Source organism: Gossypium arboreum, chromosome 11 (genome assembly GCF_025698485.1).
Source record: "Gossypium arboreum isolate Shixiya-1 chromosome 11, ASM2569848v2, whole genome shotgun sequence".
NCBI classification, from domain to species: Eukaryota; Viridiplantae; Streptophyta; class Magnoliopsida; order Malvales; family Malvaceae; genus Gossypium; species Gossypium arboreum.
This window is the reverse complement of record NC_069080.1, coordinates 131283523-131412010: the sequence shown is the minus strand read 5'-3', so window position 1 is coordinate 131412010 and position 128488 is coordinate 131283523. Positions and strand designations below refer to the sequence as shown.

Below are 128488 nucleotides of genomic sequence, written 5' to 3'. Positions count from 1 at the left end.
TCTATAAATAATACTAAAATAGGTGTAACTTAACAAGCAAATGCATCTAAAGTAATAGCAAAATTAACAATAAAACAATAATTATACAATATCCAAACAACAATAACAAAGTAGTAACAATATAATAGTGAAATGACAGCAAAATAATGAAAACAACAACAAAACGCGTTAGTTTTTTTTTTTCAAAATTCGGGCTAGGTCAGGCCAGAGCAAAAAAAGCTTACTCGAGGCCCATCTAAATGGACTTCTTTTTTTTCCCAAACCCATTTTTCGGGTCTACAGTTTTGCCCAAACCCTCTCACTCTTCAAGTATGCCTACGGGGTACCTAGCTCATGATCAAATCTAGTTCTACCCCATAAATATTTTTTATGGGTAATATGTTTCTCGGTAACAATGGCGAAGCTAAGGACTGGCAGGGGCACGCCCCCTAAAATAGAAAATTTGTCATTTAACTCTTTTATAACTTATAAAATTTTAAATTAATAATGGTAAAGTTATATTTTGACCCTAAAAATTATAAAATTTTATATTTTTAAAAATTTATAAAGATATTGGGTTTTTTTACTCAAACAATATAAAATAATTAAATAAATACTGAAATGGGATAAAGGCATTAATATTTATAAATCTAGGCAGGAGTTACAAAAAAAAAAATAATGTCGCATGACGAATCGATGACACCCCTCTCCCTAGCCACCGGTCACATAAGCTTTTAAAAATAATATTTTTTTATAGGTGCTATTTGGTCAACCGGCGGCACCATTATTGTACTAACCTCTTGTTGTTATTCTTTCATCACCAAGAATGAAAAATAATAATTTTGGTCTTTCCATTATGTTTGAATTGAAAATTTAGTCCTTTAGTGTAATTTGGTAGTGGAAATAGTTGTTTATATTGCAGCTTCTACCTTACCTATTGTCCTATTGTTTTTTTAGCAATGTAAAGCTTTTAGAAAGCATAAATTTTGTGTCATACTTGGATTGTTGGATGTCCAAAAGAAGTGGCACTTGGATTTCTTCAACTTTGGCAGCTAAAGATGAACAAGCCACAGCAGCTAATTGACTCATCCATGGCTTGTCTTATTGAAATTTAAGCTTCAAATGAACCTATCAAAGTAATTCACAGCAAGAACCATGGTAAAAGCATTGAACCCATAGTGTTCTTTGATCTTGAAAAACCACCCCAAAGCTTCTCTGCGAGGTAAAACCGGAGGCTTGTTTAAGTTAACATCAATGAATCCATGGTTGTTTCTCTTTAAACATTAAAGCAAACAGCTCATCGTCTTGTTCAAAGAACAAATCATTGTCCTGGTGGGTCGTTAGCTATTCCACGGTCAACCTATTCAAAACTCCTCTCTAAACTGCTATTTCATTTGGTTTTCGGTTCGACCGATCGGTCTGGTCCAATTCAAACAATATTGATGTGAAGGTTTTTCTTAAAGTTTGGCTAACAAACTTAAACAGTGATTTGATAATCAGTACATTAGACCCGTACTTATTGAGTAGGAAAACTTATCTTATATCCAAGTTTATTTAACAGTTAGAGTTGAATATCAAAGAAGAAACTTGTTTAAATTTTGATTTGTGAATTTGTGATATTTAAAGTTGTTCCATAAAAAAAAAGGTGAACTATAGCAAAAAAAGGGAAAGTGAACTTCGGATTGGTGCGGGTAGTATGAATAGATAATATCACGACCTTAACAGCTTGATGACTTGAATGAAAACTTTCAAATAATTTACTGACTATTTTGTAATTTTTTAAAATGAAGTGACTAAAAAATAAACTTATTAATAGTTTAATAACATTTATTACAGTTTACTCAATTAAAAGACACACAAACACCAAATTAGGTGCCATCTAAACAAAGAATTTAAATTATATTAGGATAATATTAAAATCAATTTTAAACATCCAATAAGCGTGTGCCACTTCATATTTTTAAAATAATTTCTAACTAATGTCATATACTTTTTACTATTAGATCAATTTTTCTTAATAATATTTTAATCTAATTAATATTGATTAATTAAATAAAATTAATGTAAAAAATTAACAACTAATAATAGTAATGTAAGATTTATGGGTTTTTTAAACTAAATTTATGATTTATGGTATGATAGCTAGAAATTAGAAATTTAAAATTAATGATTCGGATTAAACTCTTAAACAAAATGGAAAGTTAAATTTTTTTCTTGTCATAAGTAAGATTAAATCAATTTCACTTAAGCTTTCTTAACCTTCTATATAAGTAATGTTGAGGCCCAATTTTGGCCCAACTTAAACAAAAAATTAATACCCAACAAACCCTAAATACCCTAAGCCCAAGATTAACAGTCCAAATACATTTATCAAAAAAAAAAGAGAAACCTAAAAAATCCTAGCCTTGTCAGCCGTTCGACCAACTGCTTCTGGTCCCATCACCACTTGCCTGGCCACAGCCTCTGCTACCACTGACTAGTCACGTCACCTCCACTTGCTCCTGTAAAATTAAAGGAAGAGAGGACAGCAAGTAATAAACAAAGGCATTGTAAATGGCTATAAAAAGCCAAATCAATAACCATTGTTATTTCTTCGACTTTTTTTATCAATACTAACAGATTTATATACCAAGCAGAGATTTTAGCTATATCTAAAAGAACAACACAAGAACAACACCAATCAAGCAACCAAAACACCAATATCCAAAGTCTAAGGTGATTTAAATCTTTTCATTTTTATTTATTTTCGAATCATACACACATATATTTTTTTATAAATAGTATAATAAAAAGGAAAATAAAAAATAATAATATAAAAAAATTGACCTTTTCCACGGTGGCCGGCGACTGGACGGTGACCGGCCCTGGTGCCGGAAATCACCTCACTCTCTCCCTCCTTCTCCTTTTTTTTTTCTTTCTTTTTCTTTCCCTTGCTACAAATGAAAATTTTTAAAAAAATTTGGCCTTATATAGCCTCCCAAAACGACGTCGTTTTGGAGGCTGCCCTTTAACCCCAAAACGACGTCGTTTTGGCCTATGCCCGACCCGTCCTACCCGGCCCGCTAGAGGATCCGCGTGTTTTTGTTTAAAGGGAGAATTTATGCGTGCGGTCCTTCTGCTTTTTCAAGCTTTTGCAATCAAGATTTTTTATTTTAAAATTTTCCCCATGAAGTTGTCGCGTATTTCGTTTTAGTCCCGTACCAGGTGCTGTGTTTTGAAGGGACGGGGAAATTTCCTTTTTGGTCCTCCTCTATTTTCGTGCATTGCAATAGGGCCCTGTTTCCCATTTTTATTTCTAATTGCACCCCAAGAACTCTGTTTTAATTTCGATTTCGTCCTTTTTGCCTTTTTTTTTTTAAATATTGTTTGTAATATTATATTTTTGCTATTATCTATTATTATCATATTTATTATTATTCTCTATCCTATATATATTTATATATTTTCTTTTAGTATCAATTATATTATTATTATTGCTTTCCTTTTATTACTATCTTTAACATATCATTATTCTTTTAATATTATTATTAATTATTATATTATATTTAATAATCTTTTGATGTTCTTCTAAAATCGTATATATATGTGTATTTTTATCCGCTATTATTATTTACTACTTTATATTTAATATTATTATATCATATTTGTTTTTGTATTTTATTATTATTAGTATTACTATTATTATTATTATTATTGTTAATATTAATGTATATTTTTACATGTATATATTATTACTACATATCTATTTATATATATATTTATAGTTGTTTTTAATATTATTATTACTCCTAATATATATTTTATGTATACATATTTAAATACTATGTTATGCACATATTTTTAATACCACGTTATACACATATTATTATATTTATATCTATTTTTATCCTTATTATATTTGTTATTAATATTAGCATGTGTTTTATTATATGTATACATCCTTAATGAATATATGTATATGTTTATATAATATTATTAATAGTTTATTATTATTATTATTATTATTATTATTATTATTATTATTATTATTATTATTATATTATGTAAATATTTTAACATTATACTATGTATACATATATATATATATATATATATATATATATCTTTTAATATTGTATTTTTATTGTTATGCATATACCTTAATACTATATCATTTATATATTTTATTTCTCATATTATCTTACGTTTATATTTTTAAACTATATCATGTATATACTACTACTATATGTCTATTTATGTAGTTATTAATAGTTGTTTTTAATATTATGATTATTTCTAATATGTATTATGTATTTACCTCTAATACTATATTCTTACTATTATCATTATTACCACCACTATTATTTTTATTATCATATTATTGTCATTTTTACCATATTATTATTTCCTATCCTTTATATATTATTATTGTTATTAACATACATTATTATTATCAATTTCACTTTTATTATTATTACTATATTATCATTGTTATTATTATTTTCCATTATTATTAATACTAATATTAATTTTCTTATTATTACTATTATTAGTATCATAGGTATTATATTATTATTATTATTATTATTATTATTATTATTATTATTATTGTCTTTTATATTATCCTTTTATCACTATTTTTATTATCAATATTATTAATATTATTGTTTTCATTATCATTGCCATTTTTATTTATTTATGTATTTGCTTATTTCATTTTCCCTACGCGTTTGTTTTATATTTTACTAGCCTTGTTTTTATTTTTTCTTTTTTGCTCATACTATTGTATTTGACACTATCGCACCTATCATTATGTTATTATACGTGTTAATACCATAATTTGCTTTTGTATTTTATAATAAATCGCATTAATTTTTTTTTACTCAATACATTAAAGTAATTCTTTCATAAAAGTAAATATTCCGTATTTGGTAATCCGAGACAATCGTGCCCTAACTTACTGGGTTTCGACTTTTCTCATTTAACCTAAATAACGGAATACTCTTTTAAATCGCAATTCGAATTTTGAAAAATGCTTATTCTTGGAGATACGAGGTGTTGTGCCCTAACTTACCGGATGTGACATTTTGTTACCTCGGGATAAGATTTTTGCTAACAAAGGCAATATTCAGCATTTAGAAATTCGAGATATCGTGCCCTAACTTACTGGGTTTCGATTTTTCTTGTTTACGCTAAATAGTCGAACACCCTTTTAAAAAGGGGGTTAAAATACATGAATTTCAAATAAAGGCAAGCTCATCCTCAAAGTTCGAAATGTCGTGTCCTAACTTAATGGGCGTGACTGTAGCACCCCAAACCCGGCCCAGAAGTTATGGCCGGATCCGACATGCCACATCAAAAACATAAAAAAAGAATTCCATTCTAAGTCCAGAAAATCGTACTTGATGTTCAAAAGATTAATTCATTAAGGATTAAAGTGAATGGAAGCTATGTACCAGGTAGGAAACCGGAAAAGAGGTGGTGAGTCCATCGGATCGCTATACCAAGCTCCTTCGGATCCAATCCTAGACATGCATACCGCCATTGCCACACCTTAACGTCATGGATATTTCTAGGAAACCGATTCAATTAAGTCATTTTTAGGAAAAGTGATTAATTTTGGAAAATACTTTCATTGCGGAAGCTTTGCTTGTTGTCGTGTTATTTTGAAATCAACTATTGTTTTTGAAAACGCGCCCTAAAGCTATCCAATTTCAACAGTTAAAATAAGTATTACCTATCTTAGTAATACATATTAAAAACCATCAAAAATAAATAAGCGGCCTTATTACATTTAAAAGCCTAAAACCTCAAACGTAATTAAAAGGATGTCCAGTTCACCAGAAGAAAATCAAACTTTCAGAATGGGTGGCCACTCCGAATTCCCTCACAGCTCCAAGCCCACTATGGTTGGGGATTTCTGCGTGGATGAAAATAAAAGGGTGAGTTTGGGAAACTCGTGTGTAAGGAAAACCCATTCAAAGCCCAAGTCACTCAAGCCTATTGGGCCTAAGCCCATTCAGTAACAGTGGTCTGGGCCGAGCCCTTTTCAGATTATAATAAACGGGCCTTAGCCCTTATTCAGATAACAAGATGGCCCATAGGCCCATTTCAAAATACATGCAACATCAAGAACATATGCAAGCCCATTTGGGGAGACTACTCAACCCACCAACCACTACACTCCACCCGCACCAGCCATACACTCCATGTGGGAATAGCTCAACCCACCCAAATTTAACACTCCAGCTTGCACCTTCTTTGCTCAGCTTATCAAAGAATTGAGGCAAAGCCTCCAAGACGTGAACAAGCCACTTTCAGTACTTCCTCCGTCAATATCCCAGTCCCATGCATCAAATAATAACAACATGGCATGCAGTAAATAACAACAGTCAAACATGCATTTAGGTCAATTTAACCCTAGGGGTATTTCGGTAATTTTGCACCTAGGGGTATAACAGTAATTTTCCATACATAGGGGTATTATAGTAATTTAGCTGCTTTTAGGGTTTTTCATGCATATTCCTACTTTTCACATACTAACAGAATCACTACCGAGGGTTCTTACCGAATTGGGCCCGTTGGCCCATCATTCCAATTTTGGCCCATTAAGCCCAAAAATATCGAGGGCACAGAAATCATGCACTTTGCAGTCCAAACATTGCAGCTTACCAAAAACATTAATCAATTTACCTCACGAGCATTCGCACACTCGCAAATCTAGAAAATACTGGTTTTCGGCATTTCGGCTTTTGCCGATCTAGACTAAGAAAGAGGGTGTTAGTTACACACCTGTTTGCGACGATATGCTGACGAGATCCATACACACGAATTGCCTACAATTGGATTACTAACACGTTAATCTAACTATTCAAACACGAACTACATATTAACCCCATACCATATTCGGCCAACCACACCTACAGATTATAGTAAGCTTATAAGAAATCAATAAGCAACTCATTAACAAATTTTTGTCAATGTTTACCACATAATCATAATTTCACTGCAAGCTGTCTTCCTGAGCAACAGTCACTAAATTATTTATAACTGGAGCTACGAAACTCCAAATCAATTTCCATTAATTTTCCCTGAAAATAGACTCATATATCTTCTATCCATAAAATTTTCAGAATTTTTGGTTTAGCCAATCAATACCAGATTTTTCTCAAAGTTTCCCATGTTTCACTGTTTGACTAATCTGACCACTCTTCATTACGAATCAAATTTCTCATTGTACAGAATTCAAAATATGTTCTTGTTTATTTCATTAGAAACTAGACTCAATAAGCTTTAATTACATAATTTATTCAGCTTCTAATTCATCTCCCACAATTTATGGTGATTTTCCAAAGTCACGTTACTGCTGCTGTCCCAAGCAGATTTATTACCAAATCACTCTTTCACACCTAACTTGCATGCATGTTATTTAAACATGTATATCACCAATCAATCATCACATATCTATGATTTTACTTAAGTATAATCTCCATTTCATCATTTTAAAGCACAACATGTTAGCCGATTTTTCCTTTAGCATCTAAGGCACATGCATGTTCATTTGTTTGGCTCAACTTCACCTATCTTCCATTTTTCATCAAAAGAACATGAAACAACAACCATTTCCTTCATTTTAATTCATGACTAAATGCTCACAACACAACTAAAACCAAAATATGCTTCAAGAGTTAAGGTAGAATCAAGAAGAACTCATGAACCTCAAAATAGAAGCAAGGTACCAAGAACTTACCTTCAATTTTCCTCCTCCTAATGACCGAATACTCAAGAGCTTTCTCCTCTCCTTTCTCTTCTCTAACTTTCAGCTATGATGAACAAAGATGGACAAAACTTTGTTCTTTTCACCCCTTTTTCTTTTAATAAAACTTCATATTTCATCCATTTAATTCTTTAATACAAAAGACATGAATTTCTTATCATGAAACATTTACCTAAACCATTATCATGAAACATTTACCTAACCCATTATCATGGAATATTTACCTAATCCATTATCATGGAACATTTACCTAACCCATTATCAATTTGTATCAATTTGTACCATAAATTATGGATATCAAGTACTCATATTGTCTACAACAACATGATGGCTAGCCACTTCATGAAAAATGGGAGGTTTGTCATGCAAATCCTCCTATTTTGCACTCCTATTTATTTGGCCACTTCAATTTAGCCTATAGCATTTTCAAACATTTTCACATAGGTCCTATTTCATAATTTCACTCCCTTTTTCTTATGGAACAAAAATTAACTAAAATTACCGGGTTCTATCTTAAGCTTGGGCTTTCTAGAGGCCCACTAACATAATTAAACCTAAGCCAACATTCACAGGATTCCCGAAAATTGGGGCGTTACAGTGACGTTTTATTATTTCGAGAAGAGGGAGTCCTTAACATCCGTTTTAACTTATTCGATCATTGTTAAATAAGCATTAATTCTAAGAAGGATTGTATTTTAAATTCTTTCAAGTTTTCAAATCTTCGACACTAAGATACTAATTAATCAACTAGGTACCAATTTTGGGCGTATCGAGAGTGCTAATCCTTCCTCGTGCGTAACCGACTCCCGAACCTGTTTTGTTGATTTACGTGGACCAAAATCGTTGTTTAAATAAATCAAACCATTTATTAAAAACAACCACTTTTACGAGGTGACCCGATCACACCTCATCAAAAAGGATTGGTGGCGACTCCTCTATTCGTTTTCTTTTTTCAAAATCTAAGTCAATTCCCGTTTTTCAAAAAAATGGTTACAATAAGTAAAATTTCAACGTTACAACATTTTGAATTTAAAATATGGAAATTGGAGAATAATGTGGTACATATAACTTCGCATCAGAGTAATTTTAAATAATAATAATAATAATAACAAAATGAAACAAAGTAAGATTTCAAGGTGAATAACTCACCTTTTAATTTATCGGTAATTTATGAATATCGAATTTTTTGACCATCGATCAAGAAGAATCGACATTTTTTGCAAAATCAAGAGATTTTTTGCCTTCATGAGCATTTCCGAAAAAATTTTTCATGTAATCAACAAACATAAATTCTCTATAATGAGCAATTCCGTCTTTTTCTACAAGGTGAGGTAATGGTGCAATCTTTTCCGTTAAATTTGGAATCGTAAAGATTGGTATTGAGACCCTTGATGCTATGTTTGTAGTACGAACTCTATGTTCTGCACTTTTATACCTTTTATTACTTAATACCTGCAGATAAAAAAAATTAGTTAAATTATAATTAGGTTTAGAGCTTGGAAGTGTTTTAAATTGAATTCGGATAAAAGATAATATTTAACAGATTTGAATCTTAGTTCAATTACCTCATGATCATCTTTAAAAGATAATATTTAGAAATTTGAATCACAATCATAATTATAAAAACCAAAACGATCAGACTAATCAATTGAATTAAAAACGAAGTCATTTGATTCCTTTATACTAAAAGGGTCAAAAATTATCCTTAACCTTATCTCAATTAGTTCAAGCAACTTATCAAAATTGAGGGTTAAAATCCTTAACCTTATCTCAATTAGTTCAAGCAACCTATCAAAATCGAGGCTTGTTTTAAAAAAAAAAAAAAGTCAAAAACACATAATTGAATGATTGATATGTACCTGTAACATATCTCCAACATTGATGACCAAGGCACCGGGAGTAGGAGGTATCTCTACCCATTCTCCCTTCTTTCCATATTTCATATCTTCTTCGATTTTCACATATAAACCACCAATTCCGTCTTGTAATAAAACTGTAAGAGTACCCATATCAGAATGACGCCCTACTCCTACCGTAAGTTCCGGATTAGGACATGTTGGATAAAAATTCATATTAACCATCTTCTTATCAATGAGTGCATCAATTTTTGGATCTACCAATTTCATCCCAAGATTTAATATCAAAACTTCAAGCAATTTTCTCACCATCATGATTGATGTCCTCAAGTACTCAAGTGCAACATCCCTAGAAAACAAAAACCATGTAAGTATTTCTCAATTCTATTAAAAGAATGTTTTTATAGTATTTAATTTAAGAGTGAAAACGGTTCAGAATTATTTAAAAAATTATAACTAATTTGTAATAATTTATTTTTTAAAATTGAATCGAATATTAATAATAATTCAATCAACCTCATCCGATTTTTACATGTTCAAATCTATTCGTTTCATTGAATTTTTAAAATTTAAATTTGGGTTAATTTCACCTAAGGTCATTAAATTATTAGTAAGTTTATATTTTAGTCATTCAACTTTAAAAAGTTACAAAATGGTCATTAAACTATTCAAATGTTTTTATTTAAATCATTGTTGCATGGCCTTCCTTGTTCGTACAACCTACACCAATCGAAGACTCTCATTCATCTTCTCTTATACAATTTAATTTTTTTCCATGAAATAATTTTGAACACCACAAATTTACAAACTAAAATTTAAACAACTTTCTTCTCAATAGTCGCTTAAAACTCGCCAACTAAACTTTTTTTAAAAGAAAAACTTAACAGGCCAATGTCTTAAATAAAAATTTTTGAATAATTCAATGACTTAAATAAAAACTGTTAAATAACTATTTTGTAACTTTTTGAAATTTAGTGATCAAAACATAAACTTATTAATAGTTTAATGACCTTGAGTGTTTAATGGGTAAACTACACCCAATGTCACTAAACTATTAGTAAGTTTAAGTTTTGGTCACTCAACTTTAAAATGTAACAAAATGGTTACTAAACTATTTAAAATTTTTTGTTTAAGTCAATCTTACCGTCAGTGTCAGAAATAAAAGAAAAGAGTTGTTTATATTTTGATTTGTAGTTTGATGACGTTCAAAGTTATTTCATAAAAAAAATTAAATGTTGAAGAGAAGAGAAATGAGAACTTTTGATTGGTACAAATAGTGTGAACAAAAAAATCATACAATAACTATTTAATTACTCAATGAGTTAAATAAAAATTTTTAAATAATTTATGAAAACTTTTAAATAATTTAATCAACACTTTATAACTTTTTAAAATTAAGTGTTAAAAAATCTTTTTTCGTCGCACCTTATCTCATTGGGCCAATGTTGAAGAGCTTCTGCATCATTAACGTACTGCAAACTGATGTAATCTTTCCACTCCAAAGCTTTCTCTTTCTCAGGCACGAAGCTCGTTCCATACTTCACCAGCGGTGTCGGACTAACTTCCGACCGATAGACGGCCTTCTGTTCCGGCGGCAGGCCGAAGAACTTATGCGCAGTGTCTTTCAGCGATTCCAGCAGATCAACCGGGACACCATGGTTGATTACTTGGAAGAAGCCGAGAGTCTCGGCAGCTCTAACGATCTCGACGGCGACTTCATCGTGTTCAGGTCCATCTAGTCTCGACAGATCGATCGGCGGTTGCTCGTGTTTTCGCGCCCTTTCCTTATCGATCCGCTCTCTCGGCGGTTGCGTGTAAGCCGCCGGCACCGTCGTTAAGCCGGAATCCACCATTCCTTTGACGCCGTTTCCGTCGCGGACGACGAAGTTGTAGAGTGAGGTGCCGTCGTCGAAGCTTGGACCCATTGTTGAAGGTTTATATACTTTAAATAATCTAAAAACTAAGATTTGAATGAATAAATGAGCAGTAATGTCACCCTATAAATAGAGGAGAAATGGCTGAAATTTTCTACTTTAATGGATTGATAATAATTAATAATTGGTTTAATATGTTATTAGTCCCTGTACTTGTATAGAATTTGAGATTTAACCATTATACTTTAAAAGCTCTTCAATTATCAAAACATTTCACGTCAATCATATCACATAGGATGCTTTAATCAAAATTTAAAATTGACAAATATTAACATAAAATATTTACAATTGTAATGATTATAATAAATAAAAAGTATGAAGACATAATTTTAAGTTTTTAAATAAGAGGATTAAATCTTAAAATTTTATTGAAGTATAGGACTACTAACATATTTTAACTAATAATTAATTATGTAATAGTGTGGGTAAAGTTGATTATTTGAAAGAAGCAAAATTTTGCAAAATGTTTAAGTTTTTAAATAATAGTTTTTTTTATTTTAAGAAATTTAGTACATTTATTTTTAAATTTAAAATTTTAATTTTTCAATTACATAATTATTAAACAAATTTTTATTTAAAAAATGTTACACAGCCAATTTTAACTAAAAAATTAGTGGTATTAATACTTGATTTAAATTTTAAAATTTTAAAAATAAAAAGAATTTAATTTTTCGAAATAAAATTTAAGCATATTTTAACCAAATAAAAATCAGGACAATATAAAATTGGGACCATAATATAAATTAGCGGGATTTGCAATTTCTTTTTATAATGAAAGTTATTTTGAAATTAAATTTAAGTAGATAAATATTTATTTAATTTATGAAGTTAAAATTATATTATAGCATTTCAATCATGAAATTTATTTTACGATAATAATTTAGAAAAAGAATTATGTATATTAAATTGATTTGTGAGTTATTGTTCATATAAATAAGTTCAAAAACATAATTTAACTTTTAAAATATTTTAGTCTCTAATAAATTAATTATAATTATTAAATAGATTTATAAATTAACTTACAGAAAACCTGTTTAATGTAAAACTATAAAATATTAAAATTTATATCAGTCCATAATTTATATAAAAATAATTACACACTTTAAACTTAAAATAAAGGATAAATCGTAAAATAGCACATGAACCTTTGATTTAATGTATACTTTGATATTATGAATTTTAATTTGGTGTAATTATATACATGAAACTTTGATCATGGTTCAACTGTATACATAAAATTTTGATTGTGATTCAACTATATACATTTAAAGAAATAAATACGTCAAATTTTTTTTCATATTAGATAAATATAATTATTTGTGTATGCAATATGTAACATAAATTGATGCTCTGCCGATAATTATTTTAGTGATTTATGAAAATTGAATCAAATCAAAATTTCATGTATTGTACAAAATCATATTTCATGTATAACATTATATATTTGATCAAAGTTTATATATAGTTTTGAGATTTATCCCAAAATAAAAATAAAACACAAAATTTCTTCTCTTTATTAGTTTTTCTATCCTTTTCTCTTTCCTTGGTCAAATTATAATGTTGGTCTCTATTATGCTCAAATTTACGATTTAACTCTTATACTTTATTTTTTGACATAATTTGGTCTCTATTTTATAATGTTATTAATTACTTCAAATAGCTAACACTTTTAACTATTCTGGTTAAAATAATGATGTGTATCTTTTCTTAAAATACCCCTTCTAACTATGTCATGGCTTAATTACCTTATAATTAATCATACAACACAAAATTTCTTCTTCTTATTTTCTGCTAGAATGACAAATTTAAGGAAAAATCTACTTCATCATTTTAATTGAAATTGCTAATGTATAAAAGTACATTAACAAATTATATCAAATTAAATCGTAAGGACTAAATCTCAAACTTGATTATAATTAAAGGACCAAACCCACAAATTGACATTATATCTTTCTCTTTCCTCCTCCCCTTATTCTCCATTATAGATTTTAGAAATGGCAGACTTACTTGAGAATTAAAACAAAATAATATATGAATAGTTAAAAATAATAATATGGATAGTATTTTTTTAAATATTTTTAATTTTGAAATGGTAAAAGACATCGATATTTTTATAATCATACTTTTTTTTTTAATTTTAAGATTTGAAATTTTCTTTTCTTTATTATTTTATTCACTAAATTAATATGTTTGATTCACTCCTAAAATCAAACTCTATCTCAAATTGTTTATGGGTGATTCTTGAGTTGAATTACTATTAATTTAGTATAACAAATAAAAGGTAAAAATATGTTATTAACCTCTATACTTGTATAGAATTGAGATTTAATCCTTGTATTTTAAAACTTAAAAATTCAATTCTCTTACTTTACCAATTATTATCTTCGTTGATACCATCTGTCAAAATTTCTCAAATTAATATGTTTATTTTTATTTTTGTTAATAATCATATGTCGATCATGTGATATCATCCTAATAAAAATTCTAAATTTCTAAATTTTCAAATGTTAATAATAAATACTTATAATTTTAATAATTAGTCTGAAATTTTAAATGAGAAAAGTAAAACGACTTAATTTTTATTATTTTTATTTTTAACTTTTTGAATAATTCGATCCACTCAAATTAACTTCACATGAAAACTCGACCAATATTAAATTTTTGTTTGGTTGGGCAGTTAAATTAAAATTAACGACGAGAAATGTGTTTGGATTCACTAGTTGGCCACTGTGAGGTGAATTATAATGAAAAGAAAAATTACCCATTAAAGACAGTAGAATAATATTTGTATATAAACAAACTTATAACATATTTGAAAATTTTAAAATTTATTATAATTACTAAAAATAAGTACATCATTTTATATATTTTATTTAAAGATATTTATTATATAAAATAATTTTAAGTTATAATTTTCTTAATAAATAATCATATGTATAATGTTTTTGTTTTTGTTTTATTATTAAATTAATTATTTATTCTCAATTAGTTGACTTGAAATTTATATGTTTGTACCCATATAATAATATTATTAAAAATTGCATATAAAATTATTATATTGTCAACTAGATAATAATAAAAAGGTGAAATTGAAAGTCAAACACTATCCTGTGATGCAATTACACCAAAAATTTTATAAATCCCACTAAAATGTGGTTAAATGAAATCCAAAAAAGCCTGAATCATTATTTTCACTTGATAATTCCATAGCAAAAAGCAAATGTTAGGCTCTCAAAGCCTAACAACCACTTGCAAGCTAATAATTTACTTAAGATTTTGGCATTGCAATAACAAATCATGCTAACCCTTTAATTTTCAACTTGTATTGATTTAATCCTCGAATGGTTCATCGATCTAATTTATATCCATACATGGCAATTATTAGCAAGAGTTGAGGTTAAGTCATTAATTATTCAAGTTCGAGTATTACAATGAGCAATTATCATATATAAATCTTTAATCTTATCATGTACAATTCCCTTGCAGAGGTGTGAATCCAAAAGGGCAGGTAAGGGACTTGGTTCCAAAATGGAAAAATTACAATTCAATCACTTCATAAATGATGAAATTATAAATTAATATATGATAATATTACACTTTAGCTCTTTAAAAATAAAAATTTTATATTTAATCCCTTCAAAAAGACGAAATCATAAATTAATATGACAAGTTTGTATTTTGATCTTTCAAAATTTTCTAATTCAATTTAAGCCCGTAAAAGAATTTATGGATTTGCCCTTATTGCATGCATGGGTTTTGTAAGTTATATTATGGTTCTTCATTTGTTTGTACTTTGTATTGATTTGATTATATTCTATAGTTATTCATATACATATTTATAATTGTATTTATATAAAAAATACAAACCCAAGAAAATCTTGAAGCTATTATCAAGAAATTTTTATTAAAAAATCATAAACTCTAAATCAATAATTATCTCAAATGTATATTAGAGTATGAAAATATAAAAAGAAAACAGGATAACATAATAACATAATCAAACAACCTTTTTCTTTCTTTTTGGTAGAAAAGAGACAGTACTAGGCGATTACAACAACCAATTCATAAATTAAAGGATATAGACTCATTACGATCTTTAACCAATAAATCTCTAACCCAAACTAGTGCAACTACAAATAAACGTAGTAAAGAATCTCCTGTAACAGCACATCTAACCATGTGGTCCGCAACCCTATTTTGATTCATTGGAATATGTCGTACACAAATCTCTTATCTTCGCCGCAACAAAAGATCTAATAACCTTTTTCTTGTTCTTAGTAAATATAAAAGATGAAAATTATTGTAAAATATTATATAATTTATTAGGAAACATTCAACCAAAGTAATAAAATTTATATATTTTAAAATTCAAGTGGTGACAAAATTGTCAAATAAAAAATAAAAGGTAAAATATATTCAAAGATATAGTTGATTGTATTGTACGACTTTCAAGTTTCAACCCTCCACTTTCAATGTTACGTCTAAAGTTCACAAATATCGAAGCACATTCAAAGACTTGAAATAATAATAAATATATATTTTTAGCTGATTAGTCCTTAGCAAGATCTTCAATTTTATTAAAATTTCAATTTCGAGTCTTGTGATACATGAATCTCACGCCTATCATGTATGCAAGGGTAAAGCCAGCAATTTATCATTGGATGCAAAATAAAATTTTAGAAGTTTGGGAGATTAAGATTAAAAATTCTATTAAAATTATTAAATTGAATATTTCATAACTAAAAGGGGTTGAAAGAGATATTATACCCTTTTAACTACGCCCTTGCATGTATGCTATGTGTCTAGTTTTTCATCTAATGTGCATTATTGTACTTATACCAGTGAAACTTTGAAAATATATATATATTTATCAATAATTTACAATAATTTTACAACAATAAATAGTTTTTATTATTAATAATTATTTTGATTTTTAATTAAATTAAAAATTATATATTAATTGTGATTTTTTATTTCCATTTTCTTTTCCATTTTCTCTTAAACTAAAGACTAAAATGGAAGTCTTGACGATTTCATAGTTTGAATTTAATCTTTGACTTTGAATTTAATTTAAATATTTATTTTAAACAAATAATATATTTAAGTCTCTATAATATATAATTAATTATTTTACGTATCATTTTATGTTTTAATTATTTTTTCGTATTGTATTTGTGCTAAAAGTGAGCAAAATTTGATTCAATTAAAAATTTAAATTACGAGTTAATCAAATCGAGTTATTCGAATTATTCGAGTCAACTCAAATAAGTAATTTGAGTTTCAAGTTAGAATCGAGTTGAATTTTGTAATTCGGATAATAGATTGGTGTAAATGCCCTTTTGGTCCCTATCAAGTTTGAAAATAAGCAAATTGGTCTCTCTCGACAAAAATTACAAAAAAGTTAAAATAATTTTTAAAATTAAATTTTTTATAAAATTAAAAATAATATTTAAAAATATATAAAGAAAGTTAAAAATAAAAATTTATGGGATAATAATTTTGAGACCTAAATAAGTTAATTAATGATTCAAGTTTATCATACTAAATTATTATTTTTATTATTTTACTTTGAAATTTTTTTAAATATATATAGTTTCAAAATTGTATGCTTTAAGATGAAATTAGTTATATTATAACAATATTTTAATTTAACTCGAATAATTTCACTCGATTTGAAAAAAATTCAAATCGAGTTAAGGTGATAAAATAAGACTCATCAACTCGAATTTTTTTTTAATCAAGCGCTCATCCCTAATTTATGCTACACAATTCTTTCATCAAAATGGCAAAGAAAATTAATTAAAAATCATGAAAGTGTTAATTTTTTAATAACAAAACTGGTTAAACATGTCATGTTTTATTTAAATATTTTTTTCCTGAAATTGTGATGTGTAAAAACATAATCAAATTCAAATTGTTGTGCTTTTTTTGTCCTTGTTTGAAAAAAGAAAAACTCTCTTTTTTTTAATCATATTGATCTGGTCTTCTTCTTTAAGAAATTGGAATAAAAATTTTAGTTTACAGCCCCCCAAAAGGCAACTGATTCATATATTATTCACTATAATATTATTTTGTTCCTTTTTTCCTACCAGTTCTACCGTCAACAACATTAGGTAAAAAACACGAAAATAAATACCTTTTTTAAAAAATAAAAGATACCGCAATTTGAATTTAAAGAAAAGTTATAAATATTAAAATCAACATGTAATGTGATGTTTTAAAAGTAATTATGGTGGTTGAATCTATTAGATCGTCGGCAATAGCAGATTTAGAAATACGATTTAGTAGGATAAATTTTATTAACATTGTCGACTACTTTTTTTTTACTATTAATCTTTATGTATAATTATTAAATAATTAAATTATACATGTATATATATATTTATGATTTGGAATATGAATAAAATTAAAGTATAAATATATTTGGGGGCTTTGAAGGAATGAATCTAAATATTTAGATAATTTAACGTAATAAAGTTTATTTTAAACGGGGTCCAATTAATTACTGATTTGATCGATTAATTTTTTTTAAGATAACCATGATGAACTGAGACAAAAGCGCTTGTGAAATAATGACAACTAATCCATGACGTAAACCTAAAACATATAATACGTTTCGTTGTTGGTGCAACAATACAAATAAAATGTTTATTTAAATATATAAGTGTTAAAATAGTTAGACATAAAAAAAAATTCAAAACAAGGGAAAAAAAATTATATTCACCGTAAACAAAGATAAGTAACAAAAAATAGATTATCAATTGAGTTTAACTCAACTAGTATTGTTACTATTGTAATAGCCACATACACATCGATTCAAGCACACTTAAATATGTTTTTTCTTTTTCAATTTAAATATTGAGGAGAAGTTATGAGTACAACTGGTAGATATAATTGGTACAAATTAAATTTTTTTTATATAATTCATATTTATTTTACGATTTATATTTCGAGCTCGAAGGGCTTTCCTTCAAAAGTGCAACAACAAAATTTATTATGTTATTGTGCTCTCTCTTTTTGACCTTTGGTTTCTCTTATTTTCTTTTTTTTTACAAGGTAATAAAAAAAAAACTTTTAGTAAAAAGTCAAAAGCTTATAAATTTGTTGTCTACCAATCAATTAGATTTTCCTTTTATATAGGATTAGGTGAGTCTGGTGAAGTGAAAAAGTAAGATAATTTTTAAAAAATAGTGATAATATAAAATAAATAAATTTTATTGATATAGTAAAAAAGGCTAAATTGTGCTATTAGTCCATACACTTCATGATAGTTTTGGATTTAGCTTTAGGTACCAAATTTTAAGTCCAAAACAAAATGTAATTCAAATTTTGTTTGGCCCTAATTATTCTTGAATAATAAATATTTTTATTTAAATTAATTAAAAGTATTGTTTTAAAATACTTTAATTTCTATTTTAAAAATTTATTTGGGCTTGGAGCTTCTTTTCAAAAGGGCTTGGATTAGAATATTAAAATAAATTGGGCCGCATATATTGTAGATGCAATTACCTAATTCAATTTTAATATTGACACGTGGTTAAAATCTAGCCTTAGATTTCAGTCTCCTAACAATAATAATGGGATTATTAAGATATATTGTTTTTAAAAGTGAGAATTTGAGTTGAAATATTAAAATGAAATTATTGTTATAGATAATCACAATTTTAAAAGGATTAATTTCTACGAACAATAAAAATGAACAATGATAATTGATACATTGATTTTACTAAAGTAATAACTTATTTTTAGAATAATTAAAATGATAACTTTATCATCAAAATTTAACACGAGAACGAATATAAAGATATTCATAAATTAGGTCAAACTCATATATAATATCGGGATTATATATAATTATCCAAATTTAATTTAGTTTAAAACATGGGTTTCAAACTTTGTCAAACCTCGTTGATCAATAAATAAACGACTATACAAATTTTATTTAGTTCCACTCATATCTTTTAATTTTTATTTATTATTTTATATTTATCCATTTGATGTGTTATTATATTAAATCTATAAATGTAAATAATTTAACATTTTTAAATATTTACATTATAATATTATATATTCATTATATTTAGAGGTGTTCATGGACCAGCTTAGACCGGTCCAATCAAAATTTGAGGCCTGTTTACTAGCCTTAGCCCAAAAAAAATGTTAAAACCTAAACCCGATCAGATTAATTTTTATATAATTTTTTAAAAATATATAATACATCAAAATGCTAAAAATATTAAAATAAATGTTTCCTAACAAATTAAAAATAAATTAAAAATATGCATACTCAACTAATATTAAGATAAGTGCAACTTGTTCTAAAATAATAATAAAATTAACAATAAAATAATAGTTATATAATAACAATAAAATAGTAACAACATAACAGTAAAATGGTAGTAAAATAGTAAAAAAAAAAAGAGAGAAGAAAATAATAACTAAACAGTAAAAAAAAATCAAACTTTTTTTGCATATCGGGACGGGCTCGGGCAAAAAGGCCTATCTGAGGTCCGGCCTGTTTTCTAAATGGGCCTTATTTTTTTATCCAAACTCATTTTTCAAGCCTATATTTTTACCCAAACCCTTTCATTTTTCTGGTGAAACTTTGAACCAAGTCGAGTGACTCGACTCACGAAAAAGAATAATTACACTTATAAAAAACTTTGATAAATATTTAAATAAAATGACAAAGTGCTTGTTTGGGGTATGAGTTCAATCTTTAATCAATACATTTTTAATTATTTTATTCTAGCATTTCATATAAAAATAATAAAATAATAATTTTATATTAAAATAATAAAATTTATAAATTTTAAATAGTAAAATTAAAATATTTTCATTTTAGGAACCAGAGTCTCTATTTGCCCAATACAACACCTAAATATTAATATATATTTAAAGTATTGGGATTTTTATTCAAACAAAATAATTGACTAATATCATGCCCATAAATCAGAGGAAAAAAATGGGGGCATATTTTGTTCCTTCCAAACAGTTGCATTTTGTTCTTTCATGAGGTACTTGTCCTTTCAATCTTCAATTTTTCAAAAAATTACAAAGCAAGTTAATGTCAAAAGTAGAAATCGGGCGAAACCAGAAAATTGTTTTAAGGGTCAAATAAAATTCTAATTTTTAATAGTATATATATTTATAATTTTAAAAATTAAATTAATTTTTATAATTTTAAAAGAGCAAAATATAATTTTTTTTATCCGAACCCTGCTAACTGTCATTGACCTTTGTTTTCCTTAAAATAAATATCAAATCACAATATTTCATATATTATTATTTAATGCAAATTATGTGAATTTGGGCTTAAAATATAAAAAGTTCCAAAACCTTGTGTTACCATTAAATCAATTCCTATCAAATGCACATGTTTTATATATTATTAGTAATAATTAGGTTTAACTAGTAAGTTACATTGTATTTTTAATAAAATGAAATTGAATTCTGAATAGAAATTTTAATTTTAAATATAAAATTTTATTTTATAAAATAAAAAGTATTTGATTAATTTACAATATTTTGTATTTAGAAGAAGTGAACAATGAAAATAAAAATAAACGAAAGTCGAAGGCTTTAAATGTTTCATAATGTGTAAATGTAATATATGAATTATGTTCAAATGTATTTTGATTTTTTGTTTATTGTGCATTGTATTGAATTAATTTTAAACACCGACTTTAAACTTAAAAATATTTAAATTCACAATAATTTAATGTAAAATTATTCTAATTTAAAATCTATAAAACCCTAAATTTTAATTAGGGTAAAGTACCTGAATAGTCATCTAACTTTGAGAGCATTTTTATTTTGTTCATTTAACTAAAAATTGATTTAGTTACCAACGTTTCCATAATTTGATTTCTTTAATTTTCTATCATTGAGTCAATAACAAACGTTTAGAATAATATTTTTATTGATATAATAATAAATTTAGCTCTATAATATTTATAAATTTTACTAATTTGGTCCTAACTTTAAAAATTAACAATTTTAACTTTTAAATTTTATAAAATTTTTCAATTTAATCCTAATTCTAAAAAAAATTTGATCGAAAATTTTAAAATTTTTCACTTTCGATCTAAATTGACTACATGTTCAAATTCAACAAAACCCTTTAAAAAATCAAAATCTAAATGGCTATTACAAGTTAAAAATAAATTCCTAATTCTTAATTTGGTTCCTTTTGAAAGAATTGAAGAAAATTGTGAAATCCAATAGTTTTTTGGGTTTAGGTAAAAAAACATTAAATGAATTTTATTAGTGTATTTAATTTATTAAATGATTTTACATTATCAAATATTTTTATAACTCTATTGACATGTGTTATTTTCTTATAGGTTGGGGTGTCACATTATTAAAAATTTAATAGCATTAATATTTAATGTCTACAAATATAAATTTAGATATCAAATTGAGAAGAAAAAGTAATTAATACTAATTTTTGAATTTTGACAAGTTCAATGAAAGTGTTGTTGGAAACTTTGAGATGTGCAATATTTTGGATTAAGGTGTAAAATGAGATAATTATAATTTTTTAATTAACATAATTTTAAATTAAATTTTTTACATATTTTTTAATTTGATATTTATATTTTTAAATTAATTTTATTTTTTTAAAAAGTTAAATAGCTTTCTTTAATTTTCATATTGACTAAAATATTATTTTTTAACGATGTTAACATGAAAACCTATATGGTAGTCCATGTGTACTTTTACGCTGATATATCACTATTTATCTTATATGTCATGTCAATAAATAAATTACATTTTATAAAGATATTCAAATAAAAATAAAAATAAATTGATAAAAATTTAAAAATTAGCATGAAGCACATGCGGATTGCTATTCGAGCTGCCATGTCTAAAATTTTTACGTTTTAGTCAATATTTTTATTAAAAAACAATTCAACTCGTTTTGAAAGTTTGATGGTCAAATATGACTTTTTTTTTAATGTTGAGGTCCAAAATTAGTTAAAATAAATAAATATCAAATTGATAAAAGATATAAACATTGAGAGATAAATTTAGCATTATACCTTTTCAATTTTAAATTGAATAAAATGGGTCACGAGTTCAAGCAACTCTAACTTGATATTGAATTAAATTCAATTTTAAAAAATAAGATTCAATTAAACTCGATCTTAACTTATATCAAATTTGAGCTCTACTCGATTCGATTAAACTTTGTCTATTTTGTACAACTAAAACCAACCAAATTAAACGGTCAATGCTAGTCAATAATGGTCAATATAGTCAACGATGTGTCAATGCCAACTGTATTTTTCAATTTAAATTTAATATTTTTATTTTAAATAAACTTAATTGCCACATGACACTTTGTCATGTGGCACATTTTGATTGGTGTCACATGGTGATTGAATTTCTTTAACGCTGTACAAAAAAGAAAAAGGGTTGAATTAGGTAATGAAATGATAGTTTAAGTGTCAATTTGGAAAATTAGGCAAATTCGATGGCTAGATGAGCATTAAGACTAAAAAATATGAAAACATATTAAAGGGAAGTATCTTGCCACTTGCATAGCATTTACCAATACAATTATAATACCAATACAATTATAAAAATATGATACATAAAATATGTCTATAACATGAGAAAATAATACCAATATAATTATAAATATATATTGTCGTAACCATTTTAGAATTTGAATAAAAAGGGTCGACTTTGGTTTTGGAAACGAAAACGAAAAAAGGGAGTCACCACCGATCCTTTTTTATGAGGATCGGGTCACCTCAAATTAATCATTTTAATAAAAGTTAAGATTTACTAAAACGATAATTTTTAGTCTACGAAAATCAGAAAATGAGTTCGGGAGTCGGTTACGCACGATGAAGGATTAGCACCCTCGACACGCCCAAAAATTGGTACCTAGTTGATTAATTAGTGTCTTAGTGTCGAAAATTAAAAACTTGAAAGACTTTGAAATACAATCCCTCTTTTGTAAAAATGTTCAAATGTTAAAGACCTTTTCGTCTCAAAATGATGAAATGTCACATCCAGTAAGTTAGGACACGACATCTCGAACTTTTGAGAGTGAGCCTGTCTTTTTTACTTAAAATTCGTGTATTTTGGCCTCTTTTAAAAGGGTATTCGATTATTTAGATTGAACGAGAAAAATTGAAACCCAGTAAGTTAGGGCACAATATCTCGAACTTCCAAACACCGAATATAGCCTTTGTTTTCAAAAACCTTATCTCGAGATAACAAGATGTCATACCCGGTAAGTTAGGGCACAACACCTCGAATCTTAGAGAGTAAGCATTTTATTCAAAACTCGTATTGCGATTTTAAAAGAATATTCCGTAATTTAGGTTAAATGAGAAAAATTGAAACCCAGTAAGTTAGAGCACGATTTTCTCGAAATCCCAAATACGGAGTATCACTTTTTATGAGAAAGTCATTTCCGTCAGGTAAAGGTTAATACAACATAAGTTTGTAATAGTAAGATAAAAAATGTATAAACAAATATAAATTTCGGTATTGACATGACATAACAGAATGAACATAAACATGGATGTGAATGATAAGAGCAAAATAAAATAAATGATCCAAACGAATAAAAAGGAAATAATGAATAAACTAAGAAATATTCAAAATTAAAAGGAACTAGTAGTAAATAAGTAAACATTATGTAAAACTGAAAAATGATAGTATAGTAATGATAATAATAATATTAATAGTAATGATAAAAGTAATAAGTATTTTAAAATTTGGAATGATATATGAAAATGTATACGTGTATGTGTATATATAAATAAATAACGTGTAATGTGAGTGAGGAATAAAATGAATGAGTGTGTTTATAGAGTAATAGGTAAAAATAATACAATAATAATATATTAGTAATAATAACGGTGCTAATAATAATAATAATAATAAATAGAGATGGCAAAATAATGATATTAATATGTAAGTATAAATATAGATATCATATCTTAAAATATAATAGTAACAAAAATATAAGTAAGCAAGAAATATAGATTGATAAATGAAAACTAGATGAATAATAATATAGGCGTAAATATAATAATAGTACTAACGTAATAGTAATAATAAAAGGGTGATAATAATATATTAAATAGCAAAAGAATAATAGTAACGGTAATTTAAAAAGATAATAGTAATAATGATAAAATAACAATAATAATAAATAACGCTAAGTTAATTAATAATAAAATAATAAGTAGATAAACTCAAAAGAAAATATAATCATAAAAATAATAGCCATAATAATAATAGAAATAATAGTAATAATAAAATAAAGAATACATTAATAATAATAAAATCAGGAATAATAATAATAGCAGCAATAGTATAAAAAAATAGTAATAACGATAATAGTGATATAATGATAATAAAATAATAAGTAATAATAAAGTATAAATAATGGTGATGAAAATAATAAAAGTATAACAGTAATGATAATAATGATAATAATCAAGTAATTTTAATCATAAAATAGAGAAAATAACTAAAAGGGGGTAAATTGAATGTGGAACGAAAGTTCGGGGCCAATTTAAAATAAAAATAAAATGAGAAGACCGAATAAAACACACGAAATAAATGGAGGGATCGATTTCGCAATTATGCCCTATCCCCAAAACGATGCCGTTCCAACATCTATCCCTCAAATGGTCAGAGGACCAAATTGAAAAAAAAGTTAAAATTACAAGATAGAATTAAGAAATAAAAAAAGACTGGATTAAAACATAACAGAAATGCGGAAGGACCGCGTGAGCAATTATCCCAATTAGCAAAAACACGCGGATCCTGATGCTCGCAGGTCGAGTCTTCGGGTTTGGCGTGAAACGACACTGTTTTGGGTATTGAATGTTTGCCCCCAAACGACGCCGTACCAGGGAGCTATAAAAGCAAATCTTTTTTTGTAAGATTCTCATTCCATCAGTGCAAAAAAAAAAAGGGGAGAGAGATAAGTCCTTCGGCTCGGGCGATTTTGTTTCGGATTGATGCTCGTCATCACACGCGGTCCGTCGTGCACGGGCGGAAGTGCAAAATGACACCAAATCGGTTCCCATTGTCCCTCTCACTCTGGATTCGAGTTCTACACAAGCAAAAAAACCCTTTGGTCATCGGATCGAGCCACGGGAACCATTCGGCTCCTAACTTCTCCGAACTTTGAGAAGGTAACGATATCCTTTCTTTTTTTAATAAATGTGTATGTATTGTGCGTGTGTGTGTTGAATCCACTCGTGAGATGAAAATAATCGATTAAAAGAATGAAGAAACAACCTTTTTTCTTTGAAATTCTTCGATTTCTCTTTTTTATTTCTTTTGTCTGCCTAAAAAAGTTACATTTTTTGCCTGGCTATATATAGCCGAATACATTATATTTTTTGCTTCTGTTATCAGCTTTTGCGTGTTGTTGTCTCCATTCTTTTCCTTTTCCTTTGATTTGTTTGCAGACTAGGAGTCAACGGCGGTGACAGAGGAGTTGGTGGAGGCAAACGGTATGGGCGATAGGACAAGTGTGGCTAGGGTTTTTCTTTTTTCTTTTCTTTTTTGTTTGTTGGTTTGGGCTAGGGTTAGGTTTTAGATTGGGCTTTAGGGGTTATAAAATGGGCCAGGCAAATTGGGCTTGTACACATATAATATAAAAGTTGGTGATACATATATTTATGTTTTGTTAATTTTTTATAATTAATATTTAAAATATTGTATAATTAAATAAAATTTGTATATTTTAAATTATATAATATCTTCAATCACATACTTTTTATTCTATTTTAATTGTTTTTATAATATAATGTATGATCTAATTATATTATATATTCACCATCTCAAAAGAATCATATTATACTAGAAAATTGTGATTTAAGGTAATTATTTGTTAATAATTATTTCAGTATTAATGTTAGTATAATTATAAAAATTAAATTAAAGATAATTGTTCGATTGTAATTTTTTTGAAGATATATAGATTGTGAAATTTAAGTTGTCAATACGGGAATTGATTTTTCATAAAATACATTCTATAAAAATCATAACTATTTTCAGAGTAAATTATGAAACCTTCAAATTAAAATGCAACCCAACTATTTTAAATATACATTTAAAAAGAATTAAAATTAATTTTAATTAGTATGCAACGTGGGAATTAATAATTTTAAATATTTATTTTAAAAATTAAAATATTTTTTAACTTTGTTTCTTTATTATATTAGATATAGATTTTAGTTTTGCTCATGATATTTCAATAAATTAATCTCTTTAAATACAATAGTTAAATATTAAAAAAGACATCGCGTTTATTAATAATTATATGAATACAAAATGTTTTAAATTTTTACTACAAGTCTATTACATTTTTTTATCTCCTATGTTTCTTTTATAGTTTATGTTTAAAATTCGTAATTATCTATTTTAATAATATTATCTTTAAAATTTAAATTTACGTTATCTTATTAAAAATAAAATAAAATACCATATACAATAAAACTAAAAATTAAAATAAATTAAAAAGTAAATAAAAAAAGTTGCCATATGTCCAGAAAAGGGCTGGAAATATTTTGAGTGAATATATATATATTTGCAAGGATATTATTTTGATGTATTTGATGAATTTCCATCCAAATAAACAATAATATTCATAAAAATATAATAGAAATAAAGATAATTATATTAATAAATTTTAATTGAGCTACTAAAATTACAATATATCATTCGAATCATCAAAATATTTTTAGTCCATTTCCGTTAAATCAGTAACAGAACCGTGACATGACTGTTAAATACATGACTTGGAATTTTAAAAATAAAATAGAATAACACATAATTCCGATGTAATTTAGACAAAAAATAAATTCCAAAATCATTAATTTACAAAACTCCCCGTTTTTGTCTTTTAAGAGCCTAAAAAATAAAGGGCCCTTTACCTGAGTTTTGGATTTCGTCACTGACATGGAAGTTATTGGAATTTTTTTGGGTTTTCATTTTTGCTGAAATAAAGGGACGTTTCCATTTTCTTCTAAGGTCGCCATCAATGGCGAAGAAGGTGAAACTGATGTGTTCATGGCAAAGAAGCCTAAAAAATAAAGGGCCCTTTACCTGATTTGGATTTCTTCACTGACATGGAAGTTATTGGAATTTTTTTGGGTTTTCATTTTTGTCTGAAATAAAGGGACGTTTCCATTTTCTTCTAAGGTCGCCATCAATGGCGAAGAAGGTGAAACTGATGTGTTCATGGCAAAGAAGATGAAGTTTGAGCTTTGTTTTTTTAGGTTTTTGAAGGACAAAATCGGTGAATTTTGTATTTTAATGATTTTAAAATTCATTTTTTTCTAAATTACACGGAAATTATGTGTAGTTTTATTTTATTTTTAAAATTCCAAGTCATATTTAACAATCATGTCATCATTTTATTATTAATTTAACGAAAATTATCTAAAAAGCTTTAATAAAATTTAATTGGCATGTATATTGTTGCAAGCATATAAATACGTAAGTTTAAATACGTTAAAATATATTATTCTTTTATTTATAGGTAATAGAGAGGCTATCAAGAATTATAAATAAAATTTATGATTCCAACTAATATTTTAAAAATTTTAAAGTCAAATAATCCTACTAAAATTTACTAATAATTGAATGACGAATTTACCAAAAATAAATTATCGATATTAATTAATATGACAAATAATATAATAAAATTAGTAATTAAAAATAATAGTGAATGAAAAGCAAACCTTAAGGAACAAGACAAATGATTCTCACTTCTCAATGTCACAAAGTATTTTTCATTATCTTATTCCTCTAATCTGTTGATGATTGGATTGTAAGAATTTAATATATTTTTATAATTAAATATTAATAAAAGTATTATTATTAATTATAATTTATTATTTAATTGTACTTTGAATTGTTGAAATATAAATTTATTTTATTTCATTGATTATGGAAAACATTTAAATTTTTTTATTTCAATTTTAACAGAAAAAGAAAATTTAAAAATTAGAAAGAGAAAATAAATGTAATCCTAACAAATTCTAAAAATAGGCAGTTATAAATTATGATAATATATATCCAAATAATACATTTTAAATAATAAAAATAAAATAAAATAAAACAAAAAGCCTAAAGTCACGTTTACGTCTTTAGCTTTCCATTGCTTTCCTATTTTATCACTTTTCACTTTAGCTTATAATTATAAATTTAATCCTCTATTTTAACAAAATTAATTTATTAGTCCTTTTATATTTAATTTATTTAAAATTTGATGTTTGTGCTTTATGGAAAAAGAAGTTAATATATTCATTTAAAAAACATAAATTTGAACTACTGGTTTGTTGCATTGCTAATTTTTACTAAATTTATACTTATATTATTGATTTTAGTTTTATAAAATACTAAGAATAAATATTGATAAATTAAGGTAAAAGGAGTAATTTATTATATTTTGTAAAATAAAAGGATGAAATTGACAATTGGACATCACTTTAGTCTTACTCCTTTAAATTGTCTCTACCAAATTATTATTTATTAAATAATACAAAACAAAAGAAAAATTGTCGTTCCTGCCTCCATTTTGCTCTCTAGTATTTCTCTTTCTTTGATCATTCATTTCAGACTTTCAGTTCCTCCAAAACCCTAATTCTTATCCTTTGTTAAATGATCTTGTGATAATTATTTATTTATTTAATTTCAAATAAGGAAACCCAATCTGCATTTTCACTATATTTCCATTCTAGACAATTTTTTTTATCTGTTAGTTCAAATGGGTATCTTTTATTAGGCATAAAAAAAGTTTTTGTTTTTGTTTTTGTTTTTTTTTGTTTTTTAATTTTATCTGTAAAGCTATTAACTTTCTTGCTCTTTCTAAATACAAGAGAATAAATTCACAAAAGCAAATTCCCATTTTCATTTGATCATTTGGGCATTTTTTGCTTTTATTATTCTCTGGGGGGTTAGGGGTTTTGATTCTATGGCTGCAGTGGCTGATAATTCAGGCGAGGCAGCAGTAGCTAATGGAAACAACAATTTGGTTGTAGAAACATCCAAATCAGAATCAAAGGAATTCAATGTGCAAAAGCTTGTTGATATGTTCACAAAGTTGAATCCTTTAGCCAAAGAATTTTTCCCATCATCTTATCATCATAATCCCACCAAAACTGGTGATTTTAATCAGGCTCCTGTTAATAAGCAAGGCAATGAGAATTTCCTCAATAGAAGGGTATTTTCTTTTCACTCATCATTTACTTTTTTCATTTTTTCTTGGGTTTTGACTGATGAGTGTTTGATAGTTTTTAGTTATATATACACCTATTCTTACATATAAGTTTTTTGAGGTTATTTTTGTCTTGTGGGAAAATGTTCTTTTTTTTAGTGTTTTGGGGTTATTAGTGGATATCATAGGATTTGTTTTAGGATATCATATGATTCTTGTATCTTTGATAACTCACTTCTGCAGTTTAAACTAGTTTGATTGTTTCTCCTTTGGATTTGACAAAATTGTCGTGTTTTACTGGCATTGTGATTTTAATGTTTTCAGTTTGCCTAATTATTGTCTAATTATTAATTTGATCGACTTGTTGGAACCTGGATTCAATTGGAGTTAGATTTTCTTGATCTACTTGTCATATATGGAATAAGGTTATGCCGAATATCGACACGTAACGGTCTCATATTTGTTCATTTTTCTTTTCGTCGGTTATATTTGATAAATGGTTGTTTTTTTTCAGAGAAGAAATAACTACAACCAGGGTAGAAGAAAGCTTAATGGGAAAGCTTTTCGAGCTCAAAGAGATGATAGCATTAAGCGAACTGTATATGTTTCGGATATTGATCAGACTGTAAGTTTTAACAATGGCCTCATTTAGTGATTTTTTATCGTATCATTATGATTTCGAGAAGTCACTTGCGAAATTCATTGTCTTGTTCTAGATCACTGAAGAACAACTTGCTGGCTTATTTAGTAACTGTGGACAAGTAAGTTAAAAATCTCTGGCTTTAAAGCTTTTGTTGTAATTTCGCTCGTTCCTGTCTAATGCTGCATTTTGTACAACTTAATGCCTTCTCTTATAGATTACAATAATGTTTAAGCTTTATCATTTCCATCTTAGAGCTCTGTGTATGCCTAATACCTACAAAACGACGCAAAGTGTTCTTTTTTTAGTTTCGTTCTTCATTCAGATGCCCCAAAAATGGATGCTGGGGCTTTGGTTGATACTACGTGATAGGATTGCTTCTTACTTGATAGTTTATGTGAAAGATTACCGTATTTATGACATTTCTGAAGTGTTTTGGGAATTTTTATTAAAGGTTGTTGATTGCCGAGTTTGTGGTGATCCACATTCAGTTCTTCGCTTTGCATTTGTGGAATTTGCAGATGAAGGTAAGCAGCTGATACGGATTGAATATAAAATTTTCTTTTATAAATACATACATTTATTAACATATTACATTTTATATGAACTGCCTTTTCACAGAAGGTGCAAGAACTGCTTTGAACCTTGGTGGGACAATGCTTGGGTTTTATCCAGTTAGGGTCTTGCCTTCTAAAACTGCTATCCTTCCTGTGAACCCTACATTTCTCCCTCGGGTATGTATGAATAACTTTCTGGCTGTTAGCTGTTTCGGTTTTCCCCTATTCCATTTCCACATTACTGAATACCTCTTGGAGTTTCTCTTTATATTTTTCTTTCTAGTCTCACGCTCGAGAATCATGATAACTACAATTGCAGTCCGAAGATGAAAGGGAAATGTGTACCAGAACGGTTTATTGTACAAATATTGACAAGAAGGTAACCCCCTTAATTGCTCATAGTCGAGTTCTTGACTTTTATCCCATGTTGCTCTGACTCTTTACTTTCTCGAGGCACCCATGTTTGACACCTGTGTTTAACCCATATCCAGACATGGGTATGGATATGGCCCTCTAGGGGCCCTTCAAATAAATGGAAAAAGAACTTGGAATAAATGAACATACCTGTATCGGACATGTACTGTGTCCGATGATCACATCGGAGTCCAAGTTCTTATCTTTTGTCACAGCAATAACTGGTTTTAGCCTCTTCCAGCAGCATGTAAATTATTTAATGTAACTTAGTTGATTTAGTCCTCATGAGAATTTTCTCTTTGACGGAAGGTTTCTCAAGCTGAAGTGAAGAATTTCTTTGAATCTGCTTGTGGTGAGGTTAGTACAGTATCAGTATCATGCATTCTCTCACTCTCTCTAGCTGTTTCTAGAAAGAAGGTTGACACGATTTTCTTTTAATTCTTAGGTCACTCGCTTGAGGCTTTTAGGGGATAATGTGCATTCGACCCGCATTGCTTTTGTTGAATTTGCCATGGTAAGTTCGTGTTTACTAGATTGATGTTGGAAAATTTTGGCTCAAAATATATTTTCAGATTATGTTTATGATTCTCTGAAAAATATGTTTCTGGCTCGGCTTCTAATTAGTGTGTGTATATATTTTTCTTGCTGCTAAAAATTATTTATATCATCTGAGTCTCTTTGCAGACTATTATTGCAAATTTATCCCCTAAAGAATACCGATGCATGCCTGTGAAACTTAGTTAGCGTTGTGCGTGAGATTACTGTGCTTTGCCTATGAAATTGTATCCACATTACCATTAGAGAGTGCTATATCTCATAAATAGTACTATAGAAACCATTTACACGTATAGGGAATATTAGCTTTTTTATGTCCTTTTTGAATCTTGATGCAACCTTTTCTTAAAAGACATGTACGACTCAATTTTAGAGGATGGGAAATGGATACGGTTAGGATATGAAGTTTTCTAGCGGATGCAAATTGCTGAATTTAATAACTTAGAGCTCGGCACAAAGTCCTCAATCGACCACTCTGAAAGATTTGGTCCTTTTCACTCTGTACCTCAAAGGTTTAATTGTTTAGACCCCAATTTGAGCGTGTAGTCTTTAGCTTTCCATGTTTAATCTCCATCCCACTTCATATGTATGTAATTGTGAGACATTCGATAATGGGTTTTTTTCAATTAATGCTTTCCTTTAACCTCTTTTAATTTTATGTTCCTTTGTCATTTTCTAAATCCTAGAAATTGTTGACATGATGCCATACATCCTATATATATATAACATGTAAGTTGAATGATGTTTTCTTGGTTCATTAAAGTATCGCAGATTAGTTTCATAGATGTTATTGGATCAGGTTGCATGATCAAATTGTTTGTTTACCTTGGATTTCTTTCACTAATGCTTTACTAGTTTCCGAATTCATAGCTTCCCTATGCGATGTTTTTTTGCCTTAACTCAGACTGATAATTTCCATTTCCTCAACAGGCGGAAAGCGCCATTGTTGCACTGAATTGTAGTGGGATGGTACTAGGAATCCAGCCAATCAGGTGTGTTCCCCGAACTTTCGCTCTAAATTCCATGCTTGTAAAATTTGTCATCTATTAAGCTAACACCATGTTTCGTTCTTAATTTTCAGGGTAAGTCCTTCAAAGACACCAGTGAGGCCACGAGTTACCCGACCAACATCACGTTAACTGATTGGTTGAGCCTTCTAAGATCCATGGATGGAATTGGGTGACTTCCCAATGGAGAGAGAGAAACTTTGTTGAAGGGATGGTAAAGAACTTTCCTTCGTTTTGTTGTTTCCATCTTTTGTGTCGCAACCGTTGCGTTTAGTTTTTTGCCCTTTTCTTTTTGCCTTTGATCGAAGATACCGTAACAGTGCTTCGGATTGAAGCTTGACCTCTGAGAAATTTTTACCTTATTCCATCCTTTGTTTCGACAATGACATCTTTGAGTTTTGCTGCTAGCTAATTTCCATATATATTGATGGTTATAAGCATGATCTCTACTAATCAATGAACCAAATATTTAGTGTAACCGAGCTCGTAACTTAGAGCTGATCATGGGCCGGGTGGCCTGGCCCGGCCCAAAGGCCCGTCCGAAAAATGGGAGGATTTGGGTAAAAATATAGGGCCAAAAAATGGGGTTGGGCAAAAAAACGAGGCCCATTTAAAAAATAGGCCGGGCCTCAGGTAAGAGTTTTTTGGCCTGGGCCTGGCCCGAATTATATATTAGTATATTTTTTATTTTATTTTTAATGATTTTAAAATTTTAATATAACCATTTTTATTATATTTTTAATTTCGTATTGTTTTAAGAATTGTTTTAGTATATTTTTATTTGTTTTAATATTTATTTTATGTTTTTAAATATATTTGATTTATTATATTTTTAAATTTTTTATTTAATGAAATAAACCAAAAAAATTAATATGGGTCGGGTCAAGCGAGGCTAAGGCTTAGCAATTTTATTTCGGGCTGGGTTTGGATAAATTTTTTGAGCCTAGTAGATGGGCCTAAAATTTTGTCTGGGCTTAGCCCAAATTCGGCCCGTCTCGACCTATGATCACCTCTACTCGTAATTAAGCTTCCGTTTTTAGTAAATTTAGAGTTCTAATCTCGACACATGCAACCCTTTTATTGAAATTAATAATTCTTTTATATATAAAAAGAAAAGATTTAGCACCACATGATTGTTTTCTTTTCTAGGTGGGGATGCCCTATTCATTTTTAAGAAGTCAAGAACTCGGGTATCGAGATTTTTGACCTCCAATGATAGAAAAACTTCAAAATAATTGATTATATTTATGTTCGGCACTTTACCTATATATATATATATAGGTACAAAGAGGCTCTAAATGAAGATAAAGATATATATATATATAGGTACAAAGAGGCTCTAAATGGAGATAAAAGAGAAAATTGCATTTGAATTTCTGAGTTTAAATCATAAATAATAATTAATATTCACATATTCTAATTCTTTCAACCAGAAATTCTAGAATAACATGTTATATATCTCACACACTGATATATATATATATACACACACATATATTATTTCTTTCATGTTATGTAGTAATATTTAGATATGGACACTTATGTTACTGTTTCCTAGAAAAATTATTTTATGAGCTCTTTTGTTATATTATCCATGATCCTTATCAAATAAAAATAAATACATCATCTTTTTTCATATTTTATATTATAAATGGTAAGGATAGATCACATATGATATGTTTATTTTTAATTGATAGGGACTATAGATAATGTGGCAAGGAGGGTTCAGAAATTATTATTTTATCGGCTCTATAAAATAGACAAAACATAATGATTTATTATGCCTAAATTTTAATTATACAAGAAATGAATATTGATACTTTCTACTTTTTATTATTTTTGAATAATACATATGGATTAAAGATGGTAATGTAATTTGAATTCGTGACCAATTCTGCATTGCTTTTCAAAAGCATTTCTGGCTCCAAAAACACTTTTGGAAGAAAAACTGTGTAGAATAAGCTGCTTTTGGCTAAAATTTTTAGCTTTTCAGTGCTTTTGAAAAGCACTTCTGAAACGGAGAAGTTAAAATTTTTAGCTTTTCCTCTCCCAAAAGCACTTTTAGTGCTTAATTACTTTTCACCCTTCAATAATAGAGTACTTCTCTTTTTTTCTTGGTACTTAATTACAAATGTGTTAAAATCATTAATTAAAAATAAAAAATATTTTTAAAATACTAATTACAAATATTTAATAGTTATATTTAAATATTTAAAATATAGTTAATATACTCTAATTAAATTTTTAAATAATTAATATTTATTGCTTGAAAATATTTAATATTTATATTTTATATATTAAAATATTAACAAGAAATTATAATATATTTTTTATATTCTTACTAAAATATAATAATATTAACTAATTTAAATATTATTTAAATGTATATTTGTTATTTGATAATAACATGTCTAAAATAGACATTTTATTTCTCAAAAGTACTTTTTGACAGCAATGCTAAACATTCAAATTTTAAACCAAATTTTTCAAAAACACTTCTCAAAAGCACTTTTCCACAACACTTCTCAAAAGTACTTTTCAAAAGTATTGCCAAACTAACCCTCAATAGATTTCGATTCGTTATGATCTTACATTGTTCTAATTTTTTTGAAATTTGTGTTCGGGTTTAGGTATTGGTCGATTAGAAAATTTATTAAAATATTTTTAAAAATTTATAATTAATTTTGTACAGTTTAATTAAAATTTATGAAATTTTAATTATTATAGTTAGGTATATTTAATTTTATAAAATTTTATAATACGTGTTTTTATTTAATATTGTAAATATTAAGATAATATAAAATGGAACAGATCTAATATGAGTTTAAGAAAGTTTCTTTTTAGGGATTTGGTTTGAAAATTAAAAAATTTAAATAAAATTGAAATAGAGATTGATGGGCCGGCCCAACGACTCCACTACTCACAAAATCCCCACGTGGTTGACCTGTAGTCAAAATGTTTGTACAAAAACACAATTATTCCATTCCATTTATTTTAAAAAAGAAAACCCCATCTCTAAAATTCCTTATTCCACAAATCCAACGGCTGAAAATGAATCATTGTGATTTCATCACCAGATCCCTAATCCCCACACACGGTAACAAAGAGTGGTCCCCACCTATTCAACAAATGGACATCTGCCACGTTTCTTACGGAGTTAAAAGTAAATTTCTTTGGGTCTGAGTGGAGCAGACTATAAAATTTTTTTGACAAAATCTAAAAAAGCGGTAAGAGGATAAGAGAGAAAGAGACAAAAGCTGTTGTCTTTACCATTTGAAGACTCAAAGAATTTTATTTTCTTTTATTTTTTTGAAGTAAATTAGGAAAAAAGAAGCTTAGAACAAGAAAGAAAATCATTGTTTGCTGGGTTTTTTCTTTCTTCAACTTGCATGAGACACAACAGGTATGAAAGATTCAAGCTTTGCTCAACTTTGCTATGATTTCATTTTAAGTTGTACTTTGTTTTGTTCATTAGCTTCTTTTTTTTCCTGGGTTTTTGAATCTGAGATTGTAAAAATGCTTGGTTTCATTTGAGTTTGCCATTTTGTTGATGAAAAGTTGGTTTTTTTTTTTTTCCTTTTTGGCTGGAGATTTATTTATTTTTTAAATGCTTGATTTAGTGGGTGTTTTTTTTTGGGCATGCTTAGATGTATTAATAGGTATTTCAAAATGGGGCAAACTTTATTTTATCTTGTGTGCTAGATTCATGTAACTCTAGCTAAAATGCTGGTGCTTTGGAGGAGTATATATATGTATTTATATATTTCAATGGCTTAACTTGGTGTGCCTGATTAGAGTAACTATAGTTGAAACGTTTGCTGTATTTGGGAAGTGGGATCTTTTTCCTAGACGTGTTTATTAGTGGAATGATGGTTGAATAACGATGGCAAAGCTTATTGATTGGTCATTTGTTGTATTCAAAAGAAACTTTCAATTATTCCAAGGCCCTTGTGAATCACAAGATATTGTAAAGATGGTTCTCTTTGCTCAGTATTGCCCCGTTTCGTTTATGTTTGTTGCTCTTTCTAAAGGCATGCATTGCAGCTTATATCATTGATCAATTAGAACTGCTTCTATTACAATGAATGTTCTGGAAAATTAATCAGGTACTGGTAAAATGATTGTGGCTTTTCTGGGAAATTTCAGAGGTAGACATATTTAAGGTGTTTAGTTTTTTTAACGGATTTAATGCATTGCCACGGGGCACAGATAATATAAATTTATAAATTGACAGAGAAATAAAATATAAAAAGGATGGAAATGAGGGTGACTTATCTTCATATGGTTGTAGAGTCATGCACGGTATTCACAGTTGAACCCAATTTAGATTTTTTGTTGTCTTGAGTTTTATTTTCTATGCTCTGGTAGGTTTAAATACTAAGTAAGCAAAGGTTTACCCCAACTTGAAGCATCCTCTGAGGACCAATCTCTTTCACCACCATATACGTAGTTTTGATTGTGCTGCAGACACCAGACAGGAGATGTTCGATGCAGATTGGAAGTCAAATGCCACTTTTTCATCTTGAGAACTAGTTGCTGCTGGATATCTAGCTTAGTACTGAATTTGCTTTGCTGATATTAAGCTCAGGTACCCACGTGATACTCATATTTGGACATGAATTTGGGGGGGGGGGGTATGATCCTCTAAATACACAGAAAAACTTAGAAAGAAAGTAAAACATACTTGTGCTGGAGACATATTCGATACTCACACCTGAACTTTTTCTTATATTCTACCTAAAGTCTTGAAAGAAGCAATCTGCTTTCGTTTTTTTGCCAAAACTGTTGCAGAATAGACAAACCAGAATGTCAAGCTACTCTCTTTATGCGTTAGTGAAAATATTGATTATAACTCCTTATTGATCGTGAAATATTTAGTACATCAATCTTATGGCATTACCTAATGACTTGAAGTTTTGATAGGGTGAAGTGGCATAGCATGATTCTTGTGTTGTAATTTAAGTTGCTGGTGCGGATGTTTGTTCCACTGGACTTATGTAGCATTTTAAGGATATCTTCCGGATAGTGAAGCCTGTATTGGATATGAGAATGCTTGTGGAGACATGCTCGAGCCAAGGGAAGCTGATATACCTGCGTTGTTTCTGGTCTTGGTGGTGCTTCCTCTTGTTGCTTACTTCTTACTCGGGAAATGGAGTGAGGCTTCAAAGAAACAAGAACAGATAAGTTTACTTGCTCAGCTTGCTGCTGAAGAAGCTCTTAGAGCTGAAACAATGGCTGCTGCCAGTGTTATTCTGCTTGTTCCTTCTTCAAAGAATGGATTACATGCTTGTGCCTGGTGCTTTGGTCCTGCGACAACTCGCTGCTCGAGATGCAAGGCTGTCAAATATTGGTATATCCTATCCCTTAGCTGCTGCAATGTATTATTGTTGATGTTGAATGTTTTTAAAATATGGGATTAATGCTAATAGCAGCATTTCGGAATGAAAATCCACGACTAGGCTAGATTTCATCAATGATAAAATGTTCTTCTTGTTACGGGTTGATTATTTTGAACAAAGCATTATGGGTTGATTTATTTATTATTGATTTGATTGTTGAAAGTTTTTTGGATGCAATAGGTTGTTAGGGGTTGAACCTTGATCATCGGAACTAAAGTCTAGCACTCTACTGACAAACCACTTGATTGTTGAAACTTTGCGAAAATTTCTTGTTGATTTAATTTCTTCCCCAATTCATTCTACTTTCCATGAGCATTTTATTCTGGCTTTCTTCGGAGACTTGCTTGGTTTCCTGCTCTTCCTAAACATTCTTTTGTCATTTTGGATTAATAACCTGGCCTATTATTAGTGCTCCATAAACGAGGCGAGTGGAGATAAGGGGAAAAGAAGGGAGGGAAGAGTTCCAGAAGATGACATTGAAGTCTTAATAAAATAAACATGTAATAATATATGTTAGGAACAACCATCTGTTGAAATCTTTTGCTCTTTGCTGCCCAACTGTATGTCATAATAGATTGCTGGATTTTCTGCAAGTTCTCATCAAGTTGATCTCTCACTTTTTCCATGTATAGAACCTTGACCTTTATTACATCCCTTTCATCACGATATTTCTCAATTTTAAACGGACGATTTTATGCAGTTCTGGGAGGTGCCAGATTATTCATTGGAGGCAAGTACATAAGCAAGAGTGCCTGCAGTTAGAGAGTACAAGCTCAAGTTCATCTCCCAGTGTTGCCTCGTTTGGAGAATCTGCACTACTCGGTGACAACGTGAATTCACAGTTCTTTGGGTACATTAATAAGCAGGCTATCATCAAAACAGCACCTTTAGATCATACGAATATTTGTCCATTAACCACTGTTGTATTTGCTAACAGGGATTGTTCTATGGTTGATTCCTCTCAAGTCCGTCTGGCTGATATGAGAAGTACAGAGAAGAGAATTCCTCGTAAATCCAACAAAGACATGTTGCAAAGAGAGGATGCAACTATATTTGATTCTTGTGAGGAAACCTCAAGGACTAGAGCTAGTAGTTCGGCATCTAATAATATTTCTTCAAAAGAGGCTTTTATAAGGCATAAGGTTCTTTCATTATTCTTTTTACCTAGAACATTTTATCTTTTATTTAATAATATGTAGTTTAGTAACATTGAACTACTGCTGCAGTTGAGAACTAGTGGATTTGTTGAATCAGAAGAGGGTATGTTAAGGCCACAAAATGCCAATGGCTCAACTATGCATCCTCGGAGACAAAATGCAAGTACGGTCATGCATGAGAATCATAAACATCAAAGCCAATGCGGAAATAAGTCTGAACCAAAAAGCAACTATAAATTGTTCTGCCCACCATATTCTGCAAAAGATGGTCTGGGTGCATGTGAAGCTGAAAATGCCTTATTCCAGAGTTCAGAGAATTTAGTCAATCGGGAAAATGGTTATAGTGGTGAATCAGTAGAATTAGACTGTTCTGGGATGACAGCCGTGAAGGAATGCACAAAAGCTAGAAGTTCGGTGCATTCCTTAGGACCCAAAATCTCTAAATCACCTAAATTAGCAGCGAAAGTGCCCGGAGAACAATTATGTCCGGAAATGGGGAGGAAGGGACAAATTCCAAATGAATTAAGTAATATTTTGGCACTTCTTTCTTGATATTTAAGCCTTTTTTAATGTAATTTTTCATAGTTTTACGATTTTCATGCAGAAGTTTCGGGAATGACGGGTGCCATTCCAGCACAAGGAACCAATGGGGCAGCTAGCAGCGGAATTATGGAGATGATGGGTTTAAAGAAGTCAACAAAGCCTGCCAGGAGCAGTTTTTCTGCGCTTTGTGGCGAGAGACGGAAGAAAATAAAGGTCAGTTTCATGCTTTGTTTATGTTTATATATGATCAATATCTATTGCATCATTTTAGTTTCATTTGGCTCTTGAATTGTGAAAGGAAAACTCTGACTATGATCCGTTATTGTGCTGTCTCAGATGCTGTTTCCTTATGAAGAATTTGTAAAATTTTTCCAGTGTGAAGCCTTTGACTTATCACCGAGGGGACTTCTAAATATAGGGAACAGGTATCAATGTTATTGCTTTATGGTCCTATTTTCTACCATATTTGCGATATTACTTGGAGTATGGTCTTCATTTTTCTTGAAAGCATCCATGCTTGGCACATATATGGACATGATTTTGGAGACTTCAAATACATGTTTTGTAGGACCATCAATTACATGTAAAAAAAGATACCCATGTTGGACACATCCCTCATATAACACACTCACCTGAGTCCGAGTAACATGACGTGTAGGATATATATGTTCCTATTAACAAAAAGAAAGAAATAATGATGATTGACTTATAGTTTAAGCATGCTATACTTGTTCTTGAATGTTAATTAAAAAGTATATCTAGTTCATTATCTAAACTTCACGATTCAGTAGTTCTACTTGTAATCCGGGGATGCGTGTTTTGGAGTTTCCTTAAATGGATGACTTGTTTGTATGTACATAAAATAATAAGAGCTAATGTTTTATGGATTGATTGTTGTTTTTATTTTGCAGTTGTTATGCCAATGCTGTTCTGCAGTGTTTAACCTTCACAAAGCCTCTCAGCATCTATCTGCTGCGTCAATCACATTCAAGAGCCTGTACTTTCTTTTAAAAAAATTTTATGTTCACTTGTTTGTTATTTGTACATGAGAATGATGTCACTGTTTGACCACATGCATAGCATAACTTTTTAATTCATTGTAGGTTATGGGAAAGATTGGTGTCTTATGTGTGAGCTTGAACAACTTGTGATGTTGTTAAGAGAGAGTGGGGGTCCCTTGTCTTCTAGTAGGATCCTTTCGCACATCCGAAGTATTAATTGTCAGATGGGTGATGGAAGCCAGGAAGATGCACATGAGTTCTTGAGGTTTACATGATTCAATAGCCGATATCCCCTCAAACCCCTCATTATGTGTCGAGATTTTTGAGTTTTGCTTCATGTTTTTACTTGTTTATCATGAGAATGAAAATTTCATTTCCTTGGCTCTCTGAAAGTTCATTTCTTGTCCGTTTCAGACTCCTGGTTGCTTCAATGCAATCCATATGCTTGGAGAGATTAGGTGGGGAACACAAGGTTGACCCGAGGTTGCAAGAGACGACATATATACAACATACTTTTGGTGGGCGTCTTCGATCAAAGGTGTTTATAGTTACTTTACTTTGTTAACCTTTTATATCACACAATATGTATGATCAATCTCCATGTAATCAGGTAAAATGTCTACGATGTTTTCATGAGTCGGAAAGACATGAAAACATTATGGATCTTACTTTAGAGATATATGGTTGGGTTGAATCATTGGAAGATGCACTAACTCAGTTTACGACACCCGAAGATTTGGATGGCGAAAACATGTACCGGTGTGGAAGGTGTGAAAACCTTATTTTATTATGTTATTGAAAATTCCTTTGTTAGACTAGATCTGAATTTTTCTGGTTTATCGGCTCTGCAGGTGTGCCGGTTATGTTCGGGCTCGTAAGCAGTTGTGCATAGATGAGGCTCCTAATATACTGACAATTGTCTTAAAGCGGTTTCAGGTATAATTCCGCTCTACACCATACCAACTCCTCTATTAATGTCATGTTATAAGTGCTATAGCATATCCCAGTACTCGCTATGTTGCTCCGACTTTTCATTTTTCTTGAAATATCCGTATGGTTATGGGAATATGACCTTCCAAGTCCCGCATTACTGTCTCCGTAACTGTTGTCTTGAAGTATTTGCTAAAACTGCTTTTTGGTTTGTTCGTTATTTGATGATCATTTTTTGATATGGCTGTTGCTTAATCAGGAGGGAAAATATGGGAAAATAAACAAGTGTATCACTTTCCCCGACATGCTCGACATGGTTCCTTTTATGACTGGAACAGGTGACATCCCCCCACTTTACATGCTTTATGCTGTCGTGGTGCATTTGGATACCCTGAATGCATCTTTTTCCGGACATTATGTGTCATATGTAAAAGATTTGCGAGGCAACTGGTTCAGGATAGATGATACAGAGGTATAAAAGATAGCCAGTGATTGTTTATTCGAACTATAGCTTTCGTTCTGTTATTCCCTGAACATTTGTCAGCATGTTGTATATTTCATGAGTTAACACAATTGTTTGCATATTTTTTAAATATGTAAGTTCTAACTGTTTTGTCTGGATTCTTTTCCATTGCAACCGTATTGAAATACGGTTTTGATTCTCTTTTTCATTTACAGGTACGTCCAGTCTCAATGAGCCAGGTGATGTCTGAGGGCGCATACATCTTATTTTACATGAGGTAGACACCTATCTTCCTTTCCGTGTTTTCTCCCTTATTTTTGTTCTCTTTTCCCTTTCTCGATTTTCTAGCCATGTAGCCGGCTAGATTTTGTCGATATTGCCTTACAATGTTATTTCTTAGCAATTTCTTGCATCTTAATTATCACCAATCTTCTATGTGGGTAACATATAAGTTATGTAATGTTGTGGCTTTAAATGTTGAAACTCGAGTCAGTTTTGTTGCTATAATATCTTTGTCGTGTTGAATCTTACTTTTGGTTTCTGTATTGATGCTCTTTTCTATCTCTTGAAATTATATAATTCTTCCAAAGGTCATGTCCTCGTATTCAAAGAGAATTCACTGAAAAGAGCATACGGAAGCAAGTTCCTACTAGGCACCTTGTATCAAAAACGGAGGAGCCTTCACGAGCAGCACAAAGTAAATCTGGCAGCTGCTCTGTTGGCCCCAAGTCAGATTTCAGTCCCAGAACTGCTGCCAGTTGTTACAACCGCAATGGTAATGACATTCTTAGGCAGAGCACAAATGGTAACATTCCTGAACCTATTAACATGGAGTTCTCGGATGCTACATCAAGTGATTGGTCCCTTTTCACAAGCTCAGACGAGGCATCTTTCACAACGGAGAGTGCTAGAGACTCATTCAGTACCGTAGATTATGCCGATGCAAGCAATGGAGATACGTTCTCAATCTTCAATAACTTATCAACACCGGAATCCTCCTCGTACAACACGGTTTCTTGTAGAATGTTTTCTACTAGTAGACCCTATACTCGATTTGCGTTAGAGGAGACAGGTTATGTTTACGATTCGTACTCATCTATGCAACCCGAGTTTAGGTTTCACGAGAACCTGGAACAGGTTAGTGATTCGTTGTCGGAATTTTCTTTAGCTAGTGACTATGGCTTGTTTGTAAAATATGGGAACAACCCGAAAAATAGTCTTGATAGAACTGCTAATTATGAACCCTACTAGTTCATGGAAATTCCTACTGATAATTGTTTTACTCCATTTTTGGCTTCAATGCTTTGTTGATCACATCAAAAGATGCAAAGTAAAGGAATATTGAAAATGTTTGTTTTCTTTTGAAAGATTGAATAGGGCAAGCACTTCTCTTGGGCTCTTTTTTGTGTTATTTCTTGCCATGTTACTCCGACTCTCGAATATTGGGTACGGCTATGCATTGTCTATGGAAATATTTATTTTTTTTTTATAGAAAAAATCACATTTGAGTTAATTTTAATTTGAAAACATAAAATAAAATTCTAAATTTTAAGAGATTAAATTAATTAATTAATTTTAATATCATAATATCAATTTAGTTATATTATTTAGGATAATTTTTAATAATTTATTTAATTGATTTTGATGTTTTAAAATTTAAAATTTTAATATAAAAAAAGTAAAACTTTCAGTCGGAGTAAATAAGTATATATTGACAAATTTTTAATATATTATTATATTTTTATTGCTTTTTACTTTAATCTAGTGTAATTTTTACCTTGATCAATATTTAAAAAAATATTTTTTATAATTAAAATGAAAATATTTAAAAGTTGGGTGACCAAGATGTAAAAGTAAATATAATATGGCGTGTATACTCAACTATTGTTGGATGTCTAATGTTTGAGTAATTAAAATGAAAATACCCTAAGATCGATAACTAAATCGTAAGAATTTCATCTTAGGTGATGAAAATAAAAATAAAACGTCTTAAAAATTAGATGACTAATTAAATAGTTTACTCTAATATTTTGTATATTTCTGTAAATATAAAACAGTACAAAAACTATAATAAATTATATAACTTAATAAGATTTAATTTATTTTTTAAAAATTATTTTTTGAACAATTTTATTATAAGTTTTGATCATATCTCGCTCTTTTAAATACAATACTAAAACTAGATATAATTTTTTTAATTTATAAATAAAAGATAATGCACTTTAATATATTCAAATCTACGACTTTTTATATTAATAATAATATTCATGCATTTACAATGTAAACATATTTTAAGTAAAATTAAATTTGACGGTGTCTTATATTTTAGGTATTTTCATAATGAAACGTAGCGCTTTGAAAATGGAAGGCAATGTGAATGTGAGCACAGTAGTCGCAATTGAGTGTCTTCTTCCCTTTTAATTATTTTCCTCTCCTAAAGTCTTCTCCTTTGGAAAAAGAAGCCAATGTGACTTTTTTCCTTTTTTTTTTTTTTTTAAATATAGTTACACACATGTCTAAGTTGAAAACATTATCAAGTTGAAATAGTTTTATATGAGAAAAGTCCTCCAATTTATTAATTACTAATAATCCTTAATTTTTAAATATTTTTTTAAAAGTATTTTTTATACGATATCGAGGTAACATGCTTTGAATCAATAATAAATAAGTGTACGAGAGAGTTGAGATAAAAATATTAGTATTATATTAATTATGTCTTTTCATCAATTTGGTAATCAATTTAAATATTAAATGTCAATTCAAATTAGATTTATTAGGTCAGTTATTCGAATAAATCCAAAAACTTGCTCATAACTTGAGAGGAATATTAGAGTAAAAGGAGCTTGGATAAAAAATTGGTCCCGTTTAAAATATGAGTTAAGTTAAAGGCCTAATATTCAAAACTTGAGTTTAATTCATTTTGAAGTTTATAATATCTTTTAAATATTATGTAATTTATATAATGTTAAATTTTTATGTTTAGAAAATTAATAAAAGAAAGAAATAGCATGATAATAATTATATTAAAAAATATATATAATATGGGTGTGCTGAACAAATTTGGTTATTCATTTATAAATATGAATGAATGGTTTGATCATATTTAAAATGTGTAAATCAAATTGTAAACATATGTACCTACGCCATAAACAATTTGGATATGATAAGTTAAAAACATATATTGTCAATAAAATATAGGAAGGTTATTTTTAAAAAATCCATCAAATTCAAGTTATTTATGCAATAGGTGCATGTATTTACAATTATAATCTAGTCTATGTATTTTAAATATATTTTAGATCGAATGATTAGTTTATAAAATTAACTGATTGATACGATATTAATATTTTAATAACTCAATTAAAATGTTTTAACATTAGGGATCAATCTAAAATATAGATCATAGTTCAAGCTCATTTGATCCTATTAACCCTTGATCAATCTACTCATATTTTTTTTAATCTTTAATTGGAAAAAACACGCTTAAGTGCGTTTAAATCTACACCCTCTTAATCATTGTAACAATAATGATACTAATTAAATTAAGACTCGATATACGAGATAAGACGCTTGTATAAATATAATCGGATCTAATATATTGCAATAATTAAAATTTGATTGGTTACATAATATTTAAGCTAGATTCATTTGAAGAAGGCAACCTAGATGTCCCTGTAGTTGAAGTACCATGTGATTGATCTTCGGTTGAATTGGTTGAATTATTATAGAATTGATCTTTAGAAGATACTTCAAAAGGAAGTTGAAAAGGTCTTGGAGGTATTTCGAGAAGTGTGACATCAGTTTCAAACATCTCCAAGACTTTGCTCATTGAAGGACGTTCGCTTGGCTTGATTTGTATGCACCATGAAGCTGTGATCACCATCTTTTTCACAATAATCTTTTCATCATCTGTTACATCTTCCAAATCTATATCCTCTCCTCGATGATATCGGTCGTAAATCCATGATGGGAAGTATGTTTGACTTGTTTGTTCGACAAATGCATTCATATTCTTCCTCCTTCCAACAATTTCCATTAATAACATTCCAAAACTATAAACATCGGCTTTATACGAGATGCCTCCGAGGTTTTTGTAGATCAATTCAGGAGCAATGTATCCAATTGTACCTCGTGCTGCAGTTAGTGATACAATGCTATCATTTACAGAATATAGTTTAGCAAGACCAAAATCTGAAACTTTAGGTGTAAAGTTCTCATCTAAAAGAATATTATGTGGCTTGATATCAAAATGTAAAATCTGAATATCACATCCTCGATGCAAGTATTCTATCCCTCGAGCAATCCCATGTGCAATGTCGAACATTTTTTGCCAACTTAAAGTGATTCTATCATCTCTGCCAAATACAATTCTATCTAGAGATCCATTCGGCATAAAATCATAAACAAGCGCTTGTTTTGTTCCCTCCACACAAAATCCAATAAGTTTTGCCACATTAACATGATGAATCCTTCCGAGTGTAGCAACTTCACTAATGAAATCTTGTCCATTACCTTTTACATTACCCAACAATTTTATCGCCACGAGATGATTGCTACGAAGCTTCCCTTTAAACACCGAGCCATAACCCCCCTCACCTAGCTTATCTTTGAAATCTCTCGTCATTTTCTTCACTTCATAATAAGAGTATCTTATAGGCATTAAATTATTTTGACTTTGAAGAAACTCCAAAATTGTATCATCAGCGGATAAATGTCTCCTTCGGAATTTGATCGTAACAACCACAATCATGATGAAAATCCCGACCAACATTCTTAATAGAATCACTCCCCCTTTTTCCAGAAAAGAAAAATACATTAATCTATATCTTAGAAAATATTTAAATTTTTTTCAATTTATATCTATATTTAAAAACATACCTGTTATTCCGATACACATAATATATGTTCCTACAAAAAAATCGTATAATTATAGTACATAAACAAAAGTATTGTATATCATTGTATTAAAAATAATTATTGAAGAATAATGTACCCTCAAATTTTGTCCCTTGACTCTGAAAAGAAAAGAACTTACGAATATTTATTATTATCTAAACAAGCGAAACCATGCTATCACGCAAAACTCTTCAATGGTCATGGTCTCGTATGTTGAGTTATCGAGAGGCAATTCTAAATTATCTTTAAGAGTCAGTGACAAAACTTAGAGAGTGCATCAATCTCGTTCTTCGGTACAATAACATTTAAAGACGATAATACATTAACATGATGCTCGAACAATAATTTAATAACAATGAATTATAAAGATAAAAAAAAAAAAAAGTAATACATAAAGAGATGGAGAAAGCTTACTATCAGTTTCAGGTGGAAAACCATTGAAAGCGGACATAAGAGGGCGATGGATAATGTAATATGTAAAGCTGTTCAGGTAGTCTATTAGGGCGTCTCGACCCTTCGCCAATCTAGAAAATATAGAAGTAGAAGATAATTTAGGGATAAATTATGGATTAGAGACTTAAATAACGAATTAGCAAAATAATATTCATTTTTGTCTTAAATAATGATAAATAAAAGTTAATAAAAATGCATCCATACTTGTAATAATTTTGATGTTTCATTATAATTTTTTTGCAATAGAAGCCTTTTACCATGAGTTTTAAATGATATGATTCAACTCAACCTATTTAGATTATATAATTGATTTTAAAAAAAATTAAGTTGATTCGTCTTGAATTTTTATTTGATAATAATTTTTATTTAAATTTATTTATAAAATATATATAAATAATAATATAAAATAAGTTATAATAATTCAAATTCATAAGTCAACTAGGGTAACTAACCCGAGTTAAGCCGGATTTGGATAAAGATTTTTTTGCACTTCGAGTTGGCCCGGTTCAAATCTAATTGAAATAAAAAAATTTTAAATTAAAACTTAATTAAAAATATATAAAATAGCAACTACAAAAAATATATTTTTAATATTTTATTAATTTTTATTAATAAAATGGATTTTTTGGGTGGGTCAGACCAATCCAAAAACAGTTTGAGCTTAAAAATATGGGCAATGTACTTTTATTTTTCTTGCACAATTGACAAGCTTGTGAACTAATTTTAACAAATAAAAAATATAAAAAATTTACGTTAAAAGAAATGGATAAGGGAGGAAAATGGAGAGACAGAAGAGAATGAAAAATAAAGAAAAAAAGAAAGTTAAAAGAATATAAAAAAATTAAATTATTCAAAATAAAAAAATATAGAGATTGATTGTATAAATTAATTTAAATTTTTGTTTGAAATAATAATTTAACGTGTCACGACAAACTTACCATTACACCATTAAAGGTAATTATCGATCAATGATTAAAATGTTACAATCAATAACGTAAGAAATTAAAACGTAATATTTCAAATTTAAATAATTAAAATGAAAGCGAAGGTAAACAAAATAAGTAATTGTTTCATATTTTTATAATATATATTTGTTTTATTTTTGTATATTAAATTTATATCACATAAATTTTAGTTTATATATATAAACTTTAAAAAATGTACTTTTCCAAAAATCTTAAAAACTTGAGTGGTTGCTTTTAAAATTCGTATAACAAATTTAATAGATGGGTTATTATTTTTGTAATTATTTTTTATAATTGAGTGACAGCAGGAAAAAGAGAAGTTTAAAATGTCTTACATTTGAGTAAATGAAAGCTTGACTGAGCAGAGATCTTGGCCCTGTGGATTGGACCAGGTCAATTCGAACCCCATTGATAGCTTTTCGTAGACTTCCGCAGTAGAAAGGGCTGTGATATTCTTCTTAACCTTAATCGGAATCCAATCGGCGACGACTGTGCAGGACTGATCGAAATCGCGAGGTAAAGTGGTGTCCCGATCTAAGAAATAAAAGAAGGAACCCGTCGGAAACGAATCTGACGACCTATTCCGGCACCGGTCGGCATCGACATAGATCGATGAATTTACCGGCGATGTGCAATTCACAATATACAATAATCTATATCGGTCCCTAAGTTTTTCATCGTCAATGAGCCATGCCGGGAAGAGAAGCTTCTCACAAAAGAAAAAATCTTCGTCGAATCGACCTGTCGGTGGAAGAGAGCAATTATCGGTGACCTGATTTTGATACGAAACTGTAAGTGTTGAATTTTCGTAAAAGATTTCATGGACTTGGAATTTATTATATCGCCTGAAGAACGTGGGTTTGTTGTTATCGGCTTCGCAGTCGAGTTCGAAGCGGCGGTCGCCGCACTCCGGCGGCTGAGTTTTTAAGCGAAAAGGGTGGCTGATGTTAACGTTTCCACACTGAGTAACGCCGCAGCGCTTGGTCAGGGTCCTGGAGATGGAAGATTGGGGACATAGAAACAGAAGGAAGATGAGGATGAGGCTTGATAATGGAGGTAATTCTAGTTTCAGCATTGTGAAAAAATGTGATAGAATTTTGTTAACAAAATATATCTATTTTTTATTGGTTTTATATGGTTTGGACTTTGGAGTATGCCAAAGTTTCAAACTATTATTAATATCAGTGGAAGTCCACGCGTAATATAATTATAAAAGTTATAATTTCGTCCTTAAATTATTAATTATTTAAAATTTTTTATTTAAGTGATTCGGTTGTTAATTTTTTTATATATATATAAAAAAGTCCCGTCAACGAGTTTTAAGTAACGATTTAATAATCAATATGGTGGGTCGATAGTCATCGATAAGTAAAAAAATATACCTTAGATCTAGGTCAGTCTGACGATTAATGTTGAGATTAGAGAAATAAGCTATTTAAATTTTTGATTCACGGATTCATGATATCTAAAGTTATTTTATAAAAAAAACTAAATTGTAGAAGAAAAGGGGAAAGAGAGCTTTTAATTGGTGCAGACAGTGCAAAAAAAGAAAATTATATAACATCAATTTTAATAGTCCAGTGACTTAAATGCAAAAATTTGAAGAGTTCAATGACTAAATTATAAGTGAACAAAACAAAAATTTATTTATAATTTAATAACGAACGATGTAGTTTACCCTAAAATTAATTAATAGGCTTTTACTCCTATAGTTCAATTATTATTTTGATATTTAAATTATTTTTTTATCAGTTTAGAATTTTTATTAATTTGGTTACCATACTTTCATTTTGTATATCCATTATCCATCTATACATTTTATGTTAAAAAATTAAATCAACTAATGACAGATTATCATGGGTCAACGAAAGTAAAACAATTTATGTTTAAAAATATAATTTTTTAAATAAATAATTAAAAATCCAAAAATGTTATATCGTTTTTTATGTATATTAAAAAATTATTATTATGTTGACTAGATTTTATAAAGTTTAATAATTAATTAATATAAAATAAATTTATATAATTTAGTAAATATACTATATTAGTTAATTGAATAAATTACATTCAATTATCATTTTAAAAAAATTAAAATTATATATTATTATATTTTAATTTCATAATCATATTATTAGCGAAACATTACAAAATTTTTAAAAATAAAAAATATTTAAATATAAATTAGTTAATACATATAATAAATCGTACATCGCACCGGTAAAAAAACTAGTTAGATTTATAAAAAAAAATTATCATAGTTTGGGATGTTTGGTGCAATGAACACCCAGTAAGTTTAAAGGTACGTTTGGTTCACTATAATGGAATAGAATTATAATTGAATAGAGTTGTAATGGAATAGAACTGTAATGAAATAGAGCTGTAATCAGTAATTCAACTGTTTGGTTGAATGGGATGAAATAGAAATGTAATAGTATTCTTGTGTTTTGTTGAATGGAATAATGTTATAATAGAATAAAAAAACTAAAATTACCGAATACCCTTAGTAGAATTTTTTTAGGTAAATGATTATTGTTATTATTATTAAATTTTAATAAGATTATTATTAAAAATAATTTAATAAAAATAATAAATAATTTAATCATATTTTAACATAATTATTACTAAATATAATTTAATAAAATATTATATAATTTAATAAAATTTTTAATATAATTATTATTATATGAATTAAAAATCATAATATATAATACTATAAAATAATATATAATCTATTTTATTATTTTTAAAGCGCACTACATAATGTGATAAAATATCATTAGTGAAACAAATAATTTGATTATTCTACAATAAAAATAAAATATAAGAAATAATAAATAACTTGAGAATTATATTTCACATCCAAACATAATATTCATATATTAACAAAAATGACATGATTTCATTAGTTTATATGTCATAATCCATATGTTATAAAATTTGACAACCTCAAAAAGTTACAACATTGTAATGACATTTTATCATGTCATTATACCATCCAAATATTACAAACACAAAAAGTTATCAAAATATCATCAACAGAATCATGATATTTAATGGTTAGCAAGAAATCTTTTGACCCATTCCAATCGTATAGAAGAAGGTAAACTAAAGAAAATAAGCATTTGCGTTGGATGATCTGGAATTTTGATCAATGCGCGATAGAGCTCATCATCAGTTAAACCTTCTACTTCATATAATGTTGGATATAATTTTAGAGCACTTTCTTGAATGGTCATTTCTAACTTTTGTTGAATTAGCACCTCGGAGGCAATACTCCGAATGATTTCAACACCAACGGTCTTGATCTTTTCCGCCAATAAAATGGCAGCATCATTAAATGAAATAGAAGAAATATGATCACTTGCATCAAAAATCCTTTTTTTCTTCTTTGAAAATGTAGAATCACCTTGGTTTATAGCTGGTTGCTGTTGTGTGCCTGAAAGATCCACGTCATCCAAAGAAACATCAGCTTCGCATCCATGGAAATCGTTTATTTCTTCATGAGTATTTGTAGTAGCTACATCCTCAGCATCTATTTCTTCAATAATATCAACGGCAATTTGAGCATCTTTCCCAGTGGCACCTAATGTAAGTAAGAACCAACTCGCAACTGTACATAATTGCAACCATATTGTCAATGCAAGACCAATTCTTTTACGCCTCACACCTTGTACTATTAAAGGCAGACGAGCCATTACTGCAAGATATTAAAGTGTTACATATCTTCAAATCATAGTAAAAAGGTCACATTTCTTCAATACTAATTTCAATAAAAGTAAAACAAAATCAAAGAATTTAATTTCTAAAGAACTTACAGTGGTTCAGTGAATACAAGAAGCTCAACTGTGGGTGGAAGAAGCAATCAAGCAAGCGAAATAAGAATTAATAGAAAGTGATCAAAATATATATGACTTATCCAACAAGAAAATTCATGTTCAAACTTTAAAAATAGCATTATTGAGAAGGACAACTATGAACTCGAATATAAATCGTTCATAAATAATCAAAACCTAACATACTAACACAATTTTATAGAAACAGAAAACAGAAGTGTTTCTTTCCCATGTGGATTAAGCATATAATGTAATGCATGTCAATTTCAATTGCAATGTCAAAGTCAAAGGCTATATATCTATGAATAGAAAAATAACAGTCCAAATCCAATTAAATAACTATCATAGACCCAAAAATATAAGAAAAGAAATGTCTTTAATTATGAACATCTTTATCTAATTTTTAATCACAGTTACTTTTAGAACCAACTCAATTTTTAGTAATATATTGGAACTTCCATAAAGTTTGCTGGTTTAGGGTCTATTGCTCTTTTTTTTTTTTCATTAAAATTTAAAAAAAAGAAGCTAACTCAATAATTATTTACAACTAAATCTTCTTCATTCATTTATAAATATAAATAATTGTAAGCTTTGTTCTCTTTTGGAATTATATTAGTAATCATTGATGGGTTCTTAAATGTAAATAGGCTGTCTTTTGTGGGTGCTTTCGGACTAGTGGACCACACTTAAAACTTCGTGTCAAAGTGTAAAAGAAGACATTAAATTAATGGGTATAATTAATGATTGAAAAACTATTATACATTTTAAATTATTTAATAGTTAATTGCACCAAAATACCCTAAAGTTTAAAACGTTTCAATTACATCCCTATACTATCGAGGTTATAATTTTTTTCAATTACAAACATCTTCATCAGTTTTATAATCTAAGAACAATATCAAAAGTGATATTTAGATAAAAATCTTCAAATAATGATAGACTCCAAAATTCAAACTTGATTCAAATATATGAGATATAAATTCACTTTCAAATCTTCCAATTATTTGTTTATTTGCTTACTTTTATATAAATATAAAAATTCCTGATATCACTTTCAACCGGAACAAGATTAAGATTGATCTTAAATTGTTTAAGATTCTTCAAGGGATGCAATTTTATCCCAACACTCTCCGTCCACAAGTGCTCATTTAACAATATAATCTGCTCATATTGTTTAAGATTCATTTAACACTATGCTCATTTAACAATAAAATCTTAATTTTATATTTCACCCTACTGTGGAAAAACAAATGATCAAAATGAAACCTATACAGATTCTATTCTTAAACAAACGAGACAGAGCATAGTGTGGGAAATTCATTTTAATTTCAAAGAAAGAATAGATACAGGATGATACATACAACACTTTTGACATGATTTTAATTTCATTTAGTAACTCAACAGCCCAAGCTCAGCCAGTTAAGAGAAAGAGGAACCAACCAGGCAATCCAAAAATGGACAAGAATTTTTTTTAATAATAACTGAATATGGATCATTCTACCACTTCAAAAATAAAATAATTAGTTCAAATTTTAAGTTTTTGTAGCAACACTTACCAAAATATTTTAACCAGATTGGTTATGGAACATATCTTAAGCGAAAACGAAAAGGAACTATCATTTAGTTTCGAATTCTCGGTGAAAACTTGGTCATCGACTCATGGCAGAATCAAAATGTAAACTTGACATGCAGTATAGAAGAGAGGGAAAAAGGAACAAAAATCGGTAGAAGTATGCATCTATAGTTGAAATAACAAAATATAAGTGGTTTAGCTAGTTATAACACATCAAACCACTAAAAGGAACCTAAGCTCATCATCTAATAGGTTCCCCATGTATCACGACAACCCTTATAGACTGTATCCTGCTCTCACTGTCCTTTAAACATTTCCTTTGTGACTCCAAGTTGTCTATGCCTATGACCTTATAGACTCCAACATGTATTATTTATTGAATTCCTTTAAGAGGTCTCTTAATCGGTTTATGTATGCCAAGCCATATACTAGGAGATTATGGTACAGAAAAAAAAAAAAGGAAGCCAACAGATCAGAATCATCGTGTTCACACAACAGATAGAAATTTTCAATTTTCAGCCAAAAAGAAGAATATATAATGAGCTATTCTAAGACTCAAGCTAAAGAAACTTACTTTATCCTTAGGAATTTTGCAGGAATTTGAGGAAAGGGTGCCTCTCCTACCCTAAAAGCATTGACATTTAAGTTTATTAGCAAGACAAAATAATCTTAAAATACCAAAAGCTTGAGAATTTTTTTAATACCAAAAGGTTTTTAATAAAGGTTGTAAAGTAATCCTTTATGTTGAAAGATCAAAAACAGATAATCCAGAAATGGACAAGAATGAAGGGACATGCCTGGGCTTGGAAACGCCGATTTTTTTACCGGTTTTAGTGAGAACGAGAACGTCAAGATACTCTACCTCTTCAAGGCTCTGCCATTGTTTCTTTCGATGAATCAGTAAGGAAGATGATATGAAGAAAGCAGAAGCAAAAATGTTTACCTGACCTTGGATGAAGAGGATGAATGCCGGAGTCGAAGGGTACGTGAAATGGCTGCCGATTGAGATTGTTTTTGAGGTGAAATTTTGGTTAGGGTAGAATAGGGTTCTTCATGAATAGCTAAACGGTGAAGATGGAACAGAATAGAAATCCCCAAAAGTCTCTGCTTAAGCCTGGCTTAAGCCTGGCATGAATAGGCAGGTAATAGGCATGTAATGGCTTAGCCATTCCCTTCAACCAAACATGCCCTAATTGTTTTTAATAAGATAACATCATTTATATGTTTTTATATTATTTAAAATGAAAATTTTTATTTTATTTTTCTAAAAACAGTACTTAAAATAAGATTTTGTAATTATTAATACAACAATTTTTTTATAAATATATAACATTTTAAATACAATTATAATATACAAACATATCATAAAGAATATTAGAGCTCGAAATAAAAGAAAAAAAAACCAAATTAAACCAACCATGGTCAATGAATCATATATGAAAAGGTAGGTTACACTATACTTACACTAATTTCATTTGAAGAATAGAGTAAATAAGATGTCTCATCAGTTGAACTATCATGGGGTTGATCTTTTGTTGAAGCATAGGATTGAGTAGCCGTTGGTACTTCAAAGGGAAGTTGAAAAGGTTTCGGAGGCATTTGGAGGAGCTCGACATCCGTTTCAAACATCTCCAAGACTTTGCTCATCGAAGGACGATCGTTAGGTATTACTTGTACACACCAAGAAGCTATTATCACCATCTTCTTCACGATAATATTTTCGTCATCCGTAACATCTCCCAAATCTACATCTTCTCCATGATAATATCGATCGTAAATCCATGACGGGAAGTATTTTTGGCTTTCGTGTTCGGCAGATGTGTTCATATTCTTCCTTTTTCCTATCATTTCCATTAATAACATTCCAAAGCTATAAACATCGGCTTTATATGAGATGCCTCCGAGGTTTTTGTAGACCAATTCAGGAGCAATGTAACCTATCGTACCTCGTGCTGCTGTTAGAGATACAATGCTATAATCTACAGAAAACCGTTTAGCAAGACCGAAATCTGCAACTTTTGGTGTAAAGTTCTCATCTAAAAGAATATTGTGCGGCTTGATATCAAAATGTAAAATCTGCATATCACATCCTTGATGTAAGTAGTCGAGTCCTCGAGCCACCCCAAGCGCAACATCAAACATCTTTTTCCAACTTAAGTCAATCTTATTTTCTTTTGCGAATATAATCCGATCTAGAGATCCATTCGGCATAAAATCATAAACGAGAGCTTGTTTTGATCCCTCAACACAAAATCCAGTAAGTTTCGCCACATTAACATGATGAATCCTCCCGATCGTAGCAACTTCATTGATGAAATCCTGGCCATTACCTTTCGCCTTCCCCAATAACTTTATTGCTACAAAATAACCACTACGAAGCTTTCCTTTAAACACCGAACCATAACCACCTTCGCCTAATTTATCCTTAAAACCATTACTCATTTTCTCTATTTCGCGATAAGAATACCTTATCGGCATCAAATCTTTTTGACGTTCAAGAAACTCTTCGATCGTATCATCCGCACATAAATGTCTTCTTCTCCATTTGTAAATAACAAGTCCAATCAAGCAAATTATCCCGGGCAAAGTCCTTGCTAAGATAAATCCTCCTTTAAAAAGAAAATTAAATTTCAACATATTAGTATTTTTAAAATATCTAATAAACTCTTTAAATATTCATTTTAGCTAAAATTTAAAGCTTACCTGTTATTTGAAGACATAAAATATAAGTACCTAAAAAACAATAAAAGTAAGAAATAATAATTAATTGAATATAAGGGAAAAATAAAAGAAAAAATTACAAATAATAAGGAAGTTTTAGAAATTAACCATACTTTTAGGTGCATAATATGAATCATGGGCAATATTCCAAGTCTCCTAAACTGAAAAATATTTGTAAATAATTAAGAGAAAATATACCTCATTTTAAATTAAAATGATAAATATATATTTATAAAAATAATAAAAACTATACATCTTTCTCTTGTTACTATTCACAAATTTAAAATTTAATCTTTATATTTTTTCAAGAATTTTAAGTTTAATTGTTAATACTATAAAATTTATCAAGTATAACATTTTAAAATAAAAATATTTACTTGATAATAATAGAATTAAAAATGAGGTAGTAATCAAGGGCGTAGCTAGGAGCGGGCAGGCCCTAGCCCTCTTAAGATGAAAAAGTTTTCATTTACGCCCTTTAAAATTTTTAAAATTTTAAATTAATCAATTAAAGTAAAATTACACTTTTAACTTCTTAAAAATGATAAAATTTGATTTAATTTTTAAAAATTATAAAGATATAAACTATTAAAAAAGTCTATGGCTTCACCCTCTAACAAAATAATTTTAATAATCGGACCTAAATTTTGAAATCTGAAAATAGAAAAACCAAATTACTAAAAATAAAAGTATATTAAATTTACAAAGAATATAACCAGACAATTATAATGAAGTATCAATATTAATTTTTTTTTTTATATTGAACTTACAGGGCATGGATAGGACTGGCCTGCTGCGACTCGGAACCGAAGCTCCAAGACAATTCGAACCCCGGCTTTAACAGCTTCTCGTAGATGTCCGAAGTAGAGAAGCCACTTATATTCTGAACCATAACAGGAACCGTAGCTTCGATTCTGCAAGACTCGTCGAAATCTCGAGGCGAAGTTCGTTCACCCAGAAAATAAACGTATGAATCTGGTGGCGGATCGGAACCGGAAGAGTTAACGGGGCAGCGTGAGGCATCAATATACAAAGATGATTTAATCGCCTTTGTGCAGTTCACTACATACATGAGACTCAATGGGAAAACCCAAGAATACGGCATTTTATCCCAGAACAATAAGGAGCCGCGAGGAAGGGAGCAATCATCCACAGCGAGGTTTGGGTCAATAGCTCGGATCGTAGAGTATTCGTACCAGATCGTTTGGACGTAGAATCTGCCATGGTTTAAGAATAAAACGGTGCGGTTGTTGCTGTCGCAGTCGAGTTCGAATCGAGGTTCGCCGCAGTTGGGAGGTTGGGTTGGTAATCGAAAAGGGTAGCTGATTGTGACATTTCCACAAACAGTTGAGTTGCAATATTTGTTTCTGGTTTTGGCTACACAAAGTTCCGGGAATTGAAGTAAAACAACAATAGCGGCCACGAGGGCATGGGTTGGAAGCTGTGGTTTGGGTTTTGGCATGGCAGAATCTTATTATTAAGAGATTAGATGGGCAACAATCACGTTATATTTCATAATTTTTTAGGTTAAATTATAAAATTAGTCCCTATATTTTTTTGAGCAATTTAATTTATTTTTCTTTTACGTTAAAAGAGACGGAGAATGGAGGAAAATAGAGGGAGAAGTAGAAGAGAATGAAAAAAAGAAAAAAAAAAGAAAGTTAAAAGAATAGAAAAGAAAAAATTAAATTGCTTAAAACGATATGGGGATCAATTGTTTAATTTAACCTAAATTCTTTGTTGGAAATGATGATTTAACGTACACGTCGGGTTCTTTATTACAATTAATGGCGATTAACGGATCGATGGCTAAAATGTTACAACATGTTAACGTAAGTGACTAATACATAACATTTCAAACATAAATGACTAAAATATAACTTAAAGGAAACAATGGTGACTATTTTAACAATTTATCCTATTTTTTAAAGTTTTAAGAACAAATTTCTAGTTCACAATATCAAATTCAAATTCTGAAATTGTATGTTTAGAGAATCATTTAGTAATTGCAAATTGGTATAATTATTTATAATTATATATCTGTGAAATTTTGGTAATTATTATTATTAGTTATTTAAGTTTTAAAATATTTTTATACAATAATAATTAAATTTAGAACATATATTGTCGTAACCATTTTTTGAAAATAACGGAATCGACTTGGATTTTAAAAATAAAAGAACGGAGTCGCCACCAATCCTTTTTGACGAGGTGCGATCGGATCACCTCATAAAAGTGGTTGTTTTAATAAATAGTTTGATTTATTTAAACAACAATTTTGGTCTACATAAATCAAGAAAACAGTTCGGAGTCGGTTACGCTCGAGGAAGGATTAGCACCTCGATCGCCCCAAAATTGGTACCTAGTTGATTAATTAGTGTCTTAGTGTCGAAAAATAAAAAAAACTTGAAAGAATTTTAAAATACGATCCTTCTTTATAAAAAGCTCAAGTGTTAAAGACCCTCTCGTCTCAAAATATAAAATGTCACACCCAGTAAGTTAGGACTCGACATCTTAAATTTTCGAGAGCAAGCTTGCCTTTTATGAAATCTGTGTATTTTATTAAAAGGGTATTCGATTATTTAGAATAAACGAGAGAAATCGAAACCCAGTAAGTTAGGGCACGTTTTCTCGAATTCTCAAACACCGAATATTGCCTTTATTTCTAAACAAAATTCTTATTTCGAGATGACAAAATATCATACCCGGTAAGTTAGGGCACAACACTTCACATCTTCGAGAATAAGCACTTTTCAAAACTCGTATAATGATTTAAAAGAGTATTCCGTTATTTAGGTTAAATGGGAAAAGTCGAAACCCAGTAAGTTAGGGCACGATTATTTCGGACTACCTAATAACGGATTTTGCTCTTATGAAAGAATTGTTTTAATACATTGAACAAAAAGCAACGCGATTTATAATAAAATGTAAAAGCAAAATATAGCATTGATGTGTATAAGAATATAATAATGGTGCGACGGTGTCAAAACAATAACATGATCAACTGTAAAAGATGAAGTAAGATCAAGGCTATAATATGCAATTATAAACAAATGATAAACATGGCAAGAATAAAAATAACAATGACAACGAAAACAATAACGATAATAATAATAATGTAAATAACAATAGTACGAAACGATAATAACGCATGGTATTTAAATATGATAGTAATAATGTGAATATGAAGTAGTAGGGAGCACATGTATGTAAAACATATAATACCAGATTACAAATATGTATGCAATATTTATTAAAAATAGTAACAATAACAAAGACTGATAATGACGATATATAATTAAACACATAAATGTATATATTAAAAATAATAATATGTGTACGTAGTATTAAAATACATAAAATGCGATATTAATGACATGTATGCACACAAAAATATATGTAATATATTAAAAGATTGGACAAAGTATATGTAAAATATATACATATATAAAATGTATGTAATGTAAGATATGTGCTTAATAGGGAATATAATATATATATATTTAATGAAAGCATATGTGACACACAAATACTTAAAAACAATAGTATTAAGCTATTAATAATGCTATATAACATATATGTATATATACATGAAAATATATGCTACTATATGATAATAATGAAAATATAGAAATACAAAAAGGGCCATTATAATAAAAATATTAAATTAAAGTAATAGTATATGTACAAGAAACTATATATATAAATGTGTATATATACACATATAAAATGTACACTAATATATAATGATAATAGTGATAATGATATGCTAATAAATAGATATGGTATAATAATGGAAATATAAATATAAGATAATATGAGAAATAAAAATATAGAAGTGACTTAGTATTAAGGTATATACATAAAATACAATATTAAGTGATAAATACACGTAATAAGAAATGCATCCGTACATAATAAAAATGTGATATTTGAAATACTTTTATAGTATATATACATGCTAATAATAATAATAATAATGTTTAAAATAAATATTAACAATATTATGCAGTATATACATATATATTGAAATGAATGCAATGATAGTATTAGAAGTATGTACACAATATATATGATATATTTAAGAAATATATATATAGATATATGATATTTATATATGGTATAATGTTAATATGTATACGTATATAAAATATAATATAATATTAACATACATATGTGTTAATAAGAATAATAATATTGAAATTATTAATAATACTTTATAACATATATATATATATATAAGTATTAAATAAAATGATAATAATGAACTATTAATAAAAATACAACAATAATAAAATATGATATTATAAATAATATTAAAATAAAATTAGAATAATGAAAAAAAGGATGAAATTTGAATTAAAAATGGAACTTTGAGGCGAGTTTAAAATAAACAAAGGGAAAGGGGATTAACTTGAACACGCGAAATAAATGGAGGGGCTGATCATGAAATTATTCCAAGTCCTCAGAACGTATCGTTTCGATGCGGACCAAAGTGAATCAAAAGCCGAATTAATGGGCTAAAATAAAAAACAAAAGCAGAGAAAAGGGATCCAATTGAAGGAGATGGAAAAGGCAGAGGATTAGGGCATAAATACCCCAAAACGACGAAAACACGCGGATCCCTTGTTAGCGGGTCGGTCCGATTCGGGTTGCGCCTAAACGGCGTCGTTTTGGGTCAGGCACAGGCACCAAAGCGGTGTTGCTTTGAAGGCTATAAAGCCTAAAATCCTTCAAAATTTCATTCTTCTTTGGTGTTTTAAAAAAAAGAGAGCTCTCCTCTCTGCTGGTGGCCCGTGTGCTGATGAGGGCTCCGGCCAGTGACTGACCGTCGCTGTCAGTAGCACCGCCGCGCCGATCGCCAGTAGCATGCCCACATGCACGCGGTGGCCGGAGTTTCAAAAGGGTATATTTTTTACCTCCTTTTTTTTATATTTTTTTATATGTTTATAATATATGCGTATTTTTGAGTAAAATAGGTTAAAAAGAAAGAAAATAACGATGATAACTAAATGAAATCACCTTGGGCTATTAGATGTTTATTCTCTGTTTGGACTATTTTTGCTCTTGATATTGCTGTGGTCTTCTGCTCTTGCTAGTGTTTAAAATCAAAAATTGCTTTTTATTTTTTTTACCCCCCAAAATCCCCCGTACATCGTTTTTGATTCGGCCTTAAATAGCCATTACAAATCTTTTTTTTTATATTACATTGTCTCTCTCCTATTGTTGTCGCAGGCAAATGGTAGTGGAGCAGAGGCGGTGGTGGAGGTGCCACTAGCATTGAGGCAGTGGTGGGGGTCAGAAAGTATGGCTGAAAGTTAAGTATAGGGGCGGTGGCTAGGGTTTTTTAGGTTTCTTTTTGTTTTGTGTTTGGGTCATGTTATTGGGTTAGGGGTTTGGGCTTGAAATTTGGGTTTTGGAGTTAAGAAGTAGGGGTCCCAAAATTGGGCTTGTACATATATTTATTTTTAAAAATATAATTATTTTTTTACTAATCTTGTTTGAATAATTTAAAACTTTTAGCAGTGAGAGAGATAGTTTCCATGCATTTATAATTGACCAATGATCAACTAATTATACTAAAGAGTATGTGTTTAATATTAAAGGGAGGATAACACAAAAGGGATGTAATAATTATTAGAAAAATTACATAGGATGTTTATTTTTCTTATTAATTTTATTAATAATCGTATTGTCGAGTACTTCTTTAGACGAACATATACATACTATAATTTAATTTTAAATTTACTTGTTTAGAGAATGCTTTTTTAAGGATTATTGATAATTTTTTTATAATAATTGATACTTTTTTTAATTTAAAATTATGTAATTGTATAATTATATCGTACCATAGATGCAAAGGTAAGATCTATGTGCCTTGGTTGGTGGTTCAAACCCCTGTACGTGCAATGTGCATAATTAATATTTTGCACAATATTGACACATTTTTCATGAACTTGTAAGTCATATCTCTACTAATCGAGGCGCTCTCTAAATTCCATTAACCTTTTAGGCTCTCCTTAGAGCATGGAAGACAAAATCCCTACAAAGACAATATTTTTTTGTGGGTATGAGACACTCTAAAGCAAACACTAACCCTCAACAAATTTCAACAATATTTCTTGTGGGTTCAATTAATACTTGAACCAATTTATCGTTAATCAAATTAATTGAAATTTTAAATCTCTCAATCATTAACCAAATTAAAATTTTTTGAAACTCATTAATCGAACTGACTTAGTTTCAGTTAATAATTGAATCAACTAAAATTTATACATGTTTTTTAGTTAAAAAATTTAAAATATGACAAAACAAATACAATGGCAATGTTGTTTTTCCTTTGTTTTTAGTGTAAGGAAGTTTAAAAGAAAACAAAAATAACAAATAACACAATAGCAAAACTAAATTAAAAACATAATGGCAATGAAATAATCGATATGGGAATGAATATGAAATTAAAAAGAATAAACTATACCCATGGTTACTCTAAATAGGGTTTTTTTTTTGTCATTTTATTTTTTCTCAATTTAGTCATTTTAATTAAGATAATTATTCGAATTAGTGACTACTATTAAAAATTTTGTTAACCCACTAACGAATTACTGATATGACTAAGGGTGAGCAAAATCTGATTCGATTTGAAAAACTTGATAAAAAATTCAAATTTTGAATTAAATAGTTCGAGTTATTTAAGTTAATCAAGTTATTCGGATCAACTCGAATAAAAAATTAAGTTTTTCAATTTAACTCGAATATGAATTACACAATTCGCGTTATCTGAAAATCCGAATAAGAAAAGATAAAACTACGTTATTTTGATAAATGTTTACTTTTTTAAAAGTTAAAATTCAAAATAATTAAATTAAAAGGCAAAACTACATCATTTTGATAAATGTTTACCCATTAAGTTAAAAGGCTAAATCATTTTATTGTTCATGTAGTTAAATAATCTTGTATTTCGCCTACTAGTTAAATAATTGGTTCATCTAAACCAACATTAAGTATAAATAATAGGGTTCATTAACTCGACTCGATTTGACTCGAAATTTTTTGACTCACTTTGATTCGAAAAAAATTCAAATTGAATTTAATTGCTAAAATAGAATTTGTCAACTCGACTAACTCAAAAATATTTTACTCAATTTAACTCGACTCGACTAAATACTCACCCCTAGATATGACACTGACATATGACCTCTTTATAATTAGCTAAAAACACATTATTTTTATTTTTATTTTCTTTCTCTTCTCTTGCTTTTTTTCTTTTTTGTTTTCTGAGATGGCAGATGAGCCTTTTCTCATCCATTTAGCGAACACGAAACAAAACTCGGAAAATGTTGCTCAACAAACCCAGATTTCCTAATTATAAATCAAGTTTTTTAGTTATCATTCTCTTATTGGCTATAGTTGAGGCCTGAAGATGAAGCTGAACTGAATTCTCCAAGTAGTGGTAATGGAGATTGTTAGCTAGAACGGAGGGCGACCACATGTGGCCCAGAATGCCTCACTTGGTAATTGAATAGAATTGAGAAGATTTGATGGTAGTCTATGAAAAAGGGGCACATTTGACTCCTCCAAGTTGTGTTGTGCTTCGACTACATCTGGCGACGATTCAATTGCATCGCCTAGTATCGGAAGTTGCGGTGGTTCTTCTTCTTCCAATGGAAGTCCTTCATACGCGCGAGGTTACTAAATGAAGCTTCCATAATCACAATATGGCCTGAACAAGTTAGTGTTCGATAACACTGCCACCCATGATCTGCCCTTGCCCACCAACCAAATATACGGTTAGACCCGTGGCTGCAGGTGGTGCTGGTGGAGGCAAGAACGAACCCGACAATGATAACATCTCGAAATGCCCATGTAAGCTCATGATTGCACTAGTCGAGGTTGGTTGCCGAAGTGTAATATTAGTAACATTCCTAGTTCCGCTCATGATGCAAACACCTATTTGGTATCACCGAGTGAAGGTGGATACGTTGTCTCGACTTAGAAATTGGTCATGTTTAAGTTAGAAAATTTTTAGATAAAAATTCTTTAGGCTTTTATTCTTATTAATACTTTGGATGATTATAAGTTCATATATGATATCCAAATTGATTATAGTAACATATCCTAGAGATTAGTTTGGATTAGATCATGGCAATCGACTTCTCAAGTTTGGTAGATTAGAGATCAAACTACGTAAAACTTAGAAGCATATATTGGAGATTCAAAATTTATTCCGAGCTCTTTGAAGATAATCTATACGTTGTTTTAAGGAGAAGATTGATTGCAAATGATATAGTATGTTAGCAAGTCTCAATTCATTATAAAATGAGGAGACTTTTATAGGTAATATACCGATCTGAAAGCACTTATTTTTGTTCATTGTGAAACGTTTTCTGTGAGTGCATTAAGCGTAAAATCAAGTGTATCCTGACGAGTGTTAAATATTGTAATCACTTGTTGTATAAGTTACTAATACAGTGGATAAACCCTGCAGATATAAGAAAATCGAATTACATAAAATATGGTGTTTTTTTACTTTGACACTTATCTTAAACACAACTTTTGACATTGCTCAAATTTACTCGCAAATATCATTTTATAAATTTTATTTTATTATTTAATTTGAATCCCAATCAAATAATTCTCCTTTTGTAAGATCTACGTCTAATTAACACTATGAAAATCACATAATTAAAAATTAGGCAACAGGAGCCCCATGAACGTGCCTTATTTGGCTTCTTTTTCTCATTCTTAATTTGCATTGGACAAAAAAAAAGTAATCAAAAGCTTTTGCTTATCTTATAAAGCTGTTTCACCTTTAAAAATCACTTTTATTTTTCTTCATTAATTATTCTGCATATTCCTTAGCCCCGTTGTTATACTTCATAAATTACTTTATATAGCACAAAATATCCTACGAATATAATAATTTTATGACATAATAATTTATTTAACCCTCTAACTTTATAAAGAAATTATTTTAGCCCTCTATTTAATTTTTCACTTTTTTAACCCTTAAACTTGTGTTATTTATCAAAATACTATAAAATAGATGAAAAAAACGTTAACTTTAATGATGTGACATCTATGTGAATATCATGTCAAGTAATTAATCAAAATTTTAATTTTAAAAATTTAAAATATATATTATTTTAAAATTATTAAAATTAGTAAAAAGTACAAAAATATAAGAAATATTTTTAAAATATTTTTAATCTAAAAAATTATTAACGGCTGACATTGCATGCACATGGCAATCCACGTGCATGCCACGTTAACGAACGTTAATTTTTCCATCTGTTTTGGGGGAGATTTGACAAAAAAAAATGCAAGTTCAAGGGCTAAAAGATGTATGACTAAAATGACTTTTTTTTATAAAGTTAGAAGATTAAAAAATCATTATGCCTAATTTTATTAAATATAAAAATAAATATGATGGAAAAAGTTATAGTTATCATCATATTATAATTTGTTTTAAATAAATGTGTGTTTGATAAATTAAAATTTAACTGTTTATAAAAATTATATACTGAATTTTTGCTGTTAAATCTTTTAAGTGTTGAATTTATATTAAAAATGTTTGATAAAAGCAAATATTGGTTTTTAAAAGGTTATTTGTTTTTAATTTTAATCTTATTAATATAATATTTTATATTATTTCAAATAATTTTGGATGAAAATGTAATTTTATACTTTTTAAAAGGTAATTTATTTCAAATTTTAATAAATAAAATTTATTTATTTTTGTTAAAATGATTATCAAACACATTTAAATTTTAAATGTTAAAAATTTTCAATTTTCATTTTCGGTTTATCAAAAGATTAATATATCATGTTAATTATAAATATCATATTTTTACTTAGAATTTTAATAGTTTAATAATTTATATTATATTTATATCTACATAATTTAATAATAAAAACACTATATGTACACAAATTATAAAAATATACCCGAAGTCCTTTTAATATTTTTTTTCCAATTTGTAAAAGTTGTTTGGGCAGATTGCAAGTAAATTACTTAATTAATTGATCCAAAAAGAAAGTGAAAAGAATGGGCATCATAAATGAAAAGGGAAAGAAACAACGAAACAAAGAATAGGGTGCATTCCAATTGTAATTAAAATTTTATAGAAATTAAAAGAAATTTTAAATTTTTATAAAATAGTCAATCGTCAATTTTTATTTTTTTCGATTTCTATTTTTTTTATTGATTTTGAATGGTTAATTTAGAGATTGTTTCAATTTTTATATCCAAATCAATATATCAATCGGTTTTCGCTTCAGTCGGTCTGATCGACTGATTCGACTTGATTAAAATAAGACTATATATATCAAGTGTAAAATTACCAAGTTTAATCTCAATTTACATAGAGAGAAAGTTCAATAATTTAGTCCATTTTTTGTTTTTTAACCGTTTGCTTTTTTTGGATAAATATTAAAATTATACATAAATTTTAATTTAATGTGCAATGTCATATATAAACTTTGATTTTATGCGATTTTATATATAAATTCAATTTTCACAGATCATTAACAAATAATTATATTAATCCAATATGATGTATTCATTTCTTTAACTATATATAATTGAATCAAAATAGAAGTTTCTTGTGTATAATTGCACGGGTAAACTACACCATTAGTCACTAAACTATTTAAAAGTTTTCATTTAAATCATTGGGTTATAAAAATCGATGTTATATGACTTTCTCTGTTCGCACTACTGCACCAATTGAAAGCTCTCTTTCCCCTTCTCTTCTACAATTCAAATTTTTTTCATGAAATAACTTTGGATGTCAAGAATTTGCGAATTAAAATTCAAAAAAAAAATTCTCCGGTCTTCAACACTGACCATAAGAACAATTTGGAACTAAGATATGTTCTTCTATTCGTTGATAGGTACTAATCCATTGTACCGATCTCGAATCATTGCTAGGAACTCGCTCGCAAAACTTTAAAAAAAATCTTAACAACATAATGACTTAAATAAAAACCTTTTGAATAGTTCAATTACCAAATTATAACATTTTTTAATTAAGTGGCCAAAATGAAAACTTACCCATAGTGACACTTGAGAACTTAAATGTGTCTATGATGAAAATAGGAGATATATCAATCAACATGCAAAAGCATTTGATTTGGAAAATAGGTAAAAATGTGGTAAACATACTGTGGAGGCTCTTATACTAGGTGTCAGATTGTATTTTGTCACTTCTACTAAAAAATGGACAAATTAGTCCCTTTACATTAGATGAAAGATCAAACTTGTACTTTTTTTGTTTAAAATTTCATCTATTTCAACTATTAAAAACTAACATGACTGACAGAGTAACTAAATAGTGCACATAGCATGCCACGTGTACCTTATACTGACATACAAGGACCATTTAATTTTTAACGGTAGAAATGAAAGAAATTTTTAACAGAAGGATCAATTCGCTCTTTAATCTAGTATATGGACTAATTTGCCTATTTTTTCTAAGAAAAGAAAGCAATATGCAATCTGAATCCTAATAAAAAATCTCTAAAATACTTTTACAGTAAAAATGGATAAATCTAGTTGATGCATTGCTCTTGTTTTATATGAAATTAGTGTTATGTTAATTTTTGTTGTTTCTTGGATTAGTAGTGATGGGGAGAAATTGGTAGATGCATGCAGAATTGCTTCAGTGTTGTAGGAAGTACTAAAGGGTTATGGCTGGTCCTCAGATTCTATGATTTAGCCTTCTTTACCATAGTAATTTGTAATTATATCTGGATTTTGTTACCATGCATCTCATTTTTTTTTCTCCCTTTCAAGGCCCATTCTGACAGAGAGATCGGAAGGTAGAGATGAAGACAAAAGAGATTGACAGTAGATTGAAGCAAAAATCGTCATCTTTGAGAGCAATGAAGTCAAATGCCATAACTGAATGGAATACCTTTCACCAAGTTGTTGATATTATAATAATGTACTGTATGAAAACCACGTAAACTTTTTAAAATGTACTAAAATTTAGGGTACAAGTTCTTTTTCCTTTTTTCCACCAATTTTTAAATATAATACGGTGACTTATATTATCAGAAACTTACATTTGATTTCGGTATTTGATTTATTAGTTAATGATCCATTTAGATGAGTGGTGCATTTACTTGCGGTTAATGTAAAAATAAATGTGATAGTGAGATTAAATACTGTAATGTGAGACAAAAAAGAAAGCTAAACACACTGTACTAAAGGTAAACGCAAGAATTGCTTGTTAATAGTGTATGCGTGATAATGATTTGTTCTTGGAAGTGGAGTGTGACTTACACAAAAAAAAAAGTTAGATTTAATACTTAATTTAGCTAAGTTTTGAGTTATAGTTAAAAATATCAGTATTTTTTAACAATAATTTAAATTTTCAAAAAATCTTTTGAAATTATAAAATTTAAAATTCCCAAAGAATAAAAATATTTCTTTTCAAATTCAATGTGATTGTTTACTTGTTGACAAATTGGTACCATTTGTACCTTCTCGTTCTTTAATATTCTTTTATGTATTAAGAACAGGCTTCTAGTTTACTATATCTAAATCAGAAATGATGCATTTAGAAAGTAATTTAGGTTTTATTTGGATAAAACAAAGTAATTAAAGAAAAGTGTAATTATTAGGGTAGTAATTATGATCTCTTGTTGTTATAAAAATTGTAATTTTCTATACATGTTTAGTTGATAAAGTGCAATTACATCGTAAATATTTATGTCATGTTTGGTAGTACAAATAATTATACGGTTGCATAATTTATATTTTTAAAAGATTAATTACTATAAAAATTATTAGTATGATAAAAATAGTTTCTAAACAAGTATCAAAATTAAAATCAAATCATCACATGTATTATGTTAGTTTAAAAAGTAGTTGATAATAAGATTTATAGTAAAAATAATAAGAAAAATAAATATCATATGCATTTTATCTAATTGTTCTAGTGCATATTTGTTGGGTTATTCTCTCTATAATATTTAACGTATACTCTTTATTATCACCTCTTGGTCCTTAACCGATCGAGTTTATCATCATTTGAATCTGAATCTACATCATTAAGATTATAATGACCCCTTCTTCCATTTACTCTTCGTAGTATGAATCATCTCAATTCCGCCTATAATTGAAGTTATGAAATATGTAACATAATAGAACGATCCAACCTTTTTTTTTATGCTATACTAAAGTGATGTGGTTAATATGAGAAATATTTTTTTAGAACAACAAATGTCTTCTTAACCACATTTTGGAGCCTTGAATGTCTCAAATTGAAGAGTTTGTGAGTTGTCTTATAATGTTTGTGTCTAGCATTATTCTCTCAAATGGTATCGTACCCCACAATATGGTGTAAGAAAATATTTTATATTTGTATAATTATATAGCATCAACCTTATAGTATTTGAGTTCACTATCCAAATAGCTTGTAGCTTTAATTATAAAAAACTTATATAAATTTAATTTGGAAAATTAATTATACTATAGTTTATATCTATTTTATAATATGCAAATTAAGTAAAAGCTAATATAAAATTTATAATATATCATCTTTATAAATAATGTTTTATAAATTGTCCCATAACTTTCCTAATACTTCTTATAAATAACATGAATTTTGCCATAAAAGTTATTTTTATAAATAATTTTTTTATGAATAAGCATATTATTTTTATAATATATAATATGGATAAATAAATAAATTATGTTCATACTTCTTAACCATAAATTTTACAAATAAACATATCATAATTTAAACACTTTTATAACATGTAAAAATAAACTTTTGAACATAACTTTAATTTTTTAGGATTTAAATAATATAATTTTTGTTATAAATTTATAAAATACAAAAATTATTTTTATAATATAATAAATTTTTGTCATAACCACCCTAAGCACTCATGCATGTCAAATTTAGTCCCTATACTTTTGAATTTTAAAAATTATAACTTGACCTAAACGACAACAGTTAAATACATTTGGTTAAAATTTGCTATTTATCTTATACTTTGCGTAAAATTGTAGATTTAGTCAATGTTATTCAATTGATTATTCTTAGTCCCTATGCTTTTGAAATTTCATCGCTGACATAAACAGCAGCAGCCAAATCCACAAACTTTCATTTTTTTAGTAACGTGAAAATAATATAACTGACATGATATTACACATATGATAATATGTTTGTTAAAGAAAATTATGAAAATAATAAAACTTAATGAATTTAACAATTATCGTAAATCCGTAACACATGCATGATACAAAAATTAATAGTAGAAAAGATAATCTATACACAACAAAAAAAAGTCGGTGGACATATATATATATACACACACACACTTTACTTTAGAAGGTGACCCACAGAGAACCTACTTTGCTCCACGAGATAATATCAGTATATACTTAAATGGAGTCATCGGCCAACCTTTATGGACTCACTGAAAAATACACCCACTATAATTAAAGATTCTAATCGGATCAATAATCATGAAATTCCTACTTTATGAGAAAGTATTAAATTTTTATTTTCATTAATTCAAATTTTAATCTTAATAAATTTTAAAATATATTGATAATTGATAATAGCTTTATATTTTTCAAATCCAAATAAGATTTGGATATATATTCAAGAATAAATTTGTTTGTATATTTGAATAATGGATTTTAATTATAATTATTTAGATTTATTGTTTATAGTTCCTTTTGTGATTTTATTAGTAATTATACTTGAATTTATATAAAATTTGTATTTGGCCAAATACTTATTGTAGTATAAAATATTTGTCTCAATTATATTTTCATAGAAGTTGACCTTAGATTTATTTTTTATATAATGCTTATTTTATTAATAATTTCTAAAATCCTTAAATTTAAAAAAATTAAGCTTGATCAAATCCATATCCTCATTATTGACGCTATAGTAATGATACTAAGCGAGTTAATGCTCAATTTATGATATTAGATTTGCTAATGAGTAAAATTGAGTCGCGATTCAATTTAAAAAATTACTCGTAACTTGAAAATTTATGAATATGATAATAACAAAATATTATATATATTAATGAAGGTTTGGAATTATTGATAAAAATTAAGACTCTAAATTTTGAGTATATAGGTTCAAAGTTCCTGCAATTAGCATATGTCAAATTATTAAATGACCAAGACCCTCTAAAAATCATCATATGGTAGAATTGAATCAGATGCAAGTCACTCTCCCTCACCGGTTTAATAGTGAACTTCTTTTTGATAGTCTCTCACTAACTCACAAATAGGAGGATAATGCGCTTCAGCGCACTCGAACTCGCGTCCTCTTGCATTGACAATAATGCCCATGCCAATCGAGTTAAGACTCAAGGTGACTTTGGATGAGCGATGCGTTTACTTGTGGTTGGTGTAAAAATAATAGTGGAGTTAATATTAGATACTATAACAATATTGTAGCTTGAGACAAAAAGTAACCTAAACACATCGTACCATACCTAATCTCCACATGAACTTGATATAACACAAAAATGTCATCTGAATATAATAATTTTATTAAATACAAAAATAATATAACAATGTTTTAAATATGATTAATATATGGTGTTTATTATAAACATCATATTTTTACTTAGAATTTTAATATCATATAAATAATTTATATCATATTTACATTTACATAATTAAAAAAAAAACCACCGCAGACACCATAAATACACAAATTATAAAATCTACCCAAAATTTTTCCTTTTTTTCCCAATTTGTAAAAGTTGTTTGGGCAGATTGCAAGTAAATTAATTAATTTAATAATTAATGGAAAAAGAAAAGAATGGGCACCATAAAAGAAAAGGGTCCCTCTATAAAAGAGAAAAAAAACAAACAAAACTATGGAGAACTCACATATGGTTCTCTTGGTTTGATGCTTTTTTTCTCTTTTATTTCCTTTTTCTTAATGTATAATCAACACCTTTTTTTTGGCCTCAAGTATAATCAAAACTTTTGTTTACTAACTTTTTAGTTTTATTGTAAATCATATATATATATATATATATATATTAATTTTATTATCGAGTTAAAACAGATTTAAGTTGTAATAAATTTGAGTTGAAGTTAGATTTGAAAATTTTGAGTCTTGAAGCTTATATCAAATTCAATGAAATTATATTTTTTAAAGTTTGAGTTGTATACTAGATAACTATTAAATTAATTAAGATTTTTCGTTTACGTAATAAATGGTGAACTTAATTTTCATACTCGATTTTATTTTAGATTTTTGGTAATTTGTGAATTGAAAATTTTAATAACAATTAAAATAAAATAAAAAACTTCGTTAAGTTTGTGATTTATTTGAATAAAGTATTAAATTACTAAAATTTGACTCGCTTGAACTATTTAATCTTAATTCAGAAGGTTGTGTATGTATTTCGATGATTTGTATTTTATATAAATTATATATATTTAAAGAATTATAATTAAAAATAATTATTACAAAATATAATTAAATTAATAATTAAAATATATTTATACCTACATCAAAATAAATTTAAACAGAACCCAATAAAGCTAGAACCTAAATTTCAATCCTAATAAACTTAATGAAAATTATCTTAAACATTATTTATAGAGTTTAGAATATGATTAGTGTCAGTAAAAATAAAAATTTAAATATACAAATAAATGTGAAATTTTTACACTTTCAATTCATTTATAGAGTTTAAAAACTTGTGTGAAATAAATATTCATTTATCGAATATGTTTTTGACAAAAATATTATATATTTTTATTGTATTTATATCCCGTGTTTTAATAATTGAATCTAGGAATGATTTTAATAAGCGTGATGTACAATTTAATCTTTTAATATATAATTAAATTGCACTTCTCTTCTAAAATGAAAAATGTTATGTTAATCCCTTTAAAAAAATTATAATTCAATTTCGTATGATTGAAAATGTTAATTCACTCATTTTTAGTTCAATTGAGTTCATTAGTAGTGAAATAATAATTAAATAAATAATTAAAAATTAAAAAATTATATAACCGGACTGAACCGATTCGCTGGGGTAGTTCAAATAGTGTAAAATTAGGGAGGTTAATCTGAAATTAGCTTGAGACAAAGTTTAATCATTTAGTCCCTTTCTCTGTTTTCTTCTATAGTTTACTTTTCTTTATTTAATAGAACTAAGAAAAAAACCAGCCATGCATCACACTTTTAAAAGCCTCCCCTTCTTCTCCCTTCTCTGTTTTCTTTGTATAAAAAACACAAAAGATTCAAAAAAGCAAAAGCAGAGACGGAGGAAAAAGCTTGAACACCAAATCACACAATCAAAATTTCACAAATCATCTTTCCATTTACCCACCCCAAAAAAGCAGAAAACACACCCATTAAGCAAACTTTAAAGCAAAATGCAAAGCCAAAGCCAAAACCAAAACCAAAGCAAAACCATCACAATCCCACTCCTTATATACCCTTTACGCTCATTAGTCTTTCCCTTTTTACCACTGCTGAAAACATGTCGAATGAGATTGTCCCTGTTGATGATCCCATTGAAGAACCAAAACCCAACAAGAAACCAGTCGTTTACGATGAAGATGAAGGGAGTAAGGGTGTTGTAAAATCACTTACTTATTATGGTGAAAGTAGTAGTAGTGGAAGTGGTGGGTATGTTCCTGAAGTGTTTAACAGTGAAAGTTTGCCTTCTACTTTGGCTTCTGAAATCCAAAGATTTCTTAGAGTTGCTAATATGTTGGAATGGAAAGCCGCTCGTGTTGCTTATCTTTGTAAGTATAGATATTTAGAGATCAAAATAGCAGTATTATGGTTGCTCTTTTGGCTGTTTCTAGTTTATATACTGACCATATAGTTTGTCTAATGAGATGTTTGTGTTTTGAAGACCGGAAATTCTGTTGATTTTATGGGGTTATGAAGTTATGGCTTTTGAGTATTTTTGGGTTGAAATCTGTTATCAGGTCTCATATGCTATGTTATTAACTGCTTCAAGATGGTTATCTCATTTGATAATTTATATATATTTTACAGTATTCATTCAATATATTTGTTATGAAGTTTAGAGTGAAGGTATATAATGCGTTCAGCTCTAATTATGTTGCTTTTTGTGGCAGGTCGTTTTCATGCTTTTGAAATAGCACATAACTTGGACCGTAATTCAACAGGAAGGAAAGTTAGACAGTTTAAAACCATGCTTCTTCAAAGGCTTGAACGTGTAAGAGCTAAGATTGAAGCTCATCTTCCACGGTTAAATTTATAATGTCGGTTATTTAGGTAGCTTTTTTCGCATTGATTGAGAGGACATAGGCTAAGATGATTGTTAGTCAATTTTATATTTGGTCATTACGCTATCAATGAGGTGCCTTGATCTCATGTTCATTACTTTCCTCATTTGTGCATAAAGCATCCGCATGCTATTTTCTATACATAATTTGAATAAAATGGGAAGTCCAAGTAACATAGTTCTCCAATAGGAAGGTAACAATGTAAGTAACCAACGAGAAATTTGTAAACTTAGAGCAGCATCATGGTTCCAAGGATGAGGCTTTGTGTCTATTTGAGCTTTGTAGAAAACTGTTAATGGATCAGTCCCTCAGTAGAGCTACTCCAGACCCACCTATCCAAATCTCTTTAAAGCATCCCATCAAATGGGGTTAATTCAGGATGCTGCTACTGACCCCCAAGTTAATCCTATACCACAAATTTTAGATTGTAAGGGATATCTTGAGGCTAATTAAGGGCACAAACCTGCATGTGAAGCATCGCTAGATGCAAAGAAATTGATTTGTAATAGTGGTGATGAGATATGATAAATTTAATTAGAAGAAAATTGAAGTTGTTGAAAATGACTAATTGCTAATAGTTAGAGTCATGTTTATCTACCTTTGCTCCACAATCAGTTTTCAGTTATTCCCCATAAAATGCTTTTTCCAGAAAATTCATTTTAGCAGTTAAACTGCATGTATTTCTCACGTCTATTCATTTTTTTCCTAGTATATGGCCATTCGGGATTTTAACCCTATGTTTATTTCTTTATTTAATTTATTATCCCTTGCTTGCTTTATATGATTGTTAGGATGAAGAAACTTCAAAAACAAAGAGGAAGGAACAGAGTGACTCACGAGAACTTAAACGTGTTTATGATGAAAATAGGAGATATATCAGCCAACATGCGGAAGCATTTGACTTGGAAAATAGGTAAAATGCAAAATTCTGCTGATGCTTTGCTCTTGTTTATATAGCAATATATATGTCCTCTACATGAAACTAACGTGTTATTCACTTTTGTTCTGTTTCCTTTTTCTTTCTGGATTAGTCATGGAGAGAAGTTGCTAGATGCATGTAGAATTGCTTCTGTGTTGTATGACGTACTAAAGGCAGTTATAGCTGGTCCTCAGGTTCTATTTCCCCCCTATGATTTAGCCTTCTTACCATAGTATTTTGTAATATCTGGATTTTGTTACTATACTTGTCATCTTATGTTATATCTCTTTTTTCCTTTGAAGGCCCTTGCTGACAGAGAGAGCATTCAAGCTAGAACTGAGTTGTTTGCCTACAATATTCTGCCACTTGATCATGGAGGTATTCAGCAAGCAATTATGAAATTTCCTGAGGTCTGACACTACACGAATACACTCTGGTTTTCTTTTTTCTTTCCACTTTTGTCTCTAAGAGGTAGTTGTCACATGATTTTGCAAAAAACTTCAGCACCTGTTTCCTCTGCTGTTGAACCTTTGCGTTGTTGCAGTTGGAGAAACTGGTCAATTTTGCAGTGAATTTCAATATATCGATTTATATTCATGTTGACATGTGGTTGCAAGGAATAGATTGTTCACAAACTAATGAACTTTTGCAGATTAAAGTTGCTATTCAAGTTATTCGTAATGTCCGTGGTTTACCCTCAACCCAGAACCTTCCAAAACGTGGGACTTTCATAGATTGTTTTGAATTTCTTCAGTATTCTTTTGGGTTCCAGGTATTCTGAAATATCTTTTTTTATTTCTCTGTTTCTTTTCCATGGGAGGACACATGATTTAACAGTTATGAAATGGTGTTCTTTGTGTTCCTAATGCATTGAAGAAAGTGAAATTCATATTGTGCATTGTTTTTCAGAAAGAAAATGTAGCCAACCAGAGGGAACATCTTGTTCTACTCCTTGCTAATGTGCTTTCTCGGCACTCTCGGAAGCAAGCGTTGGCCTTGAAGGTGATTTAGCTTCTTTCCTGTTTTAAATTTTAAACTGTTTTTGGCTTAAAATTTCTCTGCATATGACTTGCATATTATGATGTCAGACAATTGATGCGTCTATTGATGAGCTAATGAGAAAGTTTTTCAAAAATTATACAAACTGGTGCAAATTTTTGGTCAGAAAAAGCAATATCAGGTAAGAGAGTGAATGGAATTTCTAATTTTCTATTTAATCAGTTTCTGTTCATTTCTTTGCCGTTAATTTCTTCTGTATCTTTATTGTTACATAACAAAGAAGTCTAAGGAATCAAAGAGGGTATGAACGTTAGACCTCAACCCTCTCAAGAGGGTTAAATTCTAGGCCAGGCCTAAGTTTCATTAATCCCTTTAATCTGAAGATTCTCAGTGATTTCCTTTTAGATTTTCAACTTTCATGAAACAACTGTATTATTTCTCCTTGCAGGTTGCCTTGTGTCAAACAAGATGCTCAGCAATATAAAATTCTATATATAGGTCTTTATCTTCTTATTTGGGGAGAGGCTGCGAACCTGCGATTTATGCCAGAATGTCTTTGTTATATCTTTCACCATGTGAGATGAAAAATCTAGTTCTGTTGATTAATTCCTTATTGTAGAATTCAGTCATGGTTCTAGTATAGAGAGCATAAACCATGTTAGTGAAAGACTCAGATAATTGCAGATGACTGAAACAGCAAGAGTTTGACAATGATTATGTCTCGTTTGGATGTTGGAAGAGCTATAACAATCAATGATATCACTTTAGTTACTTCATAATATGTCTATCACATATCTTCTCTTCTTTAGGACATGCTAAGTATTAAATTTTGGTGCTTCCTGTGTTCTTATATTGAAGTTGGCCCCCACCACCTATAACCAATTGATTTTTGGTTGGATGTTTTAACATGGTATCGGAGCCCAAGTTGTACTAGGTGTTCTTCCTGTCTAACCAAAACTGAGGTTAATGATCCCTGGTAAGGTTGTACATGAGTAGGCTCAATAAGCTACTTGTGATGAAGAGTATTAAGAGGCGTTATCCCACATTGATTAAGTATTGGGTTTCTTGTGATCTTATATTAAAGTTGGGCCCCTCCACTCCACCTATAGCCAATTGGTTTTTAGGTTGGATGCTTTAATAGGAAATTTAAAACTGAAAGCATTAGAATAGTTATTGTACTGGAAATTGACTATTGTATAATCACAAATCTATTCTATTTTTCTTTTATTAAAGATTTAATTATCTGAACCTTAGACTGTTATGGAATAGATTGATATCAATCATCAATAGGTGCAGTAATTAACCTGTAAACTTCACTTTAGGTTTGAAATAATTTGGTGTTTTGCATGAGGATTTATTCACTAAGCGAACTCCGTTTAAGATATAAGTGTACTGCATGTAATTGCAATTATTGACAATTCTGTGATATCCTTTTGCGGCTTTAAATCAGATGGCATATGAATTGCACGGTATGTTAACTGGTGCTGTTAGTATGACAACTGGTGACACAGTCGAGCCAGCGTATGGTGGAAGCCATGAGTCTTTCCTTAGCAATGTGGTTACCCCCATATATGAAGTCATACGTAAGGTATTGCTTAGTGTTTAGTCTCATCCTTCCAGTTCCCTTGAAGTATCTAATTTTCTTGTTGAAACTGAAGGAAGCTGAGAAAAACAAATGTGGAACAGCAGACCATACTACATGGAGGAACTATGATGACCTGAATGAGTTTTTCTGGTTAGGTTTTCATTTCCTTTACTTTTTACATTGACTTTCTCCTTTGCCTTGTCCAGAAATCATTATTTCAAGAAGTTAAGACATAGGGGTAACTATAACTCTCAAAATTGCTTCAGGTCTCCTGATTGTTTCCAAATAGGTTGGCCTATGCGTCTGGAACATGATTTTTTCTGCACAAGTTCTCCTAAGAAGAGCAAAGTTAAGACTTCTAGGAGTGCTAGAGAACAGAGGAAGGAAAAAGAAACTGAAGATGAAGAACAGGGGTTAAACGATGTAAGAGACCCTCTCCATGAATGACTAAATTACTCTTACTATCTAAAATTTGTGTAACAGCCATCTGCTGTGTTTGGCCTTGGACGATTCCAGGGAACATATTCAGCTGTACTAAGCTGATCATTGTAATCCTTGTTTTCTCGATGTTAGGACTAAATTATTTTCATTGATAAGTGATTCGAAAAAGAAGTGGGAGGAGGGGATGGGGTGAAGAACATTGCTTTGATATGCTTTGAAGAACTTCACAAAGAGCCAATATCTAACTCTTTTAGATTGAAAAGTTTGCCAAGTAACTTGAGAATGAGTCATTAGACTTGAGAATGAGCCATCTTCAGGATATCATACTATGCAGGACAAGGACTAGAAATTCTGTCGTCTATCTTGGTGTTCAAGATTGTCTTGATACGAGCACATTCCATTCAAGCATTTAAGTGTGTATCATTACGTGTTTTGAATTTGGCTCTGGTAAAATATCCTGAAGATGGCTTCACATTAGTTGTGCTTCATTGTTCTTGACTTACAAGACTTTCATATCTCTTCTTGTTTCTTGTATCTCTGTCTGACTGTCTGCCTTCTAACTACATAATTGACATATGACCAGCATTTCTGTCTCTGTTGTGCTGCTTTTTCTCCAACAGGTAACTTCGGAGGAGAATCGTGAACCAAAATGGTTGGGGAAGACAAATTTTGTAGAGATCCGTTCCTTTTGGCAAGTTTTTAGGAGCTTTGATAGGATGTGGAGCTTTTTTATACTATCCCTTCAGGTTAGTTTACTGGATGACTGCTACTTGTGATATATATACTAGGTTAGGATCATCAGATTGGTTTCCTTTTCAGGCAATGATAATTATGGCTTGCCATGATGTTGGATCTCCACTTGAAGTGTTTGATGCCGTAATATTGGAGGATGTTATGAGCATCTTCATAACATCTGCGATTCTTAAGCTCATACAAGGTATGAGCTAAAATAGCTTACTATATACATTTAGTAATGAACATGGAAATTACCAGTTCTGAAGAGGAATGCAATAAAAATGTTCTCCCCGCTCCCCCCTCCTTTTACATCACATTCAAACAATTTTCCCTGAGGAATAGATGCAACTTAAGGAGCATAATCTAGTAGAGCAAATGATTTACTTTTCTGAAAAATAGATTAAGGATATAATTTCATTGGAGAATTTTAAGGTATCAGCTAATACATACGTGAACACATATATGCATGGACACATATATACATTTATCTGTATGTTTGTATGCCTCTTTCAAATACATCCATCAGATGTATGCATATGCATGAATATGTACACAAAGAATGTGAATCTTATGCATCATTGGACCTGCAGCAATTCTTGATATTACCTTCACATGGAAAGCAAGAAACACCATGGAGTTATCTCAAAAACGGATACAATTGCTAAGGCTTGCTTATGCGGTGATATGGACCATTGTTCTTCCTGTTGTTTATGCTCAATCTAGGAGGAAATATACTTGTTATTCCACACAAAATGAAAGCTGGATTGGAGAATGGTGCTATTCTCCCTTTATGGTTCTTGTGGTAGTATACCTAATAACTAATGCAGTTGATCTAGTCTTATTTTTTGTTCCGGCTGTTAGCAAGTACATTGAAATCTCAAACTGGAGCATCTGCAGAACTATATCTAGGTGGACACAGGTAGAGATCATTCTTTTTTTTAAATCCTCTTTCTGGTTAAAATTTGTATTTTTATATTGAATCATTCAATATGCTGTTGTAAGATAGTAACACGATCAACAAGTTCCAACTATAATAATACTTACTATAATTGATTGTTCTTTTCTAATATGTAAGTAAAACATGAATTATTAGCTGCTTAAGCCATACCAAAATTGTTACTTGAAATTCCCTGTAAAGTGCTAAAGTTAAGTAAACAACTGTTCTCAAATATTTCTTAAACACCTTAATTTCCTTTCTAATATTCATAGTCAACACAGATAAAATTTGGTAACACAAAGTAAAAAGCTCTTGTTTTGTTTGTGTTGTAAAACTATTCTAACAAATTATTCGAGATAAATTTTGTTTTCTTGGAAGCTAGAATTAGCTCTTAAAAAAAATGGCTGTTCCTTTGCTAAGAACATTTTTGTAGAATGATCCCTTGCTTTCTCTTGATTTATTATTTACCATTTTTCCCATCCATATTTGTGAATTTATCGTAAACTTTCATCCTGACTGTTGATAGCTTCATTTTCATTAATTACTTGAAAAGTTTTTTTAGCATATGATTTTCAGCTTATGCCATACTATTTCTTTTTTGGTCCATTTTCTCATCTTTAACCTTATTGCTTATTGGTATTAAACTTGGCAAATATTGCTTAAATTTCTTTTCATTTTGTAGCCTAGACTATATGTTGGGCGGGGAATGCAAGAGACTCAAATTTCTCTTTTCAAGTATGATCTATGCTCTCGTTGCGAAGTTCAGTAAGCATCATTTAAAAAAAATCACCCCTAATATTTGTCTTTTTATTACAATGTAGGTATACCTTTTTCTGGATGCTAGTGCTGTCAACCAAGTTAGTGTTCAGCTACAGTTTTGAGGTGAGGAACAATATAACTGCTTCATGCTGTGTTAAGAGATCACAATAGCATGAACAGTGAATGCTTTTACTGTTTAAGTAGATGAATTCAGTTAACATAGGAAGATCCAGCATCTCTCAAACTGTTGCTTGTAATTCTATGGTGAGAAGCTAATATATAGCATTAAAAACAGAAGGGAAAGCTACGGTGCTGCTAAAATGCAGCATTTGTTTTTCTGATTACATAATCATAAAATTATTCATGAGATACTTTTATATCATACAAGACTTATTTAGACTCACATAGATACTACTTTATTATACAAAACTTATTTAGACTCATGTTTCATGTGACATAACACCGAGAATCTAATAGTTAGGAATTTCTTATGTCATTACATATGCTCATCATGATTTTTTGGAACTGATGCTACTGGTTGCTACAAATCAGTAGCTAAAATTAAAAGCTCAATCCTGTTGCCCTGTTAACCAGCACCATGTTGCTATGGTTCATCTTCAGTACTATTTTCACCTTTCTCTTTTGTGGTGGCCTAAGCCATTTGATTCATTAGTGATTGTTGTAAAATGCCAAATGTTCTTTACATTTTTCATTTCAGAATCTACTTTATGAGATGAAACTAGAAATAATAAACAAAATTTATTCGAGAAATCTGACAATATGATCTTTTTATTTGATGCATGGATATAAAGCTAGTGCTAAGCATTTTGGTTTTGTATACATAAAAAACTTGTTCTTTCTGAGTTTGGTTATGGTTAGAAATGTGCTTATGTATTTCCAATCTTTTATTTCTTACTACTAATTAAACAATGCAGATAAAACCCCTAATAGCACCAACAAGAGAAATTATGAAAATTGGTGTGCAAACATATGACTGGCATGAGCTTTTCCCCAAAGGTACTCTTCAACTTTGTGTGTGTGTGTGTGTGTGTTTTTAAGAGCTAAATTTGAGCTGTATTTTTATTAAAGAACATTTGTATTCTCTTCCAGTCAGGAGCAATGTTGGTGCTATTGTGGCAGTGTGGGCTCCCATAATAGTTGTAAGTTCTCCCAAAGATTGACAACTTCTATTTAACCTAGGAAGTTAGCTGGACTAAAACTCATTTCCAATCAATAAATGTATTGCTTATCTACATGATGAAAACAGCATCTGCCTGATCTCACCATTGAATGAGCATATTTTCTGGCAGGATCTGAAACTGCAGTTTTCTGCTTGAAAAGAAAAGGCAAAGTTAGTTCTTGGATCTTAATTACCTTGTTTGATGACAAATTTTTAAAGGAAAAAGGAAATCTGAAATTATAGATTTTAACAAGTAAATCAGTCATAGTTACTTTGTTCAATATTGCTTTTTAATCCTTATCATTCATACACTCTTTGGAAATTATCTCAGGTGTATTTCATGGACACACAAATATGGTATTCTGTTTATTGTACAGTATGTGGAGGACTTTATGGCATTTTGCATCATCTTGGTGAGGTATGGCTTTATTTTCTTTCATAAGCAGCATACCAGTAGACTAACTCCACGTGTTATATAGATCCGGACATTGGGAATGCTGAGAAGTAGATTTCATTCCTTGCCTTCTGCATTCAACCGCCTCATCCCACCACCATCAAAAAAGAGAACAAAAAGTTTACTCCAGAATATATTTTGCAAGGTTGAGATCCAAAACTTGGAATATCAGTGATAAATTCTTAGGGGATATTGTTTTCTCCCTTTCTGATTATTGAACTGATGTTAGCGCAGGTGTCCAAAAGTGAGGTATTAGATCAGAAGTTTGTTCTAGTCTGGAACCAAATTATCAGTAATTTTAGATCGGAAGACTTGATAAGCAACAGGTTCGTTTTTTTCCATTGCATGAATGCTTCTTCAAGGAAATATCATACTAATTAACTCTGAAACATTTCTTTTGACAACAGGGAAATGGATTTGATGACGATACCTACATCTGGGCTGTTTCCTGAATTTATTCGCTGGCCTATTTTCCTTCTTGCAAATAAGGTATGGTTTTTCATATGAAAATATTTTTTGTTTTTGTTTCACCATTGGTCTTCCTCCTTGATGTTGCTCTGTTTTTCAGTTTTCAACAGCACTAAGCATTGCAAGAGATTTTGTGGGGAAGGATGAGAAACTTTTTAAAAGGATTAGAAAAGATGAGTACATGTACTTTTCTGTAAAGGAGTGCTATGAGTCGGTGAAGTACATCCTTGAAGTTCTTATTGTTGGTGACCTTGAAAAGAGGTAAGAATCAACATAAGCAACATCATGTATGCATGTTTTATTCCTTTGTATGACATTCTTGTTGTGGCAATTTTTTTTTTTCTTTAATAAAATGTTTCAGTCTTGTTTTTCTTGTTAGGCAGATAAATTTGAAATTATGAGTGCTCTCTAGCCTTCCTAATTTGTTAACCTGTATTCCCTTTTCAGGGTTGTATCAAACATCGTGAATGAAATTGAGCGAAGCATTGAAGAATCAACTTTTCTTCAAGATTTCAAGATGAGTGCACTTCCGGCTCTACAAAACAAATTTGTGGAGTTGCTTGAATTAATAGTAAGTGTTATAGTACTAAAGCTAAGCTGCAAATAATTGCCCCCATTTTCCCTACCAAAACCGGTAAATGGAATCTCAAAACTTGTTAAATGGTATAATATAGGTTGAGGGAGATAAAAATCAAAATGGTAAAGTTGTGCAAGTACTCCAAGATATCTTTGAGCTCGTAACAAATGATATGATGGCAAACGGTCACAGGTTTCATGCTTGGACTCTTCTCTCGTACCATTTCTGAGAGATAAATTGTATTCTACTTCTTGAAATCCATCTTTTAAATGCATGCAGAGTAGTGGATTTGATAGAATGCTCCCAAGAAGCTGTGGATGATTTTACTTTTTTCTCTAGAAAGAGAGAACCACAATTATTTGAATCTGCTGCTAGCAAGACCTCTATATGTTTTCCTTTGCCTGATGATGGCCCTCTTACTGAACAGGTGATGGTTTCCTCTCATCTGTTCTTTCACAATAGGGTTTTTTGCTAATTTTTCAGTATGATAAGCATTGAAATGACTTGTAGAAAGATGAGATCTCATGTTATGTATTTATGCCATAGTAAGCCTGCATACAATTTATGCATATATTTAGCATATACAGCCTTACAGGCTTCTGATAGAGAAATATATACTTACAATTTGAATTTGAATCTTTATATGACAGATTCAGCGGTTGCATTTATTGCTTACTGTCAAAGATAAGGCAATGGACATGCCTGCAAACTTAGAAGCCCGAAGGCGTATTTCGTTCTTTGCTACTTCACTCTTTATGGATATGCCTAGTGCTCCTGAAGTGTGCAGTATGATGTCTTTCAGGTTGAATTGTCTTCTCTTGTTGTTAGTCTCTTGGTTACTTGACTCTGATTGATGATAGTCTTCAAAATTTTAGGACTGAGGCACAGGTTGAACCTAACCTTGGTTACCATGCTACTTATCATGCAAAATTAATTGAAGTATTATCTATTTAGATAGAAGTTACATGGAATTCTCGAATTTTGTTTCTTGTGTTGGATATAAATTAATGTGCTTCTGCGACGGGATTTTCAATTCTCCATGAGCCTTTACTATTGGTAGAACATCATATTATTATATGTGTATAAAGCATATAGTTAATTTCTCTGTGCTTTGTGATTATGCTAACAAAATTGTAAGTATATAACAGTTTAAGTAGGCTACGTATATGTAAACAGTTTCCCATATCCTCTTCATTTGACTCTTTCAGTAATATTTTCCCATTAACAGTACTCATATTGTATTACTCTCTGTTATAAAGTTAGCGATCTTTCAACGTGAATTTTGGTTCATAATTGCATTCTTTGTGGTGCTGCGTGAAAAGATAAAGATGTCAAGTTGTTCTTTGTGTTTTGTCCATGTATTGTATTTGTCACTTTTGCCAATGTCAGTTACTTGCCTTAGTGCTATGATGGGAATTTTTGTTGTAATAACTAAGAAGTACTATAATGTATCCTTTACAACCTTGCTTCATCAGAGTAACAAGCCTTTTAGACTCTGAACCAACATATTCTGTTTAATACAGTGTTATGACCCCCCATTATATGGAGGATGTCAATTTTTCAATGAAGGAGCTACAATCAAGCAAAGGACAAGTTTCTATCATCTTCTATATGCAAAAAATCTTCCCAGGTAATCAAATATTATCTTTGTAGAAAATCATATTGAAAACTGTGTTACTTCGACTTTATTTTTCTGAAAGTAACCACATCCGACACCCAGGTCTGATACTTATCCAGACATAAGTACATAGGACCCTCCAAATAGATGGAAAGTCTTAAACAAAACTGAGCATACTTGTGTGAGCCACATATCTGTGTCTGATACTTGTAACTGTGTCTGAGTAACAAAGATTGAAAATCCATTTGTATACATCTCCACGTGCATAACATTCCTTCATTTTTCTTAGATGAGTGGAAGAACTTTTTGGAGCGTATGGGATATCAAAACTTTAATGAACTAATAGATGATGAAAAGGAGGAAGAGATTAGAAAGTGGGCTTCTTTTCGTGGCCAAACGCTAAGCAGAACAGGTGCTTGAAATTTCTTAGTAAAATATATTAACGAGCTTGCCAGTGAAGCTTGAATTGTTTGTAAATATATTACTAATTTATTTCTTTTCCTTTCGATGTGGCAGTTAGAGGAATTATGTACTATAGACAAGCCTTAAAATTACAAGCACTTCTTGAAATGCCTGAGTATAAAGGTTAATGATCCTCTGCTCGTAATCTGATGTTTAATAGGTATTCTATCAGCATACGGTTATAAATTAATGAGAATAATTAAACTAATCAGCTTTTATTGCTCTTATTTTCTTCCTCGTGGCTACTTGTGCTTATCCAGACGTTGTCCAGGATGTTAATGTTTTTGAACGAAATAATCCCAAGTCATCTGCGGAACTAGATGCCTTAGTAGACATGAAATTCACGTATGTTGTCTCTTGTCAAATGTTCGGATCACATAAATCTTCTGGGGACCCTCGTGCAGAAGACGTAAAGGATTTGATGATAAGGTAACTTATCTAAATATGATAAAACTGCATAAATATTGAAACATAAGATGTATGTTAGAAATCTAAATAACGAAATGCAATTTCTTCTCTGTAGGTATCCAGCTCTACGTGTTGCATATATTGAAGAGAAAGAAGAAATAATAGGAGATAAGCCTCAAAAGGTTTATTCTTCTATTCTGGCAAAAGCTGTTGGTACTTTTGATCAGGTATTAAGTCAATCAAGTTGTTTAAACATTATTAGGTTGATGTTAAATTAAGAAAAAAGCTCCTAAACTTTATCACTTACCAAGGACCAATTAAGCCCTTATACCAATTAAGCCCTTATACTTTTATTGCCCCTAAATAATACCTCAACCTTTAATTTTTACCCGAATAAGTCTATAACCTTTAATTTGTACATAAATAAGCCATTAACATAAATTAATCTTTCATATGAAATAAAGGATTATTTTGTTATAAGTCAAAAGGATATGGATTTGTTTAGTTATCATAAAAATACAGGGGATTACTTAAGAAAAGTGAAAAAGTTCAGGGATTACTATGGAAAGATATGTTTGGTCTTTGCTCCAAGTAAGATGTCGCAGTTAGAGGAATTGTGTACCAATACCTAAAATGCATGCCAACACAGGATTAGTACACAATTCCTCCTTTTGAGATTAAGGAATTAAAAATAAAGTTGCTCAAGAAGTAGAAATATAAATGCCGTGTCAGTTTATTGTCTAGCAAGATTGGGTTCAATAACATTCGCAGTATAACGTCAAAAAGCATACTTGTCCACTTGGAGTATGCCATGTTACTCTGACTCTCTATTTTTCTTGAGGTACCATTTTTTAACAAATATTTGAACATGCGTATGTGGGTTGAATCCTCCAAATACATGGAAGAACTTAGAAAAAAAAAATGAGCATACCTGTGTCAAACACATGCCTGTATCTGAACCTCACCTCTAAGTCTGAGTAGCTTATTTATATCTATTCTTAAATTAAGTGATCATATGGAGATTAGTAATGTCATAATTCCTGTTAACATGCCCTGTTTGTGATTCTATACTTGTCAGATTACAGTTTACTAATTAAGGAATATTTAAGTGTATCAGATAGGATTCTGTAAATATTTTACTGATTACTATCCCTAACTTTAAGGCTGTTTTTTTTTAGACAGCATCCCTAGAGTTAGTCTGTTTCCTAGTATAGAGTTTCCTAAGTTAGGCTTACTATGTGTATAAATATTTATGTAATTTCTTATGAATAAGACGGAATAGAAAAAGCCTGTTCTTAACAATACTAAAATGCAGTCTTATAGCATATCTCATTGGTATCCTTCTACAGGTAATCTATCGCATAAAGCTTCCTGGTCCACCAATCATTGGTGAAGGGAAGCCAGAAAATCAAAACCATGCCATAATCTTCACACGTGGAGAAGCTCTCCAAACGATTGACATGAACCAAGTAGGTTCTTGCTCCAAAAACTGAAAATTTGTTGCTTTGCATACATTTCTAGTCTCATGCTGGTCCAAATTTTCAGGACAATTATTTGGAAGAAGCTCTTAAAGTGAGAAATCTTCTGCAAGAGTTTCATCATAACCGTGGGCGGCGCCCTCCTACAATACTTGGTCTGAGGGAACACATATTCACTGGAAGGTTTAATCCTTTGAACTCATAAAAATGATAATAAGAATCTGTCAGTGGGCATGTTTTCATGTATTAGCTAATGCATGAATATTTAGTAAGGACCGAGCAAGAATGAGAAACAACCTAGCAATATCTGAGAACTCGAACACAGGACAAATATAATCTCTATTAAACCAACTTCACAAACTGTTAAAGTGGTATTATCCCAGAGCTGTTAAGTATTTGGTTTTCAGTGGTCTTATATTACAGTTATCCCTTAGTTTTAGGGTAGATGCTTCGACACAAACATAAGGAATCACAGAGGAATTAGACTATAGATATGAGATATTATTTCAAGCAAAAGTGGCTTTAGTTTTTATATCGTCATATTTCATTTTTTGTGGAGGAATCCATCATTCATTTATGTGAAACCGGAAGTTTTTTGTCTCCTTAATGACTGAATTACATTCTTTCAAACTGCAGTGTTTCTTCTTTAGCATGGTTTATGTCATATCAGGAAACCAGCTTTGTCACCATTGGTCAAAGGCTTCTTGCCAATCCTCTCAGGTAATTGATGCTGTATTTCATGCTACTTATAATCAACTGCATGTGTCTTTCTTGTATCTGCTATCATCTACATGCCGGTACTCGACAAATTAACATCGACAGAATTATTATTTCGAGCAATCTTATCTTGTTTTTGCAATATCTACAATATTTTTTTTTATCAAATATACAAACAGGAGTCGACCCTTATCTACCCTTAACACCTAGCCACCTCTGGTGGAAGTAGGAGTTAGTTTCATGTTCTTGGTAAAGTTACCGAATTGGGTGTCTTTGTGATGCCATTTTGTCAGTGTTTCTTCACTACTTCTTGTTAGCCTAAGGCCTAGATTGTTCTATTCTATAATTACTTGATATCAACCAATGTGTTTATTGCTTTATTCTTCACTTGCAATTAATATACAGGGTTCGCTTCCACTATGGGCATCCAGATGTATTTGATAGGTTGTTTCACATGACAAGAGGTGGAATAAGCAAAGCATCAAAAACAATAAACTTGAGTGAGGATGTTTTTGCCGGTAGGTTTTGTGAATTCCGATATTGTATACCAACCATTTAGTCCTAGACTTGTGGTTTCCTTGCAGTGAAATATATTTGATACCTTGTGTAGGATTCAACTCGACCCTGCGACGGGGATGTATTACATATCACGAGTACCTGCAAGTTGGCAAAGGTCGTGATGTAGGCCTTAATCAAATCTCTAAGTTTGAGGCCAAAGTTGCTAATGGGAATAGTGAACAAACTTTAAGCCGTGACATACACCGTCTTGGTCGTCGATTTGATTTTTTTAGGATGCTATCTTGCTACTTCACAACCATTGGATTTTACTTCAGCAGTCTGGTAATTCTCTCACACTAAACAAGGTTACCTGATTCGATTCCTATTTATCTCTGTATGATGCTTTTCTGATTTTTGCCTTTCCCGTCTTATGATCTGTAAAAAACCAGATTTCTGTACTCGGAATTTATGTGTTCCTCTATGGACAACTATACCTTGTTCTTAGTGGACTAGAAAAGGCACTCCTCATTGAGGCTAGAATGAAAAACATTGAATCATTGGAAACTGCTCTTGCTTCTCAATCGTTTATTCAGCTTGGTCTTTTAACTGGCTTACCGATGGTAATGGAGATCGGACTTGAGAAGGGGTTTCTTACGGCCCTTAAAGATTTTGTTCTTATGCAACTGCAGTTGGCTGCTGTTTTCTTCACTTTTTCCCTTGGGACAAAAACCCATCATTTTGGTCGGACAATTATGTATGGCGGAGCTAAGTATATACCTACCGGACGTAAGGTTGTGGTGTTTCATGCCAGCTTTACTGAGAACTACAGATTGTATTCACGAAGCCACTTTGTTAAAGGATTTGAACTGTTGCTCCTGTTAGTGGTTTACGATTTGTTCCGGAGGTCCTACCAGAGTAGCATGGCATATGTATTAATCACGTACTCTGTTTGGTTCATGACCATGACTTGGTTGTTTGCACCATTTTTCTTTAATCCTTCCGGATTCGATTGGGACAAGATTGTAGATGATTGGAAAGGCTGGAATAAGTGGATCAAGGAGAAAGGTGGTATTGGGATTCAACAAAACAAGAGTTGGCAATCTTGGTGGAATGATGAACAAGCTCACCTTCGTCGTTCAGGATATGGTGCTAGATTGTTCGAAATTCTTCTTTCGATTCGGTTCTTCTTGTATCAGTATGGCTTGGTGTATCATCTTGACATCTCCCAACAGAGCAAAAATTTCCTGGTTTATGTGCTTTCCTGGGTTGTGATTCTTGCAGTTTTCCTGACGGTCAAGGTAAAATTCATTCAAGTATCATAATGCTCAAGTATATTGAGTTTTATTTTGAAAATTCCGAATTAGCCTTGAATTTTCTGCATGGATAACTCGATCTCTACATGACATACAGGCAGTGAACATTGGAAGGCAACTCTTCAGTGCTCGTTACCATCTGATGTTTAGGTTCTTTAAAGCATTCCTCTTCCTAAGTGTTTTCACCATTGTTATCACTCTCTCAGTCATCTGTGAACTGTCGTCCAAGGATTTACTTGTCTGCTGTCTTGCATTTCTGCCGACTGGATGGGGTCTGATTTTGGTATGTCTAGTTGACTATGTTACTCGAATTCAAGAATAAGTATCAAATACGGGCATGCCCAAGCTTTGTTCTAAATTTGTTCACATATTTAGAGGATCGGCATATAGTTTTTGTCTAGAGTTGCATCTTTTGCCTCATTCCCTCTTGACATTTTAGTTCCCTTCAGGTTGCTCAAGCTGTGAGGCCGATTATTGAGAACACCGGACTCTGGCAGTTCACTGAGGTACTAGCTAAGGCATATGATTACGGAATGGGATCGATCCTTTTCTCTCCGATTGCTATATTGGCATGGCTTCCGATCATTTCAGCATTCCAAACTCGATTCCTTTTCAACCAGGCTTTCAATAGGCATCTCCAAATCCAACCAATTCTTGAAGGGAAGAAGAAGCAAAAATAAAGTTTTGACATTCATAAACATTCTGCCCATTAATTTATTTGTACATTTCAAAGAGATATAATATATAGTTGTAAATAACAATGATTCATTACTTTAAAATAATACACCTCAAAATTTCAGTAGATAAATTATTTAAGTTTTGCATCATACAATCTCTTAATATTTTCCAACCTTTTACTACTTTTCCAATCACTTTGCGCCCTTTCCTTTCATTTCATCTATCACTTTAATCAATTGACCATTTCTATATAAAAAAATTAGTGCATGTTTACGTGTTCGTCCCTTAATTAATAATAAAATTCTCACTTTGGTCCTTATACTACAGTAATCCTCGTGTGTGATCATTTAAGCCAATTGATTGCGGCTACGTGGAGGGCTAAAATATATGGATGAATACTATAATATAGGAACCCTAACACATGGGATTTACGAAAATGATCAATAGACTAACATGATGGACGAAATGAAAGTAAACAGACAAAGTGAGGAAAAGGGTCATAATGAGATTTTTACTATATTACAGGGGTCAAAATGAGATTTTTACTATATTACAGGAGACAAAACAAGTATTAAGCCTTTCCCTTACCCTATATACGATTATAGTGCGAATGGCATAAAGCTTTTAGCTCTCCAGTTTCTACATTCTCCAATGGCCAAACGCATGATTTCACGTTCCCTTCTTTCTTCTGTCAAAAGCTCTTCCCCCCAAAATTTTCCCTCACTTTTTCACCATCCAATCACTACTAAAATCTCATCTCTTAAACCCCTTTCGTTTTTCTCCTCATTTTCCAGCTACCATCAACCAACTCACACCACTTCCCCACCCCTTTTCAAACTAACCCACAAAGACTGGCTCTCCCCGACCGAAATCCTCAAAATCTTTGACAATCTTAAAGATCCAAACTCTCTCATTTCAGTCCTAGCCCAATACTCAGCTCGCAAGGATTATAAACCAACTGAACCTCTCTTCACTTTGCTCATCAACAAGCTCGCATATGCCCAGGATTTTGATTCCATTGAAAATATAATGGAAAAGCTCAAACGTGAAAAAGCCTGTCGTTTATCCGATGAATTCTTCCAGAATGTGATTAAAAAGTATGGGCATGTCGGAGGTCGAATCAAAAGGGCAATCGAGATCCTTTTTAGCATGCCAGAATATGGGACTTGGCCTAGTGTTAAAACCTTCAATATCGTATTGAGCTTACTCGTATCGAACAAACTCTTTGATGTTGTTCACGAGGTTTATGGAAAAGCTCCCAATTTGGGTGTTGAAATCGAAGCTTGTACTCTGAATATTCTCATTAAAGGGTTGTGTGAAAATGGGAAATTAGAGTTTGCATTCCAACTGCTCGATGAATTTCCTAAACAAAGGTGTAAGCCTAATGTTAGAACTTATTCTACTTTAATGCACGGGTTGTGCGATAAGGGGAAGGTTGAAGAAGCTTTTGAGTTGATGGGGAGGATGGAAACGGAAGGAATCGATGCTGATGCTGTTAGCTTTAATATCTTGATTTCAGGTCTTAGGAAACAAGGTAGGATTGATGAAGGTGTGAAGCTGTTGGAAATTATGAAAAAGAAAGGGTGTTATCCCAATGCTGGGTCTTATCAAGAGGTATTGTATGGTTTGCTTGATGCTGCGAGGTTTATTGAAGCAAAGGAGATTATGGGGAGAATGGTTTTCGAGAGGGTTAATCCTAGTTTTGATTCATACAAGAAGTTGATTCATGGTTTTTGTAAGGGGAAGATGGTAAAGGAAGTTGATTGGGCTTTAAAACAAATGGTACGCCATGGTTTTGTTCCGAAAATGGGAATGTGGATTCAGATTGTTGACTGTGTTTTTGCAAGGAATAAGAACAACAGTTGTGATTTTAGTTTACTTGGTGAAATCATCAATAGCTAGCAGCAATGCGATGTTAAATCAGTTATCTTGCGGGTTCAGCTTATGTTACTTGAGCACGGATATGAATATAGGATAAGAATGTCATATCTTCATACCAATACATGAATATGTGTTGAATATAAGTGTCAGGTACGGTTTTACTTCAAGAAAAATTAAGAAAATTGATTTGGCTTTGAAACAAATGGTACACCATGCATTTGTTCATAAAATGGGGATATGGATTCAGATTGTTGGCTGTGTATTTGCAGGTAATAAGAACAACACTAGTGATTGCAGTTTACTTGGTGAAGTCGTCAAAAGCTAGCAGCAGAGATATAAATAGCAATAGCAACTTTACCCTGTTGCCATCCCTATGGTATTATTAATTAAATTGTTTTTCTAGACGATATTAGTATACTCACTTAATTCTGTTACTTGTTGATAATATTGATAGTACTTCAATTAATGAATTGTTGGTATATCAGTATTACTCTATTAATCTTCAGCTCCTTTCACGCACACATGAAATTGCATAGACTATAGCAAGAAAACCTTTTAAATTTGCATTTCTTTCCATAACTTTACATGGGCAGTAAACCAGAGACTGAAGATCAGATACGTCCACAATGATGAATGCTGGTGAAGTGATGTATAATTTCAACAGAATAGAGGAAGAAAGGAACAGAGAGAAGAGAAAGAGAATTGAGGAAGAAGAAAGAATTGATTTCCTTCACAAAATGGCATATCTGCTCATTTCCCATGCCAGTTTCTATTATGGCTGAGAATTGGCAGTTACAAAGTCTGTTATAGGGCTGTTCCTCGAGCAGTTGTAACAAACCGTCAATACGCACCATTTTCATTCAACATCAAAACTTATAATTTCATTAAACCCTCAGCCCTAAAACACAGTGTTCAACTAGCTTTAGCTAAGATTTTTATTTCATAACATGAAACTACTCATAATCAACTCATGATTGACCGCCATCGACTCGTGGTCTTCCTATCATCTTCATGCTTGACCATTTACTCCTTGAGGATGACGAGGTCTCACAATCTCTCTCTTAATATAAAAAGCAGCCAAAAAACAAGAAAACCATTTAAAAACGGAGAAAAAGGTATGCCTTTGTTTATGGACTCAGCTTGCTTGTGTAGCAAGAAAAGTGAATATAAACAATGTATGTGATTCCTCCATTGTTTCTTGTAGATAATAGCAGAACTTTATGCACTTTTAACACTAGCTGTTACCCAATATTTAGAGGTTCAAGATTTCAACTTTTTCTTTACTTAAATAATACACCATTAACCCACTTTCTTCATTTCTATCTCTGTGTGTGTCTGTATATATATAACTTGGACTGGAACTTTTCATCCTTTAGGTTCTCAAGAGGTTGATGAATTCCAGCTTGGCGCAACATGGCAGACTTGGGCCTATGTATCTCAACATTGAAAGACAAGGATCATTTCGGATGTTTCCTAGTGGTGCTAGATTCAATGTCTTAGGTTGCAGTGATTTTAATCGTTTCAAGTATTGATTTCTTGCATGCTATGTTTTTGTACATATGCTTGTGTATTGTTTTTCTTAATATTTACCTGTAACATGTTTCAGGATTTTCCTCTGAAAATGGACTCAATAATGCTGCCATGATGGGCTATGCCTTTGATCCTAATAAAAATTATGTTTTCGTGGTAGGTTTGCAGTAGAAAATCCTTAATTTAATTTCTTATCATACTTGGTATCCACATGTTTCAGTTGATCTTGAAACTTATGACATGATATGTTTGAAAATTTCATTAGATCGGGAAGTTGTCTGGTGGTGAACTTTGTTGTGTCATCACTGAAAATCTTGCAGGTATATACGTTATTGAAAATTCCTTAACAGCTGTAATGTGGTATTATCTTTGTTGTTTTAGGATTCTGGCTCTTCTTGTTGTGGATATTTATTGCAATTGATTGCGATAGTATTCGTTAACATGATGTGATTGCAAACATGTTTGTGACCGCAATTTTAATCACAATTATATGTGTCATGTTGTTATAATCAAATCTTGTTATTGGATTAAAGGTTTTCTTTCTATTTTCTCATCCTCTTTGCCAAAACAATCATCCTTAATGTGGTTATATACACACATATATATGGTTGTGAAGAAAGTATATCAAGCCTTTGAAGAAACTTCCTTGTTCTTGGTTGAAGCTAGTGCCTTTTGAATGCTAGATTTTTCTCTACTGAGTTCGAGATGGGTATTTTGGGTACATTCTATATATTTGTATCTAACATTCATCAAGAGTTTTGGATATTTTGCATGTTTAGATAGAATGACATGTTTTAATTTACTCGAACTCAGATGTAAATGTTAGATATTGATGTATTTAATTTTTCTTCCAAGTATTTTCATATCGTTATTGAAGAATCGTGCATGTCCCTGGGTCATGTATTGAGTCAAACTAACATAGCTTTTAATCCACATAATCATCTTCTGTATATGTTATATACATATATTATCATGTGTGATGTTAGCTTAGTTGTTAGAAATGGTCGGTTTTTGCAGATGATGGTCCTAGGATGCGTGCTGAAGCCATTGCAGAAAGGATTTGTCAAGTGCTTGAACGTAACTGGAATATCTAAATTGTTCACCTTGTTTGCTCAACAGCTAACATTTTTTTCCTTTGATTACCCAAAATAGTCATACTAACAAATGTGGCTGTGATTTTGTATTGTATTTTTTTAGTTTATTATCATCAAGATATTGTTGGTAGATATCAGAAGCAAAGCATGTGGATGCAAAATCTTGAATCTAAATATCGATTTTGGAATCTTTGATTCCCTTAGATTCCTTTGCCTTTTATAAAGCATAGCTTGCTAAACCATCAAATGTTGATAAAAAAAAATTCAATTTTGTATCTTCCTTGTTTCTTTTTTTTTTTTGTAAGACAATGTAATTTGGAAGTGTTATTAGTTGGTAAGATTTAATTTTTCCTATTTTTTGCTTTGGAAGTGTGGGGATGAAGTGCAACCATTGAACCTGATATGATATTGTAACAAAGATTATTGGAGTTAAGGATAACGGAAAAGATTATGTTGAATACCAATCGATTTGCATAAAATAAGAAAGTATGTTGAAACGGGAAATGTGTCCAACATACATATATTCAAATTTTTTATTAAATATGTATATATTAAAAAGATTATTTCTCTCATCGTGTATCTACATTCAAATATATATCAAACAATTATATTTAAGTAAACTGAAGAGTAGAAATGACCATAGACAACGAAGTGATGAATTTTACAAATAGAACAGCATGGTCCTGCCTTGGCTTCTAATATTGCATTAAGTACATATAAAAAAAGAATAAAAGAAAAAAGAGAAAGACTCAAGCAGACTTAAGTAGCGAAAAAAAGAAAGAGAAAGCAAAGCTAACAAATAAATATAGGAATGGACACTGCAAACCAAAGCTACATCGGAACAAAAGTCAGTGACGTCTCCTTATCTGCAATTTCATGTTTTAGAAGACAAAAAATTAATGTGTAATTAAATTAGATAGAAGGAAATTGAAATGGAGGAGGGGTTTCGTACCTTGCTAATCCAGACACCTCCCTTTCTTCCAATTCCCTATCTTGCATCCGTTTTATTGTAATTTGAAGAAAACAACAAATAGTCATCTAGTCTGATTTCAACAACCATAGATATATACAAGAGAGAAGATCATTCCAAATCTCACACTTTCGCATGCTACTCATAATAGGAGTTTTAAATATAGATTTGATCCCATGAATAGCACAATAGCAGGTGAAAAAAAGGCGTCTTTACCTGAAAAGCAAAACTAAAATATATATCAATGTCTGACTTCCTTTGACTTTTAATAAATGTAATTATTCATTGGTGTGTTGACAAATTAAGTGAGAATGTGAGACATTGTCAAAAACGAAAGATATATAAGAAGCAAACAAAGTAGGAATCATTTCCTAAACTACAGGCTATGAAATTACCTCTCAATTATCATTCAATCTAGTCGTCACATTTTTGGAATATGATAGAAGGAACATGTTTGACTTTGTAGAAATCTTCTCCTCCTTTCTCCAATTTATCTTTGAATGCCTTTGGCATTGATTCGATCTTCAGTTCTTTGAGGGTTGTAATGAACCTCAATCCCTCTGGAAGCATCTTCAAGCGGAAGCAGCACCAAATCCTCAATCGCTGAAGAGAAGGCATGGCTCCTTCATCCACCTTCCACTCCTCCAAATCGTATAGCCTCCCAAGACTTAGAGACTCAAGTCGAGGAAAACCCTGTGCAGAGCAAAACATTTCCTTTTCTTTGAAAATTCTTTCGATTTCAAGGATCCTTAAGTTAGGCAGCTTCTCTAGTGTTGGCACTGGATTTTCCTCAAACTTACACAGAACCAACCGCACGTAAGCGAGATGTGAAGAGAAGTAGTGATACTCTGGTAATTCCCTTACAGCTGCCTCTATACTCAACTTGCAAATACTTGTACAACTTGAAAGAAGGTGGGCCAAATGTCTAGGATCTATTGGTTGTGTGCCAATCCAAAAAAGGCTAACAATAGACAAGGAATGAAGATATTTACTTCCGACTATGGGTGGATTCTCGCCCAACTCCTCATTGAAATTTTCAATATTGAAGGGCCTAATTATCACCAACTCTCTAAGATTTGTCATGTTGATAAGATCCTTCAGATAACAATTCTTAGTGTTGAAGTTCACAAGTGTTAGGAGTTTTCTCAAAGTACCCAACTTCAACTTAATTCTGCTTCTAAATTCGAGAGGGAGATATAAATGTCTTAGTTGCTCCATCCTCCATATCACATTAGGTACATGAATAAGTCTCCTATAAACTCTTAAATCCAAGGATTGCAAGCACCTTAAGTTGCCTAGAGATGATGGCAACTTTAACCATTGGAAGTCAAAACCCCTTAGACTCAAGAATCTTAAATGGATGAGATTACCTATATCACTAGGTAACTTCCACCCTGCAAAATTTTGTCTTATTCCTTCCTCATAGTTTAGGACTCTTAGCAATTTGAAGTTGTTGAACATGTATCTCCAAATTCCCCAAGTTTTAAGAAGTCTGCTACAACCTACCGGAGTCGCAAGAATCCAATACAGTGGATTCCAAACTTCATCTTCATGTTTTTCAACGTAATTCAACAATTCCAAGGGCAAAGATTTTTCTAATACCTTCTCCGAAAAGAACTGATTGAAGAACAAAAGTGACCGAATATTTGGACTTTTAACGCATTGAATGAAAAAAAACTCATGCACAGAAACCCTACGAACCTTCCGAATCATAGATAATGAAGATGCATTTGATCGATCAACAATGAAGACAAAATTTTCTTGTTTTGCCTTTGATAAGCAAAGATCTCTCATCAGATCATGCATCTGAATCTTTTTGACCTTTAAGGTTGTCACATCTGTTTCTCGTACTTGAATCATGCACCTTTCCACAAGCTCCATTAAATAAGATTCCGCCACATCTTCCGCAATTTCCCCATCGTCTCTTTCTTCTTGCTTTGATGACACAATACCTTCAGCAACCCATAATTGAATCAATCTATCCACATCTATCATATAATCCTCCGGAAAATGGCTTAGATAGAGGAAACATGGTCTTAGATAGGGAGGCAAATCATCAAAACTTAATGCTAACACATCCTCTGGTCCTTGATTTTTGCCTCTCTTCAAGTATGATTTTACATTATCAGATATCTTTTGCCATTCGTTTAATGAATTATTCTTTGTAGCCAAAATTCCTCCCAATACAACAATGGCTAATGGCAGCCCTGCACAATGTTTAACCATGTTCTCTCCTAACTCTTTCATTTTCCCATCGATTATATTTCCTGTATAAAAATTAGTAATAAAATTAAATAGGTAAAAGAAATGTAAAAGTAGATGAACCCAAACTTATATTTTATTAATTTATTAAATAATTTTAATATAAACTAATCACTTTTAAAATTTAATTAACAACACCTAACTTAATAAATTTAGTATTATAAGTTAAGTAAAATTTTATTACGGTTATCAACTACACTAAAATAAATAAATCTATTTGAAAACTTCCAATACTTTATATAACAGTCAATACTAAATAAGAAAATCCTCTAGAGGAGATTCAAATAAATAAATATATAATTCATTATCCAATTTGAAATCTAAAAACTAAAATGATAATAATAATAAAACAAAATTTACATATATTTTTAAGGGTTGTTTAGAATAGTTCATTCCTTATGGTTTTAAGACTAATATTTAATACTCCAACCAAAAATATTTAATTGAGGAAAATATTTTCAATGTTTAAAGAATTATATAAAAAGACTATTTGATTTTAAATTGGATAAGATAAAAAAATTTATGTTAAGAGAGTTAGGAGATAAAATTATAATATTTTACTTATATGGTACAAGTTAAGCATACAAAATAATAAAATTATAAGATTTCACTTTTATGGTACAAGTTAAAAGGGATTTTTGGGAAGCTACTAATAGTTTTTTTAGGGAAGAGAAATTGCTGACGAGTTTAAATGAGATTGAGATAGTTTAATTCCAAGGACTAAATATCTTATTAATGACACCATTCAAGCTAATTAGTTTTTGTAATTTTGCTTATAAAATTATATCGAAGATCATGGTGAATACATTGAAAGGGATTCTAAAGGTCGTGATTACAAATAATCGAAGTGCTTTTATGGTAGGTAGACAAATGCATGATAACATCTTAATTGCTCAAGAGGTTTCCATCGATTGAATTTGAAGAAGAGGAGTAAAAAGTACTGTGAGGTTGCTTGGAAGCTCGACATGAATAAAACATATGAAAAGATAGAGTGATGATTTTTAGAAGCTATTTAAAAAAAAAAAGAAGAAAGGGGGGAATTTGCTTTAACATGGAATGATTGTTAATGGAGTATGTGAGGAATGTTTCTTATACTTTGCTTATTAATAGTAAATCTAGGAGAAAAATCTACTAATCTAGAGGTCTTAGGCAAGGTGACCCTCTTATCACCTTATCTCTTCTTCTTTTTTGTGTGGATGTCCTCCGTTATAGAGTCGAGTCTAGTTTTATTTCTGGGAGTAGCCTTAATAGTTATCGTGCACTAGTGTCACGCTTGTTATTCGCGGACGATTCTAATTCTTTTTGGAAGCTAATTCGTCAGATTGTAGGAGAATGATTAACTTGATTCAAGAATATTGTGCAGCTTTTGGACAAAGGGTCAACTATGATAAATCAAGCAAAGTTTTCAGTGTGAATACTCCCGAAGATATTAAAAGGTTGATTCATGAATAGACTAATATAACGGTGGCAACTAATTCGGGGGTCTACTTGGGTGTCCCTTTTTTGTGGGGGCTTTTGAAGACAGTAGCTTTGAGGTATATCATAGCTAAGGTCTACCAAACTTGAGGACTAGAAGTAGCAAACATTATCTTTAGGGGGGAAGGAGGTTCTTATTAAAGCGGTAGCACTCGTACCAATGTGTATGATGTTTTGTTACAAATTTCCTAAAAAAATTATGCGTGGAAATAAATTCAGCCTTGCCTGGTTTTTGGTGGGGGAAGAAGGAAAATGAGAGATGTATTCATTGGTAAGCATAGAGGAATCTTACGACACCCAAAGATGTAGGGGGCATGGGTTTTAGAGAACTTGAATTATTTAACCTTGCTCTGCTTGCAAAACAGTCCTGGCAGTTAATCCAGGATCCTGATGCTCTTTGGGCTAGGATTTTAAAACGACTTTATTTCTTGAATTCTAATTTCCTTAAAGCTAAAAATGGAGCTAGGTCCTCACGGGTGTGGAGTAGCATTCTTGAAGGGAAGAAGTTCTTAAAGGAGACTTTGATTTGACAGGTGCTAAATGGCGAAAGTAGTTACATTTGGGAAGATAGATGGCTGCTGGGAGTTAAAGATAGGAATCTAAAGCATCCTGGAAATATTGAGGGATCCTAACCAACAAGTGTTGCTGAGATAATTTGTTCAGAAAAACTTAAATGTGACTTCTGCAGTATCTCAATGAGGTTAGAAGATACTGAAATTGTGAAAATTTTGGAAGTTCCTTTCCATGAAACACATGAACAAGATAGATTGGTGTGACCATTTACAACTATTGGTCAATATTCAGTGAAGTGAAGGTATAAGGAGTTAAGAAAGCACTATGGAAATGAGTCTTCTTTACAACCTTCCAGCTCTTACTCAATTGATAGGAGCACTTGGAAAGCTATTTGGAGCTTACAAGTACCAAACAAAATAAAAATTTTCTTGTGAAAATTGTGTCATAATCTTTACCCGTTTTGTTTTACTTTGTGGAAAATAAAGTGTGTTCCCAACTCGATTTGTTGTTTATGTGATGTTGAAGATGAGACTGTTTAACATATTATTCTTAGTTGTAATTGGGTTAGAGATCGAATCCAATCATTTGACAAATGGTTCTCAGAATTTGTTAAACTTTGGCCTACAATGCAACAGGAAACCAGTAGCAGACCAGCATCGTAGCTGAACTAGTGGAATAACAACATTTTGTTTATTTGTAACTTCCTTAGTTACTTTGTAAATTGACTTTAAAATTAGTAGGATTTGTTGATGTTTTGAACTTGATGTAATGGCTGATATGTCAGCTTCTTTTGTGTGTAACTTAAGCTAAGTTTTAGTCATGTATAATGGGAGCAGTTATACATTAGGTAGCTTCCATATTTTCATTGTAATATATATCTTTTTCAACTTAATGAAAATATGAGAGAAATCATTTTTTAGTTGTTTTCTTGTTCAAATTCATTTTTGCATTCTTTTTGCTTCAACTCTCTTTTTGTTTTCTGTCAAAAAACCAACATATGGTATTTTTGCCAGATAAAATATGAGAGAAGAAGTTAAAACCCCCAACAAATGGTAATCAGAGCTTGTCATCTTTGAGGGCCTCTGTTGTTGGTAGCTTTCTTTGTAAAGAAAACCTGAAAAGAAAGAAATTGAAGTTGTCGTTTTTTTGTTACTGCAAAATGAGTTTCACACCACCACCACCACCTGTGTTTGCTGGTGAGAACTACCATATTTGGGTAGTAAAGATGAAAACTTACCTGCAAGCACATGGCCTATGGACTGTGGTTGAGAATGACACTGAACTAGCACCACTGAGGGCCAATCCTACCATTGTACAGATTAGGCAACATAGTGAAGAATGTGCCAAGAAGCACAAAGCAATAGCTTGCTTGCAAAATGATTTTCACTTGGATAATGGCTTGTGATACACCAAAACAAGCATGTGAAAAGCTAAAGGAAGAGTTCATGGGGTCAGACAAGACAAGGCAACAGCAATTGATCAACCTCAGAAGAGACTTTGAGAACTTAAAGATGAAAGGGTCAGAGACCATCAAGCAATACTCTGATAGGATAATGGCCATAGACAACAACATTAGGCTCCTTGGTGATGATTTTAGTGAGAGCAGAGTTGTTGAAAAGGTCATTACAACTCTTCCTGAAAAATTTGAGTCAAAGATCTCTTCATTGGAAGACTCAAGGGACTTATTAACCATCTCCTTGTCTAATTTGGTAAACTCTCTATTTGCACTTGAGCAAAGAAAGGCAACAGGCTGAAGGAGCATACAGAAAGAGCTTTCCAAGCTAGAGCCAAAGAAAGCTCAAGTTCAAGCTACCAAGGAAAGAAACCATGGCTTGATAGAAAGAAGAAACCAAAAAGGGATGTAGGAAAAATTTTCCACCATGCATTCACTGTAAAAGGTCCACACACTTGGAAAAGTACTATGGTACACGCCAGATATCCAGTGCAGGAGCTGTAAACTGTTTGGCCATATTGAGAAAGTGTGAAAAAACAAAGGAAGGGCACAAGCTTAGCAACAAAACCAAGCTCAAGCTGCTGAAGATGTTCAAGCTTAGGAGGAGCATGTTTTCTCTGCATCCTGTTATGCAACCTCAAGCAAAATCAGCAGGAACTAGTTAGTAGATAGTGGCTGCTCTCATCATATGACATCAGATGAAGGGCTGTTTAAGGATCTTGATAGAAGTTTTGCCTCCAAAGTCAAAATTGGAAATGGCAACCTCATTGAGGCCAGAGGCAAGGGAAATGTAGTGATCAGCACACACTCAGGTAACAAAGTAATCTCAGATATACTTTTTGTGCTTGACATAGACCAAAACCTACTTAGTGTTGGCCAGCTAATTGAGAAGGGTTATTTACTTGTTTTTAAGAATAACTCTGGCATTATTGAAGATCCAGTTGGTCATGAATTAGTCACGGTAAGCATGATTGAAAGATGCTTTGTGTTGAACATGAATCAGTTGGAAATGAAGGCCTATACAAGTGCTACTGATACAGCTTGTTTGTGGTACAATAGGTTAGGCTGTCAATTATAGATCACTTGGTTTGTTACACAAATTGAACCTGGTTGAAGACATGTCCAAAGTTGAAGTTAGTGACAATGTTTGTGAAATTTGCTAGCTTGGGAAGTAGGCAAGATTGCCTTTTCAAGTTAATAAGGCATGGAGAGCTTGAGACAAGCTCGAATTGGTTCATAATGACATATGTGGACCAATGAAGACTTATTCTTTGAATGACAGTAGATATTTTGTGTTGTTCATAGATGATTCCAGTAGATTCTAGTGAATCTATTTTCTGAAGCAAAAGTTTGAAGTATTTGAGGCATTTAGCAAATTCAAAGCCTTAGCTATAAATCAATCAGGCTGCAAGATTAAGCCTTTGAGATCAGATAATGGGACTAAGTACTTATCAGAGAAGTTTCAAAAGTTATGTGAACAAGCTGGAATTCACCATCAACTAACCAATATTTATACTCCTCAGCAAAATAGAGCGTGTGAAAGAAAGAATATAACAGTGCTCGACATGGCTAGGTGCTTACTATTTGAAAGCAAATTGCTAAGCAAATTTTGGGCTGAGGTTGTGAACACCTTAGTGTATCTGCTCAACAGGCTGCCTACTACTGTTGTAAAAGATAAAACCTCTTTTCAATCTTGGTATGAACTTAAGCCAATAATGTCACACCTAAAGGTGTTTGGTTGTGTCTGCTATACTCTCATACCAGCTGGGAAGAGAACCAAATTTGAAAAAAGATCTGTGCTTGGGATCTTTGTTGGTTACAACAGCACCAAGAAAGCCCATAGGGTGTTTGATCCTTCAACAAAGAAGATCATTGTGAGCAGGGATGTAAAATTTGATGAAGGAAGAGTATGGAACTAGAGTGATACAGCTGCAAGTTTGAGTGAAGAAGATCAACTAGACAGCAATCTGGAACCAGCTAAAGAAGGGCCAATTGATGATAATTTTGATAATGCACCTGTGAGAGGCACAAGAAGCATCACTGACATCTATCAAAGATGTGATGCTACAATACTTGAGCCTTTAAACTTTGATGAAGCTGCCAGAGAAGAATGTTGGAAAAGGGCCATGGAAGCTGAAATAGAGATGATACATAAGAATGACACTTGGGAGTTAGTTGAAAGACCAGACCAGAAGAAAGTCATTGGTGTAAAGTGAGTGTTTAGAGTTAAATACAATGCTGATGGCTCTCTAAATAGACATAAGGCAAGACTTGTGGTGCAGGGATACAACCAACAGTATGGAATCGACTTCATTGATACCTTTGCTCTTGCTGCGAGGCTGGATACAATAAAGCTTTTGTTTGCCTTAGCAATTTAAAAGGGTTGGAGAGTGCATCAGCTAGATGTCAAGTCTGCTTTTTTGAATGGCTTCTTCAAGGAAGAGATCTTCATTAAACAACTAGAGGGATTCAAGGTTCTTGATGAAGAGAACAAGCTCTACAAGCTGAAAAAGGCCTTGTATGGTCTGAAGCAAGCATCAATGGCCTGGTATGACTGGGTTGATGCATACCTGTCTAAGCTCAGGTTTGAGAAAAGTGTTAGTGAACCCACACTTTATGTAAAGAAATCAGAACATGAAACTCTTCTGATTGTGTCACTTTATGTGGATAACTTACTGGTAACTGGAAGTAAAGGGAAGATGATTGATGAGTTCAAAATGCAAATGCAGAATATTTTTGAGATGACTGGCTTGGGAGAAATGACTTACTTTCTTGGCATGGAAGTGAATCAATCAGACCATGCCATCTTCATAAGTTAGCAGGCTTTTGCACTGAAGATCTTAAACAAGTTTTGTATGACCAATTGCAAAACTTTCGGCACACCAGTGGTTTAATGTAAAAAATTAACTAGCAATAATAGTCATGAAAGAGTTGATGAGAAGGAGCATCGAAGTTTGGTAGGTTGTTTACTTTACTTAACAGCTACAAGGTCTGATATCATCTTTATTGTTAGCCTTCTGTCTAGATTCATGCATCGTTGTGATGTTATTCACTTTAAAGTAGCTAAAAGAGTTCTCAGATATGTAAAAGGGACTTTGAATTATGGAGTGAAATTTGAGAATGCAAAAGAACTCAAATTGATTGGTTATTCTGACAGTGGTTAGGCAGGATCCATTGATGACATGAAGGACACTTCTGGCTATATCTTTACTCTTGGCTTAGGGGTCTTTTGTTGGAGCTCAAAGAAGCAACAAATTGTTGCTCAATCGACTGCTGAAGCAGAGTACATTGCAGTTGTTGCAGCTGTTAATCAAGCCATTTGGCTTACGAAGTTGTTATGTGATTTGAATGAAGAATAGATTCAAGCTACTGAGATCAAAGTTGATAATCAGTCAACAATTGCCATAGCTAAAAATCCTGTTTTTCATGGCAAAACTAAACATTTTAAGATTAAATTACATTTTGTTCGAAAGGCTGAACAATCGAGGGAAGTGAATTTGATTCATTGCAGCTCAGAAAATCAGTTTGCTGATATCTTAACCAAGTCTCTAGGTGCTACAATATTTAATGCTTTAAGGAGAAAGATTGGTGTTTGTTGCATATAGTCTAAGGAGGAGAGTTAAACTTTGGCCTGCAATGCAACAGGAAACCAGCAGCAGACCAGCATCGAAGCTGAACCAGTGGAATAACAACATTTTGTTTATTTTGTTTTCTAACTTCTTTAGTTGCTTTGTAATTTGACTTTAAAGTTAGTAGGATTTTTTGATGATTTGAACTTGATGTAATGGCTGATATGTCAGCTTCTTTTGTGAGTAACTTAAGCTAAGTTTTAATCACATATTAATGGGAGCAATTATACATTAGGTAATTGCCATATTTTCATTGTAATATATATCTTTTTAAACTTAATGAAAATATGAGAGAAATCATTTTTCAGCTGTCTTCTTGTTCAAATTCGTTTTTGCATTGTTTTTGCTTCCAGTGATCTCCTTTGTTTTCTGTCCAAAAACCCAACATATGGTATTTTTGCCAGATGAAATATGAGAGAAGAAGTTAAAACCCCAAGTTTTGCCCAATGAAATATGAGAGAAGTTAAAAACCCCAACAGAGTTGTTTTACTTGATTTGGAGAAAATTATTTAAAGGATTAATTGCTAGGTGAATGAATTCTTATCTTCTAAAGGATCCTTTGTTCAAACAATAACTTTGATCCAACTGAGAAGTCAACAACTTGTGCTGATGTTTGGGAGAAACCACTAGAAAGTTGGGTTAAAGTTAATTGTGATGAGGTATTTGACACCTCAACAGCTTGTGCTGATATTGGAGTAATAGGCAGAAGTTCAAGTGGGAAAATCCTGGATGGGATTGGTAAAAGGATTATAGTGGATTCATTTGAGGTTGCGGAGGCTAAAACTACGGTTGCAAGGATTGAATTAGCTGTGAAAAACAAATGGACCAATGTGATAATTGAGACTGACTCCCAGACTATTGCTTCAAATATTAAGAAGAAGAGTCAAGATCGAAGATGGATATTAAGGCTAGTCCTTAAAAGATTTTGATAAGCTGGTCATGCAACTTTCTTCTTGAAAGTCAATGTTATTAGACGAGAAGCTAATATGGCAATGGATTCATTTGCTAAATCGGCCGTAACGAGATGTGCATTTTTCGTTGTTGGAATCAACTACCATCTTCCTTGGTCTTTATTCTTGATAAGGATGGTTTACTTTGCACCTTCATCTTCTTGATGCAAGGATCTAGGATAAGCTTATTAGAGGATATTGTGGTTTTCTCATGTTAGTTTATCTGTGTTACTTATTTGGTGTTTTTAAATTATTATTTCTTTTAAAAATGATGTTTGATAAATTAAAATTAATTTAAAAAATTCAAATACTGAATTTAAGTTATAAAATTTATTTGATATATTTTTTAAGAAAAAAAACATATAAAAGAATACCAAGAAAGTGATTAAGAAAGTAAACAGAACATATATTCCAATGATTAACGTAGTAGCCAAGTTATTGCTCATTCAACACCTTAACAAACTACCAACATATTATTAAATAATTATAATATAAAAGATAATGAATTTACTTATTAGTTATATTTAGGTGCGTGTACTATTAATTGAGAAATTACAAAGCCTTGATTTCTTTTATTTATTTCATATGAAGCTTTTGAAATTGTTAAAATATATTATTTTTATATATTTTAATTTTAATTATTATAAAAAATTTAAAGTGAAAAGTAAATTTAGAATATAGACAAGAAATTTGCTATATGTATATTTATCATGGTAAATACTTCTGGAATTTAAACACTGTTACCTGGAAAATCTGTTTGAGGAAATGCAATCTTTTGAAACAATTTCCAACTTTGTTCATTGTTTAGGCATCTCAATTCAAGTAGATAACCTCTTGTGTCGGCATATGAAACTATCGCTGTGTTTCGAGAAGTGAGTAATATCTTGCTATTGCAATGATTGTCTCTTGCAACTGGAAAAGCAGGTTTTAGATTATCCCAAGCTTCAATGGTCCAAATATCATCAAGTATCACCAGACATTTTTTAGCTTTCAAAATGTTAAACAACATCTCTGCTAATTCTTCATCTCTTTTCTTTCTGACATCTTCATTTAAAGTTTTGAACTCAGATAGAATGTCTTCCCAAACTTTTCTTTTCAGGCATTGTTGAGAAACATATACGAAAGCCAAGTGATCGAAATAATCAATAACCTCATGATGGTGATATAATTTCTTGGCAAAAGTGGTCTTTCCCAGACCACCCATGCCACATATTGAAACAACCCTGCTGCTTTCACTTCTCTCATCCTTAAGAACTGAGACCAATTCATTGGTATCATCAACCAGTTCAACAATATTATCATCCATAATATGAGGATAAGGCCGCCTTGATTCTCGCATTTCAGTTGAAGAACTTGATCCTTCTCTTCCATCTTTTAATTCCCTTACGCCGTAGGCTTGTAGTCGTCGGACCAAGTCGATAATTCTTGCTATGATTTTCTCGATCTTTGACTTGGTTTCGTGAAGCCCCCATCCTTTCCTCACTAGGCAGGTGGATTTTTTAATACAACCCAGAAGACCACCTTTGTTTTTGAACCCAATCTTGAGAGCAAATTCCTCGACAACATCCTCAGCATCATAAGCAAGTTCTCTGATTTCAGCAACCCAAAGACGAATCCTCTCATCCTTTGACTGTTGCGGTTCTGCCTCCATTAAGGAGCTTTGCATCCATTTGAGCTCTGTCTGCAAACGATCTACTTGCTCCTCTACGTCCCACAGGTATATGGCTTCCTGAGTTAGCAGATTGCCAATTGTTGTCACTGCAGATGCCACAGCAGACCAAGCCATAATAGTGAGTGAGCTCAGAAAATTCTGTAAAATCTGTAATTTGTATTGCAAGATATGACTACAAAAGTCTTGCTGGGAAAACAATTGCAAGAAGCAGTTCTTAAATATAAAAACAAATGCAAATCATTGCCCTTTTAGACTTTTAATAGTAATAGTTCAATTAAATTTAAATAAAATTATAAAGAAACATTAATCATCAATAGAATGAGAATGCAAATAAGAAAGGTAGGTAGAACAAAAGTAAAGTTTTTTTCTTTAAAAGTAAAATGAGTGGACGTCTTTTATCAACTCACTTTCACTTTATGACTAATCTTTATACTTTGATGATCCCTTGTATAATATCTATAATCTATAATCTACCTATAATATCTATAAAAGCATGAATTAAAAAATTTAAACTAACAAAAACACCATTTATTTTTCATTATATTACTAAAAGTGAAAAAATATATGATTATAGTTATATTAAAATAAAAGTTGTGATAATCATAATAAATTTAAATTTATTATTTGGAAAAAGAAATATATTATAATAAAAAGTTTTGATATTATGAGTTTATTTGAATTTTAGTTTAATTCAAGGATTAAATTAAACTTTGATTTGATATTAAGGATTAATTTGAACAATAAAATAAACTTATATCAGTTTTTCTTATTCATCTAATGACAATTAATGAAAAAGTGATCAAAAAATAATTAATTTTGAAAAATTTAATAATTAAATCGAAAAATAAGTAATTTGATGACTAAAATAGAACAAAGGTAATAGTTTAGTGAAACTTTTTATTTACCCGTTAAGATATATAATAAAATTATAAATAAATATATAATAAAATTATAAATTTGAAAAAAAATATATTTTCTTTTTAAAAGTAACTTTAATCGGAACCTTATCCGTTTTCCTGTCTTTTTCATTTCCTCTCTTCACACTCATTTTAATAAACAGCCTACATTATTTAGGTAAATTTTGAGGTTAGTATCAATACTTTAATTTAATTAATTTAAATTTTATATTTTCTAATTGGTCAAATTTAATATTTATATTTTTTTAATTTTAAAATTTTAGTTTTTAATGAGTATATTAATTTACATGATTCTTGTTTTAATTTAGTTTATTTCTGAATTAATCCATGCTTAATTGGTGTTTTTATGATTTAATTTTGTCAGGGATGTAATTGGTCAAAAATGAGCAAAAAGGGGCCAAATTGAAAGACAAATCATTGAATTGGGGTCAAATCAAAAGGATGGAGAAAGCCAAAGATTTACTATATATTTTGACTTTGTAAAAAGCTAAAATAGGAAGATTTTATTTTGTTTTGTTTTATTATTTATTTTATTTTATTTTATTTTATTAATTTAGGTTAAACTATTTTTAGTAAACCACATGTATATAAAAAGGGTTTTAGTTCTTAGAAAATTATCCTTTAATTTATATATTCCTACTTCTACTTGGAATAGAATTACTCACTTTCTTGTATTTCCTTTTTCAATTTGGAGTTGGAATATCATTTTTTTTCTTCAATTTGACGTTACAATTTGTAGCATTGTCTCCAATTTTTTGTTTCTTTTCCATAATTGGGTCAATTGCTCTCCAAGTCCCCTCCATCCATTTCTTCACCATAATCATCAAACTTCTTTCCAAGCTCATAAAGCATGAACAATTTCATGCTTAGCTAAATTCTATCTTAGCTTTAGGCTTCGTACTCGTGCTTAAAATCCTTCCAATCGATATTCACATTTCTCCTAAATATCGGGATTGACAACTCATCCCTTAAGGATAATTCGATTTCAAGACAAAAAGAGCTCGTTGGGTTGAAGTCGTGTTTTCTGCCAGTTCGAGAAACGAATCGGCCGTGCTGCATTTGAATCTTTGAGAACAAATCGAGAAGGAGGTGATCGAGTTTAAACGACCCACGCGGCTGAGGTCGTTAATTTGAGTTGGGTTCTTCAGAATGCAAGGCTGCTGAAATCTTGAATCGGGAACACGTATATCTCGGTTAGACTATCGATAAGGATTGGTTTGTAGGACGTAGCGGGACCAGTTACGAGAGGAAGAATTGGTGGTTAGGACGTTCTTAATCACTATAACCAGCTTATTTTTTGAAAGAGAAGATCAGTTTTCGAGGATCGATTCTCAACTCGGAATTTACCGAGTCTAAGGCTAAGGCTCATTACATTTGATTGCAAATCCCAATTTAATTTTTGATTTATTTAATTATTTATCTTAGCATTTTTGATTATTTAATTTTTAATCAATTTCAAAATCCCCCTCTTTACTTATTTATTTGCTTATTTTTCAGCCAGTACGTTTTGAGTCGTGGGCACGACTCTAGCCACGACCCTTGACACGACATTTTGTTCATAAGCCAAACTCGAAAGTTGATTAGAGTATCAATCCCTGTGGACTCGACTCTACTACCACTCTTACTACTATTCAGAGTATTTAGTAGGAATTATATTGGTGGATTCGACGCCCATCAGTCTTCATTTAAATTGTAGCAGTTAAATTTGTTAGGTTAAATTCAATTACTAGTTCTATACTATACGTACAGTTATAAATTTAGTCTATATTCTCCAATTAAATCATTCTAAATTCCTATACTTTTCAAACTTTGAAATTTTAATCTCGAAGCAAATGGAAGTCGTTGATCCATTTAATGGATTTTCGGTGAGTATCATACAAAAATAACAAACTTGCATGGCATTACACATATAATAATATGTTTGTCATACTAGATTTCGGAAATAACAAAACTTAACTTAATGAACTTAACAGTTATCGTTTGACGATGATTAAATTTTTCAAATTTGAAAAGCACATGTATTAAAAATGACCAAATTAAAGTACAAAGATCAAATCCACAACTTTTGTAAAGTATAAGGACTAATGAAATAATTTAACCTGTTATTTTCTATATTATATAGGAAGAATGATTGAGAAATAAAGATTTTACAAAACAAGTCCTAAGCATCATCTTACCTAATCATCTTACCTAATGAGTTGAGAGTTTGATCAAATCTAGTGAAAATTTTTATGTTAAATAAGTTAATGAGTCTTACTTTATCATCTTAACTTGATTTTCTTTTTTAAATTTAGTTGAATGAAATAAAATTTAAATCAAGTCAAATAAATTTATTTAAATTAAATAAAGAAAATTAAATATTTTAAATTGAAATCTTGTTGATAATATTACCGAAGTTTAGGTTAAAACCACATACAACCTCATCTATTGGCTTATAACAACCCATATGTCGGGGGTTTGAATCATTAATAGAATGAGAATACAAACAAGAAAGCTAGGTAGTACAAAATAATTTTTTTAAAAAAAATAGGCTTAAGGGTGCAAAAAGCTTTCAATTTTTTCAAAAAAAGAAATTAAGCCCTTGGTTTTTTTTTTTCACTTATTTCGGTACTTGAACTTTCAAAATACATAAAAATATATCCGCAAACTTTTTCAAAAATAGCAATTAAGCCCCATATTTTATTAAAAATTAGAAATAAATATAAACAATTAAAATAAATAAAAGTTATAAAAATTATTAAATTTTAGTAAAAATATAAAAATATAAAAATTATTAAAATTAGAAAAAATTATAAAAATCATAAAAAGGTATAAAACATATAGAAATACAAAAATTTATATAATTTTATAAAGTCTTAAAAAATTATACAAAATGTAAAGAAATATAAATTTTGAAAAAAACAATTATTAAAATTATCGTACCAAAAGAAAATTTTATAATATTTCTATAACTTTTATTGATTTTTATTTTTATTTTATCATTTTTCAGCACATGTCATGTTGTGTTGCGATACATGATGATTTTAATTAAAAAACTAGGTCGTTAACTTTAACAACCAAATGTTAAATTTAATTGTTAAAGGGACTTTTGATGCATTTTATAATTTTTTATGCTTTTTATAAAATATTACAATTTTTATTTTTACTATTTTTATAAAAATTCTAATTTTAATAAATTTTATATTTTATTAAAATTTAATAAATTTTCTAAAATTTATTATTTATTATTTTATAATTTTAATAAGAGCAGGGCTTAATTGCTTATTTGAAAATTTTTAGGTCTTTTAATACAATTTGAAAATTCAAGTACCCAATTGAGTGGAAAAAAAAAAGCAAGGGTTTAATTGCCTTTTTTTTTGTTTGAGGGCCTTTTTGATGCGTTTTGAAAGCTCAAGTGCTCAATTGAGTACAAAAAAGGAAGAAGCTTAATTGTTTTTACACCCTTAAGCTTTTTTATTATTATTTAAAAGTATGTAGCCTATCTTATTTAATTGGAAAAAGAAAGACTTGAAAAATGAGTGCTTTTAAAAAAGTATATTGCTTTTGAAAAGTGTAGTGAAAAAATACTTTTAAGAGATAAAATGTTTATTTTAGACATAATATTATCAAGTAACAAATATGCATTTAAATAACGCTCAATTAGTTAATATTATTATATTTTAGTAAGACTATAAAAATAAATTATTATAACTTGTTAATATTTTAATATAGGAAAGATAGATTTTAAATATTTTAAGCAATAAATATTAATTATTTATAAAATTTAATTAGAATATATAAACTATATTTTAAATAATTAAATATAACCATTATATATTTGTAATTAGATTGTAATACATTTTATTATTTAAAAAATACTTTTTTATAATAATGATTTTAACACATTTGTAATTAAGCACCAAGAAAAAAAATAAAAGTACCATGTTGTTAGAGATGTGAAAAATAATTAAACACCAAAAATGATTTTGGTAAAAATTTCAACCAAAAACAGTTTGTTCAACATAATTTTTATTTCAAAATTATTTTTCAAGCTAAGCGTGTTTTTTAGGCAATACTAAACAAGACCTTAATCAACTCACTTCCACTTATCTAATATATACTAATCTTTATACTTTGATGATCTCTTGTATAAGGACTTTACATACACTATATATAAAGGTATGAGTTTAGAAAAAATTGAACCGATAAGAATATTTTTCATATGGATTATTTTACACTTTTATTTAATACATAATTTATTTATTTTTAATAAAAGACAAAATGTAACCAAAGGTATAGTACATGAACTACTATAGTACTTTGACCTATTCTACCACAGACCTTATTTTTCAACACTGACTACTTGATGCGTGGATAGCAAGATAATGATATATTTGTTGTCTTATAAAATTATCTCTTTAGAAAAAGAAAATTCTCAATTTAACAAAGTCTTAAATTTTATAAGCAAATTAGTATTAAATTACCTTGGTTAAACTTAAATGTTAAGTTAAATGAGTGTCCAATGATAAATAATGTAAGTCAAGGTCTTTGTAATTTGTATTAATGCATGAATTAAATATCAACAAGGAATCTTCGGCCCTCTCTTTTTATCTCTTTCTCTCATTTTCCTTTAAGGTGATGGGTTAAATCCTTTTCCTCTCATGATAGTTAGGACTAAATTGAATAAAAATTAAAATTTAAATACTGGAATTTTTATTGTACCTTATATATAGAATGTCAAAATAAACTTTTAATGGAACAATTGTAAGGAAGGGATTAAAATGTTTGTTGTCTTATAAACTTATCTATTTGGAAATATAATTCTCAATTTAACAATCTTTAAATTTTATAATCAAATTGGTATATTAATTTGAAATTTTATAAAATGGTCTCTTTGGAAAAAAAGAAAAAAAATTAAATAGTATGTTATTTGTTAATTTTATATTAAATTGAAAACCCAGCAAAGTGGTTCGTGAGAGGGATTGGATATTCATAAGCAAGACGGGATTACAGATTTAAGCAAATAGAATTGGTTGTTGATTACAGTGGCTTCGGGTTTCTTCTTTTGGATTTTGTTTTACTTCTCATTGTTATTGGGATTTAAGCAAAAACAAAAGATCATGAAAACACCCAGATGATTGTTTTTAAGGTTGGGATTTAGCTGAAAAATGTAGGTAACCAAATATATCCATTTACAAATAATTATTATTTTTATATTTTAAATAAGAAAACAAGCATTAATAACTTATATCATAAAATTAAGATTAACAATTTATTTATTATATTATCGCTTCTCATTTTTTCATTTTATGACCTTTAATTAATTTCTAATCATTATTATATTTTTAATGTTTTTATAATTGTAGAATGAATTTAGACAAATGGGTGTCCATCAATGAACTTGGACACAATTATTTGTCCAAATTCATTGTGTACTTAAATCTAAAATATTTTTAAAATAATTTTTATGTTTTTATTTTTTGCTGACATGGCATCTGTTAATGGCTACATCAGCATTGTTGTTAAAAACAAATGGACAACATTAGTAAAAGGGTATGTTTGACTAGTTTTGTTAGTTCGAGGACTCAAGTGCAAAAAATTTGGAGGGGCTTAAATGATTTTTTGAAAATGTTCGAGGCATTATTTTATCAATAAACCAAAATTTTAACAATTCACTAAATTAATTTAGCAATATATAAATAACATATAAATAATTTTACCCAAGTCCATCCATATTTGTAAATGGTTAACCCAATCTTATTTCGTGTTCATTTATATTATATTTTTGTTAAATTTAAAAATATATTTATATTTATTTCAATTTAACGCTTAATAATTTTAGATAAATTTTATTTATTATATTTTTATATATATTCATCTTAAATTTTGTAATGTTTATTTTATAGTAGTATTATATTCTACTATAGATTTAATTTTATTTTATAAATTACATAATATATAAACACAACAAAATATAAAAGCAATACAAACTTAAAAATGGGTTGGATCGGGCTGGGCTCGAGCCTTTAAAATGTTTAAGCCCAAGTTCAGCCTATATTTTAAACGAGCTTAAGTTTTTTTTGTCTAAGCCCATTTTTGAGTCTAATATTTTGTTCAAACCTTCTTAAATTTTCAACAGACCTTAAGATTTAGCAAGAAACCTAACTCATCAATAATAATATTTTTATAAAATCCAACAACACAATCTCGCTTTAGCATTGCATTAAAAACAACAATGGCAACAATTACATGTTATATATAGTAGCCTACTTCCTGCCCTGAAATTTTCTGTAAGAAATTCAGCATCCATAATAGGTGGTTCTACGATGACAGTAGAGAAATCCAGAAGGCTAATTCACTTCTAATTGTTACGACTTTAGAGAGTTCATTTGTTGGTTTGAGAAAGAAACTCATGTGAGATGGATTCAAATAATGTGATCCTATTTTATTTTCCAGTGTTGCATGATAATCGAATAATTAGGAGTTTAATTTTTAATTTTTATTATTTTTAATTAATACAAAATATCTCAACTCAAATTTTAAATTAAAATTATTTTGTAAGTTTATAGTAATTTGTAAGTTTCATTTTATAAATTACAAGAATTTATTGTAATAATTTTAATATAAAAATATTTTTAAAAATATAGTTCAACATTTTTAATTTTTAAAAATAGAATACTATTTTTAGATTATATGATAATTAACATTAATTAATTAATTTAATTAAGTTTTATTATTCTTTAATTAATTATTATATCAATAGTTTACATATATACTCATAATTGTTGTTATATTATTATAATATACTAACTTCACAATTAGGCCCCTTTTAATATCTATATTTTTTGGTTCACTTTGGTAATTGAACTTGATAATTAAGTCCATTTTGATCATTACACTTGATAAAATATAAAAGTTTGGTAACGTAATACTTTAAAATTATGGGTAAAAGTATCAATGGAGGCCCTTGTGCTAGTACTCAAATTGCATTTTGTTTCATCTGCATAAAAAATAGATAAATTAGTCACTATTTGTTAGTTCAAAAAGCATCTTGGTCTTTTCTATGAAATTTTATATCCATTTATATTATTAAAAAACTGCATAGCTAACGTAATAACCAGACAGTGATACATGCCATGCCATGTGTACATCATGTTGACATACATGAATCAATTTTTAACAATAAAAATGAATTAAAATTTTAACAAAAAAGATCGGTTTTCTCTTTGATTTAATGAAAAATGATTGATTTTTCCTTTATGAGTAAAGGGGACAAAATGCAATCTAACTCTTATTATAAAGGCCTCGATGGTACTTTTACCTAAAATTGTGTTATATCATTACCTGAAAATGGATCTTTCAAGTGATGATGACATAACACAATATCAGAGTATTAGAGTGACTAAAATGAATAAAATTGTCAAGTTTAAATATAAAAGTAAACAAAAAAATTCTGATTATCAAAATAGACATAATTGTCAAATTTAATGACTAAAATTTATATTAGCCCTTAAAGAAAACCTTTCCTTTAGTAGTAGTTTTTTTTCAAATCAATATGAACCGAACCGTTATCACCAAAACCGAATGCAATGAACAAAATTGATGGGTTTTAAAAGCTTTGTGAAATTAATCAATGGGTTTTGTAAAATATATTGATGGAGCTTTGGGTTTAGTTGGTATGAAACGATGGAGCTTTACAGCTTTATGGGGGAAAAAAGAGACAGAAAAGAGTGGGGAAGATAACACGATGGAGAAGGGAGAAAGAATTTTAAACAGAAAATATTAAATTAATTTTTTTAATCTACGTTATATTAAAGCACACACACACAAAAAAAAAATCACCTCATATTCCTGTTGGTTTTTGTTAACAAATTTGACAAAATTTGTGTAGTGTTTTTTATTTACAGTTTATTTTGCAATCCAAGTGCTGTTTATTATTTACAGTTTTTCTTGCAATCCAAGTGCTGTTTATTATTTACAGTTTTTCTTGCAATCCAAGTGCAAGATTATCACAAATTCCAATTGCCAATTGGAAAATAGATACTATGTTTATGTTTTTTTTTTCATTTTTAAATATAATAAAGGCGAAATTAACGAAAGGGAAAACTCTCTCTTTAATTTAAAAGTCCATATATCGATTACAAGACATCAAAAAAAGACAAGTATTATGATTACAACATGTTTGATTGTGATCGTCAACTTTGATTGAAACAATTTTGTAATGTCTGACTTAAAATTTTTTTCTTTTCCTTAGCTATATAATTTTAATCTCTAGTTTTGATTACGTGTCTTTGGTTCTCATCTCTTATTATGCATGGCTGAGTCGCTATTGGTTGGATGGATCTACATTGAAAACATCAATTGAAAAGACAAGTAATAGAAATTTTGTCATATTTAGACAAATCAAGTTTTGTGGACCATTCGTGATTGAAATTAAATATTAGAATATTTTCCCTGTTTTGCCCTGATTATTATGGATTTCCCGAATTCTTCTTTTATAAATTTCAGATATTATTATCCTTGTTAAGCCCAACCATCTGCACACCATTTTGCTTCTCTGTTTAATTTCCAGCCTACACATGAGCTGATGCTATCTGTAATCTACCATTACACAACCACATCTTTATTAACTTTTTACATTTATTATCCCAATATTCAAAACCAAACAATACATTCATTACATATTCCTTTTCTTAAATATCATTTTATGTGTAACGTAATTTTATTTAATATATTGAGAACCCAATATATAAATTTTCAGCTATATGTCTCTCAATAAAAATGTTTTTATAAGTAAAGAAATAAATGAAGTTGCTGTTGGAACTGGCACTGAAAGTCCAACTCAAAAGTCATTGCATGCACTTGAAAAAAATGAAATGAAAAGACAAGTAATGTGAAACGTGTTTGATTGAGATCCTCAATTTATTTTCTTCGCGGTTGCTCCCAATTTCTTTCTAGTAACACACATTGGGAACATGAATTCAAAGAATCACCACTTTTTCCAATATCTAATTTGAAATTTCGTCACATCGAGACAAATCAAGTTTAACTTTCCACAAGATAAGACTTCTTTTAAGACTGCATGTGTGGACCAATATGCAGGATTCAACTAAAGATGAGATGATTTTGCAGCTCTCCACTGGCTAGAGCAACTTTCACCTCTATCGTTTTCATCTTAAATTTCCAATTCAATTGTTGAGTAAGTTAAATTTGAACAGATATAAAGGTATGAGTTAGAAAAAATTTGAACAGATAAGAATATTCTTCTTATGGATTATTTTACACTTTTATCTAATACATAATTTATTATTTTTTTAATAAAAAGACAAAAATGTAACTAAAGGTATAGTACATGAACTACTGTAGTATTTTGGCCTATTCTATCACAGACCCCATTTTTCAACACTAACTATTTGATACGTGCATAGCAAGATAATGATATATTTGTTGTCTTACAAAATTATCTCTTTAGAAAAAGAAAATTCTCAATTTAACGAAGTCTTAAATTTTATAAGCAAATTAGTATTACATTACCTTTGTTAAACTTAAATGTTAAGTTAAATGAGTGTCCAATAATTAATGATGTAAGTCAAGGTCTTTGTAATTTTCTATTAATGCATGAATTAAATATCAACAAGGAATCTTCGACCCTCTCTTTTTATCTCTTCCTCTCATTTTCCTTTAAGTGATGGGTTAAATCCTTTTCCACTCCTGGTAGTTAGGACTAAATTGAATAAAAATTTAAATTTTAAATATTGTAGTTTTTTTTTATTGTACCTTATATATAGAATGTTAAAATAAACTTTTAATGGAACAATTGTAACGAAGGGATGAAAATGTTTGTTGTAGCGACGTAAAATTTTTAGCTTGGTCGCTAATTGTGGCGATTTATTAAACATTTGAAAACTAACTTTCGATTTTATTAAAAAGGGAGTCGCCACCGATCTTTTTTTCTAGGTGCGATCGGACACCTAATAAATCATTTTTTTTAAAAGAAAATTTATTTTTTAAACAAAAGGAAGGCTGAATTTGGGTCTACTCGAAAATCCAGAGAAAAATAGAGTTCGGGAGTCGGTTACCCGCGAGGAAGGTATTAGCACCCTCGCGACGCCCAAAATTGGTATCTTATAAACATGTGTCGTCTTGATTTTCAAAAATACAAGTTCAATGTAGCATTTAATCATGATCCAATTGAAAAGACGAGAAATTTTACTTTTTTGATTTTTAGAAAGGTTGTTCCGTCTTTAACACGAGCCGACAAATTTCATCCAACATAGCGATGAAATCTATGGCTTAATGTTAAATCGGTATATTGCCTTATTTATTAAAATTAATTAGAAAACAAGAACACGATTTTCGAAGTAATGCAAAGCAATATTGATAAAAATAAATAAATGAAAGAATATATTGAAGCAAATAATAAATGTGATAATAATTTTAAAAAACGATAAAAATATATGCGATATTAAAAGTCATAATAGTATCGTATACTAAATAAAAGCAATGAATATTTATAAACATATAATAGTAACAAATGAAGTAACGTAAACATAATATTAAAAATACTAATAGTATATATATATATATATATATATATATATATATATATATTAAAGTATGTGTAAGGATAAGAGTGAAAAGTGTATACATAGCAATACTAAAATACATATGTAATATATACCTACATAATATATAAAATGAACATATGCAAGATACATTATAAATACTAATAACATAAAAATTATATACATTAACAATACTACACAAATATATACATATATTTTAAAATAAATACATAGTAATATTAGAATAAAATAATAAATATAATAATAAATATAAGGATATATAAAAATAATACTATTTATAAAAAATATATATATACGTATAATAAAATAAATATACTAATATTAATAACAAATATACTAAGAATAAAAATAAATAAAATAATAGTATTTATATGATGTGGTATTAAAAGATATATATATATATATATGTAATATTATTCAAGAAGATATGAAAATAAAAATATACAAATAATATGGTATTAGAGGTATATACATAGCATATATAAAAATGTAATATTTTAAGATACATACACAATATATATAAAAATGTTAAAATATTTACATAGTATATACATATAAAAATAATGCCAAAAGACAACTCTTAATATTACCACATAACTACCTACATATATATTAAAGATATATACATAATAATATAAATGTGATATTAAAAACATGTATACATAATGATATGTAAAAATATTGAAAAATGTATGTACATGACATATATGAAAATATATACATAATAATAATATTAAAATAAGATAAGTGATAATAGTAAAAATAATAGGTATAATAATAAATATAATGAGGTATGAAAATAATACTATATATAAAGGTATATATATTGTTACAGGCCAATTTTGGGCCTTTTACAAAAATTCAAACCCCATTTTATAAAGCTCAATTACTTAAATGCTAAACCCATACCCACTAACCTAAACCAACCCAACCCACCTAAACTAACCCAACAGAGGCCCAAACCCATCAAAAATCCATTGACCCAACAAACCAGAAAATAGGAAAATAAAAAACCCTAATCCCATTACTTGCGCCGCATGGCCCTCTGCCCTGGCTACCACGCCCCACTGTCCTCTGACACTAGCCCATACCCTGGCGCCCCAGCTCCCCATGCCACCATGTCGGCCACCACGCACTCCACAGCATCGCCCATGCCCTGCAAAACAATAAACAAGCAAAAACAGAAGCAAGAATAGCAAAATAATAATAAAGTATGTAAAAAATATAGGCTATAAAGAGCCATCAGAACAACAATGTAAGGGTTCTGATTTCGGCAGTTTGAAAACACAAAGAAATAAGAAATTCGTTTCAAACCAAAAAACAATAGAACGACCCAAAACAGATTCAAATCGGGATCCAGAGGTAATTTTCATACTTTTTTTATTTATTTCACATTTATATATACATATACACATAACATATAGTACAAAAAAGAATACAAAAAAAATAAATAAATAAAAGATAATTTTATTTTCCGCCATCACAGACGGTGGTGGCACATGAAGCTTCCGGAGGCCGTCCTGTGGCCGACGCGTGGCCGGAGCTCTCCCCCCCTTAACCAATAAAACGGCGTCGTTTCAGGGGTGGGTCGGGTCGACCCGACCCGCCCTAGCAGGGATCCGCGTGTTTTTAAAAGCAGAAGGGCTTTTTGCGCAATCGGCCCTTCCGCATTTTCAGTATTTTAAATCAAATTCGGTTTTAATTATAATTTGGCCCTGTTGTTTTGCTCCGCGTTCGATTTGGTCCCCTCTTTTGCTACGCAGTGTTTTAATAAACAGGGATATTGCGCTCTTGGCCCCTCAATGTTTAGTGCGCGTTCGAATTAGTCCCCTTCCTCTGTTTTTCATTCCGAATTCGCCCCAAATTTCATTTTTAATTCGAATTTAGTCCTTCTTTTTGAAAAATTTAAGTTGTTTTATATTACCTTCGTTGTTTTACTGTATTTTAGATATTATTTGTATTATATCTATTACTATATTTTATTAGCATCATCAATATTTTGTTATCATTATTATATGATATTTAGTTATATATATGTGTATAATTACTTTAAAATGTCACATTTTTACTATTACATATATATATGTATTTATTATTATTATTATATTCATTATTAATGTTATTGATTTTCACATAGTATTTATACATGTTTCTTCATGTATGTATTTATATAATGTACCGATGCTTTTCTTTTCATATTATTATTTTAATATATATATATTATTACATGTTTGTGCATATTATTATATATATTTTTAATGTTATGTATTGTATATTTCTTACTGTTCATATACTTTTATGTCGTTGTATGTATATTTTTCATTATTAGTTATGTATTTTTATATATACTATTTCATGTGTGTATTTTTTATATGTTATCCTTATTATTTGTATTGATATTAGTATATGTTTATATATATGTCTCTAATATATATATGTATATTGGCATATATTTATGTAATATTATCAATATTCGTTTTCCACATTATTATGATATATATATATATTATGTAAATATTTTAACATTATATCGTATATGTATTTATATATGTTACGTATGTACACATACCTTTTAATATTATATTTTTATATTATGTAAATATTATTTTAAATCCTGTATTGTATATATATATATCCATAGTACCACGGTACATATATATTGTGTATATACTTGTTTTCTTACCCTATTATATTTATTGTTAATACATTTATTTTTTATATAGACATGTATACATACCCTTTTGTAATATTATTTTTTTACACATATATGTATATATTTTATTTTATTGTTGCTAGTTATGTACTTTTTACTATCTTATATGTACTTCAAACACTATACGTATAACATATTTCTAACACTACTACTATTTATATATATATTTTATGTACATACTCTTAATCATCTTCATATGTGTATTCATTGTATTCCTATTACGTTCTCGTATTCAATGCTAACATTGCATTTGATCTTGCATGCACGGTTATTATTTTCTAATATTATTGTTATGTTTGTTATTTGTTTCAAATGTGTCAAGCCGTTTCATTTGCTTATTTTCATTTCGTATCAATTATGTCTTGCATTCTCTTGAAAATTACGTTCCGGTTTTCTAATTAATTTCAATAGTCAAGGCAATATATCGATTTAACATTAAGTCATCGAGTTCATCGCTATGTTGGGTGAACGTCAATTGATCCGTGTTAAAGCGATATACCCTTCTAAAAGAAAAACGGAATAAACTAAAATTTCTCGTTTTTTTAATCGGATCACGACTAAATTTTACATTGAACCCGTATTTTTAAAAATCAAGACAACCTGTGTTTATGAGATACCAATTTTGGGCGTCGCAAGGGTGCTAATACCTTCCTCGCACGTAACAGACTCCCGAGCCCTATATTTTCTCTGGATTTCGATGTAGACCCGAACTTAGCCTTCTTTTATCTTAAAAATAGATCTAATAGGTGTCCGATCACACTTATAAAAAAGGATCGGTGGCGACTCCTTTTTATTTCAAAATCAAATTTCAGTTTTCAAACCTTTTCACTAGATCGCCACAATTAGCGACCCCAAACTAAAATTTTTACGTCGCTACAGCTGACGACTCCACTAGGGACCTTTTTGAGAGTCGAGTCGAATTAAACTCGCGTTGTCAAAATTTTCAAAGTTCCTTGTTCAAATTAACATTTAGTCGTGATCCTCAAATCTCGTTTTCAAAATTCATGCATTTGTATCATGTTGTAAATATTTCTTCTAACTTGCTTATTTGGTTGTTTTTCAGTTTTCAATTTTTATGGTTTTAATTTTGGTTTAGTTTTTTTTAAGTAAAACGTAAAGGTTTATGAGTTTTTCCCCACACACCGTGCACTTGTATTTTTGCATAACATGAGCTCTCTACCCGGGCTCCGTCCGTTTAAGTAAAAGTAAACGCTACGCCTTCGTGAGTTAACTCGTCCCTCCGCACAGGCTAGTGAATACTTTCGGGTTACATACGACTTATGCTTTCGTGAGTTAACTTGTCCCTCCGCATAGGCATAAGTAAATGTAATCCCTCGAATTGAACTCGTAAGCCTGTAATGGGTTATGACCGAGGCTTTGTGCTGATCTTAGTAGATGATAGTACGAGCAATTCGAGTACTTGTCTAGAACCGAGACTGCATATAATGAACCATACGAGCTATCCAATTAGAGCCATGCTGAACCTTTGTCCGCTTATAGTCACCAAAATAAGTACACGGGGAAAATGCCTTTTGCCTTTCATTTACACTCTTTATGTAAAAGAATTGGATTGGGTAGTTTAATTTGTTTTTCAAACTATATTTGTTGTGTTTACTAACCAAGTTTGTTTGTTTTTATTTTTATTTTCATCATGCATCATAGGCATCATATTAGGAAGGTGTTGATTAAAGGTTGGTTGCCAAAAAATGGGTTTCTGATGGAGGAGTCAATTACACAAATAACCGAGAAGAATGCCATGGTTCGGGACTGGTCTCTAAAAACTCAGAGAGAAAAGGGGGATAGTCTAGTGGAAGGGTGTGTTGCCAATTTGCCCGAACATATAACTGTAAATGTTCACCAAAATAACCTTGAAGATTTGGTTAGAATTTGGAATCAGTGGGATTCAGACACTAGAGACATTTTCACTGAGAGATATGGAGATATAGCTCACCTGATCACCATCCGTGTAGACGAACAGTTAATTCAAGCCATGGTTCGATTCTGGGACCCAGCTTATCAGTGTTTCACCTTCAATCAAGAAGACATGACTCCAACCATAGAAGAGTATGCTGCTTTACTCCGCATCGACAATGTACAATTCGGCAAAATATATGTGAAGGAGCCTAAGCCGATGACCTTCAAGAAAAAGTTAGTGAGACTGACAGACATGACTGATGCATGGGCTGAAAAACAGATAAAGAAGAAGAATGAAGCCATTTGCATTCCATGGTCCTCCCTATGAGACTTGGCTCTGAACCATCCCGACATGCTGAAAAGGGTAAATCTATTCGCTTTGGCCATTTATGGTTTGGTCATTTTCCCAAAAGTTCTCGGGCATCTCGAAGTTACAGTAGTTGATTTTTTCGAAAGGTTAAAACAAGGAGTCAACCCTGTCCCGACTATCCTAGCAGAGACTTTCAGGTCCCTGAGTACTTGTCGAAAGGTTGGAAAGGAACGATTTAGTGGATGTGCTCAGTTGCTCAATGTTTGGATTTTGAGTCATTTTTGGAAAGTAGAGCGCACTCCGTTCCATATGTTTTCAAAAACCTTTGCCCAGCTAGAAGCTTACCTCAAGAAAGAATGGCCGAAGGAAGTCACCGAGCAACATTGGGTATCAGTCTTTCAGAATCTTCGCGCCGGGGATATAACATGGAGAGCACCCTGGATCCGTCTTTCAGTTCTGCTATACAAATGTGGAAGCCAAGATTGGGTACCTTTACTTGGGTTATGGTGAGGAGTTGGATATGCTCCGCTATTGGTCCAAAGGCAATTTTCTTCGCGACAATTCCTACCCGCAACTGGAGAATTAGCACAGTTCGAGTTCGCTTTCGCGGGTGAAGGATATATGAAGAGAGTCCGAGACACTGTAAAGTATTGGAAGGAAATTCATTTCATGGAATTAGCCTTGTATGCTGATACCCTTACCCAAGATTACGACATATGGAGGAAGCAATGGGTAAATAGTCAGCAAATCTCGTCAACGAACTACACCATCCAGAATCCTTTCTCGGAGGAAATGTCGTTTGAGCTAGAAATGGCAAGACAAGAATTCGAACGAGAAAAGGCCAAGATGTCTCGGGACCTTAGTGCCCTTCAAGAAGAAAACTATCAACTGAAGATTGAAGTTCAGGTTGAAAGGTCCAGAACTGAAAAAGTACAAAGAGAAGCCGAGATCGTGAGAAACGACTTAAGAGATCTTCATTTGGAAAACAAGAAATTAAGAAACACTATAAAGAATAGTGGGTTGGGTAAGTCGACAGCAGAGTGGAAGGAATAAATTAGTAATATCAAGGGAGGAATAGAATTTTGGAAGGGAAAAACAAAGAAAGAGGAGGAAAAGGCTGCGCGCGCTGTGGTAGAGTTAAGAAGGAAGAACGTAGAGTATGAAATGGTGACTGCAGAATTTGCGAATAGTCAGTCTGAACATCAAGAATTAAAAAGGAAAGTACGAGATCTAGAAGATATGCTGCAATCTCGTCAACAACAATTAGATAACCTCCTGAAGGCTCTAAAAGAAAAGAATGATCAGTACAATAGGGACATTCATGCGTATGAAGGAACTCTCAAAGAAAAAGAAATACAACTCGACTTCTTGATCAGTGAAATTTGCAAAGCGGCTATGCAAGTTGTTCAATTATCGATGAAGTCAAGTTCTCGCCACAATTCCTCCGAGCCAAAGATCGAGCATATCAGAGTTTTTAGAGCAAGTGAAGAAATAAGGCAATGTGGCTAGGAAATTTGTGTAACTGTTGGAAAAATGGAAACTTTTTGTAATAGACTATGTTGATAAATGAAATGCCTAAATATGGGGCTATCTTGAAATCAACACCAAATTCTTGCATATTTACTCATAACTAACATTTATGCATCATTTATTCTTTGGACATTCATCCATTCATATACTCATTCATTCATTCATCGCGTGTACATATAGCCATAATCATCCACTGAAACTAAAGAACCGTATAATCCGCAGTTGCAAGACTTCAAATCTGGAACCACGCCATTCCTATAAAATGCGCCGACAAGCTAGAGTAATGGAAGCTGAATTCAATGAGAGAATTGAAAGGATGGAAAGGGCTCAAAAAGAATTACAAGAGCAACTGGCCAAATCGCAACAAGAGACGAGAGACCTAATGGTGAGATCTCGAGAGGAATCACTCGAGCAAAGAGATTAGATGGCTAAAATGATGGAGATGATGACAACTTTGGTCAAAGGAAAGATGCAGAACCCCGATGTTATGGAACCTCAGCCAAGAATTCACCACGATCAGGATCCACTCTATCCCCCGGGATTCACTCCACTGCCCGCATATACAACACAAAGAGGGTATACTCAAGGGGAACCCACAGGCTTAGAACATCGACCTATGCCACCTGCTCCACCCACTAATTTGGGGCAAAGAATATTCGCGTCGAACCCAGAGGCTAGTCCTGCTGATCCGCTAGTTCCAGATCTGGATGACCCAGCAGAGGTAGCCAAGTTGAAATCTGATAACCATGACGCAAAATATAGGAGTCTAGAGGAAAGACTCAAAGCAATAGAAGGCACTGAAGTCTTCTCCGCACTAGGTGCCAAGGAACTCAGTTTGGTACCTGATCTAATTTTGCCTCCAAAGTTCAAAGTGCCTAATTTTGAGAAGTATGATGGGACAAGGTGCCCAAAAGCACATCTCATTATGTTCTGTTGAAAAATGACCGGTTATGTGAACGAGGATAAACTACTCATACATTGCTTTCAAGATAGTCTAACAGGGTCAGCTCTTCGGTGGTACAATCAACTTAGTAGAGAAAAGATTCGATCTTGGAAGGAGTTGGTGTCAGCATTTTGCGAGCAGTACAAGTATGTATCGGATATGGTGCCAGACCGTATGACCTTGCAAATGATGGAGAAAAAGCCATCAGAAACTTTTAGACAGTATGTGCAGAGATGGAGAGACGTCTCAGCTCAAGTGGAACCCCCACTAACAAAAACGGAGATAACTGTTCTCTTTATCAATACTTTAAAGGCACCGTTTTATGACAAATTAGTGGGAAGTGCCACGAAGGATTTCGCGGATATTGTAATATCTGGTGAACTCATAGAGAATGCCGTCAAGAGCGGTAGAATGGAAGGATCAGAAGGCTCAAGAAAAACAGCACTCGTAAGGAAGAAAGAGCCAGAAGCCCACATGGTGGGAACTGGGAGTCGTTACATTCCCAATTCGTATCCTAACCAACCCCGACCTCGAAATTATCCACCCCAATTTCTATTATTTCCTCAAACCCTTACTACCAAGCACCACATCCGTCCTACCCAGATACGCCATTTAACAACCAAAGACCCGTCACCACTTTCCCACAAAACACGGTACCCACCCAAAGCCAACCCAGAAACGAACCAAGACCAGCAAGGCATAATCCCGAGAGACCGCAATTTACCCCAATCCCTGTGTCGTATAGGGAATTGTACCCAAAACTTTTGGAAAAATAGCTAATTTCTCCCCATTACATGGCACCCCTTAAACCTCCATACCCAAAGTG

General features: G+C 30.4%; 8 protein-coding genes, 2 long non-coding RNA genes and 1 pseudogene across 18 annotated transcripts; 6 read left to right on the top strand and 5 right to left on the bottom strand.

The window, feature by feature from the left end:
* Window positions 1-8756: 8756 nt before the first annotated feature.
* LOC108452509 (scopoletin 8-hydroxylase-like) lies at window positions 8757-11610 on the bottom strand. Its single transcript, XM_017750305.2, has 3 exons — window positions 11017-11610; window positions 9595-9940; window positions 8757-9187 (listed from the first exon to the last, which is right to left on the bottom strand). The coding sequence occupies exons 1-3, from the start codon at window positions 11514-11516 to the stop codon at window positions 8933-8935; spliced, it is 1101 nt and encodes a 366-aa protein (XP_017605794.1). The 5' UTR covers window positions 11517-11610; the 3' UTR covers window positions 8757-8932.
* A 13968-nt stretch (window positions 11611-25578) lies between these two features.
* On the top strand, window positions 25579-26246 carry LOC128283627 (uncharacterized). Its single transcript, XR_008274022.1, has 2 exons — window positions 25579-25699; window positions 25979-26246. It is a non-coding gene; the product is annotated as an uncharacterized LOC128283627 (long non-coding RNA).
* Window positions 26247-29056: 2810 nt separating this feature from the next.
* Window positions 29057-33346, top strand: LOC108465138 (polyadenylate-binding protein-interacting protein 9-like). The gene is made up of 10 exons (XM_017765451.2): window positions 29057-29742; window positions 30251-30361; window positions 30453-30497; window positions 30831-30903; window positions 30998-31110; window positions 31253-31312; window positions 31657-31704; window positions 31793-31861; window positions 32833-32894; window positions 32984-33346. Exons 1-10 carry the CDS (start codon window positions 29494-29496, stop codon window positions 33039-33041), a joined length of 888 nt encoding a protein of 295 aa, XP_017620940.1. The 5' UTR covers window positions 29057-29493; the 3' UTR covers window positions 33042-33346.
* Window positions 33347-36102: 2756 nt separating this feature from the next.
* Window positions 36103-43769, top strand: LOC108465141 (ubiquitin carboxyl-terminal hydrolase 15-like). Of its 2 annotated transcripts, none has more exons than XM_017765456.2 (16): window positions 36103-36312; window positions 37278-37497; window positions 37833-38259; window positions 39009-39158; window positions 39246-39450; window positions 39535-39991; window positions 40073-40221; window positions 40345-40433; window positions 40920-41005; window positions 41112-41274; window positions 41424-41547; window positions 41620-41777; window positions 41861-41945; window positions 42199-42411; window positions 42618-42679; window positions 42993-43769. In XM_017765456.2, the coding sequence occupies exons 3-16, from the start codon at window positions 37973-37975 to the stop codon at window positions 43651-43653; spliced, it is 2889 nt and encodes a 962-aa protein (XP_017620945.1). In that variant the 5' UTR covers window positions 36103-36312; window positions 37278-37497; window positions 37833-37972; the 3' UTR covers window positions 43654-43769. The 2 variants fall into 2 exon arrangements, with proteins under 2 accessions (XP_017620945.1, XP_017620943.1); XM_017765454.2 differs by having other exon boundaries at window positions 36104-36312; window positions 40070-40221.
* A 2203-nt stretch (window positions 43770-45972) lies between these two features.
* LOC108465142 (rust resistance kinase Lr10-like) lies at window positions 45973-49791 on the bottom strand. The gene is made up of 4 exons (XM_017765457.2): window positions 49052-49791; window positions 47713-47822; window positions 47281-47310; window positions 45973-47193 (listed from the first exon to the last, which is right to left on the bottom strand). The coding sequence occupies exons 1-4, from the start codon at window positions 49789-49791 to the stop codon at window positions 46025-46027; spliced, it is 2049 nt and encodes a 682-aa protein (XP_017620946.1). The 3' UTR covers window positions 45973-46024.
* Window positions 49373-49938, top strand: LOC128283482 (uncharacterized). Its single transcript, XR_008273839.1, has 2 exons — window positions 49373-49507; window positions 49598-49938. It is a non-coding gene; the product is annotated as an uncharacterized LOC128283482 (long non-coding RNA).
* A 1684-nt stretch (window positions 49939-51622) lies between these two features.
* Window positions 51623-58383, bottom strand: LOC108465140 (rust resistance kinase Lr10-like). The gene is made up of 7 exons (XM_017765452.2): window positions 57614-58383; window positions 56826-56855; window positions 55071-56731; window positions 54920-54996; window positions 54697-54747; window positions 52532-52559; window positions 51623-52413 (listed from the first exon to the last, which is right to left on the bottom strand). Exons 1-3 carry the CDS (start codon window positions 57618-57620, stop codon window positions 55572-55574), a joined length of 1197 nt encoding a protein of 398 aa, XP_017620941.1. The 5' UTR covers window positions 57621-58383; the 3' UTR covers window positions 51623-52413; window positions 52532-52559; window positions 54697-54747; window positions 54920-54996; window positions 55071-55571.
* Window positions 58384-64310: 5927 nt separating this feature from the next.
* LOC108465139 (AT-hook motif nuclear-localized protein 24-like) lies at window positions 64311-65552 on the bottom strand (annotated as a pseudogene).
* An 8373-nt stretch (window positions 65553-73925) lies between these two features.
* Window positions 73926-91470, top strand: LOC108465143 (putative callose synthase 8). Of its 2 annotated transcripts, XM_017765459.2 has the most exons (41): window positions 73926-74601; window positions 74944-75044; window positions 75906-76027; window positions 76146-76227; window positions 76336-76443; window positions 76686-76805; window positions 76943-77035; window positions 77122-77213; window positions 77481-77607; window positions 78483-78620; window positions 78691-78767; window positions 78884-79040; window positions 79679-79804; window positions 79878-79995; window positions 80384-80712; window positions 81413-81465; window positions 81552-81612; window positions 82425-82506; window positions 82600-82649; window positions 83001-83087; window positions 83149-83268; window positions 83358-83449; window positions 83531-83612; window positions 83692-83852; window positions 84039-84162; window positions 84266-84360; window positions 84448-84595; window positions 84819-84970; window positions 85692-85798; window positions 86076-86198; window positions 86303-86371; window positions 86509-86677; window positions 86772-86883; window positions 88006-88125; window positions 88202-88317; window positions 88771-88854; window positions 89257-89369; window positions 89462-89691; window positions 89799-90647; window positions 90760-90945; window positions 91112-91470. In XM_017765459.2, the coding sequence occupies exons 1-41, from the start codon at window positions 74334-74336 to the stop codon at window positions 91340-91342; spliced, it is 5874 nt and encodes a 1957-aa protein (XP_017620948.1). In that variant the 5' UTR covers window positions 73926-74333; the 3' UTR covers window positions 91343-91470. The 2 variants fall into 2 exon arrangements, with proteins under 2 accessions (XP_017620948.1, XP_017620949.1); XM_017765460.2 differs by lacking the exon at window positions 73926-74601 and having other exon boundaries at window positions 74981-75103.
* A 305-nt stretch (window positions 91471-91775) lies between these two features.
* Window positions 91776-96019, top strand: LOC108465145 (pentatricopeptide repeat-containing protein At3g14580, mitochondrial). 6 transcript variants are annotated; one of them, XM_053021539.1, is made up of 8 exons: window positions 91841-93371; window positions 93491-93597; window positions 93815-94336; window positions 94426-94479; window positions 94598-94721; window positions 94828-94907; window positions 95017-95071; window positions 95769-96019. In XM_053021539.1, the coding sequence occupies exon 1, from the start codon at window positions 91992-91994 to the stop codon at window positions 93240-93242; it is 1251 nt and encodes a 416-aa protein (XP_052877499.1). In that variant the 5' UTR covers window positions 91841-91991; the 3' UTR covers window positions 93243-93371; window positions 93491-93597; window positions 93815-94336; window positions 94426-94479; window positions 94598-94721; window positions 94828-94907; window positions 95017-95071; window positions 95769-96019. The 6 variants fall into 6 exon arrangements, with proteins under 6 accessions (XP_017620960.1, XP_052877499.1, XP_017620957.1 ...); XM_017765468.2 differs by having other exon boundaries at window positions 93491-94336; XM_053021540.1 differs by having other exon boundaries at window positions 93491-94336; window positions 94598-94746.
* Window positions 96020-96450: 431 nt separating this feature from the next.
* On the bottom strand, window positions 96451-109197 carry LOC108465144 (probable disease resistance protein At1g58602). 2 transcript variants are annotated; one of them, XM_053021538.1, is made up of 4 exons: window positions 107843-109197; window positions 97211-99082; window positions 96798-97044; window positions 96451-96711 (listed from the first exon to the last, which is right to left on the bottom strand). In XM_053021538.1, exons 1-2 carry the CDS (start codon window positions 108882-108884, stop codon window positions 97230-97232), a joined length of 2895 nt encoding a protein of 964 aa, XP_052877498.1. In that variant the 5' UTR covers window positions 108885-109197; the 3' UTR covers window positions 96451-96711; window positions 96798-97044; window positions 97211-97229. The 2 variants fall into 2 exon arrangements, with proteins under 2 accessions (XP_052877498.1, XP_017620950.1); XM_017765461.2 differs by having other exon boundaries at window positions 96798-97031.
* Window positions 109198-128488: the final 19291 nt, after the last annotated feature.

What these genes read in the sequence shown, in the direction of transcription:
- LOC108465143 (XM_017765459.2), top strand. Translation starts at nt 74,334, where the DNA reads ATGTCGAATGAGATTGTCCCTGTTGATGATCCCATTGAAGAACCAAAA. An exon ending in TTCTTCAAAGGCTTGAACGT is followed by an intron (nt 75,045 to 75,905) that starts GTAAGAGCTAAG and finishes TATGATTGTTAG; the next exon opens with GATGAAGAAACTTCAAAAAC. An exon ending in GATTTTACTTCAGCAGTCTG is followed by an intron (nt 89,692 to 89,798) that starts GTAATTCTCTCA and finishes GTAAAAAACCAG; the next exon opens with ATTTCTGTACTCGGAATTTA.
- LOC108465140 (XM_017765452.2), bottom strand. An exon ending in TTTATGTCTTCAAATAACAG is followed by an intron (nt 56,732 to 56,825) that starts GTAAGCTTTAAA and finishes TTCTTTTTAAAG; the next exon opens with GAGGATTTATCTTAGCAAGG.
- LOC108465142 (XM_017765457.2), bottom strand. Translation starts at nt 49,791, where the DNA reads ATGCTGAAACTAGAATTACCTCCATTATCAAGCCTCATCCTCATCTTC. An exon ending in AAGCTTTCATTTACTCAAAT is followed by an intron (nt 47,823 to 49,051) that starts GTAAGACATTTT and finishes TATATTTTCTAG; the next exon opens with ATTGGCGAAGGGTCGAGACG. An exon ending in TATGTGTATCGGAATAACAG is followed by an intron (nt 47,194 to 47,280) that starts GTATGTTTTTAA and finishes TTCTGGAAAAAG; the next exon opens with GGGGAGTGATTCTATTAAGA.
- LOC108465145 (XM_017765471.2), top strand. Translation starts at nt 91,992, where the DNA reads ATGGCCAAACGCATGATTTCACGTTCCCTTCTTTCTTCTGTCAAAAGC.
- LOC108465141 (XM_017765454.2), top strand. Translation starts at nt 37,973, where the DNA reads ATGCTCGAGCCAAGGGAAGCTGATATACCTGCGTTGTTTCTGGTCTTG. An exon ending in TCAATCACATTCAAGAGCCT is followed by an intron (nt 41,006 to 41,111) that starts GTACTTTCTTTT and finishes AATTCATTGTAG; the next exon opens with GTTATGGGAAAGATTGGTGT. An exon ending in AACATGTACCGGTGTGGAAG is followed by an intron (nt 41,778 to 41,860) that starts GTGTGAAAACCT and finishes TCGGCTCTGCAG; the next exon opens with GTGTGCCGGTTATGTTCGGG.
- LOC108465138 (XM_017765451.2), top strand. Translation starts at nt 29,494, where the DNA reads ATGGCTGCAGTGGCTGATAATTCAGGCGAGGCAGCAGTAGCTAATGGA. An exon ending in TTTCGGATATTGATCAGACT is followed by an intron (nt 30,362 to 30,452) that starts GTAAGTTTTAAC and finishes GTCTTGTTCTAG; the next exon opens with ATCACTGAAGAACAACTTGC. An exon ending in TATTTAGTAACTGTGGACAA is followed by an intron (nt 30,498 to 30,830) that starts GTAAGTTAAAAA and finishes TTTTTATTAAAG; the next exon opens with GTTGTTGATTGCCGAGTTTG.
- LOC108465144 (XM_053021538.1), bottom strand. Translation starts at nt 108,884, where the DNA reads ATGGCTTGGTCTGCTGTGGCATCTGCAGTGACAACAATTGGCAATCTG. An exon ending in TCCTCAAACAGATTTTCCAG is followed by an intron (nt 99,083 to 107,842) that starts GTAACAGTGTTT and finishes ATTTTTATACAG; the next exon opens with GAAATATAATCGATGGGAAA.
- LOC108452509 (XM_017750305.2), bottom strand. Translation starts at nt 11,516, where the DNA reads ATGGGTCCAAGCTTCGACGACGGCACCTCACTCTACAACTTCGTCGTC. An exon ending in CATTGGCCCAATGAGATAAG is followed by an intron (nt 9,941 to 11,016) that starts GTGCGACGAAAA and finishes TTTGTTTTCTAG; the next exon opens with GGATGTTGCACTTGAGTACT. An exon ending in ATGTTGGAGATATGTTACAG is followed by an intron (nt 9,188 to 9,594) that starts GTACATATCAAT and finishes TTTTATCTGCAG; the next exon opens with GTATTAAGTAATAAAAGGTA.